Source organism: Hypanus sabinus, chromosome 30 (assembly GCF_030144855.1).
Source record: "Hypanus sabinus isolate sHypSab1 chromosome 30, sHypSab1.hap1, whole genome shotgun sequence".
NCBI lineage: Eukaryota > Metazoa > Chordata > Chondrichthyes > Myliobatiformes > Dasyatidae > Hypanus > Hypanus sabinus.
The window spans coordinates 11,512,639-11,656,817 of NC_082735.1; the positions used below are offsets into that span (position 1 = coordinate 11,512,639).

A 144,179-nucleotide genomic window follows, 5' to 3' on the forward strand; every position below is an offset into this window, starting at 1 on the left:
GTGGGCTTGGATTCTTTTTATATAATAAAATTATCACAATATTAAGATTTAATTTAATTTACATGAATATAGGGTAATAAGATTGCAAGTGTGATTCAAATATAATGTATTTGGTATTATTTTATCTTGTTTTGACTTGTAATATATATCTTGTACATATCTTGTACTCTGTATTCTTCTATGTAGAAATTAATAAAAAATATTGTAAGATAAAAAGTACAAATCTTATAAAAAGTATTATTAAAAAAGTGATTTCCAATAAGGTGACAATAAGAAAACCATTTTATCTACTTAATAGATTTCATTTGAATTTTGGCCTTTATCTGAGTGATCTTGTCACTTGCACTGACTTATGAATGCAACGAACAATTCTGCTGGAAGTAATCAGCAGGTTGAACAGCAACTGTTGATGGTGGTGGGGTAGGGGGTAGGAATGGAGGGCTGGAGGCATTGTCAGCTTTTAGGCTGAAACCCTGCATCACACGCTGCTCAGCCTGCTGCGTATTTGCAGTCGGTTACTTGTTGCTCCAGATTTCAGTGTCTGCAGTCTCAAGTCTCCATCTTATGTATACCAGGCTGACAAAATATTAGTCCCTGAGCAGGATGGTGATCTTGGTCAAAATGGATAAAATTCTAAAGCGTGGGCAGGGACGTTATTATTTATTATGTGCGGGAGGCCATCATTCATCTCACCAGATTGATGCTGGTTCTCTGGGAAGCAATGTTATCAGCCCTTTTTCTACCCCCCCCCCCAACCACAATTATTTCCAGATGTGGTTATTGCAAAAGATGTGCAACTACAATTTAGTCCATCTGTTAAGGAGGGATTTTAATATGTAAGAAACAGTTCAGAGTTGGTTTACTGGGCTTATTCGTGGGATGGATGGACTGCCTCATGAGGATCTGTTGGAAATCTGGTGTTTAGAATAATCGTATTGAAAGATATCAGATCCTAAGTGATCTTGACAGAATTGGAAAAACAGAGGTTTCACTTTGCAAAGAATCTAGAACTAGGGGTGATTTTTAAAAATGTGGTGTCAATCCCCATTATATAAAAATTACTTTCATTTGGATTCTTGAAAATCTTCGGAATTCCCTTCCTCAAGGTAAGTGGATGCAGTCTTTAAATATATTTCAAACAGAGGTAGAGATTTTCCTGATACATGAGGGCGGGGGGGGGGGGGGGGGAACTGCTCCAGCAGACAGGAATTTAGAGCTTGAGTTGGAAACAGATGAGCGGTGGTGTTGTTAAATGGTGAAGCATGTTTGAAGGTGTGGAAATATATCTGTGACCCTGAATTCTTTATGAATTTGTAACTTTTGTGAAATGGAACGTAATGAAATGGGGTCTATGAGTTTCTAAGGTGCTTTGACGGTTTGGGTGAGAAAATTTACGTGTGTTTGTGTTATATCGGAACAAGCTATTTGCTGTGATGACAGGCAATTTGTTTTATGGCCAGAGGGTATGTTTTGATAACAGGGGGAATAGGATGAATCTTCTAAAGATGAAATGTGAGAATGAGATAAGAACGAAGACAGCAGAAGAATGTAATGTTTTAAGGAATGGAGCAATGAAATCATTGTTCCTTGTGGGAAAAAAGGTATAAAAGTACTTTGGTTGAAACAGAAGATCCAAGCTATACTTCCAGATGAAACTTAGCAAGAAGTATATCTCCCCTTGCAAGTAAAATAATAAATGCATTAATAATGAATAAACTCTTCTGGTACTTCCAGCTGGTTACAGCTATTGTTTATAACTGACGTTTTGCTGACAAACTCTACCATCTTCATCAGGGATGAAGTTTGGTGGTATTTATACCCCCATCGTCCGTCCCCCCTGATTGGTTAGTCCTCATCCAATCTGGTTTCTGCTGACCCACCTTGTTTAAAATTGAATTCCAGTTCTTATTTAGAGCAAGACCTTCATCATTGTTGAAGTTCTTTTACTCTAGTTTTATTTTGAATGGCTTCCTTCATCAGGGGGTCCCAAAAGCCATTGGCACGGCATGGTAGTTCTGTGCAGTTGAAGTCAATGCTGTGGCTGTTGTGAATGCAATGCTCTGCTCCTGCTGGTTTCTCTGGGTAACCCAAATGGATACAGCTCCTGTGCCCCTTGATGCAGGTTTCCACCACACCTCCTGTCTGGCTGATACACGTTGCTCTGCATCCACAGAGAATCCTGTCAATGCCAGCTGTCCTGGGAAAAACCTGGAAACCTAACAATGAGGAGAAGCCCATTGCTACTGCCTGTCTTCCTTATATTTCCAAGGTTTCTGGAAGGATTGCCAGGATCCTGAAGAAGTCATGGATTAATACCATCCACAAACCTGTAAGGAAGCTCAATCACAGCTTATGTGGGTCAAAGGTGACCTGGGACTCAGGGTGGATGGCGTTTACAGGATTCCTTGTGAATGCGGAGTGGTGTGTATTGGCTGGAAGCCTGAGAGTTTATTTATCATGAAGAGAGTGAGGTTACCATAACTAGAGAGAAGAAGAGATTATATATGCATTAGTAATGGTCCTTCAAGGATCTCTAGATTCTGGAATGGTTCTGGAAGATTGTAAATTTGCAAATGTCTCTCCACTCTTCAAGAAGGGAGGGAGGGAGAAGCAAGGAAACTATAGGCCACTTAGTTTGACCTCAGTGGTTGGGAAGAGGTTGGAGTCAATTATTAAGAATGAGGTCTCAGGATACTTGGAGGCACATGACAAAAAGGACCATAGTCGGCATGGTTTCCTCAAGGGAAACTCTTGCCTGAAAAATCTGTTGGAACTCTTTGAAGAAATAACAAGCAGGATTGACAAAAAAGAATTGGTTGAAGTTGTGTACTTGGATTTTCAGAAGTTTTTTGACGAGGTGCCACACATGAGGCTGCTTAAAAAACTAGAAGCCTATGGTATTACAGGAAAGGTTCTAGTATGGATAAAGCCTTGCTTTTATATTCTTTTAATGTTTTATGTTAATGATTTGGATGATGAAATTGACAATTTTGTTGAAAAGTTTGCAGACAATATGAAGATAGGTGGACGGAAAGTTAGCTTTGAGGAAGTAGAGAGGCTACAAAAGGACTTAGACAGATTAGGAGAAGGGGCAAAGAAATGGCAGATGGAATATAGTGTCGGGAAGTGTATGGCCATGCACTTTGGTAGAAGAAATGAACGGATTGACTATTTTCTAAATGGAGAGAAAATACAAAAAAAAACTGAGGTTAAAAGACTTGAGGGGGTGACCTCATTGAAACCTATTGAATGGTGAAAGGCCTTGATAAAATGGATGTAGAGAGAACATTTCCTTTGGTTGGAGAGTCTAAGACCAGAGGACACATCCTCAGAATAGAGGAACAGCTGTCCTTTTAGAACAGAGATGAGGAAGAATTTCTTTAGCCAGAGAGAGGTGAATGAATGTGGAATTCTTCACTACAGGCAGCTGTGGAGGCTAAGGCTGTATGTATATTTAAGGCAGAGGTTGATAGATTCTTGATTCGTCGGGGCATGAAAGGATATGGGAGGGTGGGCGAAGGTAGGAGATTGGGGCGGAAGGGAAAATTGGATCAGCCATGACGAAATGGCAGAACAGACACGATGGACCAAATGGCCCAAATCTGCTCCTGTGTTTTATGGTCTTACGTATGCCAAGAAAGCACTAGATCCTTTTTGCATTAATAATCTGATCTACTTTGAATTTGTTGTAGTTTGTTTCTTTATATTAGAAGACTTAGCTGAACAATACACAAGGAGGGGCTGGTCAATGAACATCACTGGGCTCTTTGACTTGCTAACTTTGTAATCTCAGTCCAGCTTTGTTAAAGTACGTTGAATTGTTCAGATCTACGTCTGGATGTCAGAATTGTAACTTGTAATTGCAAATCCAACAATTCTTCAATTTAAGACGTAGAACATCGTACACAGAATTTATCACTCACTATCACAGGTAGTTTAGGCAAACAGTCTGTGTGGAAATAAAATGTACAAGAGGTAAAACTAAAAGATAAGAAAAGTGTCTTGAAAATCTGAACATGAGGAGAGTTAGAAACATAGAAACATTGGAAATAGGTGCAGGAGTAGGCCCTTCGGCCCTTCGAGCTTGCACCGCCATTCAGTATGATCATGGCTGATCATCCAACTCAGAACCCTGTAGCTGCTTTCTCTCCATACCTCCGATCCCTTTAGCCACAAGGGCCATATCTAACTTCCTCTTAAATATAGCCAATGAACCGGCCTCAACTGTTTCCTGTGGCAGAGAATTCCACAGCTGTGACAGTCAATTGATTTGAGCTCACTCAATATGGCATAAAAATTGCATTTTTAAGTAACAAAGGATAATGGTGAAAATACTCAACAGGCCAGTAGCATTTCTTGCAAAGTAGCATCAGTAGTTTAAATGAAAGACACTTATGGATTCAAAGATTTTTACAGTAAGGAGATAGGCTCTTTGGCCCAACTTGTCCATACTAACTATTTACGTCGAAATGACCATCTCCCTCAACAAATCAAGCACTCCAGTCCAAGCAACATTCTTGTGAATCTTTTCAGCAGTTTCTGTTAAATATTTTTCCTGTAGTGTGGTGATGAAACTGAGCACAGTGTCTCATGGGTGGCCACACCAACCACTTGTACGCTGTAACATGATGCCCCAGTTGTTATATGCAACTGTCTTGGCTGATGAAGTTGAAAGCAAGTGTTTTATATGCTTTTTGACTTATGTTGCCTCTTTAAAGGAAACTATGTATTGGTACCAAAAGGTCTCACTAATCAACCTGGCAGGCTCCCCACACCCTGCCGTTCACTGTATATGTTCTCACTGGGTTTAACTTCACAAAATGTATCACTATGCACTCATGTAAGTTAAATTCATCAGAACTCGTTTTGAAATAAAAATTGAAAATGTTGGAGATCCTTAGGTTAGAATCAGAACCAGGTTTAATATCACCAGCATTATGTTGTGAAATTTGGTGTTATACAGCAGCAGTACATTGCAATATATAACAAAACCTGCAAATTAAAGTATATTAAAATGTCAAATTAAATGTGTGTAGGCCTCCGTTAGTCTCGGTAGACCATGGATTTGCACCTTGGAAAGTTTCCAGGGCACAAGCCTGGGCAAGGTTTTCTTTTCATAGAAGACCAGCAGTTGCTCAAGCTGCAAGTCTCCCCTCTCCATGCCACCAATGTTGTCCAAGGGAAGGGCATTAGGTCAAATTAAATAAATAGTGCAAAAAGAGATAAAGAGTGGGGTTCACAGATTGAGTCCAATTCAAACTCTGATGGCAGAGGGGAAGAAGCTATTCCTGAATCTTTGAGTGTGTGCCTTCAGGCTCCTGTACCTCTTCTCTGATAGTAGCAATGAGGAGAGGGCATGTCCTGGGTGATGGGGTCTTTAAATATGGATGCCACCTTTTTGAGGCATCGCTGCTGGGGAGCCTGGTGCTCACGACGCAGTTGGCAGAGTTTGCGACTTTCTACAGCTTTTCCGGATCCTGTGCGTCTCTCCATGCCACACTGTGATGTAACCACACAGAATTATCTCCACAAACATCTGCAGACATTTGCCAGTGTCTTTGACAACATACCAAATCTCCTCAAACTCCTCACGAAATATATCCGATGTTGTGCCTTCTTTGTAAGTGCACCGTTAAGTTGGGTCCAGGATAGATCCTCGGAGATGTTATCACCCAGTAACTTGAAATTGCTCCCCTTTTCTCATCTCTGGATGAGGACTGGTGTGTGTGTGCCCTTGTCTAACCCTTTCTGAAGTCCCCAATCAGATCCGAAGTAAAAAACCTAATTTTGGAAATGCATCTGATGAAAGAAATGCAGAGTTAACATGTCCATTAGAACTGATTCAGAAGTGTTTCCCTCTCATAAGAAATAGAAGCAGGAGTTGGCCATCTGGCCCATCGTGGCTGATCTGACCATGGGCTTAACTCCACCTACCTGCCTTTTCCCCATAACCCTTAATTCCTCTTCTGAGCAAAAATCTATCCAAATATATTTACAAAGCTAGCCTCCACTGTTTCATTGGGCAGAGAATTCCACAGATTCACCACTCTCTGGGTAAAGCAGTTCCTCCTCATCTCCACCCGAAATCTACTCCCCGGAGTCTTGAGGCCACATCCCCTAGTTCTAGTCTCATCTTATCTATCCCTTTCATCAGTTTATCTGTTTCCATAAGATCTCCTCTCATTCTTCTGAATGCCAGCGAGCAGGTCTCCGTGAGCAGCTGCGAGACCACTTTAGCACTTTAAACTAAACTTTTTTGAATAATAAGAAATATTCACACAAATAAATCGTGCAATGGCTTTTCTTTCCTACATTTATAGACAATGCACTAAATTAGCATTTAACTACAGTTCTTAAAGCTTTTAGCACCTTGTCAGATTATTTTCCCAGCCTGAAGAAGGGTTGAGTTTTTATTCATTTCCGGAGATACCGCCTGCATGCTTTGTTCTAGCAGATTAACTCTTCAACGTAACGCCAGGACGTAACACTCCCCCGCCCACCCCGATTGCGGAAGTCGCGGGCGGCACGCGCCGGCCGGGCCCTGTCACTCAGCGGTTGCCCCGGGTGCCGGTGGTCGCCATGGCGCTGCGGGTTCCATGCTGACGTTGCGCGCGTCGGTTCGCTCCCTGCTGGCGGCGATGAGGAACGAGGCGGCGGCCGGCGGTCTGGTGAAGGTGCGCCGGCTGCGGCAGCCGGAGCCCGGCCAGCCCGTGGGCGCCGGGCCCAGGCTGAGTTCGCGGCCTTGGGCTGGAGCAGGAGGTAAGTGGGGCTTGAATGCTTGAGGAGGCCCGGGCTGTTCGCGCTGTTACCCGAGGGAACCCGGCGGTTCCGAGCTCGTCCACACGGTCTGAGTCTGGTCTCCAGGTAACCTGGCCTCTGGTGAAGGGCGACTGTTCATTCCCCTACTTAGATGCTGACTGCTCTGCTGAGTTCATTCAGCACTTTGTGTTTGTTGCTCAAGATTTCCAGCATCTGCAAAATCTGTAGCCTGGCCCTTTAATGCCCAGGCTTGTCCAGGTAATCTGCCTTCCTTTAATCAAGGGTTTCGTGAGGCAAATGCTTGACTTTAAAGAAATAAGCAAGATCATTTAGGGTTTGATATTGGATACAGGTGATTCCTTAGAAAGGAATTCTTATTATTATTTCTCCTCTTCCTTTCCAGTCCTAACAACCATATAACAATTACAGCACGGAAACAGGCCATCTCGGCCCTTTTAGTTCATACCGAACGCTTACTCTCACCTAGTCCCACCGACCTGCACTCAGCCCATAACCCTCCATTCCATTCCTGTCCATATACCTATCTAGTTTTTTTAAAATGACAATATCGAACCTGTCTCTACCACTTCTACTGGAAGCTCATTCCACACAGCTACCACTCTCTGAATAAAGAAATCCCCCCTCGTGTTACCCCTAAACTTTTGCCACCTGACTCTCAACTCATGTCCTCTTGTTTGAATCTCCCCTACTCAATGGAAAAAAGCCTATTCACGTCAACTCCATCTATCCCCTTCATAATTTTAAATACCTCAATCAAGTCCCTCCTCAATCTTCTACGTTCCAAAGAATAAAGACCTAACTTGTTCAACCTTTCCCTGTAACTTAGGTGCTGAAACCCAGGTAACATTCTAGTAAATCTCCTCTATACTCTCTCTATTTTGTTGACATCTTTCCTATAATTTGGTGACCAGAACTGTACACAATACTCCAAATTTGGCCTCACCAATGCCTTGTACAATTTTAACATTACATCCCAACTCCTATACTCAATGCTCTGATTTATAAAGGCCAGCATAGCAAAAGCTTTCTTCACCACCCTATCCACATGAGATTTTACCTTCGGGGAACTTCATTATTTCTAGATCACTCTGTCTACTGTATTCCTTAATGCCCTACCATTTACCATGTATGTCCTATTTTGATTAGTCTTACCAAAATGTAGTACCTCAAACTTATCAGCATTAAACTCCATCTGCCTTCTTTCAGCCCACTCTTCTAACTGGGTTAAATCTCTGCAAGCTTTGAAAACCTACTTCATTATCCACAACGCTACCTATCTTAGTATCATCTAATGTGGAGACTCGTCCAAAAATGTCCACCGTTCAGGGCCCTAAACAGTCCTTCCAGGTGAGGAGACACTTCACCAGTTGGGGTCATCTACTGTATCTGGTGCTCCCGGTGTGGCCTCCTGTATATCGGTGAGACCCGACCGACGTAGATTGGGAGACCGCTTCACTGAGCACCTACCACTTTTTCCGCTAGGAAAAGCAGGGTCTCCCAGCGGCCACCCATTTCAATTGCACTTCCCATTCCCATATGTCCATCCATGGCCTCCTGTAGTGTCGTGATGCGGCTACACTCAGGTTGAAGGAGCAACACCTTTTATTCCCTCTGGGTAGCCTCCAACCTGATGCCAGGAACATCGATATCACAAATTTCCGGTAATGGGCCCCTCCCTCCCCGTTCCCCTGCTCTACCACAACTCTTCCTCCACCACTCTCCTCCTCCTCTTCCCAGACTACCTCAGAATATGGGGCATTTTGGACCAGACTAAGAAGAGTTGGCAAGACCATCATAGAAGAGCATAGAATAAATAACTGAAATGCCAATCACCCAATTGTTTTTCAATGTTGAACAATCATTAAACTTGATCTTGGTGCAGTGGTCTTTAATTTGCAATAGAAAATAATTTAATCAAGAAAAAGAAAACCAATGGCACTTAAGAGGAATTTTTTAAGGTTAAAATCCTTTCCATGTTTTCAACCAATATGGAGGAAAAATGAAATCTTTTTTATTATTAAAGTTTGACTGAAAGTTATGAAGCATTATGTTCACAAGAATGATTCCAGGAATGAAAGGGTTATCATATGAGGAATGTTTGGCTCTAGGTCTGTACTTACTGGAATGCAGAAGCATGGGGTGGGGGGGGGGGGGGGGATCTCGTTGAAACCTTTCGAATGTTGAAAGGCCCAGACAGAGTAAATGTGGAAAGGATGTTTCCCGTGGTGGGAGAGTCTAGGACAAGAGGACACAGCTTCAGGATAGAGGGGCACCCTTTCAAAACAGATGTGGAGTAATTTCTTTAGCCAAAGGGTGGTGAATTTATGGAATTTGTTGCCACAGGCAGCTGTGGAGGCCAGGTCGTTGGGTGTATTTAAGGCAGAGATTGATAGGTCCTTGATTGGACATGACATCTAAGGTTACGGGGAGCAATCTGGGAACTGGGGTTGAGGAGGAGAGAATAAAAAAGGATCAGCCATGGTTGAATGGCGGAGCAGACTCGATAGGTCAGATGGCCTCATTCTGCTCCTGTATCTTATTTTCAACAAAATAATGACCACTTTTCAATATTGGCTCATGTTTACAACGGAATGGTACAGGCCCCTGAACCCAAGCTAATAAAACTATTGACACCTAAACCATTCTGCCTGCGTGTGGTCCATTTCTCTCCATTCTCTGCATATTCCTATTTAAGAGAATAGAGGCAGATAATACAGTGACATCTGTCTGCCTCCACCACCCTTGGTAGTGCATTCCAGGCACTCCTCTCTCTGTTTATATATAAAAAAAAACAACCTGCATCGCACATCTTTGAACTTTACACTCTCACTGTAGTTGCACGCCCTTTAGTATTAGACATTTCAACCCTGCGGAAAATGGCTACTGGTTGTCTACGTTATCTATGCCTCTTGCGAATTTTGTAAACTTCTCAACATGAGAATGTCTGCAGATGCTGGAAATCCGAAGCACCACACCTAAAATACTGGAGGAACTCAGCAGATCAGGCAGCATCTATGGGGGGGGGGGGGGGCCGGGAATAGATAGTGGACGTTTCAGGCTGAGTATGAAGGGAGAAGATGCCAAAGTGAAAAGTTGGGGGGAAGGGGAAGGAGGCTAACTGGAAGGTGATGGGTGAAGTCAGGTGGGTGGGAAAGTTCAAGGGCTGGAGAAGTAAGAATCTGATAGAGTGGACCATAGGAGAAAGGGAAGGAGGAGGAGAATCGGGTGAGAAGAGGTAAAAGATCAGAGTAAGAAATAGATGAAGGGGTTGGGAGGGGGTAGAATTTGTTTATTGAAGGAGAAATCAATATTCATGCCATCAAGTTGGAGGCTACTCAGACAGAGTGTGGCTTCATCTTGACGCAAGAGGAAGCCATAAAGTTCTATTAGGTCTCCCCTGAGCCTTCAATGCTCCAGAGAAGAGAACCCTATAACTTCCTATCGCATATTCCATCTAACCCAGGCAGCAAGTGAGTGAGCCTCTTCATTCTTCCTATAATGAAGTGACCAAAATTGAATGCAATACACTAGATGTGGCCTAACCAAATAGCTTACTCTTGAACTTAGTGCCTCAACCCATGAAAGCAAGCATGCCATATGCCTTCTTTGTCAACCTATTAACTTATGCCAGGTTCTTATTCTGAATCTGGGAAACAATTTCATCTGCTGGTAGAAATATCAGCAAGAATTTTTATCCAGTGTCTTCCAGCGCTCTCTGTTCAAATACTGAGACCATCTAGGATAACTTGTTAAGTAAGGAGTGGAAATGTAGATTCTAAAGTCACTGAGAACCCATCTGCACGTACTCGATTATTGGAGCAACAAATTTCATCTGGCTGTCCTTGATTTTCATTTTTTGTATTGAATTTCTAGAATGTCATTAGAACTTGGATTGAAATTGTTCAGTATTGACCTGAGTACCTGCTTGACGTGAATTCATAGTTCAATACATAACTGTTCTCTTTACCCAGATTGGAATGAGGTGTTGAGGGAAACTGTAAGTGTTCTCCAGTGTGGTCGGGTAGTGGCAGTTCCAACAGACACTATCTATGGAATTGCCTGCCTGGCCCAGAACTCCGAAGCTATCCGAAGAATTTATGATATTAAAGGACGGAATTCAGACAAGCCATTAGCTATCTCTGTTGGAAATGTTGAAGATATTTATAAGTGAGTGAAAGTACAGAAGAAACCAAAACTTCAAAATCTGTGTGATATTTCATTGTTTTGGGGTATGTGTCGCAGCAAGCTCCTCTTTTAATATCTGAATATTTTTTTAAAAGTTAATTTGTAGGACAAAATTTCTGTAAATAGCTGAAGTTTTGGAGATTGTTGTGAGATGAAAACTATAACAGGGTTCTGAGACAAAGACTGCTAGAAGGGAGATTGGGTAGTATTTCTTAACTAATAGTTAATAGTTTTGGAAAATACTGCAAATAAATAGACTATTTAACAAATGATATAAACAGACTACATAGCAAAGTGCCTTGGAAATTAGAGATTGGAAGATGGCAAAGGCATGTAGGGGGTTGTTAGTCTGAAAAGCTACTTGTTGGGCATTTGATTTTTTCACTGTATAAAAAGTTTGTTTTCAATTGATCTTTCTTAATAGTTTGACCATCCAGTATTATGTAAGTGTGCAAAATATATATTTCTTTGTAATTGTGATTGATTTTTTTTTTGCTTTTACAGGTACTGTAAGGTCACTGTTTCTGACCAATTATTAAGAGATCTTCTGCCAGGACCTGTAACATTGGTTTTTACGCGATCAGAGGAGTTGAATAAAGATTTAAACCCTTTCACTGATGTAAGCTAGAGAAGAAATTGATTTTTTTTTGTTTGATCATATGATTTTGACCTATGGTATTGCAGAATTGTGAAACTTTCCCGAGCTAGTCTGTTATTATAAATTGATTACATCACAATTGCTGTTCTTCGAGTTACGAAGATATGCTCATTGACGTGAAGTTCTTAAACTTTTCCATGTCACTTGTAGTTGGTGGGTGTTCGTATTCCAAAACATTCGTTTATGCAGAAACTGGCACAACAGTGCGGTGAACCTCTGGCTTTGACAAGTGCCAATGTCAGCTCTCAAAACAGCACCCTGACTCCAGAGGTGAGTCTCCTTCAGTATGAGTAAATATTTAAGTTACATGAGACGTCTTTGGGATACTTTTTCAAATTGTTCTCTAGTTGCATAAAATTTAAAAAAAAATCTTTTTTCCAGAGAGCAGAACTTTCAGTATTGCTCAATTCACTGTTCTCTGTTGTAACAAATTGACATGATGGGTGCTAGCAAGGTGCTGGGGGTGAATTGTGAATATTGGTAGTTGCCCTTGATTCAGTTATTAAATGTGCACTTTATTAGCAGATTTGTTGGAAAGTAGTTCTTTCTTTCCATTTCTGCAATGGTAGAAACTTGAGGCAGCAGATATTTACAATAAAAAAACTGAATACATTCATTTAGAGCTCCATTTAAAATTAGGCTATAGGATAAAGAGTTATTGATACAAATTATAAGCAGGTAGATTAGTTGATAAAGAATGTGTTGTCTGGACTTACATTCGTGTTGAATGGGAAAGGTTTAAAATTGAAATAATAGTTCAAAGAAAGACAATCAGGAGGTGTAGCAGCAGGAGTATTTATTACCACAGTCCATAACGTCATGCCCCATAATTATGCCTCATAATTCTGCTATAGTTTTATAATTGAGCCAGAGATCAGTTGTTGCCTTAAGAAAAAGGGCTTGTTGGAGAACGAGGTGTATCAAAAAAAAGAGTTAACAACACACAATGGCAACTTACAGTCATTAAGGCTCAGTGATCCTGCAGGCAACAGAGCAAACTGGTGCTCTTTAGTTCTGTCACTTCAAGTCAAATGCTGGTTTATACTTGAATGGTTAACAAAAGGAGGCAGTGTTTCCTTAACGATGGTAGGACCCAGCATGTGAACACTGAGGATGAAGCGTCAGGAATTACTGTATGTCCCCTAAGAAGAGCCATTTTGGTGATTGTTTCAGTTTCCTTCCAAGATCCTGGTCACCAAAAGGACTAGTTGTGCTGAATTGACTCATTTTACATTATTGAGAAACACGGGATGTGGGAAGATTGGACGGGAGGTGAGAGAATTAGCCATGTCTTTTGGTAAGCTGTTTCAGATTTAACAATGGCATCCACTTCACAATATGGGAAGTTGCCTCTAGGTTCCGTTCATACAAGTCAAGACAAATCCAGTCTGGTTTATTGGTCCACTTGCAATGGCATCAGAGTTACGGAAGCTGTCGTCAGCAGTGCTGTGTAGTGGCACTTGTTCTCCAGCAGGTTGATTGCTCACGTCCAGTTTAGGTTCTTGGCAGGACTGCTGAATTCCAGACCTAATCATGTCCCTGGTCAAACATAACCCAGATCTAAGGTGTGAGTAACTGACCTTATTGTTAAGGCAGTTAATAACCAAGTTTGGCATCAAAGAAACCTGTAGAGCTGAATTCATTAGGTATCTAAGGGAGGAAATCCAATGTTTTAGTCCTGCGTCGTACAAAAGAAGGTACTAATGGCTACTAGGTAGTTCTGTTTCAGGGAACTGTACAGAAGTTTCCAGGCCCAATCATTTTCAACTGCTTCATTAATCACCTACCCTCCTTCCTAAAGCTCAGAACGACTGATGATTTCACAGTGCTCAGTTCCATTTACAGCTATTCTGCAAGTTGTCCACAACTATTCTGCATGTCCACACCTTTGTGGAGAAGAAGATGCCTTACTTACTGGACATGGACTGTGTGTGGCAAATTCACAAATGAAACGACTGATGTTGGCAGGATCTCAGGTGGTGAAAAGGAGTGAGACAGATTAGTGGCTTGAGTGGTATCACAACAACAATCTTGCACAATGTCAGTAAGACCAAGGAAATGATTGTGGATTTCAGGAAGGGGAAGTCAAGAAAACACGCAACAGTTCTGATTGGGAGGTCCACAGTGGAAAGGGTGAGCAGTGTCCAGTTCCTGGGTGTCGCCATCTCTGAACATCTATCCTGGGGACAACACATTGATGCAGTTATGAATAATAATTCCTATTCTTTGTCAGCAACTATATTGCATTAGGAGCTTGAGGAGATTTGGTATGTCAACAAAGACTAGCAAATTTCTATGGTTGTGCTATGGAGAGTATTCTAACTGGTTACATCACCACCTGTATGGAGGGGCCACTGTACAGGATTGGAAAAGGCTGCAGAGGGTTGTAAACCCCAGTCAGCTCCATAGGCACCATTGAGGACATCTTCAAAAGGCAATGTTTCAAAAATGCAAATCATCTTTGAGGACCCCCGTCACCCAGGACATGTCCTTTTCTCATTGCTACCATCCGGGAAGAGGTACAGGAACTTGAAGACACACTCAACATTTTAGGAATGGGGCACAGGATTCCCTCTGCCATCAGATTTCCATACAGGCAACTATGAACTATTTTTGCCCTTTTTGTACTCAATTTAATTTTTAAATATTTTTTATTGTAGTTTTATATGTTGTGAAATTCTACTGCTGCAAAACAAGAAATATAACAACATGTCAGTGATTCTGATTTGTGCTCAGCGATAACCTCCAGTAAAGTGCAGCTACCTTTATTAAAAGGACAGTAGATGCTCAAGAAGATGGGATGGTCAGTAAATACTGGTCTTGCATGAGATGCTCTCACCCTGAAAATGGAATTTAGAAAAAACAAATAGAAAATAGTGTTGTGGAACCTTTAATTGAAAATTGGTTCAAATAACGGCTTTGGATAAGATGCAGTACTATCTCACCAGGGCAATCAGATTTATGAAGAAAATTATGGTTACAGTTCACGTGAACCAGGCTTGCATTTCAAGTCGGCCAGTGGTTTAGTGACATCCGCACTGGATTTTGAGGCGAGTAGTCCCAGGTTTGAATCTGGTAGGCTCCTTGCATACTTTCCTTCCATGCTGGGTTGAGCATTGAGCTAGCAACTTGGCCTTGTTTTTAAAAAAAGACAAAAGTGCTTAAGAAATAGCAAGGTTGCCACCTGATGCACCAAAGGCACTTAAAGGGACAACAAAGCTCATGTTTACTTGATGTATTCAAAATGTAGATGTTTAGCATGTACTTGGTGCTTTGCTGTCATTGTTATGTTTTGATTATTTTATATATTTTTTTAAAGATCAGCATGTTACAACTCTCACTACTTAATTCTTTGAAGTAATTTTCTTGATTGTCTCTATGTAAACTCCATGTGTGTTCCGTCTATGTACATATCCACATTTTGGATTGCTCACTGAACCATTCCAAGCAAATGTCTGGCAGTCTGTGTGTGGCCAGAGTAGGTCTCTGTTCCCTCCCGAAAACATCTCAGTTGTCTTGAGCTGCTGTATTTTCTAATCAGGATCAGGCATTCAGTCAGTTTTTGAATAATAATTGCCAGATTTTGGTTTGTCAGGCCAATTTAAATTTTGCAAGTAGGCTTTGGTAGCAAACAGGAATTGCAGCATTGTGGTCATCAATTCCTGTTGATTACTGATGCTACTTTCCTTACTGTATCTTGATTCAAAAGAAGTGATTAAATCTGACCTTGTTTAATTTCTGTCAAATATCTGCAGGAATTTAAAGATCTTTGGCCTTTGTTGGATCTTGTTGTTGATGGTGGGCCTATTGGTGATATGATGAGCCCTGAGTGTCGGTTAGGATCAACGGTGGTTAACTTGGCCACACCTGGAAAATATAGTATCATCAGGCCTGGTTGGTAAGTATCCATTTAATATGTTGAATAAATCATACAATACAATGAGGTCATTTGGCCCATTGTCTCTATGGTAGCTCTTTGATAGTGTGATCTGTTTGGTTCCAGTTTACTTTTCCTTGGTCATCATAATTTGATGTGTATTTTTGATAAAGAAATGCTCATCAATTTTCTTGGATCCATGTTCTTCAGTTATTGACAACCTGCATTTTCAGCTATTTGCTGTTTCTTCAATGAATAAATCATACAAGCACCAGTATTGCATTCAAAACAATTACAGCTTGTTACCACTCCTTCCTGACTCGAGTCGTGAATCCTACTCCTGATTTTAATCTGTGACCTACACTGTTGGTCTTGGGTTAGGCATCATAGTCAGCTGTGCCGATTTCCTAGAGAGTGAGTTTTTGTAAGTGTCTGTAGGTGGATTGTGTGGATACCATTACACCATTCACAGCACTGGTTGGGCAATAAAATTAGTTTCTTTGCTTTTTCAACAGCTTGCAGTGATCTTTCATTTCCCATCTACTTTTGCCAGTTGTCTTAAACTCGTGTCCATTGATTGATTGACCTTTATGTGTGCCTGATATATAGAAATGTGTTGCTTCTAAAGATTTTGCATTGCTTTGGAGTTTACAGGTCAAAGATCTAATTATTTTTTTTTCTTTTTCTCTCTCTCCTACCTCCACAAGCAGTGCATTTACGACAACGGTGGAAATCCTCCAGAAGGAGCATGGAATGTCCGCAGAATGCTAAAACTGATAGAAGCTTTATCAGAAATTGTTTCTTTGCTCCAGACAAAACAAAACGCGCAACCTAATGTCTTCATTTGTTCTTGCATCGAGGTTTGGATTCCAAAGAAACATTTGCATATGCATTGTTTTATCGATGGTTGTGCTGTGTATGCACTTCCTAATCCTTGTAACATCTACTGATTGACTTCCCATTATACACTTATTCTCGGTTGGTCTTACATAGTGCAGTTTGAAGACCAAAGTCTTATCCCAAGAATAACTTGGGTCTGAGCATGGAGCTCAGGGCTGTTGTCATCCACTCTGGTTGCAGTAATCTTGATGTAATGGAATGTCTTTTGCTAAATGGAATTGATCAAGATGGAATATTTAAATATTGTGCACTTTTGTCACTTCCTGGGATCTACATCTACCTTTCATAAGGTACAGCTATGAGGAAATCTGCTGATACTGGAAATCCAAAGCAACACACAAAATACAAGAGGAGCTCAGCAGGCCAGACAGCAGCTATAGGGGAAAAAAAAGGTAAACAGTCAGTGTTTCAGTTGGCAGTGGAAAGGAAGGGGAAAAGTCAGACTGGGAAGGTGGTAAGTAGTACAAGGTGGGACCATCACCTCCCTCTGGTACTCCTCCACTTCCCTTTCTTTCATGGTCTTCTCTCCACTCCCATCAGGTTCCTCCTCCTCCAGCCCTTTATCCCTTTCAACAACTTCCCAGCTCTTCACTTCACCCACTCGCCCTCTCCCCACCACCTATCACCTGCCTCCTTATACTACTTCCGCCCCTCTTCTGAGTCTGACCTTTCCTCTTCCTTTCCAGTCTCAGCCTGAAACATTGACTGTTTACTCTTTTGCCTAGATACAACCTGGCCTGCTGAGTTCCTCCAGCATTTTGTGTGTGTTGTTTAAGATATAGCTGTTAATCATTTTTATACTATTTCCATTTTCATACTTGACTACCTGTGTGATGTTCTGTCTGGGGTCTTGTAACACTCACTGTATGTCATAGCTTTGATTTTATCAGTAGCCAAATAACTACTGAATATGAGTTCAGTTTGAATATTTTGATTCCAGTGAATCATAAGGAGTAATTTTAAATGAGGTCTTGCTTGGTGTTTTTTTTATTCATAGTTAATCAAAAGAAAGTAGTTGCCTTTTATGAGCTATGGCAAGTGTAAGTGGTTTTGCTTGGGAATAAAATTAAAGTCTACCCGGCAATGGCCAATGTGAATCTAGGATTAGTAATATTTTTGCGTATGACTTACAATTTCTGTAAATATAACTGCTATTTGTGCATATTTCTGATTTTCAGTTTAAGAACTCAGCATTACGAAGAAATTATGCTCTCAGTCTTGGCAGTTGGGTGAATATTTGACTCAGTTTCAGCAATAATTCTATATGACATGGTAAGATTTAGTCAGGCAGCAATGTAACAAAATCTATCAAAACTGCATTTTGAATAATTTAATAGCGTTAGCCTACTTTTAACAACCCTGGAGGTCATACATTGCTCTTTGAAAGATTTCACAGGATATTGTCACATGTTATGTAAGAATATCAGAACAAAAATAAAGGGGTAGGGGTAGGAATCTATATTGCCTTGCAAAGCAAAGTGGAAGGGCATTTCTGAACTGGTCTAGCCATGCATGTGTGATAGCATCAAGTGTGATCTGAGCCAACCTTCCCTTCGTGGAAGGAACGCAGTGTTACATGCTCCAAATTCCAGCCACTTGTGTTGCAGGCCTTTCCTTCATTTACAGTCTGCCATTTGGCAAGATTGGTCATTACTTTCCTGGTACTATGGACTTTTCGCTTCACAAGGTCTCTTAAACTGTCAATAAATCCATGCATTTCGGGGTAAAGCACTTCTCTGACCTGGCTGTGTAGGTACTTTCTTCACAATCATTCACTGTGTAGTTGCCTGACAATTGCTTAGAGGGAAGTAATTACTTCAGAGGGAAGTATTGTACCTATCTAAATTTCTCAGACATTTCCATATTCAATGTAGAATAATGTTATTCCTCAAGTACCTCTGAACTTTGTAAAGTGTTCATTTTATCCACCATAAGCTAGTACGATACAAGTTATTTTAAGCAATAATTTCGTAGTAGTCATCTGTCCACACCATTTTCCATTTGTACACTCGTCCTTGACTATGTCAATAAACAGCAATCAGTTTTACCCTTGGTCCATGTTGTGGCACTGCCTTGAAATTGAACTTGCATTCAGTAAGAACCTGCTTACTGATACTTTACTGTAGACAGCACCCAGATGGCACTGGCTTAGGAAGCCCTTTTATAGAAGCACGATGGTATACCCTCAGCAAAGAATTGCAGACATGCAGTATATGAAATTCATCATTCCTTGAACAATTTTTCTTTCTTCGACAAACAACTGCCAATACCTGGACACTGACTTGGCTCTAATGTAGGTCGATCAGTCTGCCTCAGTTGCGTCACTGCAGAGATGAATTACTAACCTTTAGCTGCACTGTTTAAGTTTGCGAGATTTGCAAATTCAACTTCCACTATTACAGAAAACAACATTGAAATGTTTCTCATTTGATGACTGTGAAAGAAATTGGAACATTTATTTGGTTGTGTTCTACAGAATGTGTAAATAGAAACTTCTCATTTCACTGTGTGATTTTCATAAAGCTGGAATAAATCTGGTGAAGTGTTTGCATGTAAAAGCCCCATAAAGACTAGTTTAAAATAATACCATATAACACAGGAGCAGAGTTTTGCCTATCGAGTCTGCTCTGCCATTTGATCACAGCAGGTTTATTATCCCCCTCAACCCCATTTTCCTGTAATCTTTGATGCCCTTATTAATCAAGAACCTATCAAACTCTGCTTTAAATATACCCCATGACTTGGCCTCCAGAGCTGTCTTGCAGTGAATTCCATAGATTCACTACCTCCTGGCATAAAGAAGTTCCTCTTCACCTCTGTTCTAAAGGGACATTCTTTCATTTTGGGGCTGTGCCCTCTAGTCCTAGTCTCCTATTGGCAACACCCTCTCTTCTCCACTCTAGATAGGCCTTTCAGTGTTCAGTATGTTTTAATGAGATTGTCATTCATTCATCTAAACTCATGAGAACTGGCCCAGAGCTATCAAGTGCTCCTCAAGGGTTAACTTTTTTTATTCCCTTTCATTCAATACATACTAATATATTTTAACCGATGAGCTGGCCTAGCTTAAACAAATACATTGAGTCACAAGCAAGAGAAAATCTCCAGACGCTGGAAATCCAAGCAACACACACACACACACACACACACACACAATGCTGGAGGAACTCAGCAGGTCGGGCAGCATCTATGGAAGAGACAGTTGATGTTTAAGGCTGAGACCCTACCTCCTGCTTGGGGTCCTGTTGGGGATCGCACGTTCTGATAGATCATTCTGACTGGACTAAAAATATTAGGCCCTTTAAAAGTTGGCTTCATGTGACCAAGTGAATGAATTTTATGTGATAATATAATGTGAGACTGAGAAGAAGATAGCTTGGGATGAGGACATGTGTGGAGGACTCTTTCTGTATACAGATTGTGGTAGTTCTTGAAAGTCTCCATTTTGTATTTTATTCATGATGGGATAGTACTGACCTGGTCTTGTACATCTTTCTCCTCCTCCCTGTCTTGCCCTTTCTCTCTGTTGCTTCTCTTACACTCCTGTGTCTTCCATGCCTTTTCTTTCTCACCCTCCCCTTTTTGCTTCTTTCCTCTTGTTTTTCCCAGCTTTCTCATTCTTTTCCCATTCTCCCTGAATATCAGAACCCCACGCTCAAGTTTGTTATATTTACCAATGTGAAACACTTAATTTGCTCAGATTGCTTTAGTGACAGGTTTCAACTTGGTTTACATTGATCTTCAGTTCAACATGACCGTGCTTCATTGATTAAATATAATTTAAAATTAAAGGAGCAGCCATTCTGAAAATGATTCATGCAATATTGCAGCAGTAAGAGTTCTAAATATAGACTGCTTACCAAAGACATGCACTGTATGATTTAATTTTTAAATCATAGTAATGAAAGCAATTCTGTGTACTTACAGGAAAAAAAGGATGTCTTCTCTTTGTTGTGTATTCTCTAATCCGTAAGTGCAGGGATTTATTCATTAATTATTGCATGCATTTGTATTTTCATAATACTTTATCAGTAATGACTTTGTTATCATTTATTAGTTAAATGTAAACATAAGATAGGAGCACAAATTGATAATTCATCCTCTCAAACCTGTCTTATCATTCAATTAATCTAATCTGCCTCAGGACATATCTCCTCTTCTGTCCCATTCCCCATAATTCACTTCCTTTCAAAATCTATCTACTTTCTCAAGTATCCTCAATGATCTTAGGGTGGGAAATTCCAGAGATTCACTACCATCTGTAACATGGAGGAATTTAAGTTTGGGGTGGGGGGTTACATGGGAGGCAGGGTTTAAGGGTCAGCACAACATTGTGGGCTGAAGGGCCTGTACTGCGCTGTACTATTCTATGTTCTATATTCTGAAGCAACCCAGTCTTAAATGACCACCTTCCTAATTTTATAAAAATGAGATTCTCTTACTAGAGAAAACCAGAGACATCTAGTATATGTTTCAGTAAGACTGCATTCTTAAAAGCTTCTGGGAATATGGATTGCTGTGAATTGTAGAATAATATTTTGCAGGAATCTTAATCTTAATGCAATGCTGGCTTTTGTTGGTCTCATTAATTGTGGATGAAGCGAGTCTTGGTTTTTATTGATAGAATTTCTGGTGAGTATGATTTTCTCTCCCTAATTCAAGTTCAATTTAATTTTCATTCAACCATACATGAATACAGCCAAACAAAACAGCGTTACAATGGGGCTAAGGTGTAAAACACAGTACCAACAATTGTACACAACACAAGGTACATGCAAGATAGCAGTAAACACAGTCACACAAAGAGTCCAAGTCCCTGAGTCCATGTATGTTCCAGCAGTCTGCAGTCAAACACAATACAGCTATTCTTTGGTTAAGCAAGTGTTGTAGGGCAGCACCAACGCCTGCCTAGACATTCTAGATGGCTGCAAACAAGCGATTCTGTGGCTTGAGGCCTTGTCTTCACTATGACTGAGGCCACGCTGCTCTCCCGCCATCTGTCTACCCAAAAAACCAGTGACTTGCAGCGTTCCATATCCCCAATGTCCACCAAGGTCTTCCGTTCACAAGAAAAGCAACAAGGCAATCACTCTCTGTTAGACTGCATACCCCCCTACCTCTGTAGCAGCAGGGTTTGCATGAGGTCCAGCTTCCTCAGTTTGCCTGCCAACAAGCAACTCACTGAAGGGGTAAACCTGCAGTTCTTAATGTCTAGCGATCATAAAAAATATTTTAAAAAAAGACATGAACACTTTTGGGTGGCCCCGTGGAAGTTGCTCTGTCTCAATGTGCAACTTAACTGGAATTTTTGGATGCTGTTAACCATGTACACTTTATTTTAAATTTTAAAACAAATTAAGTTAGGTTTAGTCTTTTAAAAATTGCAACAATTAATTCTAGAAGATGGCTGCAATAGTAGATAGTTTTCAAACATAATTTCTCAGATCTAAAGGATGCTCAAGTTCTCCAAGGGAATCACAGCAAAAGTTTGGATTTAGCATACACACAAATGCATACAATCACTTGCTTTGCAAGGCTCTATCTACAGCAGTTCTACAGTACACAATCTGACCACTTACCATTGATAATGGTCATGTTGTCAAGTCTTGCTCTGATGGAGAACCAGTAGTACTTTTTCCAGTGTGGGGATGAGTAACATCAAGTTTAACTGGAGAGGTTTATTTGTTGCTGGCATACTTCAACTGTGTCATTCTAATTACTCTTTTCCAAAACTACCCATTCCCTTCTAATTTACTGTCTCAGTTATTTCTGCTGTTCTCTATTTTCCATGGAGTAACAACTGTTGGTATTAAGGAGGACAAAAAAAGTCATTACTTTGGGCGCTATGGTATGGTAGTGGTTAGTGAAACACTATTACAGCTTGGGCCATCGGAGTCTGGAGTCCAATTCTGATCCCATCGGTAACGCCTACCCCAGGGAATGCACAAGTTTTCTTTGGGTGCCTCCCACAGTCTAATGATGTACAAGTTAGTAAGTTAATTGGGCATTGTAAATTGTCCTGTGATTAGGTTCGGGTTACATCAGAGGTTGTTGGAGTTTGCTGGGCAGCATGGTTTGAAGGGCTAGAGGGGCCTGTTCCACTCTTCTAAGTAATTAAACTACTACAGTGTTAGCTTTGTACCTGTGACAAAAGTAATGATTCCTCCTTGTCCACTTTAATATGACTGCAACCATTCCTAACCAACACCATGTATTGAGGAAGCAATTACACTCCCCTCGCAACTTACTCTGTTCCCAACTCAACAAGAAGCCCCTTTGGCACATCATGTTTAATTCTAAAGCAAAAACACAAATTGCTGAAGAATTCAGCTGGTTAAGTAGGATCTGTGAAAAGTGAAACTGATTAATATATTTTCAGCTGTTAGTCCTTCCTCAGAATTGGCTGAGTTCTTGCAGCAGATCTGTTTTTATTTCAGCTTCCATATTTGGACTCAATGTTAAATCTACAGTATATATCAACATCTTCCATAAGAGTACATGCTTCCATAACTTGTTTGATCTCTAGCCCTTTCTCAAGATAATTATTCCAAGGCACTGCCAACCTTGTTTGTTTTATCATTCTTGAATTTGAGGTTTGCTGAAACTCTGCTGCTAAGCTGAAAAGCACTCTTCTGTGCTTGCTGTCCTACCTTGTCCCTAGTTAATGCCTCATTTTAGGATTATCTTTATTTACAAATCTCCCAATCTCTCCTCTCTGTAATCTGCTCTAGCCTTGTGGCATATTTAGATGCCTGCACTGTTCTAATCATAAATGTTGTTCCACTATTGGCAGCTTGCTTTGGCTACTACCAAGGCCATTCAGCCCATTCCTCTCAGTCTAGGGTTTTCCTTTATGACACTATTTAAAACCTAATCGTTCTAATAAGCTTTTGGTCATTTCTGCTAAATGTCAAGTTTTCACTGATGACTTTCTGAAGCTTCTTGAGATATTTTACTTTGTTAAAAGTACAACAATCACTTGCTAAATCCTAAAGTATATTTTTGCAAGAAATCTTTAAGTATATTATTCAAATCTTTTCCCACTCTTCTTCAAAGGGCATACAGGAGCAAAAAATACATTAGTTGAGTGGTGTTTCATCAACACCCTAGCACTCAGGCCAAAGAACTGATTGTGGACTTCAGAAAGTGTAAGACAAGGGAACACAAACCAATCCTTAGAGGGATCAGAAGTTGAGAGAGTGACCAATTTCACGTTGCTGGGTGTCAGTATCTCTGAGGACCTAACCTAACCTGGTCGCAACATATTGATGCAGCTATAAAAAAGGCAAGACAGTGGCTATATTTCATTAGGAGTTTAAGGAGGTTTGGTTTGTCAACTAAAGCAGTCAAGTTTCTACAAATGCACTGTGGAAAGCATTCTGACTAGTCGCATCACCGTCTGGTATGGGGGAGGGGTGATCTGTTGCATTAGATTGAAGTAAGTTGAAGAAACTTGTAAAATTAATTAGCTCCATCATGGTTATTAGCCTCTGTAGTATCCAAGCCATCTTCAAAGAGCGGTGCTTTAGGAAGGCTGCATTCTTCATTCAGGTTCCCCACCAGCCAGGACGTGCCCTCTTCACGCTGTTAGCGTGGGGAAGGAGGTATAGAAGCCTGGTGGCACGCACTCAATGATTCAGGAACAGCTTCTTCCCCTCTGCCATCTGATTTCTAAATGGACATTGAACCCATGAACACTTCCTCACTACTTTTTGTTTTGCACTACTTATTTTAACAGACAATATTTAATAGACATACAAATACTTAATATAACTCAGTTTTTTTCCTCTATTTATTCATCATGTATTTTCATCGTACTGTTAATAAAGCTAACAAGTTTCACGAACCAGATTTCGGATTCAGATCTTTCAAATGTAACCTATGCTTAAAGACTTTTGCAGTTTCCAGCCTGGTACAGTGAACACGTGGAACGGCAGGGCCTAGGTCTGACAGCAAGGAACAACCCTTGGACGATTTAAGCGCCGGGCCAAATTGGAAAGATCAGGGTGTTGGGGCTGGAAGCAAGGGCTGGTTCAGCTTGCCGTTCCATGAGGTTTACTCATTTCTGTGCTGAACTGAGACTGTGGCCTGCAACTAGTGAGGTCCTGAATCAGCTGCAGTGATGCCTGGCCTTGTGTCTGTTGGCTCACTTTTGTGAACTTCAGTTCTGAATGCTACTTGCTTACCTTTACTGCTTGCACGATTTGTTTTTCTTTCTGCACACTGGGTGTTCGATAGTCTATTTTTTAAAAAGGGGCTCTGTTGTGTTTCTTTGTTTTGCGGCTGCCTGTAAGGAGACGAATCTCAAGGTTGTATAAAGTATACGTACTTTGATAATAAATGTACTTTGCACTTTGGTGTCCTCTAAGAGGCATTGCTATTGCTAGGCAACTATTATTGCCACATTTACCAACTTCATTGAAAATGAGACGCATACTCACACAATATTGTTTACATTTGCACTGTCCTGTAAACAAGGATGTAAACTACACACATTGATTAAAAATCACAGTCCTCCTATTTACTGACAAATGCATTGTAAAGTTACATGTTACAAGCACACGGTACGCATCATGAGATCACCCTCCCCTTCAGTGGTGTTGATTATTCATTTATTATTCAATACTCAGATGCAATTGTCCATATCTGAATCCTCAATGAACCACCTACTAATGGCCAACTTTTCTGGACAACAGTTACAATAGTTCTGAGATCATAAACAGCAAGATTGTGGCTGTGATTATTTACTTGTGGCTAAATATTTTGCTTGTAAGTACTATCTCACTCATCTCTATCTAGTTTTAAGTAATTTCAACAATGCTCAATGCTAAGATTAGGACCTTCCAAACACTGAGCACCTGAGGTTGGTTCAAGAACAGTCTTAACTGCGTGAGCTACAACTTGTTTTGTATTTACTACTTCCTTGTCTCTTTAACCAGTATTTAAGCTTTTCATTGTTTCAGGATGCTTTTCTTTGAAAAGTTAGTTCAAAATTTTCAGGAACAGCCAGTTTTTTAAAAACTTTTTATTTCTTGCCCTTTCCATTCTTCCTATCGTACAGAGTGAGTGGTGAATCATGAGATTACTTCTTATAGATTACACTATATGCAAGTGCAATTCAAACAGAAAGCACAGCGATATAAAGTTAGTCCTGATGAAGAGACTCTGCCCAATATGTTGACCCTTAATTCCACTCCGCAGAGGCTGCCTCCTCTAGCATGTTATGTGTGATGCTCAGTCTAAAATTGACAGCTCTTGCCACGTGGCACTTCTGGATTTCACTTTTGAACTGGCTACAAAAATTAGTTATGTGTTGAAAGCAGCTTTGCTTAATTGCTGCAAAATGAAGTGTGTTAGCACTGAGTGAAGAACTGCTCTTCAAAATGAAGGTTGGCATTCAAACATCTCATTCTTCGTTCCAACTGTTGTATTCTTTGGTCAGTGCAGTTTGCATTAATTCTAAGCAATGACATAAAGTCCTTGTCCTATAGCATTTTGTTTGCCTACTTGGCTTGAATTTCAAACAAACCTTGGACTTTTATTCTCATTAAAACCTCAGATTGATACTGATTATAGAAACGTAGGGTAACCATTTACCATACGACATGTACTGCCTCAGCATCTACTTGTGTTCTACAACACTGTACAGCACCACTAATGGGGGAGTGCCCCTCATTTCACCTGACAACCTAAAACAGAATTTATTCATTTCTATTAATTTACAATAGAAAATATTTGCAGCAGTTGTGTGGACACCTGGGAGAAAAGGTATTGCATTTTTTTTTGCAGGAGAGGGGAAGATGGAATGGTCAAAGAGAGAACTTGACCAGATGAGTGGGTTCCAGGATATTCAGAAATAGTACTCACTCAATCCAGAATCTTTGTCTGGACATGAATAATATGCTGCTAAATGGTCTCCATGGGCGTGCTTGTTTGTCTCTGTCAACACAAACTTGCAGCACTAAAACATAGATGTCGGGTACATGGGGCTGCTAAAGGCATATTCTGTAAACTTCGTTAATTGCAAAAAGCTTGTAGTAAATTTATTTTTAAAAAAACAAGCCAAAGTGCAGTTGCAGGTGCTTTACATCAGCCACTGTTCTTTCTCTTTGCAGAAGTGTTCGGCCCACTTTTGGGTCAGCTCCAAATACAGGTTCGGCTCATGGGGCTGGTAGTCCAAGTAGGTATACTGTGAAGTCTTCTTTGGCACTGCCTTCTCTATCTGTGTGCCCTCATGCCACTCATTGAAGGAAGTGATGGAGATGATCTCTGGCCTCACTGTAAGAGCAGCTTGAAGGGCGGTTTCATAGTATTTTCCACTTACCCGGTTCCTTGTATTGTGATTATTCCACGGGCGTACCCGAGTGTCTATGTATCCAGGCCCCACACTTGGAATGAACATCAGGTTGTTGCTGTCACAGAAATTCTTGATGGTCTTCCAGTTTTGATGGGATGATCCAAATGAGAATCCATTGGATGCAAAGTAAGTGTATAATCCATCAAATCCTGCTTCTAGGATGTCCTGTTTGTGCTTTTCATCCACTAACAGCCCAATGAAGATGCCATCATACTGTGTATTGCGAATACTTGAAGATCCTGCTGGGGTGAGGAGATTGGCCCAGGCAGCCGGGAGTGTCAGATAGGAGTCGTAGATGTAAAACATTGGTAGTAGCCTGCCAGTGCCCGTCTTGTACTTGTAAAAGGCTGAATGGGACCCATATCTGCAAAAGTAATTTGTTACAAGAGAAAACATTTTAAGCAAGGTCATAACAGAGTTAAAAATGCTGCTCAAATCAAACTCTTTGTGAACCCAGCTGGTATAGGTTATAGCATAGCCCAATTGGGGCCCTGTTTGTCCGAGTCAGTGAACAGGCTTACATTAGGAACTGCTAGAATGGGTGTTGAAAGCAGTTAAAGGGTTTGGCCTGGTGGTGGCAAATATCCATCTTATGTATTACAATCTATCGATGGCCCATTTCTTTTCATATTCCAAGCTGCCGTGGAAGTTAAACAATGGATCAGAATGTCTAACCCACTGGCTAGTAATCAAAAGAGTTGGAGTTGCTTGCCACATGCCAGTGACCAGTTGGCAAGCCTGGGACCTTCCATCCTGGCAGTGGAATTTTCTTGTCTTTGTATCAGTAGTTGACCTCTGCCCACAGCGATCTGGACCTCACAAAGGTATCTTGATACGCTTCCGAATGCTGAGTACTGGAAGACTTCAGACTCAGTGGGGCTGCTGGAAATAACAGAATCTCTGGCTGATTATTGAACTGAGAGGGGTTGGGGTGAATGGAGGACTCGTACGCCTTAGTCAGGTATGAACATCGTGGCTTATGAGTTTGTTCTCGTGTGGACAAGGTTACACAAACTCAAAATGTTTTATTAGAAAATTCTGTTTATGACGCACATGTATAATTTACCTAAATTATACAAAAGAGTAAGATTAAGCATTTTGAGCTGCATTTGAATATTGCACACAAAATGCTGGATGAACTCAGTATGTCAGGCAGCATCAATGGAAATGAATTTCTCAGGGTGGAGGAACAACACCTCATATTCCGTTCTCCAACCTAATGGTGCTAACATTGATGTCTCCTTCTGTTTTTTTTTTCTCTCCCCTTTCCCTCTTCTAATCTGCACTCTGGCTTCTCACCTCTTCTCCTCACTAGCCTATCACTCCTCCTGGTGGTTCTCCATTTTCCCTTTCTCCTTTGGTCCACTCTCATTCTCCATCAGATTCCTTCTTCTCCAAACTTTTACCATTCCCACCTGCCTTGGCTTCACTTATCACCTTCTAGGCATTCCTCCTTCCCCTTCCCCCCACCTTTTTATTCTGGTGTCTGACCCCTTCCTTTCCAGTCCTGAAGAAGGGTCTCGGCCCAAAATGTTCATTCATTTCTATCGATGCAGCCCGACTTGCTGAGTTCCTCCAGCATTTTGTATTTGTTCATGCCATTAGGTTGGTGGCTACCTAGACAGACTATGAGGTGTTTGTTCCTCCACCTCAGGAAAGTCCCCATCACAGCGGGAGAGGAGGCTGTGGACTGACAAGTCAGAATAGGAATGGGGATAACAATTAAAATGGTTGGCCATGGGGAAATTTTTGCTTTTTGCGGCTAGAGTGGTGGTGTTCAACCAAGGGATGCACGGGAAGTACTGGATACAGTAGACGACTCCAACAGATTCACAGATGAAGTGTTGCCTCACCTGGACAGACTGTTTGAGACCCTGAATGAAGGTGATGGGGGAAGTGAATGGGCAGGTGTAGCATTTTATTGCTTACAGTGATACATTTCAGGAGGGAGATTAGTGGGGATGGATGAACGTACATACCAGGAAGGAGATTAGTGCATTTGAACATTTTAAACAACAGAGGTATAAAATTAAACACTGAAAATGCACCTTCTAAAGATTCTAAGAGTTTAAAAAATTCTTAGTGAATTTTACATTTCAGGGCTCATGTTAACTGGACACACAGACTGCAACTACTGCATCTGGGGTAATAAACAATCTGCTGGGAGGTCTGTCTTAATGCAGGGCTTTGACCCAAAATTACTTCACACTCTCCCCGCCCCCCCACCCTTACATGCTGCTCCACTGAGTTCCTCCAGCAGATGGTTTGTTGCTCTCGTGTTAACTGTTATCTTGCTCTTCTTTTAAGAACTGTAGTGGGCAAATATTTTGGTATTTACTAATTAGTAGAAGACAGAAATAAGCTCCCATGCTGAGCAGTAAACATCATAAAAACATAGAAACATAGAAAACATACAGCACAATACAGGCCCTTTGGCCCACAAAGCTGTGCTGAACAGGTCCCTACCTTTGAACTACCTAGGCTTTACCCGTAGCCCTCTATTTTCCAAGCTCCTTGTAGCCATCCAGGAATCTCTTAAAAGACCCTATCGTTTCCACCTCCACCACCACTGCCAGCAGCCCATTCCACGCATTCACCACTCTCTGCGTAAAAAAACTTAGCTTGACATCTTCTCTGTACAGTAGGCCACCCCAACAGCACCTTAAAACTATGCCCTCTCATGCTAACCAATTCAGCCCTGGGGAAAAGCCTCTGACTACCCACACGGTCAATGCCTCTCATCATCTTGTCACCCCTCATCCTCCGTCGCTCCAAGGAGAAAAGGCCGAGTTCACTCAACCTATTCTCATAAGGCATGCTCCCCAATTCAGGCAACATCCTTGTAAATCTCCTCTGCACCCTTTCTATGGTTTCCATGTCTTTCCTATAGTGAGGTGCCAGAACTGAGCACAGTACTCCAAGTGGGGTCTGACCAGGGTCCTATATAGCTGCAATATTATCTCTCGGCTCTTAAACTCAATCCCACGATTGATGAAGACCAATGCACCATATGCCTTCTTAACCACAGAGTCAACCTGTGTAACAGCTTTGAGTGTCCTATGGACTCGGACCCCAAGATCCCTCTGATCCTCCACACTACCAAGAGTCTTGCCATTAATACTATACTCTGCCATCATATTTGATCTACCAAAATGAACCACCTCACACTTATCTGGGTTGAACTCCATGTGCATCCAATAATGTTGAAATATAGTTTCAGCAATTTGCCCTGCACTCTGTAATCCATCCATTATATTTTGCATGAGATTTTTTAAATTTTACATACCTGTATGTAATTTCTGTTGTAAGCCCTATGTTGTTTCTGAACATATGCAGCAGTTCCCTTTTAAAGACACAATTCCACTAGCTTAGGTGTTAGGAGTACCAGAAATAGACAAAAAATCCAATCTGTTCTGAAAAACGTGTCCATTCCAATTTGAGCTGGCAGACCACATAGATTGTTATCATTTTCTCTTACCACATATCATGGACATTTTGCATTTGGGAAATTTTGAGTTTTAGGTAAAGTTTAAGTTTTAATTTAAATGAGCTCCTCATCACCTTGCACAGCCATTGCAACTCCTGGGCTTGTGTTTACAGTGCCTGTGGTGCATGGAATCACTGGGATTTATTCAATACACATACTTACTTGTCCACAATGTACTTGACGTTCTCATACAATGATCGCTCGTTGCGTCCTATGTACGGCAAGATATGAAATGCCACCTGAGAAAAATAATACATGGAATTAAAGTGATGAAAAGATGAAAGACTATCACATAATTTTTTAAATTAATTTTTTTATGCATTTCTACAAACCAACTACAAACAAAAAACCCAACAACAAAGTAAAGATTAATACAGTGCAAAATAAGAATATCAATTATATAATTCAGAACAATAAGGAAACGGCACCCAGAATAAGATCATATAAAGTTAGTATCCTCCCCTCCCTCCCACTAAGAAATTCCAGGCCAATCATTACAATATGTAAAAAAAAAATTAATCGGAGCCTTTGACCCCACAGAGCTGTAAATATAAAAAAAATAATAATGCCTACGACCAAAACTATAATGTAATTTCCATCAAAACGAAACCATAAAGAGAAAAAAGCTGAAAGTAAGGGATAAAAAGAATAAACTTAATCTCAAGAGGAGTTATGAAAGTATTCAAGAAAAGGTCCCCACACCTTTTGAAACTTTATGTGCGAATTGAGAAGTGAATAATGAACTTTTTTCAAGGTCTAAGCAGGACATAATATCATTAAGCCATTGAGCATGAGTGGGTGAGGCAACATCTCCCCAACTGAGAAGAACTAAGCATCTAGCCAAAGGAGAGGCAAAAGACAATGTTAGATATTTAGTCGGACTCAAATGCACGTCTGCCTCACCCAAGGTACCAAAAAGGGCAATCAGAGGGTTAGGTTCTAAGTGGCAATTAAGAATATGGGATACAGATAAAAAATTACATAAATTCAGTTTCAGATTGATTTATTTATTGCATGTACATTGACACAGTGAAATCTGTCTTAACAACCAACACAAGAATGTGCTGGGGGCTGCCCACAAGTGCCACCATAGCATGTATACAATATCACCATAGATGTACAGGAAATAATCCGTTGGACACGTGACTGCCGTTTATATTTGTACTTCAGTGGAACTTGGACATAGATGTTGTGAGCTCAATCTCCATTTCTTATTTATTTTTGATTTATGTTGTAAATAATTTAACGTGGATTTACCTTTCGCCTGGAATTGCTTACTGCAGAGCTAAATCTAAGATGGTTGTCAGCTGGACAGACCACTAAGATTTTGTTGAAACTCCAGCTTTCTGCATCAGAGTTGACTGTGCTCTTGACCGTGTCTTATCAGTTTCCTGCATGTCATCATCTTCCTTCTGAGACTACACAAGATCTCCCCTTTGACACCTCCAGTACAACTGTGTTTGGGGAGTTAGACTATGTAAATGCAGAGAGCCACCTTTACATGTGGGAAATTGGGGAAGGGCACCAACAGAACACTAAAAATCAGGCAGCAGAATTTTGGATAAGTGGTGGTCAGCATCCGTCTGGCTCGAAGAACAATGGGTGATCATCATCACAGGCCTGGGCGGAAAACATGAAGATCCTGAGATGCCCAGTCATCAAGAACCCCCCCCCCCACCCCCCCCGACTTCACCAGTGTAGTCCAAGGAAAAGTTTATGAAGCAATATGTCTGGCACCAGCTTGGCTGCAGGAGCTGCTGGAATGATGTTCAATGATGTCCACTCCACTCCGGATTTGCTGACTGCATTTACTCCCGTAGCCTTCATCTCTTCCAAGGCTGCACACCAGGCAGTGGGGCCATTTACCCACAGCTGGGTAAGTATCTTCAAATAATACATTGCCCTCTGCCAATGATACCAGGGAATGTGAGATGAAGATGGCAAGTTGAGGGATGGCAACCAGTAAAAGGGAGAAATTAGTGGGCACAAAGAAATGGAGCTCCCGCCTTTACTGGGTGAATCGGAGGAGGCCTCTAATAAATATTGTTTCAAAAATGCTCTACTTTAATAATATATTTGTCTAGTGCAGCAGACTGGTCCTTTACCCTGTTATAATGTTAACCTTTGGGAGCAGAAGTGGACCATTTAGCTTACCAACCCCAGCCTGTTCAGTAACATTGTGGCTTTGGCCTGGCCGAACACCATTTCACGTAAGCACATTAACAAAAATGCTTCATCTCATATTTGAAATATAAGAAACATTTGGGTCGGGCCAGGTCATGATGCTGGCAACACTAGATGTATCCTTCACTCATACCCTTTAGCTTGAATTGCTACTGAATCTCAGAAAAACTTCCAGTTTCAGGTTGTGTGTGTCTGCACCAAGGCAGAAGCTACACACACAAAATGCTGGAAGAACTCAGCAGATTAGGCAGCATCTATGGAGATGAATAAATGGTTGATGATTTGGGCCAAGACCCTTCTTCAGGACTGGAAAGGAAAGTGGAGGAGAAACACCTTATATCCATCTGGGTACCCACCAACCAGGTGGCATGAATATCGATTTCTTCATCTGGAAAACAAATTCTGTTCCCCTTCTTTCATTCTGACCCTTTACTTCTTCTCACCTGCCTATTTCTTCCCCCGGGTTCTCTCCTCCTTCCCTTTCTCCCATCGTCCACTCTTCTCTCTTATCAGATTCCCCCTTCTCCTGCCCCTGACCTTTCTCACCCACCCGGCTTCACCTATCACCTTCCAGCTAGTCTCCTTCCCCTCCCTCCACCTTTTTATTCTGGTTTCTTCCCGCTTCCTTTTCGGTCCTGAAGAAGGGCTTCAGACTGAAACGTTGACTATCTATTCATTTCCATAGATGTTGCTTGACCGACTGAGTTCCTCCAGAGCTTTCTGTGTGTTGTTTTGGATTTCCAGCATCTGCAGACTTTCCTGTGTTCACGATGCACCAAGTATCTTATCTATCCCAGAAACTGATGACATAGTGATGGATAATATTCACTGGAATTGAACCTAACAAAGAATCAGCTTTATTACCACTGGCATGTGTCATATAATATGTTGTTTTGTGGCAGAAGTACAGTACGATACATAAAAAATTACCATGAGTTACAATAAGAAATCTATAAAAAAAAGTATTGCAAAAAGAGTGCAAAAAGTGAAGAAGTGTTCATGATCCATTCAGAATTAAAAGCTGATCCTGAGACATAGCGTGTGTGTCTTCAGGCTCCAGTACAGCCTCCCTGATGGTAGCAATGAGAAGAGTGCATGTCCTGGATGGTGAGGGAGGGCCCTCAAGGATGGATGCCGTCTTCTTGCAGTGTTGTCTATTGAAAATGCCCTCAGAGGTTTGTGCCTCATGATTTAGCTGGCTGAGTTAACAGCCCGATGCAGAAGATGTACAGACCGATGAAAATGGCGCACAATAACTGACAAACCAGTTTATCAAGCCCACCACATGCTATTGCTTCCTCGCATTAAGACTGGTCAGTTCCTGTCACAACCAGGCCCAGCTTCCCCTTCTACTCCAAACAATCCTGCGGTCAGGTAAAGGAAAAGAATTCTGCAAACCAATAATGAAAAGAGTAAAATCCCTTACTGTCCCAAATGCATTACCGGAGATTATGGATCAAGTGAAGAGTTAAAATGGGCATTGGGAATTAGAGGTAATTTTGACCATTTTATTCCATCATCCAAGTATCTATTGCCAGTAAATACATCTGTCTCCATTCTGGTAGTTGCCCCTGTAGTATCTGACATGACACAATCACCTTGGAGTTCTACCCTAGACCAGAGTAAAAAGAAGTTCAAAGTTCAATTATTATCAAAGTATGTATACTACATACAACCTGAGATTCATCTCCTTACAGGCAGCCGCAAAACAACGAAACCCAATAGAACACATTAAAAAAAGGCTGTCAAACACTCAATGTGTAAAGACAAATCGTGCAACCAATGAAAGTAAGCAAATAACATTCAGAACTGAAGATCACGAAACTTGAGTGCACAGCCATGAAGCCAGACATCACTGCAGCTGATCCAGGCCACAGCCTCAGTTCAGTGCAGAGATGAGTAAACCCTACGCAGCAGGGAGCTGAACACCGACCCTTTCTTCTGGCTCCAACACCCTGATATATTCAATCAGGCCCGGCATGTAAACTGTCCAAATCTTAGATCATTGAACGGTCTCGGTCCTGGGCCTTGCTGCTTCGATATGCTCTTGGGCTCAGGCTCCACTGCTTTCATTCGGCCTGTACCTGACCTTTGCAATCTGACCTGGCACTTAAATTGGCCAAACAACGGATCGTTCCTCGCTCCCGGGCCTGAGCCCTGTGGCCAGACTCCGCCTTGCCTTGGCTCTCTTTGCTGCAGTACTGCTGCTTTGAATTGTCCCCAGATCTGCTCCAGAAATGGCCAAATATTGGCTAATACCCGGCCTTGGGCCCGGGCCCTGCCATCTTGATTTGGCCCGTACCAGCCGCGCCGCAACCAGCCCGCGCCTTTGAGACTTCAGTTCACACCCCACAAATGTCCGGTCTTACAGGCAGTTCAACAGCTCAGCTCTAAAAGGGAAGTTACCGACTACTGGTTGCAGTGATCGTTTACCACAAAAAATGAGAGTAATAGTTAGTAGTTGTGTTTGCTGCCAGAAAGTTGTCGCTGTGCTTCACCAGCACCATCTTAAACTAGAACTTCAGGGTCTACAAACAGACAAAATGACCATGACTAAACAAGTAAAAGGAAAATCCCCAGAACCGACTCTCTCATCTACAAATCTGTCTACATCATGAGTCAACTAACCAGTTTCCCTCCACCACCACTCACTTCCGTCTGATGGAACTTGTGCTCACACTAAATAATTTTCCCTTTGGGTCCTCCCACTTCCTTCAAACAAAAGGTGCAGCTATGGGTACTCGCATGGTCCCAGCAATGCCTGCCTGTTTGTCAGCTCCACGGAACAGTCTATGTTCCAAGCCTACACTGGTGACCGCTCCGCACTTTTCCTACACTATATCGATGACTGCACTGTTGCTGCTTTCTGCACCCATGCTGGAGTCACTGACTTCATTCACTTTGCCTCCAACTTACACCTCGCCCTCAAATTTACCTGGTCCATTTCTGACCCCCCCCCCCCCCCCCACCTTTCTTGACATCACTGTCTCTATCTCTGGGGACAGCTTATCCACTGAAGTCTATTATAAACTCTCAGAGTCTCACAGATACCTGGAGTATACCTTGTCCCACCCTGTTACTTGTAAAATCACCATTCCCCTTCTCTCAATTCCTCTGTTTCTGCCATGTCGGCTCTCAGGATGAGGCTTTTCATTGTAGAAAGAAAGAGACGTTCTCCTTCTTCAAAGAAAGGGGCTTTCCTTCCTCCACCATCAACGCTACCCTCAACCGCATCTCTTCCATTTCACGCCAGTCTGCTCCTACCCCATCTTCCCGCCACCCTACCAAGGATAGGGTTCCTCTTGTCCTTACCTATCACCCCACCAGTCTCCATGTCCAGCGCATAACTATCTGAGGCTTCCACCATCTCCAACAAGATCCCAACAATAAGCACATTCCCCCCCCCCACCACTTTCTGCCTTCCACAGGGAACGCTCCCTACGTGACTCCTTTGTCCATTCGTCCCTCCCCACTGATCCCCCTCCTGGCACTTACCCTTGCAAGTGGAGCAAGCGCTTCACCTGCCCCAGCACCTCATCCCTCACTACCATTCAAGGCCCTAAACAGTCCTTCCAGGTGAGGCGACACTTCACCTGTGAGTCTGTTGTGGGTGATATACTGTACCTGGTGACCCTCGTGTGACCTCCTGTAAATCGAGAGGCTTGCTTCGTCGAGCACCTATGCTCCGTTTGCCAGAAAAAGCGGCATCTCCCAGTGGCTACCCACTTCCCATTCCCATATGTCCATCCATGGCTTCCTCCACTGTCATGATGAGATCACACTCAGGTTGGAGGAACAACACCACATATTCTGTCTGGGTAGCCTCCAACCTGATGGCATGAACATCGATTTCTCAAACTTCTGGTAATGCCCCTCAACCCCACCCCCCCATCATTCCCCATCCCCTTTTCCCTCTCTCACCTTATCTCCTTGCCTGCCAAATGCTTCCCTCTGGTGCTCCTCCCCCTTTTCTTCCTCCCATGGCCTTGTCTCTTTCACCAAACAACTTCCCAGCTCTTTACTTCATCCCTCCCCCTTCAAGTTTCACCTATCACCTTGTGTTTCTCTCTCCCCTCGCCTCACCTTTTAAATCTACTCCTCAGTTTATTTTCTCCAGTCCTACTGAAGAGTCTCCGCCTGAAGTGTTAACTGTAACTCTTTTCCATAGATGCTGCCTGGCCTGCTGAACTCCTCCAGCATTCTGTGTGTATTGCTTAAACTGCACATAATTCAGGATAATGCTAATCTGCTCCATCCACTCTGAAGCTTTGACTTTAAAAGATAAAGACTAATTTTGAAAGTTTATTAAAGTTTGCACTAATCACATGAGCACAGTTAAGTTACTGGATTGGTTGGCCAAGCCCAATATTTTAAATCTACCCTGGCAACAAGGGAATTTAAATTCAAGTAATTAATTAAATCTAGAATTAAAGTCAGTTATAAAGCTTTCAAAATTGTTCATTTAAAATGGTGGCGAAGAGGGATTTCTTCCTTAAGAAGGCTGCGATTGTTTGGGATTCCGCAGCCTGGGGGATCTGTGACAAGTTGTTTTCCACATTCTGGGTAGAGGTGAAAATATTTGGACTAGGTAAGAAAGTGTCATTATGATTTGGTCAGCTATGATGTTATAGTGTAGCAGAGGAGGTTCAGGGGATCATGAGGTCTTTCCCCTAGTTTTTATACAGTACATTATGTTACTTTTATGAGAATAAGAATGTGTTCTGTTCTGGCCATATCATTATGGGAAAGTTGTGGAAGCTTTAGAGAGGGTGCAGAGGAGATTTACCAGGATCTCTCTGAATTAGAGAACATGTCTTATGAGGAGAGGCTAAATGAGCTAATGTTTTTCTCTTTGCAACAAGGGAGGATGATAAAGTTGTACAAGACAATAAGAGGCATAGATCGAGTGGATAGATAGATTCTTTTCCCAGGGGTCATAAATATAAAGAGATTGGAGGAAAGATTAGGAGGACTATCAGAGGTACGTGTTTTTTCCACAGAGTGGTGAGTGCTTTGAACATCCAGCTAGAGGCAGCTACATTAGGGGAATTTAAGAAACTCTTGGATAGGCACCTGGATGATAGAAAGATGGAGGGTTATGAAGGAGGGAAGGCTTAGATTGATCTTAAATTAAGTTGAAAGGTTTACCATCGTGGGCCGAAGGGCCTGTACTGCACTTTAATGTTCCATGCTTTAAAAATGGAAATGCTTTAGAAATTTATCAAAAAATATATTTTTTTCTGAAGAGGGCCGCTGAGAATACTCTGCAGCACACAGCAGCACTTTACAAGTCTGAACAAACAGACTTGCAGTTCTCCAAGATAATATGAAAGTGTAACAGATGTAATTGGACTAGAGTAATCAGTAACCCGCAAAGGTTATTCAGAAATCCTTTCTCAGTCAACTTTGGTCCCCTATCTCTAACTACCTAGACAGTTCCTCTGGCTACTGTTACGATTTTTGGGTCTATCTACATGACTGATAGAACCACTACCATTCTGGTTGATTATTCTTGTGATTTGGCAACTTAAGAACAAAGACGTTATAATCTGGAGTGCTCACATGCTCTTCACTACATTGTGGTGCAAGGCACAATCTGATTATGCTGTGCTTCATTAATAGCTGTGGGAACTATAAAACCATTGGATTGTCCTAAAGTCTGAACTGGCTCACTAGTATCCTTCAAAGATAACAACCTGTAACCTTTACCCAGTCTGGCCCGCCTGTAACTTCAGGCCCACCAGTGTGATTGACCCATAACCAGTTCAAGCCCTCCCGATTGAGTATCTGGTAAGGCTCTGAAGACTTGCGCCAACCAACTGGTGGGGGTTTTCAAGGATATTTTCAATCTCCCACTGCTACATTTCTAAGTTCCTACCTGCTTCAAAAGGGCAACAATAACTGTGCCCATGAGCTGCCTTAATGACCATCATCCAGTTGCACTCACATCCACTGTGATTAAATGCTTGGCGAGGTTGGTCATGGCTAGAATCAGCTCCTGCCTCAGCAAGCACCTGGATGCACTGTGATTTGCCTAACGCCACAATAGGCCTACGACAGATGGAGTCTCAATGGCTCTCCACGTGGTCTTGGATCACCTGGACAATACTAATACCTATATCAGGATGCTGTTTATTGACTATAGTTTAGCATTTAAGACATTCATTTTTACAGTCCAGAATGCAAAGCTACAGAACCTGGGTCTCTGTACCTCCCTCTGCAACTGGATCCTTGACCCAGAAGACCAGGTTCTGCGTGGATTGGTAATAACATCTTCTCGCTGAGAAGTAACACTGGCACACCTCAGGGATGTGAGCTTAGCCCACTGCTCTACTCTCTATACCCTTGACTGTGTAGCTTGACACAGCTCAAATGCCATCTATGAATTTGCTGATGATACAATTGTTGGCAGAATCTCAGATGGTGGTGAGAGGGCATACAGGAGCAAGATATACCAGTTGAGCAGTGTCACTGCAAAAATCTCGTACTGATATTAGATTTCAGAAAAGGTAGGATGAGGGAACACAAACCAATCCTTAAAGAGGAATCAGAGGTGGAGAGAGTCAGAAATTTCAAGTTCCTGGGTGTTAATCAATGCAGCTATAAAGAAGGCAAGGCAACAGCTATATTTCATTCAGAGATTTGCTATGTCACCTAAAACACTCAAAAATTTCTACAAATATATCATGGAGAACATTTTGACTGGCTGCATCATCGTCTGGTTATGGCGGGGGGGGGGGGGGGGAACTACTGCACAGGATTGAAATAGGCTGCAGAGTTGTAAAATTAGTCAGCCCCATCATGGGTACCAGCCTCCATAGTATCCAAGATCATCTTCAAGGTGCAATACCTCAAAAAAGTGGTGTCCATCATTAAGGACCGCCACCACCCAGGACACACCCTCTTCTACACACACACACACACACACACACTTATTGTAATTCAGTTTTTTCTCTATTTATCATGTATTGCATTGTACTGCTGCTGCAAAGTTAACAAACTTCACGACGTATGCTGCTGATATTAAACCTGATTCTCATTTATGGATGAGCAATAAATGCCAGCATTTCCAGTCATGTCATGTGAATAGACAAAACACATGCTGTTTTATGGTGTACTGGAAGTGCCCTGTTGTTTCTGTATCTCACAAGATCTATACTGATGATCTATAATTATAATTTACAAATCTATTGTTAAAAATGGATAGCAGGCTTAATAGATTTAAATGCATTATAAAAAATAGAATGGCTTGTTTCTGTGCTGTGATGTGCCAAATTAATTACCTTAGTAATTTAATGCCTCCTCCAGCATGTAAAGCCAGTTCCAGCAGACTGGGCCGATGAGATCAATTACAAGAAGACCCAATGGCAAGAAGCTGGTGCTGCAACGCCTTGTGGAGAGCAAAGGGCATAACAAGGCACAGAAGGCATCATGGCTATCCACTGTAGCCGAGAAAGTCTCCAGTCGTGACAATTTTTCGTACCACTAGACCAGTGGTCCCCAACCACCGGGCTGCAAGGCATGTGTTACTAGGCCGTGAGGAAATGATTTGACTTGGCGATATGAAACGATGTGAGTCAGCTACACCTTTCCTCATTTCCTGTCACTCCCACTGTTGAATGCACGCGAGATCATTACGCACGCGAAGTCATCAGTCGCTTAAATACAGTGATACCCTAGCGCCAGGGATCACTGCTTGGCCTTGGGTAATCGGCTGCCTCACGCGGCCGGCAATATGTGCCGTTGCTACTGGCCTGGAGCATGGACAGATAGGCGCCGCCTCTGAACCTGTTTAGCACACCGAATGTTCATGGGGAACCCGCTGCTAAAATATTTGCAGACAACCTAATTTAGGCTTGGGGTTTCGTAAGTAGCAGAGCAGCTACCTCACTGCGATCCACTGAGTCATCCCTCGAGCCAAACTTTTGTCAGCCGATAGATCCTACCCTACCTACCTACAAGGGGGGTGGGCACGCGTCCTGTCGCACTCTTAGCTCGGTCGGTCGCTGCAGCCCCAGTACGGGGACCTCTCAAGGGAGACCTTGTCCTCTCACTGGTGTGTTGCAATGATTTTATATGTTCATACGAGGAAAATATGCACTGTGTGTTTACGATCCAAATGTTACTCGAAATGTTATGATGCTATTGACTTATAAGTGAATTATAATTGACTTATCACTATATTCATGCAAGGAAACTATGTGCTGTGTGTTTAATATTAAATTCATTAGATAAACACTTTTGGAAATGAAATTGAGTGTATTAGTCACTTATAACTGACTTATAGTTGACTTATCACCTATATTTTGGTTGTGATTAACACCACCCCCCCCAATCCCGTCGGCCGGTCCGCAAGAATATTGTCAATATTAAACCGGTCCGCGGTGCAAAAAAGGTTGGTGACCCCTGCATTAGACCAAGATTCTTAAGGCCAAGAGAGTGAAACTGTCCCAGTGCAATGGCTTTTTCACTAAAATTCCTCCCGCACAGGTTTCATCATTGTTGGAAATTATGGACAACCAACACAGTAACTAAATGCCCAACTGTACTAATTCTGCTTGCACTCAGTCCATATCCTTCCACCCTCTGCACATTTATATGCCTATCAGAGATCTACTTGCTCTCCTGCAACAAAGAAGGCACAGCCGCATAGCCGTTAGCATAATCCTATTATGTCGCTAGCGACCAAGGTTCAATATTTTTTAAACCACTGACAAAGACATTTGATTAGAATGAGCTCACACCAACATTTAAGAACACTTTGGTTTAGATGCATCGATAACTTTGTCCGTGTCATTCTGTAAGCCTGTAGGATCTAGATATAAAAGCTTCCAAAAGATTGGCAGCTCGCTGGTGCATTATGCTTGCACTTTGAGGAGCAGGGTTAAAGGAAATTTGATCAATGAGATAATGACTCTCCTCTCAGCTCCTGTGAACTACTGGCAATAAGTAAATGCAACGTAATCCAATTCCTGTTTCTTTGGGTTAGGGGTCACAAAGCTGCCCATAAAGTACATCGGGATGAAATTAGATGAAGGAGAACTGACATATTGGTAATACAGGTTCTGCTATTGTGGTGGGAGATATTGGAATAAACTTAGAACATTATTGCTTAGAATAGGTAGTCAATCTCAATCTAAGTAGTACAACATGAGCTCCTTAAGAGAGAATGATTTTAAACAGCTTTCTAGATCTTCTGAAATAAATATCTTTAATTTTTTTCCCCAATACTTAGTAGTTATCTGTGCTACCATTTAATATATTTTAACTTGAGGTTGTAGTCCCATCAGTCTTATACAGTTGTAGAAGGACTGCCCTAACTTTATACATTGTGCCTTGAAGGCCAATATTCCGCTTATTGCAAAATGAGCAGGATGCTGAAGGAGCAAAGCACTTCCATCAATATCTGTGGAGGGAAAGGGTCAGTCCATATTTTGGGTTAAGACGTTTCTCCAGACGGAAGGTTTTGGCCAAAAACTTTGACTGTCAATTGCACTCCAGAAGCTGCCTGCCCTTCTGAGTTCCTCCACCATCTAGTTTGATGCTCCAGATTCCAGCATCTGCAGTCTATTATGATTCCAATTGTCTTCTGAATTACTCACTGTAGCTGCATGCTAGCTGTCTGCATTTCTTGTTGGAACATTAAATGCGTAAATGACACCTTGCGTAGGGAAATGGAAGGAGAATCAGGAAGATGTTGGCGGGCATGAGAGAGAGAATTATGTATAAAGCAGGTTAATAGGACAATACAATGTATGGGATTGCACTAGAAGCTGGTATGGACTGATTACTGAACTCTGCAATGTCAAATTGTTTACTTACTCAAAAATATGACAATGCATTATTTCTACACTCGGGAATGCTGATTACGTCAGAGGTGAAGTAATGGGGCCAAATGCATGCTTACATATAATATTCCATTGTATTCTACAATTTTATTAACTGAAAAAAAAAGTTAGAACAAAAAATAGATTACAGGAAAGTAGACTAGAATAAGGCTCAATGGGCTGAATGGCCTTCTATATGAGACAAAATGAAATAGCCAGGTCCCTCAATATATCAATGTTCTGTAGTCTCTTATCATTTAAACAATATTCCAACCTCACATTCTTCCTTCTGAAATTTTTGCCCACTCAGTTAACCCGCCTATTTCTCGTTGTGAGCTCCCCACAACTTGCTTTTCCATCTAGTTTGTATCATTAGCAAAGCTAGCTACAGTACACTGGTCGCTACGTTTAAATTGCAAATAGTTGCAGCCCCGCACTGATTCCCATGGCACCCCCGCGGACACTGTTTACCAATTTGAAAATGGCCATTTACTCCGGCTCCGTTTCCTCATTTTTGTCCGCGCTAACAAACTGCCCCGATGCCTTGACACTTTATCTTATGTAGCATCCCTTTAGACAGAATATCAAAAGCCTTTTGAAAATCTGCATACACTACCTTCTGGTTTTCTGTCTGTTTTTTAAATATCCTGCTAATACAGACACAGTAAGAGATTTTATTAATAGATGTTGGGTTAAATGGCTTGAAGATTTCTCTTTCCCTCTCTCCTTGAATTCTAATTACTGGTGTTTGCAATGTCAAACAATTCCTTTACACAGCAGTTTCCATAAATTTCATTATTTCTGCCACTGTAATGCTGACTGTGTCACAGGTGAAACCTTGTAATGGGTTCAATTACTCACTTATTTATAATAGTCCTTGCATTCAATAATGTTACCCATTACACATTTAAAAGCAATTGAAACAAAGGATTTCCTTATACCTTTCAGTCATCACAGTGCAAAGTAAATTTATTATTAAAATACATCTATGTCACCATATACGACCCTGAAATTCATTTTCCTGTGAGCATATTCAGTAAATCTAACAATCATAATAGAATTAATGAAAGACGGCAAACTACCATTGTGCAAAAGACACCAATCTCTACAAATACAAAAGAGAGAATAAATAAATATCGAGAACATGAGATGAAGAGTCTGAAAGGGAGTCCATAGGTTGTGGGAACAGTTCAGTGATGGGGCAAGTGAAATTATCCCCTTTTGTCTAAGAGCCTGATGGTTGATGGGTAAAAACTGTTCCTGAACCTGGTGGTGTGGGTCCTGAGGTTCCTGTACCTTCTTTCTGATGGCAGCAGCAAGAAGAGAGAATGGCCTGGGTGATGGGGGTTGCTGATGATTAATGCTGCTTTCCTGCGACAGTACGATGTGTAGATGTGCTGAACGAACGGGAGGGTTTTACCCGATGGACTCGTCCGTATCTACTACATTTTGTAGGTTTTTCCATTCAAGGGCATTGGTGTTTCCATACCAGGCTGTGACACAGCCTGTCAATATACTCTCCAGCACACATCTAAAGACGGTTGTTCAAGTATTAGATGTCATGCAGAATCTTCGCAAACTTCTAAGGAAGCAGAGGCACTGCCGTGCTTTCTTCGTAATTGCACTTACATGCTGAGCCCAGGACAGGCCCTCTGAAATGATAACACCAAAGGACGTAAAATTGCCGACCTTCTCCACCTCCGATTCCCCCCCCCCCCCAATGAGGACTGGCTCATGGATCTCTGGTTTCCTCCACATTGGTCTTGCTGCCATTGGGTGAGAGGTAGTCATTGTGGCATCACTCAACCAGATTTTCAATCTCCCTCCTGTATACTGATTCATCACCATCTTTGATTTGGTCAGCAACAGTGGTGCCATCACCAAACTTAAATATGGCATCGCAGCTGTGCTTAGCCATAAGTGCAATCATAAGTGCAAAGCAACTAGAGCAGGGGTCCAAGCACACAATCCCCTGTGGAGATTGTGGAGGAGATGTTATTGTCAAGCCGAACTGGCTGGGTCTGGTTGTAAGGCAACTTTCACAATAAGCAATTTCACAGATTTTCTGTGAATTTACTTCAGTTTTTCACCGCAAAGTGTGACAGAAAAATATGCATAAGGAGAAGAAGAATATTTATTTTCAGTTGATACTGATAATGTGTTTGCATTTTTAAATAAATTTTTGGATCTTGGATTTCTCTAGCCTATTGTTGGCCAAGATTAGACATGGCAACCATCTCTCGGACACAGCGCTGCAGACAAAAGAACAGATTACTGTTGATGGGTGAAGTTCAAGGGAAGAGAATGTTGTGCAAGGTAACTGCATTTGTAAATCGCAATTCAATGACAGTCCTCCTGCATTTGATGACTGGGTTCAAGACCCAGCCTGAGGCTTCAGCACATATCCTAGTCCGGGGGTCGGCAACCCGCGGCTCCGGAGCCACATGTGGCTCTTTTACGTCTGTGCTGCGGCTCCCTGTTGCTTTGGGAAATAATTGGTTGTGGCGACCCTTTTCCTGGCACATCCGAACCGACTCACAATTAGATAGCCTACGGGGGTTTGCGAGCACAGAGCTTTGGAGCCTCTGCGCCATGGGGGGGGGGGGCAGGTTGAGGGAGGCTTAAAAGTGAGGCTGAAGATTTTGAATAAAGTTTTTTCCTTCGACTGCAGTTACCGACTCCGTGTCGTAATTTTAGCGCTGCATGTAGCACACCGCTACATGGTCAGTATTTAATTAAAATGTATTTTATGTTAGTTTGTTAGTTTTTGAAATGTAAATCTAAATTTGAAGATTATGGTGATCTTGTACAATCTAAATAAGACGTTGTGGCGACCCATTTCCTGACACATCCAAACCGGCTCACAATTAGCCAGCGTTCAGGCTAAGGGAGATAGCCTACGGGGGTTTGTGAGTACGTGTCTTTTGCAGCATCTGCGCCCATGGGGGGCGGGTTGAGGGAGGCTTAAAAGCAAGGCTGTTTAGTTCGAATAAAGCTATCTTTGACTGCAAGTTTACTGACTGCGTGTAGCACACCGCTACAACGTGTTTTTATCGCTGGCTGTCCAGAGGGGAAGTGCTGAAACGCTTTGTCGCGTGTCTGGAAGAAGTGAAAACTTTCCTGGGCAGCAAAGGGCTCAACTTTCCTGAGCTGGAACAGCCAGAGTGGCTGGAAAAGCTACACTTCATGGTAGACATGACAGCGCACCTGAACACGCTAAACACAGCTCTTCAACGGGGTAAGGACGTACAGCCCTGCACATGTTGGAGGATGTTTTGGCATTCGAGCGCAAGTTGACGTTGCTTGCCAGAGATTTACAGAAAGGCACATTGTCTCACTTCCCCAATTTGAGAGAGTTCAAACAAGGTCACGACATGATAAATTCGGGGTATTTACATTCTGCAATCATCGCAATGCAAACATCGTTTGGGAAACGCTTCTGTGAGTTCAGAGAGGAAAAAAACACATTATCCTTCCCGGTCACTCCCTTAAGCATCGATCCTTCCCTACTGAATACGACTGCATTGGCAGGTGTGAGTCAACCTGAACAAGTATGATAAATATTTTAATTGCCTATTATTTTACGTATATTCATATGTTTTCATTGTTCAGTGAAATAGTCCTTTTGTTTTTCAGGTTGACAGCTGGCTGACGTTATTTTTGGTTTGCTGCTGGCGGCAAATTTAAGTTTGGCGTTTTTCATAAATACAAGAAGGACTCAAATAGACGTTGAGTATTTTACTTAAAAGTAACCTTCAACCCAACGTCTTTTTTTCGGAGTTCAAAATGTTTTTGTTGCATGCAGAAATGTAATTTCGTTTTCTCTGCAGGAGTTCATCAATTTCATAAATGCAACACATTATAGTTTGTTTATACATAGCATAAAGGCAAAACAAAACCTTGTATGCAGTGTTATTTCATTTTAAATGTCAAACGGGTTTTGCGGCTCCCAGTGTTTTCTTTTCTGTGGGAAACGGGTCCAAGTGGCTCTTTCAGTGGTAAAAGTTGCTGACCCCTGTCCTAGTCTAACCCTTGGACACAGTAACAGGGAGTGCTGTACTGTCACAAGTTCTGCCCTTGATAAAGTATTAAAACAAGGCTCCATCTACTATTTCAGGTGGATGAAACAAAACTCAGTCAGCACATTCGAGATTTTAGGACAGTTCCCTTTGACTATGATGCTTTTTTAAATTTCAATTGCGCTGTTAGGAAAACAAGAGGTAATTTGGTCATTACTTGCTGCGCAAGTTGATGGGGTGGTTAAGATGGCCTCCATTAATCAGGGGATTGAGTTTGAGGTAATGTTGCTGCTCTGTAAAGCCCTGGCTAGACAACACTTGGAGTATTGTGTTCAGTTCTGGCAGCCTCAATATAGGAAGGATGTAGAAACTTTAGAGGATGCTGCCTGGATTAGAGAGCACATCTTATGAGGATAGACTGTGCAAGCTAGGGTTTTTTGCCCTTTGGGGCAATGGAGGATGAAAGACAACTTGATAGAGGTGGGGGAGGGGGGAAATTGCTGACACGTTTTACCCAGGGCAGAAATGGCTTATACAAGAGGGCATAATTTTAAGGTGATTGGAGGAAGAATGGGGGTGGGGGGATGTCGTCAGAAGAAAGTTTCTTTTACACAGAGTGGAATACCCTGCCAGAGGCAGATACATTAGGGCCATTTAAGTAACTCTTAGATAGAAACATGGATGAGAGCAAAATGGAGGTCAGAAGGGTAGATTTATCTTGGTCATAGGAAAGTACAACAGAGAAACAGGCTGTCCAGCCCTTCCAGTCCAGGCCGAACTATTTAAATGGCCTACTCCCATCGACCTGCACCAGAACCATAGCCCTCCTTACCTCTACTATCCGTGTACCTATCCAAACATCTCTTAAACTTAGAAACCGAGCTCGCATGCACCACTTGTGCTGGCAGCACATTCCACACCCTCATGGCCATCTGAGCGAAGAAGTTTCCCCTCATGTTCTGCTTAAGCTTTTCACCTTTCACCCTTAACCCATGACCTCTGGTTGTAGTCCCACTCAACCTCAGTGGAAAAAAGCCTGCTTGCATTTACCCTATCTATACTCAAAAATTTGCATACCTCTATCAATTCTCTCAACCTTCCACGTTCCAAGGAATAAAGTCCTAACCTATTCAATCTTTCCCGATAAATTAAAGTAGTTTAAAAGATTGGCACAACATTGTGGGCTGAAGGGATAACTGTGCTGTAATATTCTACGTTCAATATTCTTTGGTATTTATTGACTTGTGCTATGTGAACATTAGAACAGAGAAGAGTACAGCACAGAAACAGGCCATTCAGTCAACAATGTCAAACCAGCTGAAAAGCCAATCAAAAATACCCAAACACTGCTCCCACCTACCAACATAATGTCCATATCCTTCCATCTTCCTTGCAGCCAAGTGCCTATCCAAACCTCTCAATAGCCTCTAATGCATTTGTCTCCACCACCATACCAGGCAGCACATTCCAGGCATCCACGATGCTCTGAGTTAAAAAAGAAATACCCCTCACATCTCCCTTGAACCTACCCCCTCTCACCATCAATGCACGCTCTCTGGCATCGGACATTTCAGACCTGGGAAACAGATACTCCCTGTTCACTCCATCTATGCCTCTCATGATTGTGTAAAACTCTAACATATCTCCCCTCAGCCTCCAACTCCCCAGAGAAAACAACCCAAGCTTATCCAGACTCTCATGATAGCACAATCTTTCTAAACCAGGCAGCATCCTGGTAAAACTCTTCTGCACTCTCTCCAATGCCACAACATCCTTCCTATAGTAGGGTGACCAGAACTGCACACGATACTCTAGATCTGACCTATAAAGTTTCAACATAACCCCCTGCCTTTTGAACTTAATGCCTTAACGAATATAAGCAAGCAATCCATAAGCCGCCTTAACCACCTTATTGATCTGTGTAGTTACTTTCAAGGGGCAATGAACTTCGAATTCCCAAGATCTCTCTGCTCAGTATCACTATTCAGGGCCTTGCTCTTAACAGCGTACTGTCTCCTTGCATTTTCCCTACCGAGGTGCAACACCTCACATTTACATGGGTTAAACTCTATCAGCCATTTTTCTGCCCTTATCTGCAACTGGTCTACATTGTACTCTATTCTTTGCCAGTCTTCTACATGATCCACAACTCCACCAAAGTTGGTGTCATCTACGAACTTACTAACCCACCTTTCTACATTTTCTTCCAAATCGTTTATATACATCACAAGCAACAGAGGTCCCAGCACAAATCCCTGTGGAACTCCACTAATTACAGACCTCCAGCTTGAAGAAGTCCCTTCAACCACTACCCTCTAATCTATGCGCAAGCTGGTTCTGAATCCAAATAGGCAGTTCGCTGTGGATCCCTTGCACTGGGTTAGCCTCGCACAAGGGACTTTGTCAAACACCTCACTAAAATCCATGTAAGCAACACCCCTCATCAATCTCTCTCGTCACCTTGTCAAAAAGCTCAATCTTAAATTGGTAAGGCATGACCTGCCGTGCACAAAGCCATGCTGGCTCTCCCAAATTAGGCCAGGGGTTTCCAAATGCTCAAATATCCTATCCCTAAGAATTTTCTCCAGCAATTGGTGACTACGTGTCCCATAATTTTACACAGGCAGCAAAGTGCTTTGGAGCGTTTCAGTGTGTTACAAACAGCACCACATAAATGCTTAAAAGGCCACTGCTTCACCACATGCTACTCCATCCTGAGGACATACAGGAATGGCTTCAACTCATTTCAGGTATTGATGCACCATCAATAACTCTCGGAGACGGGAGGCAAACGATAGGCTTTTAGTAGCTGCGAGAGACCACGATTAGCAGCAAGAGACCACCACACAACATCCTGGAGACTCGGGGGGGGGGGGGGGGAAGCAGTACCTCCAACCACCTTTATACAGAGGTCAGTGGGAAGAGCCACAGGAGCAGTCAGCAGAGGGGCATGTCCAGACAGGGTATATGTAGTTCACCACAGGTATGTCACAATGGGGGCTTTCTGAGGAATTGGTAAACAGTGGTGCTAAGCTCTGCCTGGGTCCTAAAAGCTGACAAATTCTAATTGCTATAAACAGGAAAATAAATAAGGGCATTAGTAAATACAAGCATTAATAAATCAGGTATGTATGTTAAAATGTTAGTGAAAACAAAATATTTCACAGCAAAGAATTCTTACTCATTTGAATAAGCATCAGTTTTGTTTTTGTGTTCGGCTTCTTGCTGAAGCGTGCACCCAGTTTCCACATCCACACTGCACTATCTAATTAAAATGGAGATTCAGAATGAACTGCATGCTCAGTTTAGAAGAGAACGGCTCAGTAAACACCACCCATCCATCAGCCAAATGAAAGCATTCCCCAGTTGTCAGGATAATAAACATCAATGCAGAATGGGCAATAGACTTGTATTTCTCATCGCAACACAGAAAATTAATTAAAAGCTTTAATCATTGTGCATTTTTTCCACTGAAAGGAATATTCAGCTGGCATGCACTAAAAAACAGCAAACACTAAAGTGCTTTTCCTCAAAATCTTTAGGAAATAATATAATTTTAAATGAAAGAAGATGGAGTAGATATAATGTACATGGATTTTAATGAAGCATTTGATAAGGTTCCCCATAATAGGCTCATATAGAAAGTACGAGGGGTGATTGATAAGTTTGTGGCCTATGTAGAAGGAGTCAATTTTATAAGACCTAGCACATTAATTTTCAACATAGTCCCCTCCTATATTTATACACTTAGCCCAGCGGTCGTGGAGCATATGGATCTTGGACCCCCAGAATGTGTCCACAGCAGGGGTGATTGATAAGTTTGTGGCCAAAGGTAGAAGGAAATGAGTTATACAGCTCTCATTACATGCACATGCAGGTCAACTCTGAGTGATAATGCAGAAAGTTTGAAGTTAATAACTCATCTCCTTCTATCTTAGGCCACAAACTTATCAATTACCCAATGAGTTATTAACTTCAAACTTAAGAGACTGAAAAGATTGTTCAGAATTTTTAAGATCTGACGAAGGATCTCGGCCCAAAGCATTGACTGTTTGTTCCCCTCCAGAGATGCTGCCTGACTTGCCAAGTTCCTCTAGCATTTTGTGTGTGTTGCCATGGATTTCCAGCATATGTAGAATCTCCTGTGTATATTGTTCAGAAGTATAAAAGTTTCTGGTCAAATAAACTTCCAGTAAAGGAGACCACCATTCCACTCGAGCCAGGTGACGGGGAAGGGGTATCTTTTCAATGCAGCAAACTGTTCTGGAATGCTTTGCCTAAAGGGTTACAGTCATAACTTCCAAAGGCAATAGGAGAGATAATTGAAGGGGGAAATGGAGAAAGAGGGAATGATTGGAAGAGCTGGTAATTCAAATAAACATTCTGGACTGTTAAAACATAGCAAATCTTTAAAATAGAACCACAATACTCATCAGCTTCACTCTATGTTTATGTCCATTATCAACACAGGCCGCAAACTGCACATTCTCCTGATTTCAATTAAACAAAGCCATAATTGCAAATAGGAGTTAGCTCATGACCACGTACTTCTTGGGAATCTCAAGATCTGGCTTCCCTTCTGCTCAGTGTTTCTGTAGATTCACTTTCCCTGAAATGCACACAGCAGCTGATAGTGAGCTGTGCATCGCAGACCCACTCACAAGATGGTTACCAAATATTCCCAGGACAAAAATTGCATTGGAGTGGAAATTGCACCCATAATTGGTTTGATTAGTTTGAATTTAAGATTCTAATGGTCAATTTACCTAATCTTTGTATGTAAAATCTTGAATTAACCAATTAGGCAACATAATCTAATAATTTCTACTGCTTTAAAAGCAAACAGAAGTATCTTTATGCCTAGTAATCTGAAGTAAAATCACTAAAAGTATATTGAAGGTCTGCTTCTTAGTAAAGAAATTAAATCACATTCGTAATTCTTGTATACCTGACAAAATTTAAGTCTTCTCATGCCATTGAAATTGAAATGATTTTATAGTTTTTAACGGGGGCATGACCAGAGAAGATCACAATTAAATCACAGGCTAGTTTGCCACAGTTGTTTAGGTGGTTTTGGATTTTCTTCACTTTGGTTTAAAACTTGCGAATCTTTGGGGTTGGTGTGACCAACGTTTACTGGTGTGTATGATAGTACTGATGTAAAATGTATGAACCTCTATTGTATGTTCTATAAGAAGATTTTACAACCTATCTGTTGTGTGATCGTAATTGCAAGGATAGAACTAATCAGCTCAGGGTGATGTCGTGAAGCTAGTATAAGCACAAGGGGTGGGGGTGTTCTAGTATAAATATCTGTTCAGAATGTGTCCCAAATAGACTTCAAAAGAGAGAATGACAGACTTCTGATTGAGTACAATGGACTAAAGGTGGTAACTGGAGATGGGGCAGACCAGCCAGAGTCTATCTGAATGTCTGGCAATGAATTGCTCACCCTTGAAGCCGCAAAAGGCGGGATCTCTATTCACTTCAATCAATACTCTCTTTCCCATTCCGACATGTCTGTCCTTGGCCTCCTCTACTACCATAATGAGGCCAAGGGTAACCTCCAAACCGATGGCAAGAACATTGATTTCTCCAATTTCCAGTAATTTCTCCCCCCTGCATACACCCCATCCTTTTCCATTCCCCATTCTGGATACCCTCTTACCCCTTCCCTTCTTTTCATTGTCTCCTTACCTCCCTCTGATGCCCCTCCTTCACTTTCTTCTATAGTCCACTGTCCACTTCTGTGAGATCCCTACTTTTTCAGCCCTTTACCTCTTCCACCTATCACCTCCCAGCTCCTTGCTTTATCCACCCACCTTCCCTCTCACCTGGTTTCAGCTGTCACACTCCTTCCTCGCACCACCTTCTTACTTTGGCTCCATCCCCTTCCTGATGAAGATCTTGGACCAAAATGTCGACTGTTTATTCCTCTCCATAGAAGCTCCTATTTGGCCATGTTCTTCCACCATTTATTATTATTTATTTACTGAGATACAGCATGGAATAGGCCCTTCTAGGCCAATGTGCTATGTTGCTCAGTAACCCTAATCCAAGCCTAATCACAGGACACGTCTGTGGGAGGGAACCGGAGCACCCAGAGGAAACCCACACGGTCACAAGGAGAATGTGCAAACTCCTTACAGGCAGTGGTGGGAATTGAAACCTATGAAGCACATTCCATTCATCCTGTGTGCTCTTCAAGCTAACTATCCAACTGCATTCTGCTTCCCCTCAATACTCTCAATGACTGTGTACTGACTGGATTGTTGAGAAGATTCATTATTCCTTAAATGAACAGATTTTGCTTAAAATTTTCATTGTTTTTATTTCCCTTCTCGCTAATGCCTCACCTTTGGGGATCTTTCTAATCGTTCACCACTGCATGCACTCCGAAGCACGAAGATTATAAATAGTGGCGATGACATACTTGCACACTACGGTAACCTTGGAAACTCTCTACCCAGTTCACACATCAAAACAACGAATGGATTAAACCAGAGGAAAATAATTGGGAGCGATTGACTTAAATGATTCAAATCAGATGCAAGGCGTGCGGTGATGGCAAGTGTAATTGGTGATGAAGAAAACATCAGAATCCATCAAGTAAGAATGATTGATTTTTAAGTGATAGTGAGCAATAAAAGAAAAAAGGACAGGAAGTGTATTAGGCCTCCGTTAGTCTCGAGAGACCATGGATTTGAGCCTTGTAAAGTATCCAGGGCGTAAGCCTGGGCAAGGTTTTTTTTGCATGGAAGACCAGCAGTTGCAAGTCTCCTCTCTCCACGTCACCGATGTTGTCCAAGGGAAGGGCATCAGAACCCATACAGCTTGGCACCGGTGTCGTCGCAGAGCAATGTGTGGTTAAGTGCCTTGCTCAAGGACACACACAGCCTCAGCCAAGTCTCGAACTAGCGACCTCCAGATCACTAGACAAACGCCTTAACCACTTGGCCACGCGCCAACACACAGGAAGTGTAGAATGCACCCAGAAGCAACCCACATTTATACATTCAGGGGAATAATGTATAAACTCCTTCTAGATAGAGTCAGGGAACCGAACCCAGGCTGGCATTGTAATTGCATTACACTAAGCACCACGCTCCCAGGCCATGCATAATTCTGGATATCATTCTGCCGATTACATCCATGGGATAGTCAGAAACACAATCGACTCTAGAATATATTGATATTGCACTGGATTTTTCTGATCAGGATCCATGCCACTGCAGTTAATGCTTCTCCAGTGCCAGGCATGCTTCTAATGAGTTCAATTGTCAATCTTCTGGAAATGACCGTTGTTTGGTCAACTCTCGGCACTGTCCACCGAGTTCTACATAAAGGGAATATAAATACGCCAAGTGGCTCAGAGCAGGGCAGGTGTTACATCTCACTGGAGATTGCACACACGCATCCCAAAGTACTCAATCTTTCTGTTCAGATTATTGGTGCAGGAACGGAGTGGACCCTCTGCCCGTGGAGGGGAGGACCCCATTATCTGCCTGGTGCTCCGCCAAATCCCACCCCTTGCCTTGTTGGCTATCTCCCTATTCTTTGCAGTATCTGCCTCAGTGGAAGGTATGAATTATAAATCCTTTACATTATATATTTATAGGTTTCATCTGTGCATGGAAGGTTTAAGGGAGGGGTAGGCAAGAAGTGGTGCGGTTTGTGGTCTGTGCCATGGTGGATCATCGCTATGAGTTTGCAGACCCTGGTTTCTAAAGTATTTTGCTGTGTTGCAAACATGCTTCCTATATGTCACATTATTCTACCTTTTTTCATCTATTTTCCATAATTAACTTGCCGTCTGTATTTTATGCTTTCAGTAAAATTGCCCTGTAACTGTCCATATCACCCCTCTATTCTCAATACTGAGATGAGTACCCCACACACAACCTTCCCCTCCAATCCAAAGAACTGGAGCTTTGTCACCTCTCCTTCATTTAACTTAGAATAAATCATTCCACGTTGATTTATTTCCAATTCCATCTCGCGCCAATACTTTTGTGAGGAACCTCATCAACATTTATTCTGGTCCCGTCTAAAGCAATTACCTCTAATCAAAAGAATTGCTCACTTCCTTAATAGCTGATTCTATTTGTCAAACACATCGAGCCAACTTACCTTTAGATAATTTAATATGAGTTGCCCTTCATTAATGCATGCATTTTGAATGCTCATTAATTTCAAATTACAAATCCCAAGAATTTCCCACCTACTCATATTAAACTAACAGTTTACAGTTTTCTGTAAATCCTTTCCTCCCTTCTTGATCAGAGGTGTCATATTAACTACCCACATTATTTGCATATCTTATTAAGACATTATGATTATTGTCTCTGTTAATTAATTACCTACAATAATTTGCATTTTTTAGGAATATATTATGGATAGAGCCTCCGATATTTCCTTACTGATCTTCCTTCAGCAGCTCAGAATCCAGGGAATCAATCTTAGTAAATTGGGCCATCATAAGCTCTATGACTCATTTCTGCACCAGATTCATTTCTACCAGTGTCTCCCTCCAATCTTACCCTACATTACATCCATACAAGCCCTTTCTATATCCTTTATAAACATTTGAGAAGTTTTTCTTTTCTGTAATTCAAATTTTCCCCCCTATAAATAATTTCTTGCCTTATCCTGAGTCATTCAGCCTTTACTTGCTAGATATGTTAAAGGAATCTAGGATGAAGAACTAGACCATCTGCATTCTATTCTGGGCACTAGAACAGCCTTTATAAGTTCAAGATGGTACCTGTGCCATCCACTGGTTTGTGGGTAATCAATTCCTTTGTGGGTATGTCACATGACATCTGGGTGTGTGACAATGGCAAGCAAAACTGTGGTTCCACATTCACCAGCTTTGTAGCATGAATCTAACCACAAAGCCACCATAACATTTATTCTGCAAATTATATTACTTATATCCTTTTGCACCTGAAAGCTACATGATAATCCTTGTGCAACCAGTGTCTGCAAGAGCTCTCGTGCTTATGACTTATTCATTCCATCCATGCAAGCTCTCCGAGTGCCTGCGTCTGCCCTTCTGCATTTAAAAAGCCCTCAGCCAATGGCGACAGTGTGGAAGGCCGCTGGCTTTCAGCAGGTGGTCTTGGAGGTTGAGTTGAAGCACGACTCGAGGGCTGAGCGGCAGACTCGGACAGGTTGGCATCTGAGGTAGGAACTTGGCTGACCGGCAGGTAACACGGACACTGGTGCAGAGGTATGAGCCCCTGGTATTGATCTGTGCCTGGACAGCAGGAATGAGTTCCAGGGAACCACAGCCAGCTCCTGGCCTGCACCAACAGCTACACTCTCTTTGCAATCCATGCCACCCTGGTGGGTAAGCCAAGCGCCTATCTCATGTCAGAGGCTGGGTGGCTGTGACGTGTGGCAGTGGATGCTGCCAGAGTGTCCACAGGTCATTCATGATTCTTAGTGGTTGAACGGTGTCTCCATGATTCTGATCCCACTGTGACTGGATGGCCTTAAGATTCTCCGCAAGTACATTTAAAAAAAAAATCCTACTTTCTGTAACCTTCATCAAAACCTCTAGAATCATATCTTGGAGCTTGAGGTATAGTGTGGAAAGTGAATCTTCTGGCTCATCCATGCCAACCATCAACCATCCCAGTTTTAATCTCCCCACATTCTCATTAATTCCCCTAGATTTGACCACACTCGGGGCACTTCACGGTGGCTAATTAACCTCTCAACCTGCACGTCTTTGGGGTGTAGGAGAAACCTATGCAGACAGGAGAGAAAATGCAGATTCCACCCAGTCAGCACCCAAGGTGCGTATCTGAAGCCCGACCTCTGGTGTTGTGAGAGTACTGCGCCTACTAGCTGTGTCACCGTACATCCTGCTGTCCATTATTTTGCTATCCCTTCCTGTTTCCTAGGTCAGATTGTTTGTGGAACAACTGCCAAACAATCCTCTGACCACCACATATCTCAGCTCTCTGCAGGCCCATAAAACACTGGTTAGACCACATTTAGAGTACAGTATCATGTTCAGTTCTGGTTGGCTCATTATATGAAAGAGGTGGAAGTTTTAGAGAGGGTGCAGGGGAGATTTACCAGGACGCTGCCTGGACTGGACAGCATGTCTCATGAGGATAGGCTGAGTGAGCTTTCACTCTTTGGAGTGAAGGAGGTTGAGAGATGAAATGATAGAAGTGTACAAGATGACAAGATGCACAGATTGCGTGGACAGCCAAAGACTTTTCCCAGGGTGAAACTGGCTAATACGAAGGAGGGATAGTTTTATGGTGATTGGAGGAAAGTGTGGGGGGGGGGGGGGAAATGTCAGAGGTTAAGTTTTTTTTTGACACAGAGATTGTTGGGTGCATGAAACACATCGCCAGGGGTGGTGATGGAGGCAGATTCATTAGCGACTCTTAAGGAACTCTTAGATAGACACATGAATGATTGAAAAATATAGGGCTCTGTGAAAAGGAATGGTTAGATTGATTTCAGAGTAGCTTGAAGTGTCAGCATAACACTGTGGGCTAAAGGGCCTGTCCAGTAGTGTCCTATATTCCCTTTTCTTAAATCAACCATGAGTTTAGACTGATTCTGCTTTTGGTAATATCTAATTCCAGTTATTTTTGGATTCCAGCAAACCCTTTCTTATTTCTCTTTGTTACTTCTCCGTTCCACCTAATAAATTCCAGGAATAGAGAGAGGGAGAGAGAGAGGGAGAGGGAGGGAGAGAGGGAGGGAGAGAGGGAGAGAGGGAGAGAGAGAGAACGAACGATTTACCTTTAAACTGTATCTTTCGGCAGCATCCAGTATGGCAGGTACCAGGTCATCCACAGGCTCACTGTAGTCATCTTCTAATCCCGAAGGATACCAGGACAATACCAATACCCCTGGAATCGGATGAGAGGAAATATACTGATGATGTCACTGAAATTAACTATCTTACAATATCAAATGATCATATATAACACACACAAAGTGCTGGAGGAACTCAGCAGGCCAGGCAGCATCTATGGAAAAGAGTAAACAGCTGGCGCTTCGGGCCGAGACCCTTCAGCAGGACCAACCAAAATGTTGACTGTTTACTCTTTTTTACATAGAATATGAGTAACTCTCTGCCACCTGGCCTGGTGCAGCATTTTGTGTGTGTTGCTCAGATCTCCAGCATCTGAAGATTTTCTGTTGTTTCTAATGATCAAAAGATCTTTTGGTGTAGGGTTGATTATATATAGTTCAATTTACAGTACTTGACAATATTAATCCAGAGGAGTTTCATGAGAATGATTCTAGGAATGAAAGGGTTAATGTTTGATGACCCTGTGCCTGTACTTGCTGGAATTTAGAAGAAAGAGAGGGGGATCTCATTGAAACCTATCGAAGATTGAAAGGCTGAGACAGAGTTGAATGTGGAAGAGGATGTTTCCTATAGTGGGTGAGTCTAGGACCAGAGGGCACAGCTTCAGAATAGAGAGATGTCCATTTACAACAGAGATTAGAAAGAATTTCTTTAGTCAGATTGTGGTGAATCTGTGGAATTCACAGCCATGGACAATTGTGTAGGCAAAGTCATTGAGTCTACTTAAAGCAGAGGTTGACAGATTCTTGGTTGGTCAGGGCATCAAAGATTACGGGAAGAAGACTGGAGAATTGGGTGGAGTGGCAGTTAGCACAATGCTTTAAGTAACAGCGACCCGGGTTCAATTCCTGCCACAGACTGGGAGGATTTTGTACATTCTCCCTGTGACTGTGTGGGATTCCCCCAGGTCCTCTTGGGTGTCCTCCCACAGTCTAAAGATGTACCAGTTGGTAGGATAATCATTGAAAATTGCCCCATAACTAGGCCAGAGTTAATTCATGGGTTACTGGGGGATGCTGCTTGAAGGGCCAGGAGTGCCTAATCTGTGCTGTGTCTCAATAAACAAAGGAACAATAAATAATTATCAGTCAGGATGGAATGGCAGGGCACACTTGATGGCCTAATTCTGCTGCTACGTTTTATATTCTCAACATTTAGTTACCAGTTGGGCACTGACAGACAGATAGATATTTTTAAGCCACTGCCTTACACGATGGCAGATCTATTGATCTATCCATTTCCTTGGGTGAGCTCAGCAGAGCCATACCACCATACGTAAGAGACTCCCGTTTAAGTTGCTGCAGAATCCTTGCAGTCCCAATGTCACGTACAGACAGTTAAATGCACACTGAGCCGGATCTTACAGGTCATAATTGATCCATGAATAGTACACCATGGGTTTGCCACTCTGAATATTGATGGGGTGGGGATGGGAGAATCTGAAGCTGAAATTGTACCGGTGAGAGAATTGCGTGAGGGTGTGGCACCTGATTGCTAGGGACTGCGAGAAGCCTCTGCAGGAGGTGGGGGTGGCTGGTATGGTGGTGACTGGTTGACTAAACTGTGCTCCAAAGTAAATTTGAAGCAAGAGCTCCTGAAGCAGAGGCAAGCGTGATCCCAATGAGCCACAGCAGTCATCGGTAGCCCTCTGGCTTCAGAATCCGAAAACTACAGTTTCAAATCTCACTCCAGGGATCTTCACCACATAATTCCTTTGACATTCCTGGAAGTTAGGAAGTGCTGCAATGTAGAATGTGCTGGATGAGATGTTAAATCTCCTAGACTGTTACAAACAATAACAAGGCATTAAAATGAAGACCAGAGGACAGCTCACATGTGGCCTGGACAAAACCTATCTTTTGAATAGCTTCACTAAGAGGAAGATTCATAGATTTTTATCACACTGTATATATGGGACATTTCTAAGTGAGAATCTACTGAATATTCTCTAGAGTACAATAGTAGTTATACAGTGGAATCTGGTTAATTGGGACACATCAGGACCACCACATTTTGGCTCAATTAAGCTGAAGTTTCATGAAAACAGTTAAAAGAGTATAAAAAAGACAAACAAAAGTTTAACTGAGTAATAAAATGTAGAGCATATTAGAAGACTACTAATACCTTTACAGTACCATAAAACTGTGGATTATAGTTTTTAATAGTTATCGACAGAGGAATTCGTCCGGTGTATGCTGCTGTGTTCTTTTGATTGACTGGAAATGAACAAAATTAGTGCAGACATCTAGTGCAGATAATGGACTGCCGTCATACAATTGCATCCTCCAAATCTTCATTTTCATTGGAACATTCAAGAAGATCGTCGATGCTTTCAAATTCTTTGTAGTTTCTAACTTGTTGAAGTAATGAAACAGTTTCATTTTCACTCCCAGCCGTTTCTGGCATCTCCAAGCTTGAAAGCTTGAAACCGCACTGAGCAAGACAGTTTAGAATTGTCTTTCTGCTTATTTCTCCCCCAACTATCAGCGACCAAATCCATTGCTTTTTGAACACAAACACATGCAAATGATGCCACGTAAAAACTGTTCGCTCTAAGCACGGTATAGTAGTTAATGGCCACACAAGTGCACACAGCTGATGCTCGTTAGAAAGTGTTCAGCAACAGCCTCCTGTCTCAATTAAACGGCATAGTGGCCCAAATAAATAAACATAATCCCAGCTATTTTCTCCATTATTTTTTGTTCTTTAAGAGCTGTCCCTAAAAGTGGCTGTTCTGATGGCCCAGTTAGCCAGAATCCACAATACTTATTTTAATTATGTATCAGCTGATATCCCAATATTCTGAAAGGTGACATGCTCATGCAACTTCCTTGGTGCTACATTAGGGCAGTGACAAACACCAGTCTCAGTAATTTCTGTAGATTTTGTTCATTACTCTACTTGATCATATTGTCGAAAGTTGGGTGGAGGCCACAGTACAAGGTAGTCCAAGACACTGCTGATGCTGGAATCTGAAGCAACAAACCAGACACTGCAGAAATTCTGCCTCCAGGCAGCATCCATGGAGGGAAATGGACAGTCGACGTTTCAGACTGAAACCCTTCAATGGCAAGATCAGGTAGTGAAGCACTACATGAGGAATGGCATCATGGCATGTGCGCTGGTATCGGGTCAGGAGCACAAGGCTTACTCACAGTGGAAGTGCCTGGTCATGTTTCTGTAATAACCTGGGAATGGTGATTGCATTTTCTGCTAGATATTGCAAGAAGAATGCCAATGTTACGTAATTCAATTTCTAATCCCATGGCACAATGTCAAAGAGTAGGGCAGCACTCCCAGTGCTTTGGACATCATTTATCCATCAATTATTTTTACTAAATCACAATGGCCTTGAATTCTGGAAGAACTTCATGCTCAATTCATGGCTGTATTTCCTACATTTCTATGGTAACTACACGTCAAATGTACTTCATTAGCTATTAAAAAGGTTCGGAAGTCCTGAGATTGTTAACCATACTACAGAAATGCAATTTTTATTTTTGGGTTCCCCGAGGACTTGCAGAACACACTTCAGTGCACTTTGTAGTGCAATACAGGAGCAAATGCAATTTATTTTGCCACATCTAGTTTAGTTTTCACAGTGCTGTTTCAGAGTACTGCAAGCGAATGCTAATGTGTGGTTATAGCGATGTTCAGCTCCTACATTAACATTGCCAGCACGACTTTCAAATTATGCTCCTTAATACAGCTGGGAGCCTCACTGCAGTTTATGGGCCAAAACAAGTTAATCATTGATGTAAAATATGGGCTTCACCTCTAATTAGTTCTCCTTCAGATCTCCTCAGGAAGCCTAGTAAAGGCCTACCTCAGCATAAAAATTATTTTCTGTAAGACGTAACATAAGTAACAGCCACGTGCTGCACCACTGAATAGATAAAAATTGTCCCGTTTCAGGGAATAAATCAATTACTTTGTAAATTGTTACCTTAAGTCCACAATCACTTAGATTAGTGTTTCCAACCTTTTTTAGCCCAACAAAAGCACCTTCATACTTGCCAATGCCCCACTTGGGCACAATATACTTTCTGCAGCCCCCATAGTGTAAAAACATGTCTACTATATGCTAGCATGAGAGAAATAATACCGCTTTAAATTTTGATTTGTCTTTAAATCTAGCTTACACTGTACCTGTGCACTGTACAGCAGGTTCAATATCAATGCGATCCTTGAGCTTGATGGTTTTTAGCAAGAGTTGAAATATCTGGTTCAAGTTGTGGCAGCAAAGGTCTTAAGATCCCACGTGTAACAACGTCCAAGCAGTTTCTGTTCTGTGTGAGCATGTGGTTCATGACACTGAAGCCTCTTTCAACAAGGCAGGAGGATGGAAATGCAAAAAAGAATAGTTTGACTCTTCTCCAAAGACCAGGAAACTTCGTATGACAGTGTAGCCACGTACCACAAAAGCCGACATTTTTGAAAAATATTTTTGCTTCTTCATCATTCTGAACATCGATAATTTCTTCTTGTATGCTCTCTTCCTGTTCTTCTGCCTTGCAAAGAAATGGGTTGATTACCCAGTCCAGAATTTCAAAATCGTTCAAATCCTTGAATCGATTCTGAAAATCCTTCTTCAGTGACTGCAGATATAAGGAGTACTCTTGCAAATCACCATCTGTGAAAGAGACTGCCATGCTTTCTATGCAGGGAAACTGTGAGAACATTCTCCTACAAATCTGTTGCTTATTTATTTCCAATAAAAGTGGACACTGCACTTTTGCCTGGATTAAATTGAAATTCTCACCCTAGAGTTTCAAATTTAGAATCACAAACAAGAGAAAATCAGAACTGCTGAAGGGTCTCAGTCCGAAACATCCACTGTTTATTCCTTTCCATAGACGCTGCCTGGCCAGCTGAGTTCCTCCAGCATTTTGTGTGTGTTACCAGTATTTAGAATTTTTAATCTGTCACACAGATTGGCTAGGTATATCACATCTCCATGTAGAAGTTCAATCTTCTTTCCCAAACTCGTTCACTTTGTGCAACAATTCAACCACAGTGTCAACAAGATCAAAGAAATATTTTACACAGTAGCCTTTTGACAGCCAGTGCACTTCGGTCTGAAGAAGTAAGTGTTCAAACTCTTCATTTTCTTGGCATAACTGGCATGATATTCTGCTATTTAATGGATGAGCTTTAATTTTTGTTGATAGCAGATATTACAAGAGTCATGATTGAAAAAATTCATTGGCTGGGGTTTTTGGCTGTGAGATGTTGACAATGAATTACACAGTGGATTGCAAACAGACTTGGAATTTCTTTTATCATAAATGCCACAAAACCAGCATAGCAACCTGTCCTATATGGTGCTCCATCTGTTGCACAAGATATCATGTTCCTAATCAGAATACATTCATTCTCAATACAAATTTTGAGCTTGTCGTAGATTGATTCTCTATTAATATTTGTTTTTTCCTTTTTACAAAAAGAGGATCTCTTCATTAACATTTCCATTTTTGATAAACCTACATATGCCATTAGTAATGCCTCATTGTCTTGCACAGTTGACTCATTTACTTGTATCCCAAAATATGTTTCTTGTAGCTCTATGCAAGGTCGATACTCCATGTCTTCACTCATTTCGTCAATATGACAAGCTACAGAGCTATTACTCAGAGAAATTGGTTTTAAAATACTGGTAACACACACAAAATGCTGGAGGAACTCAGCAGGCCAGGCAGCATCTATGGAAAAAGGTGCAGTCGATGTTTCGGGTCGAAACCCTTCAGCAGGACAGAACTGGCATCCATTTTAGGAACAGTGGTGAGCACTTCTGATAGAGCAGGTATTATTAATCTTTCACCAATTGTATGAGATTTTCCACACTTTGCTATCATTTTGGAAATGTTATAAGAAGCAATGGGACCACCATTTTTACTTCCTTGCAAATGACTTGAGTGTACAATACTTTTCAAATACATCTTTCATCTTCTGGAACTGAGTAATACCATAAGTAGCCTTTTTGGGGTGTCTTTTACGGAAGTGTTCCTGTAATCTTGATGGTTTCATGGCTTCATTAGACACTACAGTATTACAAATAAGGCACTCGGGCATTGTTGATCTCAATAAAACCATTTGGTTCCGGCCAGTGCTGTGAACTGTTTCCCGTAGATCTGTAGAGAAAGTTGAGAGGGTGTCCTTTTACTGACCTGCTGCTGAATTCCATGAAAGGGGAATGATTCTGGCATCACGGTTGCTAATGTACATGTCTGTCTGATTGGTAATGTCGGATAAGATTGCTGAGTTTCTCACCGTCTGCAGAGCTCTGGTTCTTCCCGAGATCCAGAGCCTCATCCTTTCTCTTGGAAGTGCCCACTCTACTAACGGTCGGTCACGTCTTGTGCCTCCAGTTCGGGTGCCGTTTACCGCCCCCGCACCAAGAATCTCGAACACTCCCCGACGACCTCTATTTCCCCTAATGCCCTCTTAGGAGACGTAACTGCCCCCTTTGGGGGGGGGGGGAAGGAAGGGCAGTACCACCCCTGTTGTGAATCATTGACTTAGATCTGCAATCACTTAGCTTCGCAATCACAGGACAAGTGAAAAACATCTAAAAGAGTCTGACATTGAACAATAAAGAACAATGTGGCATTTGGACAGATTAATTTGCTCCAGCATTTTGCTTTGGATTTCCAGCACCTGCTCACTTCCTCCTGTTTATATCTTTAAGTTTGCTTGAACCATTAATCTATTCATTTGCATTACTGCATATGGGCCAATTGGAGATAATCAAACAACAACAAAAAAATCAAGAGCAAAATACGTCAAACAAAATTTAATTGAGCACCACTGTCCAGACCTTCAGAGGTGAAATATCCACTCTATTTACTGGGAGTGCTATCACGAGAGGCTGGATAAACTTTGGTTGTTTTCTCTGGAGCGGTGGACGCTGAGGGGAGATCTGACAGAGGTTAATAAGATTGTGTGCGGCATAGATAGAGTATATCGAGTATCTTTTTCCTAGGGTTATAATGTCAAATAGCAGAGGGCCTTCATTGATGGTGAGAGGGTGTAGGTTCAAAGGGGATATGTGGGGTAAGTCTCTTACTTGGACATTGGGGTGCTTGGAATATTCTATGGCGGTGGAAGAAATACATTAGAGGCTTTTAAGAGGCGTTTGGATAACTAATGGATGAAAGGAAGATAGAGGGAGATGGCCATTGTGCAGGTAGGAGGGATTAGTGTTTGGGTGTTTCTGATTTGCTTTTTAGTTTAGCTGGTTCAGCACAACATTATGGGCCAAATGGCCTGTTACTGTGTTGTACTGTCCTATGTTTGAGCTCAGAGTGATATTGGCTCATAGCTAGGAAGCATAATCAAAAATGGAAAACAGAACTGCAGGCACCGTAAAACTGAAACAAAACAGAACTGCTGGATGGACTCAGCTGCTCTGTTCCGAGTCAGAGACTCTTAATCAGAATGTCAAATCTGTTTGGAAGGGGATTAAAAATAAGGGTAAAACGTCACTCATGATAGTTGTGGGCCATGTTTTAATGAGGTCATCTCTTATTCTTGTCAAATGCAAACAACTTTGATAAATTTGTCAGGTCTATTTCCTTTTCATTAAATCCTGTTGACTCAGCTTGATTGTGTTAGGATCTATTTTTCAATGACCCAGTATAACTTTGTCAACTATTCAATGGTTTCCTGCTCCAACTCTCTCCTTTGTTGAATCAAAGTGTTATGTGTTTTCTAATTCATTGAACCTTTCCAGAATCCACAGTCAGACATCATGGAAACAGACCTTTGGTCCAAGTCACCCAAACTCATTTTATCTGGAACCACTTCTTGGGGTAGTAGCCATCAGGCCCATGAGACTTGATGCTTTTTTAATTATGTTGCCTAATACCTTTTCTCACGTGATTGTTTGAATTCTGCTTTCCACTGCCCCTCGATTCAAAGTTCAAAGTAAATGTATTATCAAAGTTCATCTATGTTACCACATACTATCCTGAGATTCATTTTCTTGCAGGCATTCGCAGTACATGCAAAGAAAAGCAATAGAGTCAATGAAAATGCACAAATAAATACAAACAACCAATGTTCAACAGACAAGCTGTGCAAAATACAATACGGAAATAATGACAATAAATGAACAAGAACATTGAAAACCTGCGCCAACCAGCTCCTGTGTGGGAGTGTTCAAGGACATTTTCAGTATCTGACGGCTGTGGTCAGTCTCCCACTGCTTCGCAAGGGCCACAGTCATGTCAGATGCCCAAGAGAAGGGTGAGTTACCTCAGTGACTATCACTTACCGTGACAAAGTGCTTTGAGAGGTTGGCCATGGCTAGAGTCAACTCCTGCCTATACAAGAACCCGGACCTGCTGCGATTTACCCATCGCCACAATAGGTCTACAGCAGATACAATCTCACTGGCTCCCTACCCTGCCTTGAATCTCCCAGGCAATAGTAATACCTACGCCAGGCTGCTGTTTATTGATTATAGCTCAGTGTTAAATGCAATTCTAATCCACAAGCTCACTGCTTTAGTCTATCTACACCCGCCCGTGTCTGGCCAGGCACAGCTCACATGCCATCTATAAATCTGCTGACAACATGACTGTAGGCAGAATCTCAGATGGTGACGAGAAGGCGCCGAGAGTGAGGTGGATCAGCTGGTTGAGTGGTGTCACAACAACAGCCTTGCACTCCGTGTCAGTAAAACTGAGGGAATGAATGACTGTGAAATTCAGGAGGGCGAAGCCAAGGGAACACACACCAGCCCTCATTGAGGTATCGGCAACTTCCCGATTCCCTGATGAGGGCTGGGAAGGGTGAGTGGCTCCAGGTTCCTGGGTATCAAACTCCTGAGCCAGTATATTGACGCGATTACAAAGAAGGCACAATAACAGCTAAACTTCATTAGGACTTCGAGGAGAATGAGGCAATGTTCCAGAATTTTGTCTCTATAAATTGTTCTTCAGTGCCTTGAGTCTGATTGGATTTGCAATTGTTCAATTTATCCCGCTTTTCCGTTAAGAGGTGGAATGGGGGCAAATATACCATCTTCTATGTCTTTGGGATGTTACCCGAGACCAGCAAATTTCTACAGAAGTAACCGTACAGGGCATTCTGACTGGTTGCATCATCATCTGATATGGAGGGGCCACTGCACAGGATGAGAAAAAGCTGCAGGAAGTTGTAAACTCGGCCAGCTCCATCGTGGGCACCAGCCTCCCCAGCATCCAGGACACCTTCAAAAGGCAAGGCCTCAAAAAGTTGGCATCTATCATTAAGGACCCCATCATCCAGGGCTTGCCCTCTGCTCATCATGAAGAAGGTAAAAGAGCCTGAAGACACACACTCAATGATTCGGGAACAGTTTCTTCGATCAGATTTCTGAATGGACATTAAACCCATGAGCACTACCTGTTTCATTTTCTTTTCTTTCTTTCTTATTTCATTTAATTTACATACATAAAATTGTTATTTATAATTTTTAAAAAATCATGCATTCAAAGTACTGCTGACACAAAGACAACAAACCGCACGGCACATGCCAGTGATATTAAACCTGATCCTGAACTCCTGAAGAACGTTTACCCATGTTACTGCTTAGGATGATCCATAAAACTTGGAAACTCAAGGAAAAGGAGAGTGTGACAATTTAAAAAGGAATTAATTGACATGATAGCTCGTTGAGGGTTGCACAGAGGAGTGGAAACAGTTAGTGACTCCATGTGCAATACTGCAAGGAGCCAGCTTTAAGACACAGGTGCCCTTTCACCCCCAGCGCACTGCTGATCCCTCAGCCGCAATGGCAGATGCCTTACAACAGACTATCTGCTGTGTCGAAACCCAAAACTATTGTTTGTGAAAACAGCAGTGAAGAGAACACACAGATAATTACACCACCTGATGCTTACCCACCTGAGATGGACACGTTGCAAAAGAAAGGCAAAAAAGACACTGGATTTTCGCAGAGGACTAAATAAAGATTGCTCCACATGTGTAATTCTGATCACCAACTGGATGGTTTGGGGTGTTTCTAAAAAGTGAAAAAGGTTAAACAAGAAACTCTGCAGATGCTGGAAATCCAAAGCAGCACACTTAAAATGCTGGAGGAACTCAGCAGGTCAGGCAACATCTATGGAAATGAATAGATAGTCAAGGTTTTGGGCTGAGACCCTGATTCAGGACTGAGAAAGAAAAGGGAAGATGCCAGAATAAAAGGGTTGGGGGGAGGGGAAGGAGACTAGCTGGAAAGTGAAGCCATATGGGCGGGAAAGTCAAGGGTTGGTGAGGAGAGGGGACTGTGAGAGAAAGGGAAGGTGGGGGGGGGGGGGGAGGATCCAGGGGGAAGTAATTGGTAGCTGAGAAGATGTAGAAGGTCAGAGTGGGGACGGGGGGTGGGGGGGGGGAGAATTTGTTTAGCAGAAGGAGAAATCGATATTCATGCCATCAAGTTGGAGGCTTCTGAGATGGAATACAAGGTGTTGCTCCTCCTCCCTGAGGGCATCCTCATCTTGGCACAAGATGAGGCCATTGTCAGTCAGCAGTTGAAAATGGGTTAGGTGTGTAGGCTGAGATGCAGCAAACAGATCCTATTTACTGAGAATTCAGTGTCTATTAAAAACAATAACACTCACAACTATGGCAGCTTCTTCCAACAAACACAAGATAATTCCTCTAAAAAAAGCGTGGTAAGTAAAAGATCTGACTTATATTCAAAAATCAATCTCAGTCGCTTACAATTGTCTTAGCACCAAGCTTGATTGACAGGGCAATTACTCTGCCATCTGGTCTGTATGAACTGAAGAAAAAAAGATGTATTGAAGTTTAATATGTGTTAACATCTAGAAACTAAATCATGTACATGTTGAATCTGTGTCTTTCTATTCTGCCTATTTACCATCTCTGTATTTAACATCTTTGACTTGCTGCCGCACTTGTGAAATGACTGCAGTGACATTGCTTGCGAAATACAATGATGCACGGGTAACCTGAGAGAACGGCTGGCAGGCTTACAGAAAATGGACATCACCTTATATTCCCGTGCATACTTTAAATGAAGACAGGAAGCAGGCATGGCGAAAAGACTGTTAACAATTTAAGAATGGCTCTCAAATAAATAAAGAAACCAGTTTGCTGAATTTCAGTCATGCAATTACTTGCAGTAAAGGCTTGTTCTAACCAAGCAAATCAATAATATTGATAATTAAAACGTCATGAATGCTATATGGCTCTCAAAGAAAGCTGTGTTCATCTTCCTGCTCATTTGCTGGTTCACGTTTCACCAGCCAAAACACATTTACAGTTCTCTGCCCTAAACCATTGGTCAGGAACTAAACTGTACACAGAAGTCTGTGGCTACATAATTGATTTCACCCAATGCTGCTCTCATCTCCAGGCTGGGTCCCGAGTTGGCGGTACAACGGGATAACTGGAAAATCCATGTTTGTGTTTACGATTCACCAATGTGAATTTAGTGATCCCACGAAGCAGGAGGACAGACATATTGAAGGCAGCTTAAATGAAATCAGCATGTGATGGAGCCTCCAGGAATATACTCAACTGGAAACGTCCGCTAGAGAGTGTGCTTACGCCTGCTTCTCTACACAAACAAATTAATATCTGCACAACAACTTATTCTATATGAATTGACATTCTATCCCTTGGAAGGTTGTAGGCTGGAGTTTAGAAACATAGAAAAACCTACAGCACAATATAGGCCCTTTGGCCCACAATGCTGTGCCAAACAAGTACTTCCTTTCGAAATTACCTAAGGTCACCCATAGCCCTCTATTTTTTTAAGCTCCATGTACCTATCCAGGTATCTGGCTCTACCACCGTTTTCGGCAGCCCATTCCAAGCACTCACCACTCTCTGCATAAAATACTTATCCCTGGCATCTCCCCTGTACCTACTTGCAAGCACCTTAAGACTGCGCCCTCTCGTGTTAGCCATTTCAGCCCTGGGAAAAAGCCTCTGACTATCCACACGATCAATGCCCCTCATCATCTTATACACCTCTATCAGGTCACCTCTCATCCTCCGCCGCTCTAAGGAGAAAAGGCCGAGTTCACTCAACCGCTGAATGACAATGTGATATAGATATGGGTCAATTGACCCAACAGAGTTTTTGTATTTGCCACAACATCCTCCCACTGTATTCATCTTCTCCTAAACACTACTGTAGCAACTTCTCCACTCTAAACTTGCTCTGGATAAACCAGTTTTCTCCCAATTTTCCTAAAAGCTCCTGAATGTCCCATAAGGTTAAGTGTTCCTTTGATATCAAGGGAAGGGAGCTCAGCCCTTTGCTTCATGTTGGGTTGCAACTGGAGCTGAGTTATCCTGCGGAAACCCAGACTAAGCACTGGTTACTGCTGAATGGCACCTTCTATCACTGTGGTGATGACTGGGCTTGGACTACAATTGGAATTGGGGTAAGCAGTCAAAAGTTCCTAGATGCCAACATCTCTGACCTATCCTCAGCCCAACATATTGATTCAATTGTGAAGGAGACACGCCAGCAGCTACATTTCACTAGGAGTCTGAGGAGATTTGGTATGTCACCAAAAACTCCAGCACATTTTTTTCTTGCTGATGTACTGTGAAAAGGATTCTAACTGGCCATATCGCCGGCTGGTAACGAGGGGCGACAGCACAGGATCGCAAAAGAGCTGCAGAATAGTGTAAACTCAGCCAGCTCCATTGAGAACACTAGCCACTCCAGCAGCAAAGACAATTTCAAAGTGTGACGCCTCAATAAAGCAACCAGCCATCATTACTACCCTCACTATCTCTTCTCATTACAAGACCCTGAAGACACAAACTTAATGTTTAAGGAACAGCTTCATCCCCTCCACCATCAGTTTACTGAATGGTTCATGAACACTACATCATTATTTTGCTCTCCTTTTGCAATATTTATCTCTTTGTATCTGTTATTTATTTCTCATTGTAATTTAGACTTTATGTACTGCACTACTGCTGACATGAAACAGCAAATTTCACTGCATATATGTCAGTGCTAATAAGCTTAATTCTGATCCTGATCTCAAAGTGATTAGTTGCCTAGGTTGAAGTTGTCCTCCTTTTGGGGGGAGCACCCTGTCTGAGCAATTTTGTACCAGGCACAAAATGGAGGAACTCAGCAAGACAGACGGCATCTATGGAGGGGAATAAATAGCCAGCTGAGACCTTTCAAGACTGGAGGGGCAACACCTCGTACTCTGGGAACCCTCCAACCTGACGACTTAAACATCAATTTCTCTAACTTCCGGTAATTTCTTCTCCCTTTCTCCTTTGCTCTTTTTCAGTTTCCCATTCTGAGTAGCCTCTCACCCTTTCTCTTCTCCTCAGCTTCCCATCACCTCCCTGTGATTCCCCACCTCCTCGCCTTTGTTTTATGGTCCAGTGCTGTAGTCCTTGTGCTGCAACTTCACCAGATTTTTAGATACACCTGACTTCTGGTTGAAACAGATCAGATTGGCAAAAACATCTCCATTTGCATGTTTTCTCTCACACCTTGTGATCAAAAACTGAAGTGATCCATAAAAAAAAAGTCCGTGAAATTGCTTCTTGTGAAAGCTGCCTCACTTCCAGACCCAGTCAGTTTGGATTGACAACAACATCTCCTCCACAACCTCCATCAGCACTGGTGCACCATAAGGCTGTGTGCAAAGACCCCTGGTTTGGTCGCCTTGCACTTACGACTTTGTGGCTAAGCAGAGGTCCAATACCATTTTTAAGTTTGCCAACGACATCACTGTTGTGGGCTGAATCAATTGTGGTGATGAATCAGCATATAGGAGCTGATTACTGACCATAGGAGAAGGAAACCAGAGGACTATGAGCCAGTCCACGTCGGGGGATCAGAGTTGGAGAGGGTCAGCAACTTTACATTCCTCGGTCTTAACATCTCAGAAGATCTGTTCTGGGTCCAGCATGTAAGTGCAATTACGAAGAAAGCATGGCGGTGCCTTTACTTCCTTAGGAGTTTGCGAAGATTCAGCGTGACATCCAAAACTCAAACTTCTATTGATGTGTGAGGGGGCGTATATTTACTGGCTGCATAATACCCTAGAATGGAAAATCCTATAAAATGTAGTGGAAACGGCCCAGTCCATCACGAGCACATCTACATGAAGTATTGTCACAGGAAAGCAGCATCCATCATCAGGGACCCCCACCACTCAGGTCATGCTCTCCTCTCGTTGCTGCCATGAAGAAGAAGGTACAAGAGTCTCAGGTCCCACACCACCAGGTAAAGGAATAGTTATTACCCCTCAATCATCAGGTTCTTGAACAGAGGGGATATCTTCACTTGCCTATCACTGAACTGTTCCCACAACCTATGGACTCACTTTCAAGGAGTCTTCATCTCATGTTTTCAATATTTATTGCTTGTTTATTTGATTTTTAAAAAATTTTTGTGCTTGCACAGTTTGTTGTCTTTTGCACACTGGCTGTCCACCCTATTTCGCAGTCTTACATTGATTCTACTATGGTTATTGGATTTCTCAAGTATGCCCGTAAGCAAATGAATCTCAGGGTTGTACATGGCGACATATGAGTAATTTGATAATAAGTTTGCTTCGAACTTTGGTTCCCTGGCTTCAGTCGCCAGCATGGTAGTCTAGCGTTTGTGTAATCACTTTTCAGTGACAGTGATCACCGATCAGAGTTCAATTCCTGCTACTGTCTGTAAGGAGTTTGTACGTTCACCCTGTGACTGTCTGGGGTTCCTTCCACCTTCCTAAGACATACGGTTAGGGTTAGTAAGTCGTGGACATGTTACATTTGTGTCAGAAACATGGTGACACGTGTGGGCTGCTCCCAGCACAATCCTTGGACTGTGTTAGTCGCTGACACAGAGAACGGTGCATTTTACTGTATGTTTCAATGCACACAGGACAAATAAAGCCAACGCTAAACTTTAGGTAGTGGTATGATTACAGGTGGTGGCATATAATTCTGCTACTTCTAATAGAATGGCGGCTTAAAGCTACTCAGTTGTTTACTGCTGGATTTGTGCCATTCAGTTTGATGTTAGTGCTGTTTAAAGCAGAGAAGGGGGAGGGTCTTCACATCCACAGTAACTATGCAGTGGCCATTCCTATGGCAATGTTATAGGAGATGCATCCACGGTAAGCAGGTAGAAGGTGAGGTAAGGCTGTTACTCTGCACTCTCACCACTTGCTGTACACTCGTGTGGCCACTTTCTTCTTCAGTTCTTGGACAGTTTTGTGAACACTTCAGCTCCCAAGCTTTTTTTTCATGTCGGCTGCTGAAGTCCACGTCGTCCCTTCCCCACTCCCAACTGTGCTTTTTCCAAATGGTTTCAACATGCAAACTACCTCCCCTTCCCTTCCATGGCCACTACCTAGAGAAAGCAGACAACATAACATCTTCTCCCACCCCAGATACTCTCTGTATCCCACCCCCCCCAACACTCCATTCAGCAGAAGATACAAAACCTTGAGAAGAAGCACCACCAGGCTCAAGGACAGCTTCTATCACCCTATTGTAAGGCTCTTGAATGAACCTCTTGTATGATAAAGATGAATTTGTGACCTCATAATCTACCCTGCCCTGGTTTGTCTGCCTGCTCTGCACTTTGTCTGTATCACGAGATGCTGCACTCTGTTAACGTTTTTCTCTTTGTACTACCTGGATGTACTTATGTTTTGGAATGATCTGTATGGATGGCAAATGGGAAAAAACTCATCAATTTATCTCGATACATGTTACAGTCATAAACCAATTACTATTGACTGTGAGAGCTATAATCAGCTTCGATCAGGCCCGAGATGTTGACTGTTTATTTCTACAGGATCTGCCTGACCTGCTGGGTTTTGTCTGTTTATACTTTAGCTTTACAGTACCTTTAGCTTTTTTATTTGCATCCTTTCCCACGTTTGATCTGATCCCTTGGGCAGTCAATATTGAGAACTTCCAGCTTTCTCCTTCCTGACAATATACCCAAAGCTGCTTTCCTTGATAAACCTCTTCCCTTCTACCAGCGGAAGAGCATGAAGGATTTGGGGAAATTGGCTGAAAGTGCAATATTTGACTTTGACTAAATCCGCAGTTGGCTGACTTTTGCAAGATACAGTTTTGGTATGTCCCAGATATATCTGAGGAAGTCTTCCTGTCAAGATGGCCCGAGCTGCAGCCTACATTTTGGTTATTTTTTTTAGGGTTGTAGGATTGGTTTTAGAGACAGAGAACATAGTTAGGGTTTAAGGGCAGAGACGCTGAGATAGGGTTCCCCTTGTCCTCACCTACCACCCCACCAGCCTCCGGGTCCAACGTATAATTCTCCGTAACTTCTACCACCTCCAACGGGATCCCACTACCAAGCACATCTTTCCCTCGACCCCCTTTCTGCTTTCTGCAGGGATTGCTCCCTACGCGACTCCCCTGTCCATTCTTCCCCCCCATCCTTTCCCACTGATCTCCCTCCTGGCACTTAACCTTGCAAGCAGAACAAGTGCTACACCTGCCATTACACTTCCTCCCTCACCACCATTCAGGGCCCCAGACAGTCCTTCCAGGTGAGGTGACACTTCACCTGTGAGTCAGCTAGTGTGGTATACTGTGTCCGGTGCTCCCGGTGTGGCCTTTTATATATTGGTGAGACCTGACGCAGACTGGGAGACCGTTTCGCTGAACACCTATGCTCGGTCCGCCAGAGAAAGCAGGATCTCCCAATGGCCACACATTTTAATTCCAAGTTCCATTCCCATTCTGATATGTCTATCCATGGCCTCCTCTACTATCAAGATGAAGCCACACTCAGGTTGGAGGAACACAACTTATATACCGGCTGGGTAGCCTCCAACCTGATGGCATGAACATTGACTTCTCTAACCGTTAATGCCCCACCTCCCCTTCTTACCCCATCCCTGACATATTTAGTTGTTTGCCTGTTCTCCATCTCCCTCTGGTGCTCCCCCTTCTCCCCCCCCACTTTCTCCTGAGGCCTCCTGTCCCATGATCCTTTCCCTTCTCCAGCTCTGTGTCACTTTCACCAATCACCTTTCCAGCTCTCAGCTTCACCCCACCCCCTCCAGTCTTCTCCTATCATTTCGCATTTCCCCCTCTCCCTTCTACTTTCAAATCTCTTACCTTCTTTCCTTTCAGATAGTCCTGACGAAGGGTCTCGGCCCAAAACGTCAATAGTGCTTCTCCTTTTAGATGCTGCCTGGCCTGCTGTGTTCCACCAACATTTTGTGTGTGTTGCTTGAATTTCCAGCATCTGCAGATTTCCTCGTGTTTGGGGAGTTAGAGGATGGTTTTGGAGACAGAGAAGGGAGTTAGGGGCACTCTTAAGGACAGAGATGTTGGGGAGTTAGACGTTACCAGAGTCGAGGTCCCCTCTCTCTACTTGAACGGCTACAACATGGACATGGGATGAAAAATCCCACGGACAGAGCAGGGGCCAGCGACTTTTGTGGACAAAGACCAGCGAGGACGAGGGGTGATGTCCCCCTGGTCAGCAAGTCCTCCCAGTTTGGTGGGTCCCGGGATTTGGAGATTGGAGGCACAAGGGCTGGTGACCCCATAGGTAGAGTTCTAGGGCTGATACTGAAGATCAAAGCCCGAAGGTTGATCACAAGTTTGGAAGTCGAGGCCCAATGGTTGAAGTCCTAGGACTTGCGAGTCCACCCAGGAAGCTGGAAGCTTAATATCTGCGAGTCCTTGCTTTGTTGCTGCCATTCTGTTGTTGCTCCTTGTATGGTTCTGCTGAACATTTTGGGCACATTATGTTGGCACAGGAATGTGTGGCAGCACCCACTGGCAGTCCTCAGCACATCCTGAGATTGTGATAGTTGTTCACACAGATGACGCATTTCACCGCATGTCAAGATTCAAGATTGTTTAATGTCATTTCTACTACACAAGTGTAAAGAATGAAATAATTGTTACTCCAGCGCAGCACAGAAAAAAACAGCATGAAGAGCACAATAATAAAAAGATCTCAATAAACATCAACACTCCCTCTCCATGCATCTGATGAACCAAAGGAAAGGCGGAAACCACACAGTTCGGTAGCAGCAGGGACTCGGGAGTTGCCAGACACCACTGAACTCAATGTAGGGATTCCAGCTCCAGATATTTCCCTCGGGATTTCCTCCCGAAGCCTTCCCCGTGACTGGATATAGCCGCAATGCACCAGAGGTTTGAGATCAGAGTTTTCCTTCTCCTAGATGAGCTGACGACCGTGGCTGACGAGCCCCATCAGACTGAAACAACTGGTTTTAAGGTGCCAATAACCCACCTTTGCCCTTTCTCCAGTCAGTAGAACCAGGGACTAGCAGCTAAGCTACATGTGAAGGACAGGAGCTGGACTTGGTTGTCACAGGCTATCTGACTCACCCATAAAAATGGTATATTGAGCATACATGCAAGGCACAGAAGGCTATGTACAAGAAGCTAGTAAATTGAATTAGATTAGATTTACTAATATTAATGACAATTAATATTAACTACAAATGCTGGAGATCAGAAACAAAAACAAAAATGCTGGGAAAGTCAAGCTGTATCGGTGAAAAGAAAACCAATGAACACTATGAGCGTGTGCTCATTATAGAAAGGACTTGTTAGTCAGCATGGACACGGTAAAGGCCTTGTTTCTGTTCATTATGACTACGGCTCTGTAAGAATGTATACTTCTATATATTTAATTGAATATAAACTTTGTATTCGATTAGCAAGGGAACAGGGAGACTTAAGGGATCATTTGACAGGAAGGTTTAAAATTATTAGCAGATTTTAAAGAGAAAATTGCAATGATGCGTATCAAAAATCTTGATGGGAAATAAGTAGCAACTCATACAAAATGCTGGAGGAATCCGGCAGGTCAGGCAGTATCTTTGGAGTGAAACAAACAGTCAACATTTTGGGCTGAGACACTTTATCATGTGTTTTTATACAGTGGGTTATGATGATCTCGGAGTCACACCTGAAAGAGTGGTGGAAGCTTATTTCACAGCAGCTTTCTGAAAGAAAAATATTGCAAGAATACCAGAGGGAAAATAAAGGTAGGTTTTGAGGGAGTAATCAGTCAGATCTGTCAAAGTTAGAAAATCCACGAGGGGAAAACAGCACCTTCTATTTCTATCATAAAATTCAATTTCACCTTGAAGATACACACTATCGATGATGTAGTTTTGTATCCATCGCTTTAGATGGTAACATCATCAAATTTCAGGGCTGTAAGGCTCCAGTTGTTTATATTCCTGCTTTTTTTCCTGTAACTTGCCATCTTCAAGTTAGTATTCTTCACCAATTCTTTGTGATATGCTCTACCAATCTTCCTGAGACTACTGGCACTATTGGTAATCCACTCAGTACTCAAATGCTACATTAAACTATGGTGCTCTGGTCTCCATCACACTCATTCTCCCATTATCATTTCCTTATTGTCTGTGCTGATTTCTTCAGAAGTCCATTTGACTGTGGAGGGTATGGACCTGAAGTTGAGCAAAATGAAATCCCATTCTTTGGCAGAGTGCCTGAGATAACCTTCTACAAACAGTAGCCCATTAGGTGTTTCTTTTTCCCCGTCTGGAGAAAACTGGTTTCATGTAATTAATCACAATTCAGCAAATGGCGTTACGCAGTTGGCTCACCTTTGAGTAAATTGAATAGTAATTACTCAAAAGTGAACAGTCCTCCCCTGCCAAGTAAACAAAATGGTGTTGAGACATTCATACAGCTGAATTGAGCTTTAATGATTTAGTGTACATTTTCCACAAAGATCGACTGAGTGACTTGTTCTGCATGAAGAAAGAACCTCCTAAATCCTTTCCTATCATTTCTTGGCCACATGAATATTTTATAGCACTTCTTTGTAATAATTCTTCATGCTGTTCCAATTTTCCTATCATTCCCCAGTATTCCATCCATACAATTATGTTCTGCATTTTTAGTGCTTATTTGGCTTACAGTCATCCAACTTGTGATTTATGTTGCTCTGTGCTTATTTCAGAATCAGAATCAGGTTTAATATCACTGGCACATAATGTAAAATCTGCTGTTTTTGCACACATAATAACTATAAATTACAGTAAGTATATACAGTATAAAAAGTAAGAAGATTAAATTAAAGAATAGCACAAAGAGAGAGGAAAAAATACCACAGAGGTGTTCACGGATTCCTTGTCCATTCAGAAATCTGATGGCAGAGAGGAAGAAGCTGTTCCTGAAATGTTGAGTGTATACCTTCAGGCTCCTATACCTGAAGACGCAAGACATAGGAGGAGAACTAGGCTATTTAGCCCATCGAGGCTGTTCCACCATTCCATCATGGCGGATTTATTATCTCTCCAGACCCCATTCTTGTGCCTTCTCCCTGAAACCTTCGACACTGATTAATAATGAATCTATCAACTTCCACTTTAAATGTACTCAATGACTTGGCCTGCATGGCCATCTGTGGCAATGAATTCCACAGATTCACCACCCTCTAGCTGAAGAAATTTTTCCTCATCTCTGTTTTAAGTGGATGTACTCTGGTCCAAAACTCCCCTACTATAGGAAACATCCTCTCCACATCCACTCTACCTAAGCCTTTCAATATTCGATAGTTTTTAATGAGATCCCCCCCCCCTCATTCTTCTAAACTCCAATAAGTACAGACTGAGCTCCATCAAATGCTCCTCATATGTTAACCCGTTCATTCCTGGGATCAATTTCTTGAACCATTGTCAATGCTAGCACATACTTTCTTAGCCAAGCGGCCCAAAACTGCTCACAATACTCCAAGTGCTGTCTGCTCGATGCCTTAAGAATCCTCAGCATTACATGCTTAATTCTGTATTCCACCCCTTCCTAAATGAATGCTCACTCTGTATTTGCCTTCCTTAACACTGACACAATCTGCCAGATAACCTTTAGGGAATCTTGCACAGAACACGAAGACTCCCAAGTCCCTTTGCATCTTTGATTTTTGAATTTTCTCCTCTTTTAGAAAATAGTCCACACCTTTATTCCTTCTACCAAGTTGTATGAACATGTACACCCCTATACTAGGAGGAGATGTTATTTTCAATCCACACAGACTGTGGTTCCCTGGTGGAAAAAGTCAAAGATCTAGACACAGAGGCCCAGGCTTTGGAGCTTGTTGATTAGAACTGACCATATAGTTGAGTTGAACGCTGAGCTGTAGTCAATAAACAGCAGCCAGAGATACTGTAGGTATGGTTATTATAAGACCATAAAACATAGGTGCAAAATTAGGCCATTTGGCCCATTGAGTCTGCTCTGCCATGCAATCATGGCTGACGCTTTGCTCCCCTCCTCAGCCCCTTCTCCCTGTAACCTCTGATGCCATGTCCAATCAAGAACCTATTAATCACTGCCTTAAATACATCCAACCAGGTGATCCAAGGCTGAGTGGAGAACCAATGAGATTGCATCCCCATCCACATAGACCTATTGTGAAAATAGGTAAATTGCGGTTGGTCCAAGAAAGGAGTTGATTCTAACCATGAACAACCTCTTAAAGCACTTCATCACAGTTCATCTGAGTGGAACTGGGGGATAGCATGAGGCTCTCACCCGACTCTTCTTGGGCACTGGTACGATTGTCATCCTTTTGAAGCAGATGGGAACCTCCAACTGCAGTAACCAGAGATTGAAGATGTCCTTGAATACTCCTGCCAGTTGGTTGACATTCATTTTCAGAGCCCTACCAGGAACACCATCGGGGCCTGACACCTTATGTGGGTTCACCCTCTTGAATGATGTTCTGACATCAGATTCAGTTTATTGTCATTTAGAAACCACAAATGCAATGTAGTTAAAAAACGAGACAACGTTCCTCTGAAATGATATCACAAAAAAGTACATGACAAAACAGACCACACAAGAAAATCCACATAACGTTTGGTAATCCCCAATCCAGAGTCCAGAGAGGCTGCTGTGTATCAATATCGCTCTACCGACTTAGCACGTTCCCCGGAAAGGAACCAGGACTGAGATCACAGGGGTTGAGCTCATTTGTGAGTGACGCATCATAGCAATTCATGATTTTTTTTTCGCTTTGTAGAAAGTAATGGCCTGCAAACTCTACCACAGCCCTCTCTAATCTCAATTGGAATAGTTTTTTTGCCCTTAAAATAGCCTTCCTTATGTCATACCTGGATTCTTGAATAGTTCTAGATCACTGGTCTTGAATGTCACAGATCTAGCCCTCAGCAGACAACAGATTTTCTGGTTCATGCAAGGCTTTTGGTGTGGGTATGCCTGTATGTTCTTGAAGGCAGGTACTCTTCCAAACAGGCCTTGATGAAGTTGGTGACAACTGTAGCATATTCTGTCAGACTCGAAGATGTCTGAATACTGTCCATTCTACTGACTCACAGCAGTCCTGTACACACTCTCCCTTTGACCACACCTTCTTGGCCCTCACCACTGATGTCGCAGGTTTTAGTCTCTGCCTAAACGCTGGGAGCTGAAGTAGAGCCAGGCAATCGGACTTTCTGAAGCGTGGGCATCGGAAGGGACCATAAGCGTTCTTGATGGAGGTAAAACAGTGGTCAAGTATGTTGGCTCTTCTGGTTCAGCAGATGATACGTTGGTGGTATGTGGCCAAGTGTTGGTTCCCTCTGCATTCTCAATAAATCCATATTTCTGAGGGTCAGTAGCATACTGAAAATCACCAAATGAGGTAACAAAAAATGCTCTTTGCTGTTTTTGTTTGCATAGTGTGCTACCATTTGGAGCTGAGTCTGTGCAGCACATACAATTTCTGTCACATTTATATAAACTCTGAATTTTAGTATCAGATTTACTACCACTGACATGCTGTGTGTTGAGAAATTTGTTGTTTTACAGCAGCAGTACATAAAGTATACTATAAACTACAATTAAAAACGTGTAAATTAAATAAGTAGCATAAAAAGAGAAAAATGTTGAGGTAGTGTTCATGGGTTCACTGGCTGTTCAGAAATCTGCTGGCAGAGGGGAAGAGGCTGTTTCTAAAATGTTGAGTGTGTGTCTTTGGACCTATACTAATTCCATATCAAACAGGACTTTCTCTTATCGTGGACTTGGTGGGTTTTAAGCATTTATGGTTATATAATTTGTTGTATGATAGCAATAAGAAGAGGGCATGTCCTGGGTACTGGGGCTTCCTTAATGTTGGACGCTGCCTTTTTGCAGAATCATCTTTTGAAGATATCCTCGATGTTGGGAAGGCCAGCCCCCACAAGGGAGCTGGCAGAACTTACAACACTGCAGATTTTTACAAATCACGTGCAGAAGTTTACACTTCTTCAGCTACATAATCTTTTCAAATGTCTATTCCATATGTTGAAGCCACTACAGAATACATTAGTTTTTACCAGATAATGTAAAGCTTCACATCTTATGAATCCTTAGATTTCTACAGAGTGAGGCATGTCCTATATCTCATGTTTGCTGTCTTTATTTCAATACTGGTGTATCAGTTGGTATTGTTATTGGCTTTCAGATTGGCAAAACTAGACCATGTTGCTCATAAATTAGGGACATTTAAGAATCTCACATGGGTGATAGAAAAATAGAGGGCTAAGTAGGAGGGAAGGGCTAGGTTGGTCTTAGAAACATAGAAAACCTACAGCACAATGCAGGCACTTCAGCCCACAAGGTTGTGCCGAACACGTCCCTACCCAAGAAATTACTCTATTTTTCTAAGCTCCATGTACCTATCCAAAAGTCTCTTAAAAGACCCTATCATATCTGCCTCCACCACCGTTGTCAGCAGCTTATTCCATGCACTCACCACTCTCCGAGTAAAAAAAACTTACCCCTGACATCTCCTCTGTACCTACTCCCCCAGCACCTTAAACCTGTGTCCTCTTATGGCAACCACTCCAGCCCTGGGAAAAAGCCTCTGACTATCCACACGATCAACGCCTCTCAGCATCTTATACACACGCCTCTCAACATCTTATACATGTCTTAGAGTAGGTTAAAGGGTCAGCACAACATAGTGGACCAAAGGGCGTGTACTGTGCTGCTGTGTGCCCTGCAGGACTCTGCGGCTTGCCATCTAAAGCTGATCTTCTATTTTTTTCCCCCGAGCACCTGTGTTTGCTGTTGGTTTAACTAGAGCTGTTAAGCCCCTGTGCACTCGCTTTAATCTTGTCAAGTAAATTGTGACTGGCACATGTCTCCCACATGTTATGTTTATTTAAAGAGGACCTTCGTCTAGTGCCTGAGCGGAGTCATTGCGCTGACGTGAATGTTTTGTCTCACGGTGACGCTCAGTCATTCCTCCAAGGATTTGTTAGTCTATCCTCTTGCTTCCACCTCTTTGTGGGGATTCTGCCGTTCCTCCACTCCTGCGTCGAGTTGTCCGCCACTCCTGGATTGAGTTGGGGGCAGCGACCCCCACAGCAGTGAAAGCCTGCCCTTCATTCACCATCCTGCGAGTGCACACCGTGACATGCGCTGTAATGTTCTATGTTATACTCCAATCCAATCAAATATTCTGTGACCTACGCTGACCCTAGATGCTCAAGTATTTTTAGAAAGATCAAGACAGCAAAGCTCCACACCAGTTGAGTTTCCATTATGCACCGTCACTGATAGACACGCAGCCTTGAGCCATTGGTAAATTCCAGTTCAGACAGACTCAGTTGATGTCTCACTGTGTCTGCCTTGTCAAACAGATATAACCAGTTAATTGTTATTTTTGTAGTTTTTCAACTAACAAATCAAAACTCATGTTCTACCAACCTTTGGACTAATAGTAGTAGTATGTAGCCACCGATCCCAGGGGATCATGGTGGGCTGTGTCCTCTCCAGGGTGCAAGCCTGGGCGGGAAGGTTTGAAGAACTGGCTGTTGCCCATGCAGCGGGCTCCCCCTCTCCACGTCACTGATGTAGTTCAAGGGAAGGGCAAGCGCTGATACAGCTTGGTACCAATGTCGTCACAGAGGTTGCCAGAGTGAGGCTGGACTAATACTGTACTCCATATCAACCACAAGATTTTTTTTCTTATTATACACTTTTTTTTGGGTTTTAGGAAGCATAGTTTGTTGTTGTTAGATCAGTTACTACTGCTACTGCACACTCTGGCTACCTGGGTCAACCACGGCCTTGGATATCGACTGTGTAAAGTTTTCATGTTCTACCTGTGATCATGTGGGTTTCCGTCTGCATGCTCTGATTTCCTCCCACATCGGAAAGACGTGCTGATTTGTAGGTTAATTGCCCGCTCTAAACTGCCCCTAGGTAGGCGGGTAAGATGTTGAGTTGATGGACATGTAAGAGAGGTAACTGGGAAACAGGACTGATGGGAAAGTGCCGAGGGCTGCCATTTACTCAATGGGCTGAATGTCCTCCTCCTACATACTAAGGAACTAAGAGGAATGTATGACGGTTCATTCTCAGCTTACAGCCTGCTGAGTACTGACCTTAATTATCTGGAACTCCACACACTGGGCTTCCTTGAGTTCCCAAGTTTGTTGGTAAATCGGAGAGATACCAGTCCAGAAACTGCTTCACACGTTAAGAGAAGGGAACTCTGCTTCCACTTAATATATCACTTACAACTGAATCACTGCACCGTGGCAACCAATGTCGCTGCTCTAAATTGAAACTGCCAGTGTTAGTGAGTTGGTTTTGTTCAGCAATACAGCACAGTAAAAAGCCCTTCCGGTTCCATGTGACCAACCAAGCTATTTTCCCCACAGGTTCTGGACTGTGGGAAGAAAGAGGAACACCCAGAGGAAACCCACATGGTCACAGGGTGAACCTACTAACTGCAGAGGAAATGAACCCTGGTCGCTGTGCAGCACAGTAACAGGCCATCCTGGCTGAATGAGCCCACACCACCCAATTGCCCCTCGTGACTGACAAACCTGCGAATCTGTACATGTTCTTTTGCGGCTGCTCACACTTCCACACGACGTCTACTCCTCTCTCCGCGGCACCGAGGACTCCATTTCATTCTGAATGCATTTGCTTGCTTCTATCGTTTGCATGATTTTGCACTCTCTGTCTCTATACCCGGCCTGTCTTTGAATTGGGTTCTTCTGGGTTCCTTGCTTTGCGGCAGACAGATCTATAGATAACGTTGATAGCAAATGTACTTTGAACTATTTGCTGCTTGTGAGATACATTTTGATGTCTGCCCTGCAGTTTTATAGACACTTGGTTGTCACAAAGCTATTCAATCTAACGCACTTTTGCCCCTGCGTGTGGCTCCCTTGCTTTATTTACACTGCCGTGATTCTTCATTCTGATCTCCCTTACATTCTGCCCCACTGCCTCCTGCACAGGTTTGATAGGATCCTCAGGAACCCAGCGCTGAATGATGAGTGAAGATCTTCCTGGTGAAAATGGATGTTACATCCAACATGGCGGCACCCCTTTACACCTTACTCCTTGCACTGGGTCCCAACCTGTCCCTGGAGTGTCTGGAAAAATGCCACTGGAACACATGTGCCATAAAGTTTCCACAATTCATATTGGTCATTGATTGCTTTAAAGTTTCTTCAACAAGGCATAGAGTCAAATAAAAGTACAGCACAGTAACATATACTTTGGCCCATCCAGTGCATGCCATACCATTTAAACTGTCTACTGCCTGTGATGTTTTTTGAGAGAGATCTTAATCTCCAGTCTAAAGTATTTCCTTAAACTCTACCACAAAAGTCCATCTACTTATCAGGCTGATTGGGGGAGGGGGAGGTTAAACATGAGTAATTACCTCTCCAACCACTTAATTACAGACGGTCCATTCTCCGCTCTACAGATCTTCATATAGGAAACTTACATCGTATTTCTTTACACCACGCACATAAATCCAACGAGCTAGGGTCAATTGTTGACCTGTTAGTTATGACGCTTCATTTGCAAGCCCCTTGCCCCCCTTACCGACAGCGGCAGCCCGAAGTTGCTTCATGTGCTCCTGGATGATGTGGGGGTCTCTGGAGCTGTAAGGTCCCAACTCGGGGTAGAAGCTGGAGCCGATATCCTCGGGCGGGCTGTGTCTGCCCTTCGGGTACCCCGCGGCCACTTTCGGGTCCCAGTGGGGCACCAGCGCGTGGTCCCAGTGCACGAACCTGCTGTCGAACTGCGGATTGCCGTACCAGCCGTAGTAAAATATGTGGAGGTCGCGGTTGGCGGCGGGGTAGGTCTCCAGGTGGGTATTGCTCGCTTTGGTGACAGTGGGAGGCAGCATCAGGATGGCTTTGACAGGGGTGGGCCGCCTGGTGTCCAGCGTCTCCGCCAAGGGGAGCAAGTGGAGCCTGGGGCCGGGGTCTCCGTCCCTGTCGCTCGGTTTCAGAGTCTTCAAGCCCACCAGAGTGCCGAAAATGAAGAGCGTGAAGAGCGACAGGGCGATGCAGGTCTTCCTACGGAACCTCCCCATGCCAGCCTCCTTTGTCTTGCGGCGTGCTGCTTCTCCCTGGGCACGGCCAGAAGCTCAAAGCGAGCCCCTCTCTATGTCACCCAGGCTAAGCCGCAGAGACGGCATCCAGTCACCAAATCGGGTCAATATCCCCGGGCCACTGGCAGCCACAACATTCCCGCAGTCCCATCTGCCGCCGCCGCCGCCGCCGCCTTCCCGCACGGATGATCTCCTCGGTGCCAGACTTCACCTTCCCACGGAGGCCGCCGATCTCATCCAATCTGCGGGAGGAGCGTCCATCACACACGATGCATCCCCCCCCCCCGCCCGCAGTTTGCTACACAGTGCAACCCATTTGCAGAAGCGCCACCACCCCCTCCCGCGCCGGGCTCCGAGCGGCTGCTTGTCGGATAGACTGGGAGGGGAGCCTGGCCCTCGGCGACCCCCCGCTTCAAAAAGCAGACGGCGCCCTCGAGGAAGTGGGTTGTATCCCCCGTTCACCACATCCTGTGAATCCCCATGAAGACGATTTAAAACAAATCTCTCATCCTTTAAAATGAAACCGCGAAGCTTTAAAGTAGGACAGTGAGATTTTCTTTTCTTTTACTGTGACGTTTAAACAATTGATTTAACTAATAATTGAACTTCAATAAATGGTTAAATTTGATTAAAAGGATCGACTTGCGCTCTTTGAAACATGCAGGTGTCCGACACAGAATTTTATTAGAGAGTGCTGCCAATTTGATTGTTTCCACTGAAAACAAAATAAGAGAAAATGCTGGACAAATACTGTTCAGTTCAGGAGGCGATGTGGGAAGTGAAAATAGTTAAAAGGACACTTGCCCTTTCTTTTACACAGGTTTTTGTGCACAGAGTGGTGAGTGTTGAAATGCGTTGCCCGGGGTGCTGGTATAGACGGACACATTTGGGACATTTAAGAGACCCGTGGTTGAAAGAAAAATGGAGGCCTATGGGGCTTGAAGGGTTAGATTGATCTTTGAGTAGGTTAGAAGGTCCGCACAATATCGAGGGCTAAAGGGCGTGTACTGTATTTTAATGTTTTATGTTCTTTATTCTCTGCTGGGGTTGGTCATGGAGAAGGTGGCAGACTGGGGCGGTTGATGGAACTAAGGGAATATTTCTCATAGGGTGAGACTGGATGTCCTATTTGGCTATTGAAGGGCCAGTTAAATCATATTAAACCCTCCAACTCATCCTTAACTGTTACATTGGGGGCAGAGTCTCACCCTATCAGGGCAATTTGTTCCATTCACTGGCCTACGTAGCACAAGTTGTTTCTCTTGGACACACGAGAGATTCTGCAGATGCCAGAAATCTTGAGGAGCCCACACAGAGTGCTGGAGGAACTGAGCAAGAGACAATAGAGGGGGATAAACTGTTGACATTTTGGACTGTAGTTCTGATGAAGGATCTTGGACCAAAACATTGACTATTGTTCCCCTTCTAATGCCTGACCTGCTGAATTCCTCCAGCATTTTGTGTGCGTTGTTTGTCTCTACTATTCTGAAGAAGAGACCTGGTCCTGAATCATGAGGTGTTTCTGTGTCCGTGGATGCTGCCTGACCTGATGAGTGTTTCCAGAATCTTCTGACTATTTCCATTCTCACCTTTCACCAGAGGCATCGAGTCTCGCTCTGCATGTACTTCCGTAGCCTCTCCACTATCCTCTGAGAGACCAAGTTCTAATGCTCCCTTCTTTGGTTTGGTATTGCTTGTTTTTATTTGACTGCTTGCTGTGAAGTATCGCGCTGAAGGCAAGTGTGGCCCTGGATGAAGCTTGGAATTTCCTGAGTGTGTTGATGAGCATATCCCCTGCACTCTATTCCCTGACCTATTGTCCCATTGATTGGAATAGAAAGATAAAATTGGAAAAGGTTGTGCAGGATCTGCCGATTCTTTGTTTCTGTTTACCCCCCACATTTCACTATACTGATCCCAAGTGATGAAGAAATTCTGATTTCTATTTTGTGTGCTTTTCAATAACTTGTCTTTATGTGCACTGGTCATAGTAGCCCAATGCTACTTATTTTAAGTTAGCCCCCAATTTACCCTAGTTTGATATTTTGTACATTTGGTGGGTATTCTTTAAGTTTTTAAAAAATATATTTAGAATATAGAGCACAAACATTACAGCACAGTACACCCTGATGTTGTGCCTACACTTTTAACCTAGACTAAGATCAATCTAACCCTTCCCTTCTACATAGCCCTCCATTTTTCTATCATCCACCGGCTTCTTTAATGCCCCTAATGTATCTGCCCCTAAGAACATCCGTGGCAGGTGTTCCAGGCACCCACCACTCTCTGTGTAACAAAACTGACCTCTGACATCCACCCATACCTTATAACTATGCCCCTCATAGTAGCTATTTCCACTCTGGGGAAAAAGTCTCTGGCCTTCCACTCGATCTATGCCTCCCTTATTCTCTTATATAAATCAAGTCATCTCCCATCCTCCTTTACTCCCTAGCTCACTCAGCCTTTCTTCATCCGACGTGCTGTCTTATCCAGGCAGCATTCTGGTAAATCCAAAGATGTACAGGTTGTAAGTAGTGAACTTGCTATGTTGGCACCAGAAGTTGGTAGAACTTACCTCCAGCATATCCTTGCACTGTGTTGTTTGCTGATGCAAAGAGCACATCTCACTGCATGTTTCAATGTACATGTGACAAATAAAACTAACCTTCATCATCATGCTTTGCGGAAAAGAGTTTCCAAAGGTTCAAAACTTCTGACAGGAAAAGAATTGTCTTATCGTTAGATAAATGTATGATCATTAATTGTTAAATAATGACCTTTTCTCTGCATCCCCATCCAAGACGAAATATCCACTCATGTTCAACCTATCAAGACTCTGACACACTTCAATCAAGTTGTCTCTCACTCTTATAAATTCTGTCACAGCTGTACTCTACAAGGAACCCTCAGAAGAATAATTTATTATAATTGTTTAATCTTCTGAATGACCCAAGTGAGATTTGTTGATTGTGCAGAAACACATTTTTGATGATAATAATGCAGCACAGTGTAACTCAGGAATTTCATTAAATAGATTTTAAGAATGCTTTACTGTTCTCAGGAGGCAAAGGTTTTCAAAGAAGGTTTTAGTGTGATAATGTTTGGGCTATTCCCATAAAGCATTATGCTTTCAATTCTGGAAATTTTACATTGTAGTAAAAGTTATTAATCTTGCATGTCTGTTTTTGTAGCGTGGGGAGGACCCGATGGGCCTGGAAATTCTTGGGCAAATTTGCTTTGGGTATGGGCCAATCTCAGCAGAGTCTGGCAGTGGATGATGTCCCTTGTGAAAGCCCTTCACATATTTTACTTCAATTTGGGTGCCATTGTGTGGAGGAGTGTGAAGGAAAGCTTCAGGCTGGACCAGGATTGGGGGCTGTGGGAGAGACAGGGAGGGATAGTTAAAGTCAGGGCACAGACCATGGTTGGGGAGGTAAGGCTAAGGATTCAGATTTGATGGAGAGCTGATTAGAGACTTGAACAGGGGTGTGATTGGGAGGCGAAATAGTTGTATGTATGGGCACGTGATAGGGGTTCTGATGAGTGAAGGGAGTCACGAGGTGAAGGAGAATCAAAAGGAGAGGTGGCAAGTAAGGAGATTTATTTGTGGAATCCTTAGCCCCAGTTAGGATCAGCTGGGAGCAGCAGCAATAGGCCATTGCAACTCTGCGAACTGCATAAGTCAATGCGAATCAATGCGACTTTAAATTACGTTGTCAGCACAACCGTGACCTCATTTGATTGAAGTTCCTGATTCATTCTGGAATGGGTTGTAATTGCATTTCACTTTGGGAGTAATCAATTTTCATTTGTATCTGTGTAAGATTTCTGGAGCATGTTTCTAATTCCAGAAACAAGAGTCCAATTTATTATCATGACATATGATGTGAAATTAGTAGTTTTGTTCAGCAGTGCGATGCAGAGACATAAAGATTTATACATTACAAAGATAAATAAATAATGCAATAAATAGAATAATGAAGTGGTATTCATGGGTTCATGGAGTATTCAGAAAATCTGATGGTGGATTTTCAGACTCCTGTACCTTCTGCTTGATTTCAATAATGAGAAGAGAGCAGGTCCTGGATGGGAGGGTCCTTAATGATGGATGTTGCTTTCATGAAGCATCACATTCCTTGTGTATAACTCTCACAAAATGGAATGTCTTTCTCAGTCTGCTTTTATAGTCTGCTTTTTCTTATTTTATAGTTTATTCAGGATGGAATAATCCAGCTCAGTGCTAAACTTTTTATGAGGCCACTGTATTTACTGAGAGATAAACCTCCTTAGTTGAAGCAAATTGGCTTTGATGTATTATTAGTTATTAATAGTAGTCCTTTGGCTTCCTGTTGATCTCACCAGAAGTGTTTATTTTTAATAGCTTGCTTTTCCTCTGCCGTGGCCAACTGAGGCAAGTGGGGCTTCCATTAAGCTGACAAATGGATGTTTCTACCAGCTATAATTTGGATTCTGCTGACAACTCTTAGGCCCTATGACTAATGAAACTTTCACTGCCTTTAATTCTTCATACCGAATAGCTTTATTTGATTTTGAAAGAAAGGTATCTCATTTGCTTTGCCTATTTTTAAAGCAAAGTTCTGAAAAAAATATCTTGGTACCCCCCCACCACCCCGACCCTTTGGCAATTCTTCAGATGTAATGAGGAAGGTAGGAAGGATTCGGAGCATGGCGGATCAGTCAAAACTGGATATTTTAAATTTATTTTTGTTTAGCAATATAACACAGAATAGGCCCTTTCAGACATTTGAGCTACACTGCCCAGAAACCTCTGACAACCTGATTTAACCCTAACCTAGTCAAGGGGCAATTTGCAATGACCAGTTAATCTATCTGTTATGTCTTTGGACATAACCAGAGGATCCAAAGAAAAAACCCATGCATTCCACAGAGAGGATGTACAGACTCCTTATAGATAATGCTGGGATTGAACTCCAAACTCCGATGCCTCGAGCTGTAACAGCATCGCACTAACCACTACACGACCATGGCACCCTTTTTAAGATTTATATAAAGCTGTCAGTTGGTTGGATAGGATAACTGGTAACTGTGGGGAGCACTTTACCATTTAAAGCAAAGAGGTAAAATGTAAATAGATATGAATATATTTCTTTGTAGTTATATTATGAATCTCATCTTCAAAGGTGACACAAGCTGGATTCTGGGGCAACAAAGAATCTACTGGTGAACATAGAGAGTGAAGAGTTACACACACACACACACACACACACACACACACACACACACACACACACACACACACACACACACACACACACACACACAAAGTGTTGGAAGAACTCAGTAGGTCTGGCAGCATCTATGCAGGGGAATAAACAGTCGACATTTCGGTTCAAGACCCTTTATTGGGACATGCTCAGAGACTCAAGCGGCTTTTGTGGGGAGAAAGGATCAGGTGCAGGGTTTCGACTCCAGGTGTTGAAAATTAATTTCCCCTCACAGCTACAGCTGGACCTTGTGGCTTCTCCCAGAAGATTGTTTGTTGTTTCAAATCAAAGGGGTTTGTCATGGGATTTTAAATGCCTTCAGAGAAATCTCATGAGAAATGGAGGGAAAAGGAAGAAGAAAGATATTGTGAGGGGAGAGGAATAAGACCACAAGACTATAAGATATAGAAGCAAAATCAGCCCATTCTGTCCATTGAATAAGTTCTGCCATTCTATCGTGGCTGGTTTATTTTCCATTTCCACCTCAATTCTCCTGCAGTCTCCCTGTAACGTTTGATGCCCTTACTAATCAAGAACCTATCAACCTCCGTTTTAAAGATACTCAATGACCTGGCCTCCATAGCCATCTGTGGCAATGAAGAAGAATTGACTGAAACACCAATACACTGGCCTAAGTAATCTAATTTTATAATGCATATATGTACGGTGGCTTGCTTTCATGCTAAAGCTTCCATGCAGTTCTATAAAATTGATTTAACAAAAGCTGCTATGTTACCACTGATTGAGTTGTGTAAGCATCATATACTTGCTATTTTCACTTCAGGGTGTGGATAATGTTTTCAGTGCTGATGTAAACACCTTTATTGTTCTTGGCCTTCACTTGCTACCACAGCAATACTTAGCTACCATTTTATTGGATCGAGGGCTGGTTTCTGACTACCTCAAAGGTTAAGTTGAGCTGCAGCCTCCAGTGTCCCTGGTACATATAAGGTACAGACATTTGCAGTGAACGAAGACTCTCTCCCTCAGGAACACTATTTGATGGTGTCCATTGAGAGATATTTTCGTAAAACTAAACAATGTAGCAGGCTGTTTTTGTTTGTGCAGTTAGTATGCAAATTCATGCTAATTTATGTAAAGCTTATGTAGCAGAACTAATTTTCAGTGTGTATTTGTTCTTCATTATTTCTTATAGTAGTTTCTCAGTAGAATCCCTTGCAAGAACAGCATGACCATAAAGGTCAGTCCAGCATTCCTAGGTTAAATCGCACATAATTGGGTGTCGGCCAACATTTAGATAGATTCGCATGGAAAAGAGACAGTCTGCATTTTTTCAGTTTACTCAAGTTTGTGCTGCACAATTCAGCTATCAATTGTCCATTCCCCATTAAGGGATTAGCAGCTTTTCTGACTGTAAAATAATATTTTTGCAGTTTGTGAACAGATAATCTATGATATACACAAGAGATTCTGCAGGCACAGAAATCCTGAGAAACACACAAAATGTTGGAGGAACTCAAGGTCAAGCATCATCGATGGAGAGGAGATTTTTGGGCCTTTTGCAGGGCCTTGGTCCAAAAGGTCTCCTCTCCATAGATGCCAGTTGACCTGCTGAGTTTCTCCAGCATTTAGTAAGTGTTAGTCATTAATCATTTAGTAAGTGTTAATCATTCACACCGTCATAGCCGGACTACAAACCCAGCACCCGAGTCCCCTCATTACCATCTCGGCTGACTTCAACCATGTTACCATGGCTAGAACACTGCCCAACTTCACGCAGTCTGTGAACTGTACAACCAGAGGGGAGAGGACCCTGGACTTGATGTATGCTAACGTTAAGGATGCATACAGCTCCTCTCCCCTCCCCCCACTGGGAAGGTCAGGTCACAACCTGCTACGTGCCTCTGGTGAAGAGTAAACCTGCAACCTCGAGGTTAGTGAGGAAATGGTTGGGGGAGGCTTATGAGGCACTCCAGGATTGTTTTGAGGTGACAGACTGGCAAGCCCTCTGTGAGCCACATGGAGAGGACATTGATGGGCTCACAGAGTGATTCACTGGTTTCATCAACTTCTGTGTGGACTGTAATGTTCCGGCAAGAACTGTCCTTTGTTATTCAAATAACAAGCCATGGGTAACAAAGGACATTAAGGACATCCTGAATGCTAAAAAGAGGGCATTTAGAGATGGAAATAGGGAGGAGCTGAGGACAATACAGGGGGACATGAAAGCCAAGATCAGGGAGGCTAAAGATAGGTATAGGAGGAAGCTTGAGTGGAAACTCCAGCAGAACAACATGAGAGAGGTCTGGAGTGGGATGAGGACCATCACTGGGTTCCGGCAAACTAGCAACAGAGGAGCTGAAGACAGTGTGGACAGGACCAACAAACTTAACCTGTTCTTCAACAGATTTGACACTGTGGCCCCTGCCCATCCCCCACATGATTCATCTGTTGTCGGCTCCCAACCAACACATACTCCACTCTCCCCTCCTACCTCTCCTCACAGCACCCCCCCCCCCCTCGCTCTCATGACTACACCCCTCCCCCACCTGAAACCACCACGGTGGGCTTCACAGCTGAACAGGTGAGAAGGAAGCTGAAACATCTCCACCCAAACAAGGCTGCAGGCCCGGATGGTGTCAGTCCCAGGGTGCTCAAAGCCTGTGCCCCCCCACCCCCCAGCTATGTGGAGTACTTCACCATGTCTTCAACCTGAGCCTGAGTCTCCAGAGGGTTCCTGTGCTGTGGAAGACATCCTGCATCATTCCTGTATCAAAGACGCCGTGCCCCAGTGGCTCCAATGACTACAGACCGGTGGCATTGACCTCCCACATCATGTAGACCCTGGATAGACTTGCTCTAGAGCAGCTCCACCCTATGGTTAGGCCACACTTAGACCCCCTCCAGTTCACCTACCAGCCCCAACTAGGAGTTGAGGATGCCATCGTTTACCTGCTGAACCATGTCTACGCCCACCTGGACAAGCCAGCGAGCACTGTGAGGGTCATGTTTTTTGACTTCTCCAGTGCATTCAACACCATCCGCCCTGCTCTGCTGGGTGAGAAGCTGACAGTGATGCAGGTGGATGCTTCCCTGGTGTCATGGATTATTGATTACCTGACTGGCAGACCACAGTACATGTGCTTGCAACACTGTGTGTCAGACAGAGGGGTCAGCAGCACTGGGGCTCCACAGGGGACTGTCCTGTCTCCCTTTCTCTTCACCATCTACACCTCGGACTTCAACTACTGCACAGAGTCTTGCCATCTTCAGAAGTTTTCTGATGACTCTGCCATAGTTGGATGCATCAGCAAGGGAGATGAGGCTGAGTACAGGGCTACGATGGGAAACTTTGTCAAGTGGTGTGAGCAGAATCATCTGCAGCTTAATGTGAAAAAGACTAAGGAGCTGGTGGTGGACCTGAGGAGGGCTAAGGCACCGGTGACCCCTGTTTCCATCCAAGGGGTCAGTGTGGACATGGTGGAGGATTACAAATACCTGGGGATATGAATTGACAATAAACTGGACTGGTCAAAGAACACTGAGGCTGTCTTCAAGAAGGGTCACAGCCGTCTCTACTTCCTGAGGAGACTGAGGTCCTTTAACATCTGCCGGATGATGCTGAGGATGTTCTATGAGCCTGTGGTGGCCAGTGCTATCATGTTTGCTGGTGTGTGCTGGGGCAGCAGGCTGAGGGTAGCAGACACCAACAGAATTAACAAACTCATTCGTAAGGCCAGTGATGTTGTGTTCCACCAAGATGTAACACTGAGCATCATAGGAAGTCATTCCTGCCCTTGGCCATCAAACTTTACAACTCCTCCCTCGGAGTGTCAGACTCCCTGAGCCAATAGGCTGGTCCCGGACTTATTTCCATTTGGAATAATTTACCTATTTAATTACTTATGGTTTTATATTACTATATTTCTACACTATTCTTGGTGTGACTGTAAGAAAACCCAATTTCCCTCGGGATCAATAAAGTATGTCTGTCTGTCTATGTTTGGCAGTTCAAACAATGGGAGGCATTTGAAGCACTGGATTCACTGTGACTTTGCACAATTTACTGCAGGAATTCTGAACCAGGGGTCCACAGACCCCTCAGTTGATGGTAAGACTCTGTGGCATAAAAAAGGTTGGGAACCCCAGATCTACAGTGTAATTGATGGCTGGTCACTGATTTGAAGACAAGCGTTGAAAGACAGCAACAACCAAGTCACATTATGAATCTTGTTTCTTCTCCCCATGATAGGGTCATCTCACGCTTAGGGGGGTTGCAGTAAGATAGTAGTTCGATGCAGAAGGATGAGTTCAGATCCCACCATGGCAGCTAGGAACAGGGGAGTGTATGCTGAGGAACCAACTGAAGCCCAGTGCTGCCTTTGCAAAAGTTCTGTCAGGAAGGACAAGAGAACATAAAACAGAGAAATCGACAGCATATTACAGGCCCACAATGTTGTGCTGACCACGTAACCTACTCCAGAAACTGCCTGGAATTTCCCTAGTGGATAGCCCTCTACTTTTCTAAGCTTCATATACCTGTCTAAGAGGCTCTTAAAAGACCCTATTGTATCTGATTCCACCACCGTCGACGGCAGTGCATTCCACGCACCCACCACACTCTCTGTGGAAGACGTACCCCTGATGTCCCTTGTTTCCAAGCACCTTAAAACTAGGCCCCCTTGTGCTAGCCATCTCAGCCCTGGGGAAAAAGCCCCTGGCTATCCACATGATCAATGCCCCTCATCATCTTATACACCTCAATCAGGTCACATATCATCCTCCGTCGCTCCAAGGAGAAAAGGCCAAGTTCACTCAACCTATTCTCATAAGGTACACCCTCCAATCCAGGCAACATCCTTGTAAATCTCCTCTGCACTCTCTCTATAGGAAGGACTACAGAACATAAAACAGTGCAGCCCTTTAACCTGATGTTGTGCTTGTTGGGGCATATTCTAGAGCTGTGGAATATAACAGATATTAATTTCAACAACAGCCAGTCTTCTGATCTGAATGTAGATTGAATTTAAAATGCAGCTTAGAACAGTGATCTTGGAGCCTCAGACTGGGATCAACTGCAAACCAGGAAGTGACCCATTAACCTGAGATGTCTGAATATGCATAAATGCAGCTCGGAGACAGCAGTGATTAACATTCAATTTAGGGTGGCTGGAGCGTTGGTGTGAAGATCTAGGTGTCTGGAAATTAAATGTAACTCAAAGGAAGCATGAGAAATGCAATCTAACTATAGAAATGGTCTTGTTACCTTTGATCTTGTGATGTAATTTTAGGTCAGGAAGCCTCTCTCCGGAGTGTCTCCAAATGCTGTCGGCTTGTGTGTGCTGAATAAAGGCTTTTATACTACCAGCTGTGTGTCTCACGTTGACCGTCACAACAGTGCTGACCTTTTAATCTGCTCTAAGGTCGTCTAACACCTCCATTTTTCATTCAATATTTAACTATAGTCTAGGGTCCTGCTTTGGCTGGAACCCAAAGGGCTGGGCTCTGGATAGCAGCCTCTCAAATATTTCATGTGCACATTTTTAAGGAGGAACCATATGGCATAGTAGCAGGATGTATTAAATTGATGCTACAATGAACATGTAGAGAAACATGTCCTGATGGCATTTAATCTCCACATTATGAATAAAGTGTATTTTTGGAAAAAGAAATTCAAGTCATTAAATTTCTTTCAATTGCTTTTAAAGTTAAATTTCTTTGACTTTAAATTCATTAAATTGCAGCTACCGTCAGGAAGGAAGGAGGTACAGGAGCCCCAGAATCCATTCCACCAAGTTCAGGAATAGTTGTTGCCCTTCAACTATCAGGCTCCTGAACCAGAGGGGTAACTTCACGCAACATTACTCCCCCCAACACTGAATTGTACGGACTTGCTTTCAATGACTCTTCATCTCATGTTCTTGGTATTCATTGTTATTATTTTTTTCCTTTTTTTGCTTGTTTGTTGTCTTTGTACATTGGTTTGTCCATCTTTGTGTGGTTTTTCATTGATTCTATTGTGTTTTTAAGTATTTACTGTGAATGCTCACAAGAAAATGAATTTCAGGGTTGTATATAGTGACACATATGCACTTCAATAATAAATCTATTTTGAACTTTAATCAGTGAACACAAAATTAGTGGATTGTGGTAAAAACCTGTTAGAAGGTCTCTTATTCTGACTCTAGACCCCACCTTTGTTGGTGACTTGTAAATGCTGTTGTGTATTTAATATAAGAGGAAATTGTAAATATACTGCTTGATTAAGCATTCTTGTTCATTTAAATAATACACTATGGATTGTATGTAAAAATAGCGAATTGCATACATTATGATGTGCTACCATGTAATAACTGTGTGCCTCGCCTAAAGTAAACACGAACTAAGACTCTCATTTCAGACTCTTTTATATCCCTCCAAATTAGTTTAATGATTTGAAGTTACAAAACATAACAACAGTGATGAGGTGTTTTTAAAATGAACATGAGATGGCTACTGAACTGTTGAAGCGCAGTGAGGAACAGTCAAGTTTTTAACAAATCAACTATGCATGCAGCACTCTTTGGAAGGGAGGGCACAATCGATTTTTTTAAAGTAGAAAGCTTAAGAATTCATGGGTCCCTAAATAGTAACTACCAGGTGATACTAATCACAAATTAAAAAAGAGCAGAAATGGCGGGCTATTTTGGAAAGATAGACATGTTTGATTGCTCAGTGGATAACTGGCTCACACATACCGAGCTAAATGAACAGTATTTTGAAGCCAATAAAATAACCAATGAGAAATGAGTACCAATTTTGTTGAGTGCATTGGTTGAAAAGGCATATGTTTTGCTTCAAAGTTTGACTGCTCTAACCAAACCAGCAGAAATAAACTTTTCTGATACTGTGAAAGTTATGCAGGGATATTCAGAACCAAAGCCATTGTTGATTGCAGAATGCTTTAGGTTTCATAACTGGAATCAAAAGGGAGTTCATTTCAGTGTACGTGACTGAATTGAAGAGATTGTCTGAGCATTGTCAGTTCAATGATGGACTTAATGATGCACAAGGAGATTGTTTAGTTTGTGGAGTCTTACAAGAAAATATTCAAAAATAGCTCCTCACTGAAGCACAACTTGCATTTAAAAGAGCAGTTGTAATTGCTGTATCAATGGAAACAGCAGACAGGGTGCAATTGAGTTGCAGTCAGGAATGAAAGTGAGCGTGAACAACATTGTAACTTCTAAATGGAAACTGGCTTGGCTGCATAAATTGTGTAACTATTGTGGCAGGGGCTCACATACACCAGGTTTAAGGCACAACAAAACACATACAAAGAGCATGTTAGGCACACAAACATAAATGGACTGAACAGGGAAGATAAAAAGTCAAGTTGCAGTTTCAAGAATCTGCATGTTGTTGATGAAAAATCTGATAATGATGAGAGTGACAGAGATGTCAGCCTTGAGATTTAAAATGTGAGAACAATTCCTGTGAGAATGACATTGGCAACAGTGAAATACAAACCAAAGTTCAAAGTAAGTGTATTATCAAAGTACGTATATGTCACCATATACAGCCCTGAGATTCGTTTTCTTGTGGGCATATGCAATAAATCTATAGAATGATAACCATAACAGAAAGGTAATAACTGTTCCCGAATCTGGTGATGGTACCTTAATACATTCTCTGAGGAGCTGCAGCTCAATATACCTGGCGCAGATGTGGTTATCTGGGAAGCTGGAGGTCTCCCAGAATTCCCACATCTCAAACAAAGAACACACACAGCCCCTGGAACCATTCTCACTGCACTAACTATACCCTAACAGACGATGAATGAAGAATAAAGAAGAAGGCCCCAGCCTGATGAGCCAAAGCCATTCCAACATTGACTACTCACACAATGGACATCCCAATTTTTGGCCAATCTGCCTGCACCTACCTTGTTTTTACTCACCCTTTCTAATGAATCCTGTGCAGTCCAACTCCAAAATCTGCCATGAAGTGCTGCCTTTTTAAAATCATCCATCATGGACCTATGTGAAGTCACCATTTCTTGTCATTCTTCATGCATTGATGGTTCCACGACAGCAATGGGAGAATGACCAAGTTATGTACTTTAGACTTTGGTGAAAGGATTTGGGCCATGGTGTTGTTTACATCTCCTGTAGGAGTAGATGGAAATTTTCTTCATGGGTTTACACATTTGGTGTCAGCTATGGTTCAGCAGGTAGCACACTTGATTCTGAGTCAGAAGGTCCTGGATTCAACACCTACTTTCAGATATTTGACCATGGAATCTAGCACACCATCATTGTCTTCCCTTGTACTATCTCAATGCACTCATAAGACCATAGGACATAGGAGTAGCATTAGGCTATTTGGCCCATCAAGTCTGCTCTTCCATTCCATTAGGGCTGATTTATTATCCCTCTCAACCCTGTTCTCCAGCCTTCTTCCGATAATCTTTGACACCCTTGCTAATCAAAAACATATCAACCTCCACTTTAAAAATACCCAATGGGGACTTCCAGTAAGATGGCGATTGTTTAGCTGCTCCGAACTTTTGCTCTGTCATTCTCCCTATCTTTGCACTATATGTCTCCATTCTTAAACCTTAGTTAGGTATTTTATTAGGTCTCTTTTACTTGCCTGCGAACACAACTATCTTATAATGTCTACTAAAAGTACTAAAACCGGGAAGAAGGAAACTTCTATGGCTTTGCCGGCTGACATTCTCGCTGCTTTGGAACAGCATCGAGAAGATATTTTAAAGGAATCTAGAACTTCTTTCAACCAGCTGGATGTCAAATTGGATCAGATCAACGCTAGAGTGGACGAACATGCTGAACATTTATCTCGCATCGACTTGACTTCTGAAGATTTAAAATGCCGTGTTCAATACCTTGAAACTCTCTGCTCCAGCCTAGAAGAGAAGAATTGGAAACTTTTTTCCAAAATGGTGGATCTTGAAAACCGGAGCAGACGTTGCAATTTACGAATTCTTGGTTTGCCAAAGGCCACCGAACAGGGCTCCCCCGTGAAATTTTTTTCCGATTTTCTCTGTGAGATTTTTGGGAAAGAATTTTTTCTGACTCCACCTGAGCTTGAAAGGGCACACAGGATCTACGTTCCCTGTGCAATTCTGGGTTCCCGCCCACGGCCGGTAATTTTGTGCTTTCATCAATACCAGGTGAAAAACCGTTTGATTATGGAGGCACGCCGCAGAGGTACTTTTGCTTTTCAAAATACAGTCATTCGTTTTGTGGAGGATTTTGCCCCCCCAGGTTCTGAAGATGTGTGCTGAGTTTAAAGGTGTAATGAAAGTGCTTTTTGATCGTGGACTCAGACCCTCCCTTCGAAACCCAGCTGATCTTCGAATTACACTTACTACTGGAGAATATAAGTGATTCAAATCAGTGAAGGAGGCTGAGACATTTGTTGGAAGTCTTCCGGCCATCCCGTCTTCTTCGGAACTGGTCTGACCTTCTAAAGTGGTGGATAAGTACCTCTCGTAGTAAAGCTATTTTTTCCGGACTCAGACTTTACTTGAATAATTCAGACATTATTTATTGAAACTCTAAGGGCTGTAGACTTGGTGCGTTTTTTCTAAATAGATAATCTGAGTTTAATGTTTCCCTGCGGACGTTTAGATTGTACCTGTGTAATCTATTTTATTCTTGTATAACTTTATCTATAGAGATCTACAATTGACTCTAACTTGTTTTGGAGGTTTGGAGTTTTTATTGAAGGCCTCCCTGTTGGTTGATTCATAGTTTAAGTTTTGCTTTTTTTTTCTGTAAATGGTTGATAAGTACTCTCCTCGAATCTATAATTTCCCCCTTTTCTCCCTCCCTTTTCTTTTAATCTTCTATAATTTTTCATGGGTAGGTTAGTTTTGGTTTTCTTCTGATTTTCTTTGTATTATGTTTTATACTTCTGTTGAAGTTGTTCCTATTTGTAATTATGTTTTCTAGTGCATAAACTAGTTACCATTTGCTATAGTATTTATATGGAACTGTTGTTAACGACACAGAACTGGAAGTCATACTTGGGTTAATTTTTTTGGTAGAGCTAGCTGCTTTTTTTGGTAGCCGTCTAGTTTTGGGTTGCGAGGGTGAGGTAGGTTCTCCAGTTCTAACACTACTCACTGTTTCTTTTGATTTCCTTTGTTACTCAGGACATGTCTATGTTTTGATTCTATGAATCTATGTTTACATTTTTGCTCCCAGACTGTTATTGTACTGCTTGACTTTTTATATGCCTGCTGCCTGCTATGCACTAACAAATGATAATGGTTAATACACTTAAATTTGTGAGCTGGAATGTAAAGGGATTGAATCACCCTGTTAAAAGAAGGAAGGTCTTCTCACATATTAAACAACTCAAAGCTGACATTGCTTTCCTTCAAGAAACTCATAGTTGTTGTTTTGATAACTCCCAGCTTCTGTCAAAGTGGGCGGGTCAGCATTTTCATTTATCCTTTGCCGCCAAAGCTGGGGGGGGGGGGTCTCCATCCTTATTAACTCAAATATTCCTTTTGAACTCCATAATAAGATATCTGATACAAATGGCCATTTTATTATTGTTTCTGGTAAACTATATAATACTAAAGTTGTACTAGCAAACCTGTATGCCCCCAATTTTGATGATGTTAATTTTTTTGAACATTTTTTTCTCCTCACTACCAGAATTAAACTCATACTCTCTTATACTGGGTGGTGATTTCAATTGTTGGTTAGATCCTAATTTGGATTGATCGTCCTCTGTTACTAGACCACCTACTAAATCTGCCTTAGCTATTCAATCGTTTCTCTCTAATTATGGTATCTCTGATATATGGCATTTCCTTCATCCTACTGAGAGAGATTATTCTTTTTTTTCACATGTTCACCATACCTTTACTAGAATTGACTACTTCTTACTTGATAATCAACTCATTCCATTTGTCTATTCTTGTGATTATCAGAGTATACTGATTTCTGACCATGCCCCAATTACTCTGTCTTTAAACTTTCCTGGTCTCCCTCAGAGGAATAAACACTAGCAGTTTGATTCGACTTTATTATCGGATGATGATTTTCTAAAATTTATTAAGGATCAGATAACCTTTTATTTTAACATCAATACATCACCTGAAGTGTCATCCCAGATTGTCTGGGATGCCATGAAAGCATATTTGAGGGGTCAAGTAATCTCCTATACAGCAAATCTTAATAGAAAGTCCTGTGCAGATCGATTAAACCTCATTAATCAGATTAAAGAATTGGATCAACTGTATGCTCAAACTAAGAACCCTGAACTATACAAGAAGCGTGTACAACTTCAAACTAAATTTAATCTTCTGTCTACTCAACCTGTCGAACGCCAACTTCTTGAAAGTAAGAGTTGCTTTCATATTCATGGTGACAAATCTGGTAAATTTCTAGCCAATCAGCTGAGGCATTCCAAAGCCAAACAACATTTAACAAAGATCCGGAAGGAGAACGGAGACTTTACATCGGATCATTTAGAAATTAATGACGCATTTAAAAATTTCTATTCTCGACTTTATTCCTCTGAATCTTTGAATGACAATATCTCTGTTGATCATTTTTTAAATAATCTGAATATTCCTTCTCTTTCATCTGATTCTAAAGCCAAACTTAATGCGCCTATATCATCATAAGAAATATCTTTTGCAATTTCTGTATTGTCTTCAGGGAAATCTCCTGGACCTGATGGGTTCCCCATAGAATTTTATAAATCATTCTCTTCACTTCTTTCTCCTCAGTTACTCTCAGTATTATCTGACTCGTTTAATTATGGCAAATTGCCACCCTCTTTTAATGAGGCATCTATTATTCTTTTATTAAAAAAGGGTAAAGACCCGACAGAGTGTTCCTCGTATAGGCCGATTTCTTTGCTTAATGTTGATGTTAAAATCTTGGCCAAAGATTTGGCTTATAGATTAGAAACTGTTATTCCCTCTATTATTTCTGATGATCAAACTGGTTTTATTAAAAACCATCTTCCTTTTTTTAACATTCGGCATTTATTTAACATTTTATACTCACCTCCAACTGGGATTCCTGAATGTGTTATTTCGCTCGATGCGGAGAAAGCATTTGATCATATAGAGTGGAACTACCTTTTTGCAGTTTTAGAAAAATTTGACTTCGGTCAAAGTTTTATCTCTTGGATCAAATTGCTGTATTTGTGTCCTACTGCCTCTGTTTTAACTAATTTTCAGAAATCCCAGTTATTTAACCTCAAACGTGGCACCTGTCAGGGATGCCATTTAAGTCCCTTTCTCTTTGATTTGGCTATGGAACCTTTGGCGATAGCATTTCGAAATTGTCCTGAATTGACCGGGATTTGGAGGGGGGGTGTTGAGCATAAAGTTTCTCTTTATGCTGATGACTTATTACTTTTTCTTTCAAATCCGTCTACATCCTTACCTCCAATGTTTTCACTTCTTGACCAGTTTAGCCAGTTCTCTGGATATAAACTTAATTTACATAAGAGTGAACTTTTCCCAATTAATAAAGAAGCACAAGAATTAACATTTTGTGATCTCCCTTTTAAAGTAGTTCATAATCAATTTACTTATCTTGGGATTACAGTCACAAGGAAGTTTAAAGATCTCTTTCGTGAAAATTTTGCCAATCTTTCATATACTATAAAACAGAGTCTGTTACAATGGTCACCTCTATCTATGTCTTTGGTAGGTCGTATTAATGTTGTTAAAATGTATGTTCTCCCTAAACTTTTATACTTATTTCAATCAATCCCAATTTTTATTCCTAAATCTTTTTTTGATTCCTTAGACTCTATTATTTTGTCATATCTGTGGAAGAATAAGCACTCTAGAATTAATAAAGTTTATCTCCAAAAATCTAAAAAAGAGGGTGGCATGGCTTTACCTAACTTTCGTTTATATTATTGGGCAGCCAATATACGTTGTGCTACCTTTTGGTCTTGTTTCCATGGCCAACCCGAGTGCCCTAATTGGGTGGCAATAGAGTTGAGCTCCACTAAAGAATTATCTATCTCTGCACTTTTTGGCTCTGTACTCCCTAGTAGTTTGTCCAGGTTAATAGTTAATCCTCTTGATAGACACACTTTGCGTATATGGGCTCAGTTTAGGAAATTTTATGGTTTCCATGGTTTTTCCTTTTCTAGCCCCATCTTACATAATCAGCTTGTTTTACTTACTACGTATGACTCAGCATTCCATGATTGGTATAGGAAGGGCATTAGACATTTTGAAGATCTTTTTATTGATAATCGCTTCGCTTCTTTTCAACAGCTCTCTGCTAAGTTCAATCTGCCCAATGCTCATTTTTTTAGATATCTCCAAATTAGACACTTTATTATTCCTTTAATTCCTAACTTCCCTGAAATGACTGAGAACAATGTTATGGACTTATTTCTTTCTATTAATCCACTAGGTAAAGATTTAATATCATTTATTTGTGATAAATTAGCAGCCTTACGACATGCCCCTGTGGATAAAATTAAAATGGCATGGGAGCATGATTTAAATACCTCCTTATCTGATGAGACTTGGGACTCGATTCTCAAATCGGTTAATTCAACCTCTCTTTGTGCTCGCCATTGCCTTTTACAGTTTAAGATTGTTCATAGAGCCCATATGTCTAAATCTAAATTATCTTGATTTTACCCTAACATTAGTCCACTTTGTGATAAATGCAAAAAGGACAAGGCCTTTCTCATTCATATGTACTGGTTTTGTCCTAGCTTGGAGAAATTTTGGAAAGATGTCTTCATAACATTATCGTATATTCTGAATCACCACCTAGAACCTAACCCTTTAATTGCTTTGTTCGGTTTCTGGGATGAGACAGATTTACGTCTGAGTTCGACTAAGTGTCGAATATTATCTTTTGCCTCTCTCCTGGCTAGACGTTTAATCCTCCTTAGATGGAGAGATGTTGCCCCGCCCACACATGCTCAATGGCTTAACGATATTATGGCCTGCTTAGACCTTGAAAAAATTCATTATTCAGTTCTTAATTTGGACTTAAAGTTCCATAAGGTCTGGGGACCTTTTATTGAGTACTTTCATAACCTTCCTCTTAACTAAGGTCTTTTTTCGGTCCCTTGCTTTCAGCTCCTTTTTTTTTGCTAGTAGGCATTAATATCTTTTGTTGTTAAGTGTATTTACAGTTTTGGGGGTTTGATTGTCCTGATTTATATTCTCTATATTGTGTTGTGGTTGGTCTGGAGTTTTTTTTGTTGCGGGGCTTGGGGAGGTTACTAATTTTACATGTTTTCAATTTGGGTGCTTTCTCAATTATCTTTCTTTGTATCATATTATTATTGTATATTTTTGCACTGTATCAATGTTCTTCATTTTGATCTGGGTTTTTTTTATCTGTAGTTATGTAGAAAATGTATAAAAAAACTAATTAAAAAAAACCCAGTAACTTGGCCTGAACTGCTGCCTGTGGCAATGAACTTCATAGATTCAGTACCCTCTGGCTAAAGAAATTCCCCCCTCACCTCTGTTCTAAAGGGGCATCCTTCTATTCAGGGTCTGCTCCCTCTGGTCCTAGATGTGGTGAAATGATCTGTATGGACACAATGTAAATCAAAGCGTACTTTGCTGTAACTCAGTACATATGACAATAATAAATCAATCAATAAATTTACACCTGATGCTCTGACAGTACAGCCTTCCTTCAGCACATCATTAAGGCGACCTTGCGCTCGGGGCTCTGGAGAGCAACAACCAGCCATCTGACTGAGAGGAGAGTGAGTTACCCGTAATTAACTGTACCAGACTCCTTCCACAAGCCAGGCCCTCAAACATGCTTGTTTTAGTATATTGTTCTGCCCCCTTCAAGGGCTAAATCTGCCATCATTCCTTTTCTGAACTGCTGCAATGTTTTGGCTGTCTGCGCAATCTGCTTGAGCTCGCCGATATTCTTCGTGGTCCTCATTGCCCCTGCTCCCCACGGCACAGTGCTCTGCCAGCTGCAGCTCGGCTCCCACTGATTCTCACTCCTCCTGAACCTTTCATCAGCCGTGCACCTGGCAGCTTGCAATTACGTAAGGACCCAATGTGAACATTAGCAAAAGAAGTTAATTTATTTATTCGATTCAATGGCAAAAGCGCTTGATGGTTTACTCATTTGTGCACTGTTGATGTTGATACAGTTTACAGCAGATAATTGCAAATCACATTTCACATTGCAAATTACTAATTTGCCAATATCTATTAATGCTTTTAACACTTTCAAGGTTTATTTTTGCCATATTTTTTGCTGATTTTTATTTGGCAGATTGAAAGATCTTTATTCTGAGGAATAAGGCATTTCTTCCTTGAATTTTCTAGCCAGAGGCTGGCGAATCTGTGGAATTCATTGCCACAGATGACTGTGGAGGCCAAGTCATTGAATATATTTAAAGCAGAAGTTGATAGGTTCTTGATTAGAGAGGGGGTCGAAGGTTATGGGCAGAAGGAAGGAGAATGGGGTTGTGAGGGATAACAGATGTAATGGATAACAGATGACAGATAACAGATGTAATGGATAACAGATGACAGATAACAGATGACAGATGACAGATAACAGATGTAATGCCATGATGTAATGGCAGAGCAGACGTGATTTGAGCTCTTATATTTGGACCATAGGACATAGAAATAGAATTAGACTAATTGACTCATCAAATCTGCTGCCGTTTGATCACGGCTGATTTACTTTCCTTCTCAAACCCATTCTCCTGCCTTCTCCCCATAACCTTTTACACCACAGTGAATTCCACAGATTCACCATCCATTTAGGACAATTGACATTAGTTTGGGCAAACTGTTGTCAGATTTTAACCCTTCAAGTTCTTGGTATGCTTCTAGTCACTTTCCGACATATTATTGCAATTATACATGTTCCTGGTATAGCCACATCTGGAGTACTGTGTACAGTTTTGGTCCTTCCATTGGAGGTAATTTGGAAAACGTTCTCTGGGCTAATTCAGGTAATGATAGGGTTGTCCTATGATGAAGATCTAAGTACGGTAGGCTTGTAGTTTTCAGGGGTTTGGAAGATAAGGGGTGGCCTTATTTGAGTATATAGGATCCGAACTGGAAACAACAAGGCAGATGTTGAGATGACACATGCAAAATGCTGGAGGAACTCAGCAGGTCAGGCAGAATCTATGGAGGGGAGAAAGATGTTATGATGCTTCCACCTAAGGGAGATTCTCAAACAAGGGAACGTAGTTATGATAAATGGTGAAAGTCTTGTATACCTCAGGTAATGGATCTTGGAATTTTCTGTCCCAGATGACTGTGGAGGCTAGAACACGGAAGATTTTTAAAAGGAAGGCAAATACATTTTTGAATGATCAGGGAGTTGAGGGTTTTGTGGACCTGACATAGAAGAGGAGATGAGGCCCGATGCAGATCAGCCACGATTGTACTGAGGGGGAGGCAGGCTTTAGGTGCCAAGTAACCGATTCTTTCTTGTGCCGTGGTGGGTCCACCATGCCTAGCACTCAACACATTACTCATTATTGGGTTTCCTCCAGGTGCTTTGGTTTCCTCCCACATTCTAAAAAAGATGTAAGGGTTAGGGTTTAGCGAGTTCTGGGCATGCTCTGTCCATACTGGAAGTATGGCAATATTCGAGGGCTTCCTCCAGCACACCTTTGGACTGTGTTGGTCATTGACGCAAACAACACATTTCACCGTATGTTTTGATGTTTATGTGAGAAGTAAAGCTAATACAATCTGAATCTGTTTGTTTACTTCAGGCTTACTCTCAGAAGGAACAGTTATAAAGCTTCCAAAATCCCTTCATCTGCTGTCTTTCTGAAAAGCTAACAACTCTGTGAGCAATTGGTGTGCGTGCTTGTGTGCGTGTGTAAAGGCTTGTATGTATGTTTAGTGGAAATACGTTTTTCCTTATGCTTTTTGGTACCATGGCCGCTTCAAGATCAATGGATAGTCATGGTTGGGCTGATGCTCCTAGTGAGTGATGTTCTACTGTGAAATCTCCTGGGTTTTGAGAAGGTCTTTTACTTCGGTAAAATACAAGAATTTGTAATCAGGTAGCAGTAAACTACCAATTCTGTTCTCACACTCAGCATCAGTATTAAAGTATTGCAACACCTTAGTGTTTTCTAATTCTCCTGAGTTACATACATCATTGTAGCTTAATGTTTTACCAGTCAGACACTTGACACTTGGGTACTGTGCATTAGCACTTATTTCATATGTGAAAACAGATGAGTGACTCATGGCCATCAAGAGATACAGTCCTTCCAAAAATAGCAGTGCTAGAGTTTCCACTTACTTTTCTACAATTTTAAGTGTCCCTGTGCCAGCATTTCTGTGCTCCTCCTGACCACCTCCTGACCCGAGCACAGAACTGAAAGCATCTGCATCCAACTCATCATCTTCTGCCAACCACCATCTTATTTTATGGACTGGCTGAGCCTCCCTGACAAAGGTTGTTTTGACAGTCGAGTTCAGCTATGAACTTCACAATGCCCTGTACAGCTTCATCTCTATTGAGTTCTGCCACGACAGCCAAAAGACGAGGGGCACAGATAAGAGTGAAATGATAAGATGCGGCAGTCGGTGAGATGTGGTGAATTCTGTCTCCAGGTGAAGCTGAGCAGGTTCAGTGAGTAAAGAATTTCTTGTGCTTGAGTGTTTGAATATTATGTTCAACAACACCTGCTACAAACATTCTCAGCATGGTTCTTCTCATTCGTATTACAGCTTTACTAGTAACACCAAGAGCCGGAATTCAATTCTCAACAGAAACATTCCCACTCAGGCACTTTTCAACTAGAGCAAAGTGCATTTGTATAGCACTTCAATAGAATTAAACATCAAAGGGCCTCCAAGACGAGCACTGTCGACAGAAAATCAAATCCGCAGATGCCGGCATCCATCTGCTTTGTTTTGTAGCTTCAAGACGTTAAACTAATTCAAGAGAAAACACTGGAGTCCAGGAATGTGGGCGTATCTTTATCTTTGCTTTATGCAAGGTGCGCCCATATCATTTGGTTGTATGATGACTTTTGCAATTAATGTATTACTAAATATAACCCACAAATAATTATTTAAATGAACAAGAATGCCTAATCAAACAATATATATATATATATTACAAGGCTACTCAAATATTATTGAAATATCAACTACACAACATTTCTCCCTGCTTAGCTATAAACCCCAACTCAATTGAGAATTCATCTGAACTATATAAACAATATTTTCTATGGCACAACTACTATATACAGACATCCACGGTACAGTAAATTTTAAATTGGCCCATTCAGGCCTAAGAATTTAATCACTGAGGAGGATTTCTTACTCTTGTGGGATAATGTCTTGACTGACCAGGGGATCACTCTGCTTGGTAGCTGAGGCTTGTGGCTGTGAAACAATCTCAGGTTCTGGGGCCTCCTCCATGGTTGTAGTAGGAGCTGACTTTGGAACTGCAGGAAGTGGTTCTGACAACGTTAGCCAACTTACTTCTCTGTCAATCGACTCTGCTCTCCGCAAATGATCGATGCGTCATCTCCAGATGATATCAGATACAATCTCCACTTTGTAGGAGAGTGATCCAGTTCTGTCCTTAATCCTTCCAAGTACCCACTTTTGATCACCTCTGTAGTCCCTCGCCAGGACTGTTTGCCCAGAAGTGAAACACCAAACCCCCTTGTTGAAGGAGTTTTCAATTTGTCTCTGCTCTTTGTCCTGATCATCATTCTGAGATTGGGTTTGAGGAGATCCAAGTCTGAATGCGAGGGACAACCCAGGAGCAGCACAGTTGGCGGGTTGTTGGTTGTGGAGTGCGCTGCATTGCGATATGCAAGGAGGAAATTGGCGAGTTTCTGGTTCAGTGTTGGTGCAGTGTGTTCTGCTGCCATCGCTCGCAGTGCATTCTTTAGACTCTGGACAAACCTTTCAGCCGAACCACTTGTAGCTGGGTGGTACAGAGCAGGTGTAATATGTCTTCCTCCATTCATTTTTAGGAATGATTGAAACCGTTCCCCCACAAACTGTGGTCCATTGTCATTGACTAAGTGTTCTGGAACACTAGCCCTTGCAAAAGCACTTCTCAATAGTGAGGCTCCAGCAGAGGCTATTGGGAACACTCCTGGCCACTTGGTAGCTACGTACACTACTACCTATAAAATTGTGTCTATGAATGGTCCAGCAAATCCCATGTGCAACCTTTGCCAAGGCAATGCAGGCCATTCCCAGGGATGGAGAGGCACTGTTCTTGGCATCTTCTGGACAGTTCTCATCCCGTACAGTGCATGAAAAGCTGCACGATATGGTGGCCTAGCCTTTGGGCCAGTGTTTCATTCTAGATGATCAACATATAGCTCCTCCAACACTTCAGCTCTCAGCTTGTACGGTACAACAACCCTTGATTCCTACACAAGGCAACCACCGTCAAAGGCGAGTTCATCCTGGCACTGATAAAAATGGGGGAAGTGTTGCATGTTCCAGTCGTTTTGGGTTGCCATGTAGACCTGAGGCAGTGTTTTTGTATTTTCTGCTTTTCTTTTCGATCATCTCTGCCATACTAGGGAGAATTTTGATTTGTGTTCGGGTGAATGCATCTGGAGGATTGTGTTTTTCAGCTAATTTTTCCAGTACTTCCTTTTCCAAGGGTAAACGGGGCAATCCATCAGCCGTTCCATGTTTAGCCATTCTCTGAACTTGATCTTGTAATTGTGTCCTCTAAGAAACAGAGCCCATCTCTGCGCTTATGCTGCTGGTGAAACACCCTTCTGTGGATTGAAAATGGACACTAGTGGTTGATGATCTGTAATGAAGGTAAACTCTCTCCCATACAAGTAATGGTTGACACCCCAAACCAAACTCAAGGTATTGTAGCGCCTCATTTCCTAGCGTATCCGAACCGACTCACAATTAGATAGCCTACGGGGGTTTGCGAGCACAGAGCTTTGGAGCCTCTTCGCCATGGGGGGCCGGTTGACAGAGGCTTAAAAGTGAGGCTGAAGTTTTCGAATAAAGTTTTTCCTTCGACTGCAGTTACCGACTCCGTGTCGTAATTTTAGCGCTGCTTGTAGCACACCGCTACAATTGGTGACCCCGACGGTCCAAACGATTTTTGGACCAGAAATGACCGACACCGCCTCTGTTCATGCGGTTTCGTTGAAACTGCCGGGTTTCTGGACACAGCGCCCGGACCTATGGTTCCAGCAAGCCGAAGCCCAATTCCACGTTCGCCGGATCACCTCAGAAGACACCCGCTACTACTACGTGGTGGGCTCCCTCGACCAGGACACAGCTGCCCGAGGACATACGCCTGCTGCTGTCCGACGCGGATTTCAGTGACCCCCGGAAGGTGGCAGCCCGGGCGGACTTGCTGTGGAACGCCAAAAAGGTGAGCGGGGCGTCCATCGCACAGATCTCCCAGCCACGCTCCCGGCAGCAAACCAGTCCAGGCCCGGCCGCAGAGCCCACTAACCCCCGGCCCAATGACCACTGGTGCTTCTACCACCAGCGGTGGGGCGCAGAAGCCCGCCGTTGCCGCCCGCCCTGCAAGTTCCCGGGAAACGCCAGGGCCAGCCGCCGCTGATGGCTACGGCGGCTGGCCATCGGGATAGCCTCCTGTATGTGTGGGATAGAAGGTCGGGACGCCGGTTTTTGGTCGATACTGGGGCTGAGATCAGCGTTTTACCTCCGACGAGTTACGACACCCGCAGCAGGGCACCGGGTCCCCCCCTGAGGGCCGTGAATGGCAGCACAGTAAGGACCTATGGCACCCGTCAGGTGCAGCTACTGTTCGGCCCCAGCCAGTTCACGTGGGACTTCACACTGGCCGCCGTAGCCCAACCGCTTCTGGGTGCGGATTTTTTGCGAGCTCACAGCCTGCTGGTTGACCTGCCCAGGAAGAGACTGGTACACGCCGAGACCTTTCAGACATTCTCCCTGGGCGCGGCCCAGTTGCCAGCCCCTCACCTCGGCTCCATCACGCTGTCCGACAACGATTTCACCAGGGTCCTGGCGGAGTTCCCATCGGTTCTGGCACCGCAGTTCACAGCAGCCATGCCCAGGCACGGCGTACAGCACCACATCCCGACACAGGGACCACCCCTCCATGCCCGTGCTCGGCGGCTTCCCCCGGACAAGCTCCGACTGGCGAAGGAGGAGTTCCAGAGAATGGAGGAATTGGGGATCATCCGGCGGTCCGACAGCCCCTGGGCTTCCCCCCTGCACATGGTGCCCAAAGCGACGGGGGGCTGGAGACCGTGCGGCGACTACCGCAGGCTGAACGAGGCTACCACACCGGACCGCTACCCTGTGCCGCACATTCAGGACTTTGCGGCAAACCTGCACGGCGCCCGGATCTTCTCCAAGGTCGACCTTGTCCGAGGGTACCATCAAATCCCGATGCATCCTGACGACGTCCCCAAAACGGCTCTCATCACCCCGTTTGGCCTCTTCGAGTTCCTCCGCATGCCGTTCGGCCTGAAGAATGCCGCACAGACGTTCCAGCGGTTAATGGACGCGGTGGGACGGGACCTGGACTTCACGTTCATCTATTTGGATGACATCCTCATAGCCAGCGGCAGTCGTCAGGAGCATCTGTCCCACCTCCGTCAACTCTGCGCCCGACTGAGTGAGTACGGTCTTACAATCAACCCTGCCAAATGCCAGTTCGGACTTGATACCATTGACTTCCTGGGCCACAGGATTACTAAAGACGGGGCAACCCCTCTGCCCGCTAAGGTAGATGCGGTCCGCCACTTCCCCCGACCCACCACGATCAAAGGCCTTCAGGAATTCGTAGGTATGGTCAATTTCTACCGCCGCTTCCTCCCTTCAGCTGCCCGGATCATGCGCCCCCTGTTCGCCCTGATGTCGGGTCCGAGCAAGAACATTACCTGGGACGAGGAGTCCGCCGCCGCTTTCGTTCAAACGAAGGAAGCTTTGGCTGACGCCGCAATGCTAGTACATCCCAGAATGGACACCCCTACCGCCCTCACAGTGGACGCATCAAACACGGCAGTCGGTGGGGTGCTGGAGCAGCTCATCGCAGGTCGCTGGCAACCCCTGGCGTTTTTCAGCAAACACCTGCGGCCACCCGAGCTCAAGTACAGTGCTTTTGACTGGGAACTGTTGGCGCTCTACCTGGCAATCCGGCATTTCAGGTACTTCCTAGAAGGTCGGCCCTTCACCGCGTTCACGGACCACAAACCGCTTACCTTTGCGTTTACGAAAGCATCCGACCCCTGGTCATCCCGCCAGCAACGCCACCTGTCCTACATCTCTGAATACACGACGGATGTCCGGCACGTCTCGGGTAAGGACAATGTCGTGGCGGATGCGCTCTCTCGCCCTACTGTTCATGCCCTTTCCCAAGGGGTAGACTTTGAGGCACTGGCAGAGGCACAGCAGGTAGATGAGGAGATTCCGAGTTACAGGACTGCAGTCTCTGGTTTGCAGCTCCAGGACTTCCCCATGGGCCCAGGTGAGAGGACCCTACTCTGTGACGTCGCCACCGGCCAGCCCCGTCCGGTCGTCCCCGCAGCCTGGCGGCGACGTGTTTTCGACTCCATTCATAACTTGGCGCATCCCTCCATCCGGACAACTGTCCGGCTGGTTTCCAGCAGGTTCGTTTGGCACGGTCTCCGCAAACAGGTCAGTGAATGGGCCAGAACGTGCATGCACTGCCAGACGGCCAAGGTTCAGCGGCACACCAAAGCCCCACCGCAGCAGTTCCATCCCGCCCACCGGCGTTTCGACCACATTCATGTGGATATCGTGGGCCCCCTGCCAGTGTTGCGCGGAGCGCGTTACCTCCTGACTATCGTGGACCGGTTCACAAGATGGCCAGAGGCGGTCCCGCTCACCGACACCACCTCCGAATCTTGCGCCCGAGCCCTGCTCGCCACCTGGATATCCCGCTTTGGTGTACCAGCCCACATTCACCTCGTCGGCCGAGTTGGTATACGGTGCGCCCCTGGCCGTCCCCGGGGAGTTCCTACCAGCCCCGAGGGGGCAAGAGGAAGAACCCGCTGCAGTCCTGGGCAGACTTCGCGAGAAGCTCGGTAACCTGGCCCCCATACCCACTTCACAGCATGGGCGGCACCCGACCTGCGTACCCAAAGACCTACGGAACTGTAAGTTTGTGTTTGTACGAAGGGGCGGGCATCGGCCACCGCTGCAGCGGCCATACGAGGGGCCGTTTACGGTGCTCCGGAACAACGGGTCCACGTTCGTGCTGGACGTTGGGGGGAAGGAGGAGGTTTTCACGGTGGACCGCCTCAAGCCGGCCCATGTGGACCTGGCGCAACCGGCCGAGTTTCCGGCGCCTCGGCGCAGAGGCCGACCTCCCAAGCAGGTTCTGGCCCAGGCTGTGGACATTGGGGGGTGTATCGCCGGTTCTGGGGGGGGGTTATGTAGCGCCTCATTTCCTAGCGTATCCGAACCGACTCACAATTAGATAGCCTACGGGGGTTTGCGAGCACAGAGCTTTGGAGCCTCTTCGCCATGGGGGGCCGGTTGACAGAGGCTTAAAAGTGAGGCTGAAGTTTTCGAATAAAGTTTTTCCTTCGACTGCAGTTACCGACTCCGTGTCGTAATTTTAGCGCTGCTTGTAGCACACCGCTACAGTATCTCTATTAATCTGTGTGTATTTTTTCTCTGCAGGGTTAAGGGAACATGATACAAATACTATGGAGCCTTCATTTCCATCATTCATTACATGTGACATGACTGCACCTATAACATAAGGCAAGGTGTCACAAGCAAGCTTCGTGGGGTGACGTGGATCATAATGTGTCAGTATAGTGTCTGACATCACCATTTCCTCTACCTTTTTTGAAAGCCACCTCACACTGCTTAGTCCATTGCCTTTTCTTCCTGATCTGCAGTAATTAGTTCAAGGTGTGGAGCACAGTATCCAGATTTGGCAGGAACTTGTTACAGTAGTTGACAGATCCTAAAAACGACCACAATTGTAACATGTCCTTTGGGCTTGGGGCATTTACCATGACTAATTTTTTTTGTGTAAATCTTGTGCGTAAGTGGTGTGACCGCAGTAAGTGATGGTTGATTTTGAAGAATTCACACTTGTTACATCATGCTCCGAGCCCAAAATCTTCAAATCTTTTTAACACAGTCTTGAGTTTCCTTGTCATCCTCACTGGTAACAACGATGTCATCCAGATTAACACTGAGTGCCTGGGCAGCCTTGCAATGCCTGCTCCATAATAGCTCACTGCTGTAGAGCAGGGGCAGATGCCACTCTAGAAATAAACCTACTATAGCATTAAAGTCTACTGTGAGTGTTTATGGTAAAAAAAAATAGTTTGGACTCTTCCATCTCTATCTGTATGTAAGCCTCAGCTAAGTCCACTTTGCTGAAGTGTTTTCCTCCAGAAAGATTTGCAAGAATATCCTCTATCCTGGGCAAAGGGTATTGATCTACTTTTAGTACTGGATTGCCATTCTTCTTGGCTACTGGGACGACTGGCATTGCCCACTGGCTCCACTCAAACCTGGAGAAGAATTCCTTCAGCCTCCGTGCAATCCAGCTCACTGGCTACTTTATGGTATAAGAAACCAGATGGGCTTTGTAGAACTTGAGTGTAGCATTTGCATTTAACACTATTTTACCTTGATATGTTTGAGTTTTCCAATGGCATGCTTGGACACTGCTGTGGCATCATCCAGTATCTTTCTTAATTTGCTTTCCTATGCTTCAGTGAAGGGGATGTGGCATACAAACTGTGGATGGATCTTCGATCAAGTTGCAGTTGTTTTATCTGGTCATGGCCCCACAATGCTGGTCATTTTGTTTTTACCACATACAAGCTCAATCTGGTTTGTTGGTTGTTATATTTTCCTGCCATGAATGCCATTCCCACAGGAATTACCTTTTCCCAGTGTAAGTTCTTAATTGAATATCTGCAGGCTTCATTTTAGCATCTTTGAAATGCCATTTGAAAATTTGTGACATGGCTGATACAGCTGAAACATTTTAATTAATTTGTAGTTCACTTCTGGCGTATGATATATCTTATCTCCTGTTAGTTTTCATATTGTTACTCTCAGGGCTAACCAGTCCTGTGTCACTCCCGTCATCAGACTTTTCATCAATAGCATGTACATTAGTGCTCCTATTGAAACTGCAACTTGACTTTTTAGATTTTTTTCTCTTTCCTGAGCAGTCCATTTATTTTTGTCTGCTTGACATGCACTTTGTATGTGTTCTACTTTGTAGTATTTTCTGTAAGATGTACCCTTAAACCTGTATTGGTATGGGGCATGTAAGCCCCTGCCACAACAATAACACAATTTGTTTGGCCAGCATGCTTCTGTTTTGATGATACTATTTTATTCACGTTTGCTTTCATTCCTGACTGCAACTCAGCTGTATCCCTGTCTGCTGTTTCCATTGAAATAGCAATTTCTGCTGCTCTGCTTCAGTTAGGAGCCATTTTTGAATGCTCTATTTTATGATTCCATAAGCTAAATGATCTCTCAGTGTATCATTAAGACCATTACAGAACTGACAATGCTCAGACAATCTCTTCAATTAACTACCTACACTGAAATGGACTCCTCTTCTTTTTGATTCTGCTTATGAAACCTAAAGCATTCTGCAACCAACAATGGCTTTGGTTCTAAATTTTCCTGCATTACTTTTACAATAGTAGCAAAGCTCGTTTCGGATGGTTTGATTGGAGCAGTCAAACTTTGAAGCAAATTATATGTCGTTAAGCCCAAAGAACTCAGCAATATTAGCCCACACTTCACATTGGCTATTTCATTTGTTTCAAAAGCTTGTTCCAATAGCTCAGTGTACATGAGTCAATTACTCAACATGTACAAATAAGCTGGATGAACTCAGCAGGTCAGGCAGCATCCGTTGAAACGAGCAGTCAACGTGTCGGGCCTTCGACAAAGGGTCTTGGCTTGTGTTTATTATGAGTCAATTACTCGTTGTATAATAAAACTCGTCAATCTTTTCGATGTAGCTGGCCATTTCTGATTTCTTTTTGAATGATTATTATTACCTGGTATTCACTCTTTATGAACTTGTGAATTCTTCTGTTTTCTGGTTTTTTGACTTAAAAAAAACTCAGTCATGTCTTCCCTTCCCTTCCTTCCTGAAGACCATCTCTGTATATACTGGCTGTTTTTTTTTTAAACTCAACATTGCACGCAGCGTTTTTTTTAGTTCAAACATCTTGCTCTGCTTTAACAAGTCAGTAGCCATCTTGGGTTCATCTTAAAAATACATCATTGCCAATGTTATATTTTGTAACTTCAAAATAGTAAACTAATTCAAAGAAAAACACGCGAGTCTGGGAAAGTGCGTGTATCTTCGTCTTTAAGTGAGGCATGCCCTTATCATGTGCTAGCGTGATGATGTATGCAATTAACATATGTTTAGATAGAATCCGTAATTAATATTTAAATGAATAAGAATGGGTAACCAAACAATATCTATACAAGATTTCTCAAATATATTGAAATATTAAATACACGCCATCAGACTGCTGAGGACTGGTCAATGAAAAATACCCCGTTGTTCTCTTTTGCAGTACATATTTATTTTTTGTAACTTACAGTGATTGTAAAATATTGCACTGTCTTGCTGCCACAAAGGGAGGGAGCTAGGGGCAACCCTCCCAGGATAGTGACATTTTGCAAGTAGAGAACAAAACTACTAACTACTCTACTAAATATAGTTTCTTGGGACAACGATCACTGCAACCCGCAGCCTGAACTCTCTCATTTGGAGTTCTGCCTGAACCAGCTAAATAACTTGGCGTTTTTGCAGTATCCTGAAGGATTCAGTGAACTGTACTCCTGAGTATGCAGGTATGGCTGCAGTGGCCGTTGCTGGAGCGGATTTGGGGCCCGAATGAAATATTGGCCTGGATTGAAGTGATGGAGCCCAGGCCCAAGAGTGGAAACCGAGATTTGCCAGATTAAAAGGATCAAGGTGTCGAGGCCTGGGCGAAGGGCAAACTGGAGTTCCGATTACTACTCTGAGAGGCTTTACTTGCCTCGGCACTGAACTGGCTCCGTGGCTGTGACCTGCAGCAATCGGGCTCCTCGACCAGTTGTAGTGCTGAATTGGCTCTGTGGCTGTGGCCTGCAGCAATTGGGTTCCTCTCCTCCCCCTCCCCTTTCTTCCATGGCCTCCTGTCCGGTCCTATCAGATTCCCCCTTCTTCAGCCTTTTATCTCTTTCCGCCAATAGACTTCGCAGCTCTTTACTTCACCCCTCCCCCTCTCCCGGTTTCACCTATCACCAGCTACCTTGTACCTCTTCCTCTCCTCCCTCCACCTTCTTATTCTGACTCCTGATCTCAATTTTCCAGGCTTGATAAAGGGTCTGGGCCCTCCAGCATTTTGTGTGTATTACCGGGTTTAGGATAGGATTGGTGTAGGTGGGTGCTTGCTGGTCAGCATGTACTCAGAGGGCTGTTTCTCTGCTGTGTGACTCTCCTGACTCACTGTAGAGCATGATGTAAGCAGAGGTTGCTTATCATTGCAGTACTGCACCAGAGGTAATAGTCACTCACATTGTTCTGTAAAGAAGAAATATATGCTGTTCTTAAAAAAGGAAATGTACTATCATAGTTTGTCAATAACACCATTGCAAAAAAAAAATCATTAGAAAGCAAACTAGTATCACAGCCCAGAGTCCCACAGTGTGGGCCCAAGAGAACAAGTGGGAGAAATATCAAAGAATCCTCTGGCTCTGTACTCACTGAAATTCAGAAGGAAGAGGGGGATCTCATTGAAACCTTTCAAATGTTGAAAGGCCTAGACAGAGTAGATGTGGAAAGGATGTTTCCCATGGTGGGAGAGTCTAGGAGAAGAGGGCACAGCCTCAGGATAGGGGGCACCCTTTCAAAACAGAGATGCGGAGAAATTTCTTTGGCCAAAGGGTGGCGAATTTGTGGAATTTGTTGCCACGTGCAGCTGTGGGGGCCAGGTCATTGGGTGTATTTAAGATAGGGTTTGATAGGCATGGCATCAAAGGTTACGGGGAGAAGGCCGGGAACTGGGGTTGAGGAGGAGATTAAAAAGGATCAGTCATGGTTGAATGGCGGAGCAGACTCGATAGGTCAGATGGCCTCATTCTTCTCCTATTGTCTTATGGTCTTATGATCTCATCCAGGGAACTGGGGAGAAGAGGTTTAAAGAGCCTGAAGGAAGAATTTGTTTTACCCATAGAATGGTTGCTATGCACTGCCAGAGGGGCTAGTGATGTCAGAAACTCTCACAGCTCTAAAATAAATCAAAATAAGTACTTGTATCACTTAGACATCAAAAGGTTGCAGATCAAGTGCTGGTAAGTGGGATTAGTAGGTCGGCATAGACAAGGAGTGCTGTATGAGTCTGCGATTCTATGGACCAGAAGAAGGAAATCTGGGTTTCAGGCAGTATCTTAGGAGCAAAAGAAAAGCATAGGTCGATAAAACCTTCAGAACATCAAGAGTGAAGGGGAGCAAGCAGTAGGGGACTTCCACTCTCAGTGCCTGCTCTATTCAGTGGGACAGAGAACATCAAAAACATTACAGCATGACACAGGTCTCTTGGCCCATTGTGGTGTGCTGGCCTTTTACCTTATAGACTAAAATCTATCTAACCCTATATAGCACCCCCTTTTTCTATCATCCATGTGCCTACCTAAAATCCTCTAACAGTAATCTGCCACTACCACCACCCCTGGCAGGGCATTCTACACAGTCACCACTCACTCTGTCAAAAACTTACCTCTGACCCCAGCTATAACTTTCCCCAAATCACCTTATAATCATGCCCCCTGGTATTAGCCTTTTCCGCAGGTTAAACCTATTTGCAACATGGCCCAAGGAGGTGCAGTTGGGCACCCCACTCCCTCCTGATGTGACAGTGGATTGCAACAGCACTCGTTCTGGGGTACAGTCCTGGGAATTCATTTTCAGATGACTCTGCTGCTCCTTTAAGAAAGGGTTTGAAGATGTTTGTCATTTGTCCTTCATCAAGAATAAAAATGCATATTAATGTGACATGGCTGTACTGAGAATGAGAAGGGAGCCACGTAAATACAATTTGTTACCAATGGTCTTTCCACCAATGGCTCAGGAGTTAATATGAGTCACACAGTTGAGTGAGGAATTGGGTTTTACACTCAGCTGGCAGGTTTCATCCAGTACAAAAGCTGCACGATCATCATTTTTGTTAGATGATGGGTTAGACAGAGGAAAAATTTGATCATAAGCTGAACAAGACAGTTCTCATCCCTGCTGCCTTATGAAATTGATAAAGATAAAGATAAAGATGAGCTTTATTTGTGACCTGTGCATCAAAAACATACAGTGAAATGCATCGTTTGCATCAACTCAATCAGCGAGGACCCGGAATTGTAGCCATGCTTTGGGCATCATCCCACAGCTCACTAACTCTAACCATAAGTATTTGGATTTTGGGAGGAAACCAATGTGGTCACAGAGAGAACGTACGAACTCCTTGCGGACAGCATTATGTTAACCGCTTCGCTACTGTGACACCCAGTTCCCTTCTGTAACATTCAATGCCTCTATACTTTCCCCAGTCAACAAGTCATGAAATGTACCTTGGAAAGCAGATGTTTTAAAGATCTAAGCTGAGTGATGTACCAAAAGCAGTTTGTCTTAAGGAACTGAGCTTGGATTAACGTACCCTGGAGAGCTGCCGTTTTAAGGAACTGAACATGGGAGGCAGATAATTTAGGGACCAGAGTCAATAATACAGACAGAAGAGATTCTGGAAATGCTGGAAACACAGAGGAATGCAAACAAAATGCTGAAGGAACTCAGCAGGCCAGGCAGCATCTACGGAGGGAAATGGACAGTCAACGTTTTGAGTTGAGACCCTTCATCAAGAATGGTGAAGTCGTCTCAGCCTGAAATGTCAGTTGTTCATTTCCATCCATAGATGCTGCCTGACATGTTCCCTTCCTCCAGTATTTCGTGTGTGTTGCTAGGATCAATAATGTACCAAGAGCTAAAGCAAATCACGTGCCTTGGGCAAATGAGGCCCCAGGAATGGGAGTCTGTTACTTAGTGTGGGCAATGGAGGATGTTCAGGGTACTGACAAAGTGATGTCATGTCTGACTTCTTTCCCCTCATCATATCCAAAGTGACAAGGTTGACAAAAGCTTGTCCACAGAGAGAATAGAAGAATAGAGACGATAGAAAGCTTGACCATAGAGACCAGTCAGTATTTTAATAACAAACTGGGTATTCTACAACTGTCCCCAGATACAAGACATGACTTTAGCTCTGAAAATTAATTGCTAATCAATTGTAGCTCTGTCCATTTCCTTATTTTGTATGCAGTCCCCTTGAAACCAAGAGATTGATATATCTTTAATGGGAGACTTTCCGCTGTATCCTGGCTAACAGGCAAAGGGAGATGTATCTGCAGAATAGAATGGTGTGTGTGTGTGTGTACATCCCTTTTATTTGTTTCATGATCAATTAATTCCACAAGATAGCTCTTTAGCTCTTCAAGCCACATTTGCTTAAGACTGAAATCATGTTCAATTTCTAATCTGATCTGTTTCACTTGGAAGACGAATCAAAGATCCAAGGACAAATTGGTGTTGAATCCATACAGTGACGTTTTAAAATGAGCCAAGCCATGAGTCAAAGCCAAGCGTCAGTAAATGTACAGTACTGTGCTTGTATTTTCATCAGGTGTTCCTTGAGCTGGGGATATCCTAGGTTACTTCATGAACAAGTGTGGTTACTTTAGTCATGCGGTAGCCAATATATGCACACCCATGTCCCTCATGTACATGTGTGACCAGAAAGGATAGTTATGTTGGTTCAGGATTAAATATTACCCAGGCAACCCTGTCATTCAGAGGTTACCATGGGCATTCAGCCACAAAAAGTCTGCTTCTCTGACAGGACAGGAATCTCTTTAACACTCTGCACTAATGGGCTAAGACTTGGCAGAAGTTAACTTACAAAACTTGAACCCTCGTCTGCCCAACTCTGGCTCAAGAAACAAAAATCCTTGCATGGTGCCGCAACTGATGCATAAACAATGAATAAAATTTTATGGCTATTAACGGGAATGAAGTGGTGATGGGAAATGGATCATTTGACAATGTTTTTGCCCTGTGTTAGTACCAAGAGCACAGAATGTTAAGTCCTGGCACAGGCCCTGCGGTCCTCCAGAACGTGCTGAACTCCCACCACACAAAAGCTCCAGATGGTTTCTACTTGCTGTGTAACTCAAAGTTCAGAACATATTTATTATCAAAGTATGTCTACATTATACAACCTTGGGACGTGCCTCCTTTCAGGCAGCCACAAAACAAGAAACCCTAAAGAACCCACTAAGAAAAATCCAACAAACTCCCAATGTGCAGAGAGAGAGAGAGAGAGAGAGAGAAGAAAGAGATCAAACCGCGCAAACAGTATTTGGAAGAAAAGTGAGTTCCTAAGCACAAAGCCCAGAGAAGCCGGAGCAGGCCCAAAGCCTCAGCCTTGCCGCAGCGAAAAGCCGAGCAGAAGTTGCAGAGCAGCGAGAGAACTGGTCTGAGCCTTGCCTCTGGTCCTGATACACTGCCTTTTCAATTCATCCGTTTAAATCAGTCAAACATCAGGTCGCTCCTCGCTCTAGGACATGGGCTCTGTCGCATTGATGTGCTCTGGGCCTGGAGCCTGCCGCCATGTTCCAGCCCAGACCCAACCCTTCCAAATCGGCCTGGTGCTTAGATTGATATAACCTTGCTCTCGGTTTAGGTGGACCGGCTCTGAAACTCCTCCGGCCCTGACTTTCCTCCGCTCCGCATGCTCCAATTCCGTCTCCGACTCCAAGCAGTTCTCCTCGACCTCGCTCACACCCGCACGCCCCAACCCTCGAGTCAGCCTCGCCTTCACTCGCCGCTTCATTGTTTGAGGTGATTGTTTACTATAATTTTTCTTGCAGAGAGTGTGTTATTAATAAAGTACCTAGTAGTAATTCTTGCTTTGAGAACTGTCAGTAAGTTGTCATCCACTTTCAGTAGCTCCGTTTTAAACTGGAAGTTTAATCAGTTGTAGCGCTCTCAATTAAAGGCCAAGGACTTCTCTCATTAACATTTCTATCTCAGTACTAATCACGTTGCATTCTGTGGGATCTTGCTTTGCACTGCTTCCTTAGATTACAATGCTTTAAAATGTGTTAATTGGATATGAAACCTCATTGAACATCACCAGGTTATTAATGATCAGATATATAAGTAGGCTCCGTCTTGCTCCATGGAATGAAGGCTGTTTTAGAAGTGACTCACATTATGAATGTTAACTGTCTGATCAACTGATTGTGTCCTGATCCATCGATTAGACAATGTGCTCACATTCTGCCACAGTATAACTTTCCCCTTACCTGTTCTGTGAGTGGGACCTCTGAATGGCATTGTTCAATTAATGCCAATTGAGAGGAATGGTTGGAAATATTACGTTAATTGAGCAAAGTGCGTCAAATATTTTCCACAAAAATAGCTTTCATAAATTGGCAGGGAGATTGTGATCTCACAACTGGGCCCCATGGCAAAAGAGTAGATTCTGGTTAGCTTCTCGCTTTCACTATTATCTCCCAGATCCTCACTTCACTCCCCACCCACCTACCTTCTCCCTCAACTAGTTTCACCTGTCACCTGCCAGCTATTTCTCTTCCATTTCCCCACCATCTTTGTCTGGCTTCTGCCCCTCTTCCAGCAACTGTTATCCCCTCTAGCTGTCACTTGGCTGGTTGAGTTCCTCCAGCGTTTTGTGTGTGGTGCTCTAGATTCTGACCAATGTTATCCTTTCTCTGCTTTAATTTATACTTGCCTGATATTTTTGCACATTATGTGCGTTTTTGGGTACAATGGAATTGTGGTTAAATCACTGACTGGTAGTCAGAGCATCGGACCCTTGATTCCACTATTCCATCATGCCAACTGGAGGAATTTGAATCCAAGCTTTTAAATTAAAATTTGGAATTTTGAGATCATCTTGTTTCATCAAGAATAATCATGAGATTCCCAAATTCTGGTGGAAACTCATCCAGTACACTAATGTATTTCAGAGAGGGAACTTTCCTTCCTTTATCTTATGTAGCCCTTATATGACTCCACACTCCACCAATGCACCTGATGCTCGTTGTGACTGTCAACAAAAACCAATGGAGAGACATGCAGTTGTTAGTATAAAAGTCTTTATTCAGGTCTCACAAGCCGACAGCATTTGAAGTCACTCTGGAGAGAGGCTCCTGTATCCAGAGATACAGGCCACGTGACGGATGCACTGCCACCTGGCTGGTCGGAGGACACACCACATGCCAATCAACATTTGGTCCCTCCCAACCAATCAATGCACACCTAAATTATTGGTCACCTTAATTGGATTATCTCGCCCAGCCCCATGCTATAAAAGGTGAGACTTGTCCCTGGATCGGTCTCTCTTACAGACCACCTCATTGAAGGTAAGTACATTGATTTATGTTTGGGAAGGTTTATCGTTTGTCCTGGTAAGGGAGCCACTGCTATCCAAGGTCAAGGGGGATAGCTGTTTTACTGCTTTTCCCTTGTTCTTTGTATGTGTAACCATAAACCTGTCCCCACACCGCTTTCTATGTATTGTACAGCCAACCTGACCTTCCCCACATGTGTTAACCCTAAGCGTTTTTTGTTAGAATATTGTAGTTGCTTGTGTTGTCCCGACTTCCCCTTGTAAATAAATTCCTTATTATTAAAACTATGTGGGCCCAGGCCTCTACTGTTGAGACTCAAAGAACAAGTTATTTTCCATCACAACAGCTCCTTGACCTAATATTGCATCATACTTTTATATGCTAAAGACCAAAGGATAATTTCTATAGTTATAATGCATTCATAGTTCTTCCTTTGAGTTACATATCATTTTCAGACACCTAGATCTTCACAAGAATGCACCCAAGATTAGAGTTAATAACTGTTATTAGTGAGCTGTAGTCATACCTCTGTAGACATCTGAGATGAATGGGGTGTTTATTGAATTCATGCATATGCAGACATCTCAGGTCAATGGAGTGTTCCCTTGTCTGCAATCAACCCCAGTTTGCAGCTCCAGGAGACCACTGTTCTGAGCTGCATTCACAATCCACATTCAGATCTGAAGACTGGTTGCTGTTGAGCTCCAGGTGCATTCTGGGATAGAGATGAAGAGCAAGTGAAATCTTGCGGCAGAAAGGCTGTCAGTGAGTTTTTAACTTGATCATGACTATCATTTTAGTTCAAGGTTTCAGGTTCAATTGCAGGCAGTGGACACTACAGAATGAATAGTGTACAGTTTGAAGTCTACAATTTTAAGCCTCCAGCCAAAGACGGAATGAGGAGGAAATGAAGTGGAGGAAAATTTCCAAGGCTGGGCACTGATCCGCGAGTGCCTTCCTGGATGTGGTGCTGCGGAGAACTCGCCAGACGCTGCTTTCCTGCAATAGGAGGGTGGAACCTGTGGCTAAAAAAACAGCAGGTCAGGAGTCGGTGCAGGGGGAATAGAGCTGGAGCAAGACCTCACTTTCTGGGTGCACTGTGGAAGTGGTGGTGTCCAGAGAAACGAAGGTTCAAGATTCAAATTTAATTATTATTTGCCCATGCACTGAAACTGCCAGTGAAGTGTGATTTGTAATAACAACCAAAACACCCTGAGGTCCTGCAAGTGTCGCTACACATTACAGCCCCAATGTAGCATGCCCACAGAACACAACGAGCATCAGTAAAACGAGCCCTGTCCTTCTCTCCCATCTTAACCCCAAGACAAGCCTTCTGCTTCCAGCAGGCTCGGGCCTGCAGGTGTTGGGCTTCAGCTACTCCAGTGGACAGGTGGAGACCTGCAGACAGACTCCAGCCAACGGGCTTCAACTTGGCAACTTCTGATTAGACCGTCGCACCTTAGTTTCTGGCATTAATCACGGGACAGGCTGGTAGTCATACACACTGATCATCACCCAGACCAAATAACTGGAGGACATTGATTTAGGAGTAAGGGGAAAGGTATTTGGAAGGGATCCGAGGGGTTTTTCTTCAATGAGAATAGTGAGTACTGGAATGCTGAGCCTGAGAGTGCGGTTGACAACATTGAAGACATGTCTGGTAGAGCACTTGAACCATTCAGGCATAGAAGCCAAAGGACCAAATGCTGGGAGTTGGAATTAATATGGAAACTGTATAGATGTTAAGTAGCTGGTTTCTATCACTCCCCCACACCCCTTTCTGAACGTTACATTTATCAACTCTGCTCGGATCTTCCGGGACCTGGAGAATTTCAGAAGACCATGGCCAATACGTCCACTATCTCAGCAGTCACTTCCTTTATAGCCCTAGGAGGCAGACCATCAAGTCCAAGGGATTTATAGGCCTTTCGTTCCACCGGTTTATACGTTGGACTTTTCCACATTGATAATGATCATTTTAAATCAGTCCTTTTGCCCTTAAACTTTCTTCTACCATCAGGATGTTTACAGTACCTTCTGCTATGAAGATATTTAGAAAATATATTTGTTCTAAGTCTATGTAATTTCCTCTTTTCCATTATTATTCTCCCAGTGACTACAGTTTTCTGTTATTCTCGTACTGTGTAGTGAGAGTAGCTCTAGTTGCCCATATGTCGTTTGTCTTTATAATCTACTTTCTTACTCTTTATTGAATTTTTGTCATCTTTTATTGGTTTCTAATGTTTAACTCTTGGCCAAGCACTTGCAACATTATATTCTTTCATGTTATTAAAGATGTTAACTTCCTTGCTAACCATGGAGGGTTCATTCTTTACATAGATTCCTTTTTGAGATTTATGAAATGTCTTGAATTTCTACAAATGTGTATCTAGCATCTTAATATTTTATTTTCCCCGGTCAACTCTGTCTTCGTACCTTTGTATTTGTCTCTAGTTTACTTCAGAAACTATACTTCCCATCTCATTGCAGAGAGTTATGAACACAGCCCAGTTTAATATAAAGGCAGCCTCCCTCTATGGACGCTGTCCACACTTCCTGCTGCTTTGGGAAAATAGACAACATGATCGAAGTCTCCCGTCCCACACTGGTCAATCTCTCTTCTCCTCTCTCTCATTGGGCAGAAGATAGAAATCATACCAACAGTCTTAGGGACATCTTTCATAAGACTCTGGAACAGAACTTTTGCACAATGAAGGTGAACTTCTGATCTTTCCATCTACCTTGCCATGACCCTTTCACCTTAATTGTCTACCTGCATTCCACTTTCTTTATAACTCTAACACTATACACCCAGTGGCCACTTTATTAGGCATACCTGGATACCAGCTGGTCAATGCAAATATCTGATCAGCAACTTAAAACATAAAAGCTTGCCGAAATGGTCAAGTGGTTGTTGTTCAGACCAAACATCACAATGGAAAAGAACTGTGATCAAAGTGACTTTGACTGCAAAATGATTGTTGATACCATAGAACATTGAAAGCCTACATCACAATACAGGTCCTTCAGCCCACAAAGCTGTGTCGAGCATGTCCTTACCTTAGAACTACCTAGGCTTTACCCATAGCCCTCTATTTTTCTAAGCTCCATGTATCTACCTAGGAGTCTCTTAAAAGACCCTAATGTTTCCACCTTCACCATCACCGCCAGCAGCCCATTCCACACACTCACCACTCTCTGCATGAAAAACTTACCCCTGACATCTCCTCTGTACCTACTCCCCATCACCTTAAACCTGTGCCCTCTCGTGGCAGCAATTTCAGCCCTGGGAAAAAGCCTCTGACTATCCACATCATCAATGCCTCTCATAATCTTATACACCTCTATCAGGTCGCCTCCAGGCCGAGTTCACTCAACCTGTTCTGATAAGGGATGCTCCCCAATCCAGGCAACATCCTTGTAACTCTCCTCTGGACCCTTTCTATGGTTTCCACATTCATGGAGATCAGAATTGAGCACAATACCCCAAGTGGGTCTGACCAGGGTCCTATATAGCTGCAAAATTACCTCCCTGCTCTTAAACTCAATGCCACAATTGATGAAGGCCAAAGCACTATATGCCTTCTTAATCACAGAGTCAACCTGTGCAGCAGCTTTGAGTGTCCTAAGGACTCGGACTCCAAGATCCCTCTGATCCTCCACACTGCCAAGTGTCTTGCCAGTAATGCTATAATCTGCCATCCTACTTGACCTACCAAAATGAACCACCTGACACTGATCTGGGTTGAACTCCATCTGCCACTTCTCAGCTCAGTTTTGCATCCTATCAATGTCCCACGGTAACCTCTGACAGCCCTCCACACTATCCACAACACTCTCAACCTTTGTGTCATCAGCAAATTTACTAACCCATCCCTCTATGTCCTCATCCAGGTCATTTATAAAAATCACAAAGAGTAGGGGTCCCAGAACAGATCCCTGAGGCACACCATTGGACACTGGCCTCCAAGCAGAATATGACCCGTCTCCAACCACTCTTTGCCTTCCGTGGGCATACCAGATGGAATGGTTTGACCATCTCAGAAACTGCTGATCTCCTGGGATTTTCACACACAGCAGTCTGTAGAGCTTACAGAGAATGGTATGAGGAGCTAAAGACACCCAATGAGCAGCGGTTCTGCATGTGAACTGCCACGTTAACGAGAAAGGTCGGAGGAGAACGGTCGGAGGAGAACGGCCGGATTGGTTCAAGCTGACAGTAACTCAAGTAACCACACGTTATGACAGTGGTGTGCAGAAAGGCTTGTCTGAATCTTGAAGTGGATGGGCTGCAGCAGCTGAAGGTCATGAACGTACACTCGGTGTCCACTTTGTTAGGGACAGGAGGCGCCTGGTAAAGTACCAACTGAGTGTACTTTGCAGAGACGATTTACTAGGATGTTACCTGGGTTTCAGCACTTAAGTTACAGAGAAAGGTTGAACAAGTTAGGTCACTATTCATTGGAGCATAGAAGGTTGAGGGGGACTTGAGAGAGGTATTTAAAATTATGAGGGGGATAGATAGAGTTGACGTGAACAGGCTGTTTCCATTGAGAGTAGGGGAGATTCAAATGAGAGGACATGATTTGAGAGTTAGGGGGCAAAAGTTTAAGGGAAACACGAGGGGGTATTTCTTTACTCAGAGAGTGATAGCTGTGTGGAATGAGCTTCCTGTAAAAGTAGTAGAGGCCAGTTCAGTTGTGTCATTTAAGGTAAAATTGGATAGGTATATGGACAGGAAAAGTGGAGAGTTATGGGCTGAGTGCGGGTAGGTGGGACTAGGTGAGATTAAGAGTTCGGCACGGACTAGGAGGGCCGAGATGGCCTGTTTCCGTGCTGTGATTGTTATATGGTTATGTGGTTATTATATTCCTGTTTTCCCTTTGGACCGTCTCAACATACTGAGGTCTGCAATGGCTGTCCACAAGGCACGCAAAGCCAAGCTTTGTACACAGGGCAGTAATACAGTACACCAATTACCCAACGGATGCAAAATTCTTCCCTAGAGAATTAGTTACCGTGAAACCGTTAATCAGTCCTGACTCACTGCATACGGGCAGATCTAAACTAATCTGTTCTGTGGTTGGCTCCATTCATTATTCTGTGAAATTGTCCGGAATTTTTACTGATGTAAAATTTGTTGTTTTGTGGCAGCAGTACTATGCAAAGACATAAAAAAGTACTATGAGCTTCAAAGTAAATTTGTTATCAAAGTACGTATATGTTACCATATACAACCCCGAGATTCACTTCACCATATATGGTGAACTATACGTACTTTAATGAGAGTCACCTGTGGAAGAGGCGCATGGTCCAGGTGATTGCTGCTTGCTCCTCTGGATGGCAGATTGATTTAAGAGCGCCCTCTGCTGCCCATCACATGGATTACACTAAATTCAACCCAGTACACCTACATCCGCTCACTGAGTCACACTTACTCAGTAATCACACAAGCACACAGATTCCCAATTACAAAGCCCATTTTACATTCTCTTCAATGCATCTGTGTACACCTGTGTGTGCACACGCCCTGGTGCTCGTGAACCAGATCCCCAGCTATGGCTAAATAGCCCCACTGCCGGTGGGCAGCCTCTGGAGAGACGAAGGTTACGGGAGTAAACCCAGACAGTAAATCTGGAGTGGAGTCCCTAAGGCAACTAGACATCATTGAACATCCTTCCGGCAGCTCCTACAGCCAAACGTTTTGTTCAGAAACTTTCCTTTGGATGGCAATGTAAGGCCAAGAGGGGGACCTTGATGACTCGGCATCTCAGGATCTCCACACCTTCCGCCCAGGCTTGTGATGATCATCACCCATTGTCCTTCATGACAGGTGCCAACCAACGTACTTGTGTACCTACACGCATGTGCACATACCCACAAGTACACGCACAAACACGCACGTGCACACACGGAGTTTTCAGCTCCTCCTTATGCAATCACTTGTGAGTCTGATTTCATTCTAGTCTAGTTCTGAGGCATTTGATCGAGCCATTGTGGGAATTCTTGACACACAGGTGGGATAGGAGATACCTGTCAGAGTAGCTGGCTGTTTATGACATCTTTAATCTCTGCCACCTATGCATCCACAAAGCCATTCCGAATGCTCATTTTCATGTGGTGATGAGCCTGAAGTCTCCAGGATCAGTGCAGATGGGTCGATGTAAATGTTGGATTTCTTCAAGGAGGCTTTGAACACATACTTGAATCTTTTTTTGTGTTCACTTCCCAGGACAGAATAGAGAGTCTCATTGTCAAGAGTCTGGCGTTGGACACAGGAGCAAAGTACCCTGTCCAGGGTATTGTTGCCTGGAGTAATGGAGGTGTCAGTGTTGGGGTGTTGTCCTGGGAGGGGATGCTGATGTTGGTTTGCTTTTCCTTTCAGTGAACTTGGAGGTTTTGCCAAACTCGTGTTGGAGATATTTTCCAGAACCCTGAGGTGCCTTCTTTAAACAGACTGGTCCTCAGCAGAATTTAGGAGTGGGATCACTCTGCTGTTTTGTTCACTATGGGCTTTGTACCAACTCTGAAGATTTGACCTACTGACCCAAGGCACAGTTTTCAAGAGCCAGGAAAATCCTCCCATTTTCCCGTCAATTTTTACCTCAACAAGCTTCATTAAAAACCATTAGGGTATCATCTCTTCTTTGATCACAAATCAGCCCTTCTGTATTGAACAGACTTTACTACTTTGAACTTATCCCAATACGTAAGATAAGTTAGCAGATGCAAGTAGTGCTAATCACTTGCCTTTCTCAGATTAGCCACGGAAGACACCTTGAATGTGACAATTCTGTAAGAACTCCTAGGCAAACGTGTCTCTATTGTGGAGACAGTAATCACCAAAAAATATACTAAATCAGGACCTGTTACCAATGTTCTTTCTAAGGCTACGTCCACACTACACCAGATAAATCCGTAACAGAAGCTTTTTCTCTTTGTTTTTACCCTCCGTCTACACTAAAACGCCATTTTCGTCCCTCAAAACCAGACCCTTTCAGAAAAGCTTTTCAGGGTGTGTAGTTTTGAAAACTCTGCTCGGGCAGATCAGTGTGGACGGGGTAACCGGAGAAATCTGAAAATGCTGTCAGACAGCAGCGCACCATTTCATTTGCAAACATGCATCGTCTTTCACAGCGAGATTCGACACCAAACACGTCGCTTGTTTCTGGTAGATGTGTCCTGTGCATGCGCGGTAGGAGGAGATTCGCCGAAATATCCGTTTCCATGTGCACAGAGATATTTTTAAAAATGCATAGTGTGGACACCTATCATTTTTACACAAAACCAGTTTTTTCAAAATTATCCAGTCTAGTGTGGATGTAGCCTAAGGTGTGCGGGTGTGCTCAGGCACACATCTTTTGCTACTAGTGCACAAAGGAATTTAAACCGTATACAAAAGATTGTCACCCTCTACCCATTGGCATATTAAGGACATTTCATGATTGTACACAATCACATTTCCTTTTCCGGTTTCTGATGTGGATGGTGTCGACAATAGGATGTGAAGTGCAAAAAAACCTGCTAATTTATTTAAAGCAGAATGGCTTAAAGGTCAGAAACTTACAGCTACAAGAAGTATTTATGTACAATAAAGAAACTGGTGTTACCTGCGTAAATTGTCATGATGCAAAAGTCGCTGGAGGATTTGCAAGTGGGAATAATTGGAATGATATTGGAAACTTGACTTTTTAAAGCTTCGTTTAGCACGTAAATCACGTATGGATGGTGTTCAGAAACTCAGGCAAGAAAATCCTTCATTACTTGCTTCAAGCCTGAATGTTTATCAGAGTGCGGATGAGCAAGAGTGAAAATGATCAAACTCAGGGAGATCAAAGTTCTTTTTTTTGTAATTTTTTTAATTGAAGTTCATCATCAAACAAACATTTCCATAAGATGTATAATTCTCCTATACATAAAATTCAGTGCACAAGCGTTGTTGTTGCTGGGCAGAAAATTGCACAGCACAAGATTTTTGCGCACACTGGTCATTACAAATTAGAGGGAACATTGCCTGTTACAATTACGGGTATAAAAGAACGCTGGTTGTTGAAAATGACAGATGAGTCATCACAACTGCTCTGGAATGGCCAGCAAAGCATATAAGTGATGGCCTCTGATAAGTCCATCACAGGGAAACTCCTCTCCGCCACTGAGCACTTGGACAGTAGAAAGGACAGCTGCCTCAAGAAAGAAGCAACACACACAAAAAGCTGGTGGAACGCAGCAGGCCAGGCAGCATCAAAAGGGAGAAGCACTGTCAACGTTTTGGGCCTAAACCCTCTAGGCCCGGAACATTGACTGTGCTTCTCCTTATAGATGCTGCCTGGCCTGCTGTGTTCCACCAGCTTTTTGTGTATGTTGCTTGAATTTCCAGCATCTGCAGATTCCGTGTTTGCGTTTTCAAGAAGGAAGCATGTATTTTCAAGGGCTTCCAACATCTAGTCATGTTTTTTTCCTGCTGTGCCATTGGCATGTAGGTACAGAAATCACCACCAGGTTCAGGAACAGTTATTACTCTTTAACCATCAAGCTCCTGAGCCAGCGTGCACCTTGACATTGAAATGATTCCACCACCTGTGGACTCACTTTCAAAGACTTTACAACTCATGTTCTCAGTGTTATTTATTTATTTATTTGTTTATTCATTTTATTTTCACAGTTTGTCTACTTTTGCACATTGGTTGTTTGTCAGTCTTTGTGCATAGTTTTTCATTGATTCTATTGTATTTCTCTGTTCCACTTTGAATGCCTGCAAGAAAATGAATCTCAAAGTAGTACATGGTGACAAATACATACTTACAGTAGATAAGTGCCAGAAAAAGCAGGATCTCCCAGTGGCCACACATTTTAATTCCACGTCCCATTCCCATTCTGATATGTCTATCCATGGCCTCCTCTATTGTCAAAATGAATCCAAACTCAGGTTGGAGGAACAACACCTTATATACCGGCTGGGTAGTCTCCAACCTGATGGTATGAACACTGACTTCTCTAACTTCCGTTAATGCCCCTCCTCCCCTTCTTACCCCATCCCTGCAAGAAGTTGTTTGTCTGTTCTCCATCTCCCTCTGGTGCTCCCCCTTCTCCCCCCCCTTTCTCCTGAGGCCTCCTGTCCCATGATCCTTTCCCCTCCCCAGCTCTGTATCACTTTCGCCAATCACCTTTCCAGCTCTTAGCTTCATCCCACCCCCTCCGGTCTTCTCCTACCATTTTGCATCTCCCCCTCCCCCCACCACTTTTAAATCTCTTACTATCTTTCCTTTCGGTTAGTCCTGACGAAGGGCCTCGGACCGAAACATCGACAGCGCTTCTCCCTATAGATGCTGCCTGGCCTGCTGTGTTCCACCAGCATTTTGGGTGTGTTGTTGTTAGTAGATAAGTGGGATGGGTCAGTAGCGTAGTGGTTAGCACAATGCTTTACAGTACAGGAGAGCTGAGTTCAATTCCCACTGCTGCCTGTAAGGAGTTTGTATGTTCTCCCTCTGACCGCATGGGTCTCTTCCAGGTGCTCCCACAGTCCAAAGATGTACCGGTTGGTAGGTTAATTGGTCATTGTAAATCGTTCCGTGATAAAGTAGGAGATTGCTGGGCAGTGCAGCTCGAAGGACCAAAAGAACCTATTCTGAGCTGTTCCTCAATAAATAAATAAATAAACAAACAATAAGTTTACTTTGAAGTCTGTGTATTAAACCTTAAAGCAAGTCTTGTAAGTGTAAGGTTTCCCCTAAACCACTGCAAACAATAGCCTCCATGGGTTTAGATAGTTTGTAAGAAACGCAAACCCACAGCATGAAACTAGCCTCTGTTCATCGACAATTTGATATTGGATTGAACCAGTTACGCAGAATCTACTAACCCCAGAAAATGACAGAAATACCAGTCACAGCTGACCGAGGTAGTGTGGTGAAGAGTTGGTTCTGTTCTACTGGTGGTAATCTTGTGAAGTTCGGAAATTTTCTTGCTGTTCAAAATACCAATAGCAACTAATGTTATAGAGGAAAGCTGTGCGTGCTGCTGGTGTGGGGCAAGAAGGGAAATAAATAGACAAAGAAGGAAATCAAGAGGTATTTTAAAACTTTCTCCTCTGCCATTAGGAAAACAATACTCTACTCCAGGATTCAGCATCAGATTATAATCGAGATCTGATGTCCATGAGATACTGATGCCGCCCAGTGGAAGAATTCTGTAAATGAAACATTTCATTTATCAATTCCATAAATAAGAGTTTCTTACTCACGTAGTATTTATTTACCTGTTTTACCTCTGTTTTAACCATTTATCTCTTTCACTTTTACTTCCCTTTACCTGATCTCTATGTGTGAATCAGTCACATTATTAAAACTGAGGAAAATACAGTACAGGTGTGGAAGATGGGAAGAAGTAAATTGTTTAGAAGGTGCAATCTCAGTGAGAGGTCATAATAGACATGGTCTCAGTTACATCATCAGCTTTAGTTTTGGGGTCAAATACAGACCTGGAACTGTTGATCAGGAACGTATAGTAACCGTAACCAGAGTTTATGTCTATTGATTATTAGCGAACGCTGAAGCAGTTGTGTTTTCTGAAATGGACAGGAATTACAGATATAGACACAACTGACATGAGCAGATATTGAAATTGTTTCTTTGCAACTGGTGAGGAAGTACGATCAGCAAATCAAGTGGAGAAATTTACACAGAAGGAGACCATTTGTTCCATTATAGCTATGCTAATCAATATCCATTATGATTTTAAACATGTTTGAGCTGTATTTATTTTAATTAAAATAACACAAGCTCCTTTTTGTAACTGAGGTCGCACTTGTGTGAATCTCCATGGGAGTTAGAATACAAGAACCTTTAGAGACTTGGATCTATATATCAGGAAGGAGTATTTGCCATATCCATCATTTATGCCTATTAATCATCTGTGAAAAGTAAAGCAGCTGAAAATGTTTGTGGAAAAGGAACGCGCTTCACTTGTTTGATCAATACATTTCCAACTTAAGGAGCTCAACACCACCCAGGATAAAATAATGTCCCACTTGTTCAGCATCCCATTCACGAGTCTAAGTATGTATTTCCTTCACCACTGCAATATCATGGTTACTGTGTGTATCACCTGCACCATCCATCGTCATCACTCACCCTTGCTCCTAAAGCACCTCCCAAAGCCATGCTTAAAACCAAACAGGCCAGGGCGACAGGATCAAGGAACATGATGGTCTGCAGATTCCTCTTTAATTTACATACCAATCCCACCCCAGTAATACATTCATATTTTTTCATCGTCGCTGACTCAAACCTGAACTCTCTCTTCAAAAGCTGTGTGAGAATTAGTATTCTTTGTCGCATTTACAAAGATACAGTGAAAAGCTTGACTTGCATACAGATCTAATCGCTATAGAATGCATTGAGGTAGAACAAGGTAGAGCAATAATGATGTAGAATAAAGTGTAACAGCTACTGAGAAACTTTGATGTAGGGAAACAATAAAGTATAAATCACATTGAGGTAGATTGTGAGGTGAAGAGACCATCTCATTGTAGCAGGGAATCTTAGTGATATTGCAGGCTAGGTAGCATCTATAGGGAGAAGCGACGTCGACGTTTCGGGGCGAGACCCTTCTGCAGATTTCCTCATGTTTGCCCTTAGTGACATTAAGAGTCGTGGGAGAAACTTTATCAGAAGATCTACAGCTGTTCTCTTTCTACAGATGTTGCCTGACAGGCCATGTTTTTTGTAGTTCAAGAAGGGGCAAATATGTTCTTGAGGGGGATGAAGGGTGGGCAATAAATTTTGACCTTCCCACTAACACAGGCAGCCTGAAGAATAAATTAACATCTGAAAACCTGCTTGTCTGCTGTAATAAGATTGTAATTCTACTGCTGTACCTCCTTGCCAACCACCAAGAGGACCACAGCCTTGTCGCAGGGTTTGGAGGCTTGCGTGCTTCAATGAACCAGAGGGCTACGTTGGCTGGAGTCGGGGCTTTGTGCTTTGGCTTTTGATAGGGTCACCCATGCCAGATAGGTAGAGGCCAGACTAACAGTGGTCCACTAGGGCTAAGGGCTAACAACCCTGACTGGTGAAGCAAAACTGTTAAGGAAACAGCAATGAAGAATCCTTGTACACCCGAGTCCGACGGTATTCCTGAGTCTCCACCCGGGACTTGCATGGCTGTCAGTAGAGAGAACTGAGAGGAAGCTACTGACACAATGAAGGAAGTTGTGAACACCACCAGAGATGGAGGACCTTCATTGCTGCCCTAAATGCCAGAGAAGTCATAGGCAGACAGACCTGGTTCTGTGGTTCTACATAGAGCAGTAAAATAGAGGAAAATGCCTTTCCACGCATGATGTTGTGACAGATCTATTACAGGTAGCAATCAATTGTCCAACTAAACTAATCCCTTATGCTTTCACCAAGTCCATATTCTTCCATTTCCTTCACATTCCACCACAAGTAGTGCATTCCAAGCACTCTTCTCCCATTGTTTATAAAAAAAAAACTTGCCCCACACATCTCCATCAAAACTAACCTCTCCCACCTTCAATGCATGCAGTCTAATATTAGACTCTATGGAACAGGTAGTGGCTAACTACCCAAGTTCGTCTAACCACTCCTTACAGCACAAGGTTTCAAATCCAGACAGCATCCTGGTAAACCTCTTAGATGCTGAATGTCACCTTTCATCATCTTTTAAATAGATGACAATTGGAGAAAGGAGTTCACACCTTTTAACTTCTGATAGTGTTTGGTGTTCAGGTAAGGTAGAAACCTAACCTGTCCTTTCACCTCTGTGAATGAGCCTTGGACCAAACTATATATCTTTCAGAGGCTCACTATCCAGCAATGCAGTCTGCTCAGGACCAACAGAAGGCTTGTTAACTCGATGGAGATCTTTATGAAAGGAATTGATAGGGTATGGGTCGAAAAGTGAGGTGCAGAAATCGAGGACAATGTCTAGTAATTCCAATTATAAATTCTTTACTGAATTCTGCAAGTAACCTTGGACCTGAATTATTAAATTTGTTTCTTCTTCTACAGAATCTGCCTGACATGAAGTGTCTCCGTCATTTCCAGCATCCGCAGATTTTTAAAAAAACTTGTTTACTTAGAATGTTACTGCTATAAGTTGCTATTGATATGATTAACAGATGCTTTTGTAGAACCTGAAGATTCCTTTTAATCTGGAGACTTCAGGGATATTCAGGAAGGATATTGAGGGAGTGCAGTGTAGGTTCACGAGGTTGATTCCCGGGATGGCGGGACTGTCATATGTTGAAAGACTGGAGTGACTGGGCTTGTATACACTGGAATTTAAAAGGATTAGAGGGGATCTGATATATAAGATACATATATATAAGAAGCATATAAGATTATTAAGGGATTGGACATGCTAGAGGCAGGAAACATGTTCCCGATGTTGGGGGAGTCTAGAACCAGGGGTCACAGTTTAAGAATAAGGGGTAAGCCATTTAGAATGGAGTTCAGGAAAAACTTTTTCACCGAGAGAGTTGTGGATCTATGGAACACTCTGCCTCAGAAAACAATAGAGGCCAATTCCCTGGATGCTTTCAAGAAAGAGTTAGATAGAGCTCTTTAAAAATAGCGGAGTCAAGGAATATGGGGAGAAGGTAGGAACGGGGTACTGATTGTGCATGATCCGGCATGATCACATGGCCTACTCCTGCACCCATTGTCTATTGTCTATTGAATGGAAAATTTAGATTCACTCCACATCTTCTCATATATCCTTTGACTTATTGCTTGACAGCCTCAGATGCTTTGGACTCTGGTCACTAAACATAATTCCCACTCAGATGCTCCAGGCTGAACTGTCTAACAAATTGGAATCAACAGGTCTTTCATCTTATTAGATGCAGATGCCACTTGCAATAGGGTTCAGAGATACTCCATTGCCAAGCTGATGGCTTGTTTGTATCTAACTAAGGTATGAGGATGACTTTAAGCCAGACTGAATAAATCAGCTCCCACACAGGGCTGCAGCTAGACAGATGCAAATTGAATTTCATTTAAAAGCATTTCATTTTGAAACCACTTTTGGTGTTAATGGAGTAACCTGGAAACACTCTAACTAGGAAACCCTTTATGTAGTCAAACCTTTTGTCATGGAGTTATATTAAAGGAGAAAGTGTACAAGAATAGGCCATTCAGTCCATTGAGTCCATACACAATATCAGACATCAACTTTACATTAAACCTACATTAATTCCACTTCTTATTCTTGCCACATTCTCTTCAGGTCCCCTTGCATTTTACCAGTCTCCTATACACTAGGCCAATTATAGAACATAGAACAGAGGACGTAGAAGAGTACAGCACAGGAACAGGCCATTTGGCCCACAATGTAATGTTGAACCAGCTAAAAAGCAAATCAAAAACACCCAAACACTGATCCCACCGACCTATACAATGTCCATCTCCCTCCATCTTCCTTACATCTATGTGCCCGTCCAAACATCTCTTAAAAGCCTCTAATGTATTTGCCTCCACCACCATACCAGGCAGCACATTCCAGGCATCCACGACTCACCGAGTAAAAAACTTACCCCTCACACCCTCCTTGAATCTACCGATGGGCACATGTTTGGGATGTCAGAGGAAACTGCAGCGCCCCAGGGAGAACGTGCACAGATAATATGCAAACTGCTTACCAGACAGCATCCAAGGCCAGGATTGAACTTGAGTCTCCGGCTCTGAGAGCAGTATACTGTATTGTTCGTCCACTTTGCTCTGCAGTTCTTAAAGGACACATTTTTCTTTAAGTAACCCGATGCTTTGCCTGCCATGGAGATTCTGGAAAGGAGGGGGGTGACAACTCCCATTTTATTTCAAAGGATGTACAAGCCCTGGTCAATGTGGCACATGCAAGGATGGAATACTAGGGAGAGTGGGACTCTCACCAGGTTCACCATAGGAAGAGCTGATAGACAATGGCTAGTAGTCCCCTACATGAATGAGGATTCCCCACGTAATGGGGCAATGCAGAAAAAAAGTCCTGTCAGAAGAGGTTTATTATCACTGCAAGATTAGCTTTGTGGCCCTGCCACACTGAAAAACATGAAAACTCATTGGAATTCACAGTAAGAAATAAATAAACAGTGCAAAAGAGGTATACAGTAGTGTTCATGGGTTCATGGTCCATTCAGAAATCTGATGGTGGGCAGGAAGAAGCTGTTCCTAAAACTTGGAGTGTTAGTATTGAGAGGAGGTGGGGAGGGTCCTTAATGATGGATGCCACCTTCTTGGGCCACCTGGTTTTGAAGAAGGCCTTGATGGTGGGGGTGGAATGTCCTTGAAACACTTGTCACTGTGCATACTTAGTAGAGAGAAACATGTATTTTGAGCAGAGGTCTGATTTCTCTAAGCATGGGAGCACTCATTAGGAAATACTGTAGCAAGACGTTATAATAACTAGTGCAGGGATTTGGCCATTCTCTGTTACACCTGCACAGTGGGGTTTGGGGTGCAAGGGATTTTTAGGAGTCATGTGGGTCCTAGTCTGTAGAGAAAATCATGTGACTTGCAGAGAGAATCATGCACAGGCTGCCTCTGGGTTACGACCGGGTTCTATTCTTACAGATGTCATTAAGTCAAGTTTGTCCATTAGTGAATATGGTAACCCCACCTTCACAGTTCTGCAATGAACGGCACTGACGAGAGCCTTGAACATTTTTATTGTCTTCCCCGCCTAGAATCAGGTTTGCCCACGCTCAATGGCTGATTATCATGGGCTTGAAGTATCAGGGAATATTTAATAGAGTATCATTTCACAAATATCACTAGAGGGTAATTTCCAAAGAAACTCGCTTGCATGGTCTCCCACAGTGAAACTAGCGGCATGTGTTCTTAAGAGACAATGATGTCTGACTACTGAGGGGAGGTTGCATATAAGTATTTTTTTCAAGATTGGATCTTGATTAAATTATTAAATTTAATATTTACGGGAGCTCCTTCTTATGTATGGATCTTCATAAGTCAGGTGTTGGTAACCCAGAAGTGGCCTGTATGGTCTTTAGCCTCACACAAAACATATCTTTAGCAGAGATACAATCACAAATAAGAGAAAATCCGCAGGTGCTAGAAATCCAAAGCAACACACACAAAATGCCGGAGGAACTCAGCAGACCAGGCAGCGTCAATGGAAAAGAGTACAGTCAACGTTTCGGGCCGAAACCTTTCCGCAGGGCTGGGCCTCCACCCAGCTTTTAAATCTGCTCCTCAGCTTTTTTACTATGGCCCTGCCAAAGTGGTTTGTCCCGAAACGTCGGCTTTGCTCTTTTCCATAGATGCTGGCTGGCCTGCTGAGTTCCTCGAGCATTTTGTGTGTGTTGTCTCCATTAAAGAGCCCTTTCCAGCCCCAGCTCAAATTGTCTACTTATCCAGTCAGCTGGGAATTAAGGCTGTAGATTACTGAGCAGGGACAAGTTCCCCAGTAGCTGCCTTCTCCTTCTTAGTCCTCTTACTGAGGTTGTTCTTTGTGCATTGTCTCATCGACCTGCTTACTCTTCTTCCTCTGACATTGGGCCTCCTAGATCATGAGGAATGCAGGAGACAACAATAAGGTTACCACATCTCCTGTATGTGTACTATAGTGTGCCCCAGACCAATGCAGGCAGAAAAATTGCATCTCAGGCTGACTAACAACAGTAAGGGTGCGATCTGCTCAAAGTAACTGGAGGAAAGGTTGAATAGGTTAGGGCTTTATTCCCTAGAGCATAGGAAAACGGTGGGAGATTTGATAGAGGTATATAAAAATTATGAGTTGTATTGAGAGGGTTAATGCAAGCAGGCTTTTTCCACTGAGGTTGGGTGAAACTAGAACTACACTCTGTACCCATTTTATTAGCCATGCCTCGTTGATGCAAATATCTAATCAGTCAATCATGTGTCAGCAACTCAATGCATAAAACAGCATGCAGACGTGGTCAAGAGGTTCAGTCGTTATTCAGATCAAACACCAGAATGGGGAAGAAATGTGATATAAGTAACTTTGGAATGATAGTTGGTGCCAGATGGGGTGGTTTGAGTATCTCAGAAATTGCTGATCTCCTGGGATTTTCACATACAGCAGTCTTTATCATTTCCAGAGAATGGTGCAAAGAAACAAAAAAAGAACATCAAATGAGCAGCAGTTCTGTGGCCAACAATGCCCTGTTAATGTAAGAGATCAGGGCAGATTGGCCAGGCTGGTTCAAAATGAAAAGGAAGTTGATAGCAACTCAAATAACCTTGCATTGCAATAGTAGCCTCTCTGAATGCACAACACATCGGGTCTTGAAATGGATGGGCGCAGCAGTGGTCACTTTATTAGGTACAGAATGTACCTAGCAACATGGCCTCTGAATGCAGTGGTCATAGGTTAAGGGTGAAAGGTGAAATATTGAAAGGCAAACTGAGAGGGATCTCCTCCACTCAGAGGGCAGTGCGAGTGTGGAACGAGGAAGTGATGGATGTGGGTTTTATTTCAACATAAAAGAGAAGTTTGGATAAATACATGGACAGTAGAAGACAGAGTGCAATAGTCCAGGTGCAGTTCATTGGGACTAATAGTTTGGAATGGGGTAGATGGGCTGAATAGCCTGTTTTTGTACAGTAGTGCTCTATATATTCTATAATTCTGGTCAAATTTTGAATGATTTGCACGTTAAAACAGGTGATCCAATTTCTAGCTTCTTCGTCAAATAGTTCTTCCTTTGACAATCTCTACTTGAAGTTAGTTATTGTGAACTTTTCCCCCTTTGTTCATGAAAATGTCAAATTGCTCATCTTTTCCCACCAGGGAAAAGGCTACCATTTACTGCATCAGAACTCTGTGAACCTTGCTCTTTGTTTCAATATTTCAAAGCTACACATACAAAATGCTGGAGGAACTCAGCAGGTCAGGCTGCATCTATGGAAATAAATAAATAGTCCATGTTCCCGGTCAAAAGCTTTCATTGGGACTTTCTTTAAAGCTAGCTCCTTCACTCCTAGCAAAGGTGATCCTTCACGGTCTGTGCTCTAATGCTTGAGTGCTTATCAGTCAGTGGAATTGCCTATGCTCAAGCACAGTGACCTAAATAATTGTACTCCATTAACTGGCAAACCTACAATTATGTAGGCCGTGTAAAGACCTCAGGCTGGTGTGAGTCAACTGTTGATTCATGCTGTTATGGGTAAGTTGCTGTCAGATTTACTAGAATCATACAGTAAAATAGGAGGCCTCTTGGCCAATTAATCTTGCATCTCTCTCTTTTTAAGAACAATCTAGTCTCCTCTTTCTTCTAACTCTGTAATTATTTCTCTATTACATATTCTGTACATCCAGTTTGAAAGCACCTGCTGAGACTTCTACCATCTTCATTCTCCCCCTGAATTCCAGGTCACGGTGTCTCTATGCTCTTTGCAAGTTATTACAAAGGACTGCCTGCTGGATACTGATCTTCCATTCTGTGAAAACACTCTACTTTCTCTACCAAATCCTCCTTAATTTTAATCTTTCATTAATCTTTTCCTTTCAAGGGATTACAATCCCAGCTTTTTAGTCTCCATGGTTCCGAAACCTCTATCTTCTTTTCAATTTGCCTTCTTTCCAGCTGCAGCTGTACATTAAAGAGATTGTGTTTGACTTGGTACTGATTTGTACAGACTATATTAATACTTGTACAAATTGCTCATTACTCAGTGATGAGTTGCATAGCAGCCTAATATTCTGAGCAAACTGTTGTTATGTTCATCACTAAACAGGGGCAGCGAGCAATTGTTGCAACAGGTGTCTTGCCTCTGCAGCACTAGTGATCAATAATTACATTTCACAATATTTACGCAGAAGTTGCAGTCAAGGATGCCTAAGCAAGGATAGTGCACAGATAGTGTGTAGTCAGCCTGGGCAAGAAAGGTCTTTGACAAACATAACTTCACTTTGACATCAGGGGGCCAGGGCCATTTAGCATCCGGTGACAACATAAGGATGCGAAGGAAGGTCTGTAGGGTGACACTATTGGTCAGTTACTTTACTAATTCTGAAGTATTATTGGTCTTTAACATGTAGATTCTATTGGCTACTAATACATGTATAACTGGAGAGAGACTGCTGATTGATCAAGCAAATAAGCAATTTGACCATACCCAAGGTTATCAATTGGTCAATATCTGTATTCATCTAGCAAATTTTGAATGAATATGGCATTTCTGTGTTCAGAATTCAGTGCAGAGTGGCGACAGGAACCATGCTGTTCCATTGGTGCACCAGTAAATAAAGCGAGATTGAGGAATGAATGCGCGTGTTCAGAGACCAGTTAATCAGCGATGACATTTGAACCTTCATTCTTCCTGAGCTTGTGCTGAAAATAACTTGGATTCTAGTCATTGACTCTGGTATTTACCCATATCACTAACATCACATAACATGCAGACTTTACATGGAACTACTGAACAGAAACAGACCTTAGGCTTAACTGGTTAATGCTGGCATTTGTGGACCAGTGAGCTACAGTTCGGTGTCCCATTACCTCTGCCTTTGCCTCAAGTTCATCACTGTAGATCAATGTAACCACAAAGCTGTCCTTTTCTCGAGGGGTCAGAACTAGGTTTATTATCACTGACATGCATCATGAAAATTGTAGCTTTGTAGCTGCAATACTGTGCAAGACTTAAAAAATTATTGTAGCTTAGAATAAATATGTAAATAAAAATGGTTCAAGAGGAGTAGTGTGAGAATTCTGATAATGGAGGGGAGGAATCTGTTCTTAATACATTGAGTGTGGGCTCCTGTACCTCTTCCCTGACAATATTAATGAGAAGAGGGCATGCCAGTGATTGTGAGCATTCTTAATGATGGCTATCGCCTTTTTGTGGGACTGCCTTTTGGAGATGTCCTTGCTGGTAGGGAGGATTATGCCTGCAATGAAGCCGGCTGAGTTTATAACCTCCAGTTTTCTCTTTAAATTCTGTGCATTGGAACCTCAATAGCAGGCCGTGATGCAACCAGTGTTTCTCCAGAACTCCTTATTGAGTTGTTAATGACCACCATATATCTGCCCAAGACTTTGCACAGTACTGTATATCGACTCTTCAATTTCAGATAGTTTAAAATGCATTTAAATTCTGTGCATTTGGGCTATACTGATTTTTCATATGCTGCAGGGAACGCAGTTTATTTCAGTCCCAGCTCATGGGAGGTCTGATTCGTCATGCCCACAAGGAGATGTATTCTCCATGCAGTCACTAACAAACAACACAAGTCCTAACCAAACCTGATCCTCATTCCACCAGCAGTCCTCCAGCAAGATCAGGAGAAAGACGCAGGGGACAGAAAGGAAGAGGCTTCCCAATAGGGAGTCAGGTGTTAATTTGTCAGCGAGGATTTTGGAAGAGTAGATTCAAGGCTTATAAAACCGAATTGAATTGATGCTTAACAACCCTCAGGACCATAGGATGGTGGCTGATTTCATTGGGTTATAAGGAGTAGCATGGAATGGGTGAATGGCCTCCTCCAGTGCCATAGTAACTATGGTTCTCTAGCACGGTATCAGCGACCTCCCTTAAGCACGAGGCTTGGCGAGCTTTAAGATTCCCAGTATAATCATCCCCATGACGAAACAAGATAGGTCCAGAAAGGTCCAACACCATGACACTTTAACAGCCAATGCCACTGCGGTCCTTGCACTGCTCTGGCTACAGCGGTTGGCACATAGCAAGGTGGAAGTTGCTACTACGGCATAGAGTATTAGAACACGTTGTTCCCCCAAGAGGTTCAATTAGGATAATTATGCTCTGGGCACATGTTCTCATTCTCTCTCTTCCATTCCTGCTGTGCCAGTGAAGCTCCTGACTGGGTCATAAAGAGAGCATGCGGCGCATTGACCTTTATACATCAATGTGTGAGTACAGGAGTTGGATTGTTTAAGCAGAAGCTTTAAAAGTCATTGGTGAGGCTGTATTTGGAGTGTTGCATGCAGTTATGGTCACCCACCTATAGGAAAGTCATCAATAAGGTTGAAAGAATACAGAGAAATTTTACAAGGATGTAACTGAGACTTGAAGACCTGAATTAGGGAATGGTT

At 42.8% G+C, this 144,179-nt stretch overlaps 2 protein-coding genes across 2 annotated transcripts; one reads left to right on the forward strand and one right to left on the reverse strand.

Annotated features, from left to right (window-relative positions):
• Positions 1-6,502: 6,502 nt before the first annotated feature.
• On the forward strand, positions 6,503-18,447 carry yrdc (yrdC N(6)-threonylcarbamoyltransferase domain containing). Its single transcript, XM_059954339.1, has 6 exons — positions 6,503-6,759; positions 10,752-10,947; positions 11,470-11,584; positions 11,774-11,893; positions 15,379-15,521; positions 16,208-18,447. The coding sequence occupies exons 1-6, from the start codon at positions 6,597-6,599 to the stop codon at positions 16,269-16,271; spliced, it is 801 nt and encodes a 266-aa protein (XP_059810322.1). The 5' UTR covers positions 6,503-6,596; the 3' UTR covers positions 16,272-18,447.
• A 154-nt stretch (positions 18,448-18,601) lies between these two features.
• LOC132383414 (glycoprotein endo-alpha-1,2-mannosidase-like protein) lies at positions 18,602-84,789 on the reverse strand. Its single transcript, XM_059954338.1, has 4 exons — positions 83,971-84,789; positions 57,048-57,157; positions 30,407-30,483; positions 18,602-27,121 (listed from the first exon to the last, which is right to left on the reverse strand). Exons 1-4 carry the CDS (start codon positions 84,464-84,466, stop codon positions 26,485-26,487), a joined length of 1,320 nt encoding a protein of 439 aa, XP_059810321.1. The 5' UTR covers positions 84,467-84,789; the 3' UTR covers positions 18,602-26,484.
• Between the last annotated feature and the right edge of the window lie 59,390 nt (positions 84,790-144,179).

Bases quoted from the DNA above. Each gene is read 5' to 3' on its own strand.
- yrdc (XM_059954339.1), top strand. From the start codon at position 6,597: ATGCTGACGTTGCGCGCGTCGGTTCGCTCCCTGCTGGCGGCGATGAGG. The intron at 10,948-11,469 runs GTGAGTGAAAGT...TTGCTTTTACAG, and splicing joins AATGTTGAAGATATTTATAA to GTACTGTAAGGTCACTGTTT. The intron at 11,585-11,773 runs GTAAGCTAGAGA...TGTCACTTGTAG, and splicing joins ATTTAAACCCTTTCACTGAT to TTGGTGGGTGTTCGTATTCC.
- LOC132383414 (XM_059954338.1), bottom strand. From the start codon at position 84,466: ATGGGGAGGTTCCGTAGGAAGACCTGCATCGCCCTGTCGCTCTTCACG. The intron at 30,484-57,047 runs GTAAATCGTTCG...TATTTTTCTCAG, and splicing joins CCGAAAGATACAGTTTAAAG to GTGGCATTTCATATCTTGCC. The intron at 27,122-30,406 runs GTAAGTATGTGT...TTACTTTTGCAG, and splicing joins GTCAAGTACATTGTGGACAA to ATATGGGTCCCATTCAGCCT.